Raw genomic sequence first — 144,179 nt, 5'->3', positions numbered from 1 at the left:
TTCTGGCGTGGTTGCCCCTGGGGTTCAGCTTGTTCAGTATTAGTACTTTGGGGAGCATTATATACCTGGGGTGTCTGGTTACCCTGAGAATATCTTCGCCGTCTATTGTATCTACCCTTGCGCGGATACCAATTATTCGGTGAGTATTCTCTTTGTGAGTAATTATTCACCTGATTATGTCCCCCACTTTGGTTATAGTCTCCCTGCACCTCAACCTGTGTGGGGGAGGGGGCATAGTTAAACCTCTGTGGAGATGGCCTGTTTTGACTGGCCACCTCTGCATAAGTTCTCTTTTTAGACTCCAAATTGAGGGAGTTAGGTGACACCTTAGTTTCTGCTACAATTTTGGGTTTTGACTCCTTTTTCACCCCCTGTTCACTGGATTGCTGAATAGAGTATAATTTTGTACTCTCTTTGATCAGCCATTCCAATGAGCGGTCCTCATCAAAATCTCTAGCTAAGTTAATTTTGATGGGTGTAGGCAGTGCTTCAAAAAATAAATTTACAAATTCTGAGCCATCAAATCTGGGATTATCTTCAGCCATACTGTACGCATTTTTCAATACAGAAAGGAATACGATTGGACTCTGATTCGCACGACACTTACCATATACTGCTATTTTCGCGGCAGTTTTAGTGCGATATTGCCCGAATTCTTTTCTGCATTGTCGTTTTACCCCATTTCAGGAATGAATATTCATATCCTTTAGTGAAGCAAAGAATTTGTGGTGCTTACTGTCAATTACCCAAGGCAGAAATTCAATTTTCAATTTCTCACTTGTAACATTCATTATAGCTAACGCATTTTCAAAAGCCTGTAAATGATCAATTACAGATGTTGTTCCCTTATTGGAGAATATAGGTACTGCGCGTTGTACGAAGGTGATTATTTTATGGGAATCATAGACTTTATCAGATTTATTTTGGGCTTCTCTGTTAGAGTTTCCCTCCCCCACGCCAGCTGCGCTACAGCAGTCCTCTGGATTTATATCATGAGGTGACTGCCTATTTGGGAAATCTATTTCTGACCCGTTAGGGGTCATTTGTCTATACTGTTCCATATATTTCTGTACCTCGTCCCTGACGCGTTCGCTAAAGGAGTTAGCATTATCTGCATTATTCTCACTGTTAATATAAGGGTTTTAATTATGGCGATATGACCTTTTTAAATCGCTTAATTCTCTCTGGCTTTGCGCAAGCTGTTTATTTAAATCTTGTATCTGTGCGAGTAAGTCGATGTTATGTTTATCTAAGGTGGCTAGGTTTTGGGCAAATTCATCCATTTTATTTTTGGCTATTTTTAAATCCTCTTCGCATCTGTGTGAGGAACGAATACTATTTTCTAGCTCCTGTATTTGCAATCGTTTGTCTGTGACACAAAACGACATTTCGTCAATAATGCATATTAACAGGGGCCAAGATTTTAGTATTAGTTCCTCTCGCTTTTTGGGAGTTTTGCATTGATTAATCATTAACAATTCTTGGAAGAATTCATTCTCTTCATTCCATATATTATTATTAACGGTAATATTTTTAGCTCTAGTTTCAAGCATATCCACAAAATCATTTAATTTACCAGCAATATTTAACTTCCCTTTAATGTAACTTAAGATATCTTTCTTAAGGACCTGACCTTTAGTAATGGGTATTGTAATGGGACCAATTTCATTGCTATGTATAGAATTAAATGAGTCACTTCTGGCTACAGACATTATTATATTGGTTTAGTATTTAGTTAAACTAAAACGCTAATACAATTTTTGCCAATAAAAAGAGAGAAAAAATTTATATTTAAAAAAAAAAAAAAAATGTTTTATTAATTTTGAAATATTAAAAATTAATATTCCGAAATATGAAAAATTAATAATTTTGATTAATTTTGAAAATATAAAAAATTCATATTTTTGATTAATTTTAAAATTTGAAAAATTTATATTTTTATTAATTTTTCAAAATTAATCTTTAATAATATTTCAAGATATTAATATCAACCTCGAAATATGAAAAATTATTTCAACTTTTCAAAAATTATATCTTCAAAATATTAATATCGAAATATGAAAAAAAATTCTCTCTTTTATAATATTTTCTATTTACTACAAATATATTATATCAAAGATGATGAATATTATTAAATCTCAGAACAGTGCCTCCAATTATTATGTCAGTATATTTATGAAAATCTTAGTAGTGCTATCCAAATAATATATCAGCTTATGGCAGGGTTATAATCACAATACAAATAATAATTTTCCTTAAAAATAGAAACCCTAATCAACCATGCATCTACTAGACTATACAATTAATATAAATATCTGAATTCTTTTATTTAGTTAATATCCATGAACATATTGAAATATATTTGCAATAAAAAGGAATATGAAATAAATGTATATGCGCTTGAAAACTATTTAAATATGCTATGCAAAGTTCATACACGCTTATCTTTAAAATCAACCTTATTTATAAATAACCTTTAACATCCAAGCAATATAATTCTAAACTGTGCTCTTAAACAATAGGATATATATATATATTCTGCTATTTAACTGCAATTTATCCTAATACAATAATTTACAGTATCAGAACTTGCACAGATGAATTACTTAACAAATCAGATACAGATTTAAACAATATATATGCTGTGAAATGCTAACTTGAAAAACACACTGCTTCTTTAAATCTTTTAACTGTACTTTAAACTGCAGTGACTTTAAAATATCACATGTAATTAGCAGCCCTTTTCTTATACTTTACCAAAATGATGTTCAGCTTCAAGACTTTTCCCACCTCATATAAAATAAGTGTAATTGCAATGGAAGAGTAGAAGTATGGCCCACTTTGTTTTTATAGTTTGACTGTGTCCCACGCAAACAGTTTCAGTCAGTTACAAAACTCAGCAGCCAGTCTTTTGTTTCCCAAGGCTTTCACTGCCCCACATGGGATCAATCCACGAGTAGTTGTAAAAGTCTTAAAACAGCATATTTTCTGTCTAGCTAGCAGTGCAGATGTGTATTTGATGTTTAGGGATAACTAACACCTATGTGCATAAAATGATTTTGATCAGTTCCAAAAGGGTATTTCAGACATTTCGTCTCCATATATTTTGTGTGGTGTCACCTATCTGACAATCTATCCTTTAATTTGCCTTTTATGACTCATCCTGTCTCAAACTGTAAGTTGATTATAGCAAATTTGGTATGGGCCTCATGTTCCATTGTCCCCCCTGTGTGTTTAGCATAACTTTAACAATGAGTGTGGGAGATCTCTTAGAAATAATCCTTTGTTCTACAGACCATGTGCACATCCACAGATTTATTAAATAAAGATAAATATACTTCTATATATTATTTAATAATATTTCAAATACCTTGACATAAATCCCCCTTTCCAATACAAAAATATTGTAAGGGTTGGGAGGCGAACACCCTGGAAAATAGTGAATAGGATCACAACTGCAGACTTAATTATGTACAGGAATGTATCACCAAATTATACAGGCTATTTATTAGCATAGACTGTTTGTATTTAGGTGAAGTAAGATTAATGTCATTTGGGACTAAATAAGAAAATATAAATTCCCCCAAAAGTTACTTCAACTTAGGAGGGCAGAAAAAGAATCAGACTTTATCTTCAGTCGTGTGAAAGGTAATCCTAGAGCCAGCTGTACACTGGATTGGAAAGAGAAGCTCACAACAGTCCTCCAGGAACAGGCAATATCAGATACAAAAACACAGTGGGGGCCAAAGTGGTAATTATTCCAAAGAGCTGAGATACATTTATGTTACAGTGTGGGCACTGAGGAATCTTCACTCTTACCTCCGTATGCAGCGTAGAGAGCTGTCATCAGAAATGAGCAGCTGAATTCTGAGACCGCTACAGGGCGGAGCTGCGTACTGAAGTGGGAGGAACAGAGCTCTTGACTGACAGCGGCTTACGCTGTTTGTATCTCCGAGATTCTGAGGTGAAGAGGCCACTTCGCTTGGAGCGTAAAAGCAAGAAATGTTCATAAAACAGATGTGGGTAATAAGACTGAGGAAATTAAGTCTCTGGTAAGGTAATTGCGGGGTAAAGCTGATACTCTGAAAACCAGTGGCGACCTGAGCGTATAATCGGCAGATCATGTTAGGAACAGTTCCTGGGAGAGAACGATAAGTCCTTTTAGAGTTGTAAAACACTTGCTCAATTTTGTAATCCACTGATGTGAAAGGATGAAAAGAACTGTAAGAACGAACAAGTAGGTTTTCGTAATCAAGTAATAGGCTTAAAGGTGAATCACAGTAGCGTGGGTTGCAATGAATGCTGCTAGCTGCTACCAAGTGCAATTACTAAGCACCTGTTTGCAGTCAGGTGACGACTTAAAAGCAGGTAGGAAGTGCAGGTAATGTGGGAGAGCTGGAAAAGGTGGCCTGGAATCCTTAAACAATATGTAGGACACATGTATTTGAATGGATCAAAATAGTGGTATTGGTGAGGATGTTGACCGTTACACATCTTGGACAGTCTCCTATGTAGATTAGATAGTCTGTTCAATTTTGAGCCTTCATGTTCATCAGCTGTCATCTTTCAACTACAGTCGGTCTTTAGTTCATTTTAGGGTTATGACACTTCATTCTCCCTCTATGACTTGTAAGTTGGGATCTTGAATGACAACGCTCGCAATTGATTGATATGGGAACCCATATATCTATGAAACTTTCATTTTGGGGATCTGTATTTTATAGGCCACTGGAGATATTTGTCAGTAATGACAAAAGGGGACCATTCCTATGAGGGAATAGAAATTTTCTTCTCCCTAACCTGATCTCTGCCAGATATAAAGATAATACTTTTTCATATATTTCATATTCCTTTTTGGAATGTTTTGAGATCATAATAGGTTTTAGTGGCAGTTCCCGGCTCTTCCTAAATTCCTTTGAGCAAATGCAGGTGCTTTCTTAGGTTCTCCACATATTGATGTGTATTGATGTGTAATTGGCAGAATTTAATCAAGTTTTGGTCTGATGTACGGTACAGTAGATACTGAGGTAGAACCATTCTTCTACCAGTCAATCAGTTCAAAAGGTGACATTTTGGTAGCACTACTTGGAGTTGCTCTTAATGCCATTAAGACTAGAGGTAGTTTTACATCCCAGTCTTTACCTGTTTTCACTCACAAACTTTTTGAGGATTTTAACAATGGACTGGTTGTAACGCTCTACAACACCACTTGAGGCAGCTCTATAAGCAATATGGAGTTTTCTTTTAACCCCTAGTATTTTCCACATTTTGGTCATCACTTCGCTAGTGAAGTGGGTCCCCCGATCTGATTCGATTCTTTGGGGCAAACCAAATCTGGAAAATACATGGTTGATGAGCAATGCTGCACATGTTTCAGCACTATTGTTAGGTGCACTAATGCACTCTACCCATTTAGTGAACAGGCATGTCACTGTTAACATGTACTTGTTACCTCTTGATGACCTTGTTACCGGACCAATAAAATCAATTTGTATATCTGACCATGGCATTACCATCCCCCTTTTCTGCAATGGCGCTCTATGCGTTGGTGCAGTGGGTTGAAACTGTGGGCAGATTAAACACCCTTGACAGTAGGTTTTGAACATCTTTTCAACATGTGTGGCCAAAAAGCGTAGTCACGTAATATTTCATATGTGAGTTTGGCACCATGATGACCAGATGTGGGAGCATCATGGGCATGTTGAAGCATTAGACCTCTGAACTTGGTGGGTACTACCCACTGCTGGATGCCAGTTTTGGAGGTTCTAATTAACAAACCATCCTGTAACCTGAATTGTGATCTAGATTCTCAGATCTTCTTTGCCAATACAATCATCTTTTGAGATGGGGTTGCTTTCAGGATCTTCTGTGTGTTTATAGAAGATGCCTACAATGGGGTCTTCTTTTTGACTAGTGATCAGGTCCTCACTAGGAGAATCCTGACTCCATTGTACCAAGTTAGGCTCACTCTGTTGTTTTGCCTGGTTTCTGGTAATGGCTTCTACCTGAATAGCACCCATTAAGTGGTCAATATGGAGGAGTTCTCCAGTTATGGCTCCTTGTTTGGCTAATGAATCCGCAAGGTCATTGCCTTCCTTATCCGGACCTAGAACTCTGGAATGACCCTTGGTCCTTTTTCCAGTGTATGGTTAAATCATTGGATACCACAAGATTGTCAATCTCGCAGAACAACTTGCCATGCTTGACTGGTTTGTTATTGCTTTTCTGCATGCCATTTCTCTTCCAAGTTGGCAGGTATTCAACAAAACTGTCACGCACATAATTTGAGTCAGTTATGATCACAAATTCATGAATACCATGTTCAATAGCCATTGCAATGGTTTTGAAAACAGCAGTGAGTTCTGCAACTTGACTGGATCTTGGTCCAATGTTGAAACCTATAGATATATTTGGGAATCCATTTGCCCCAGTTATACCAATGCCAGTGGACTAATCTGCGCTCATTATCAATAGTGGCATGGTAAGAACAACCATCAACATATACCCAAGGTAAGGTTTGACAATGGTCCTCATTGTACATTTTTATATGGGGAAAGCAATTGTTCCTCCAGAAAATCATCTTCTGATAATTCTTCCCCAGGATCTCTAGCAGTACAGTCGTGGAGCTCAGCAAGCCCTTGTGCGACTAGATTCTTTTTATTCTGCTTGTAGCGAATTTCTAATGGCCAGCCTTGCAAGGAAAGAGTCCACGCTGTTATGCGGCTATTCGCCCTGTATATAGCTGCGGAAATTTTGTAGAGCCCATACAGTAGATAAAAGGGCTTTTTCGCAATCGTTAAACTTTATTTCTACTGGGGATAGATTTTTGCTCGCATAAGCAATGGCTTTGTTCAAATTATCACGCTTTTGGTATAAAACAGCACTCATGCTTATATCTGTGTAACCTGTCTCTAAGAAGAAAGGTTTAGCACCTTCAGGGTACGTTAAGCAAGGAGCTTGAGTGAGTTTTCTCTTCAGCTCTCTGATGGCTGTCTCTTGAGACTCACTCCAGTGCCATTTCACATCTTTCTTTAGAAGAAGTAGTAGTGGTTTAGCTAATTCCGCATAATTATCAATGAATTTGCGAGAATAATTTGTCATACCCAGGAATGATCTCAATTCCTTTAAGTTAGTTGGGTTTTTAGAATTCACTATAGCTTCCACCTTTTTCTTCTGGGGATTTAATCCTTCAGAGGTAACTTCATGTCCCAAGAAGTTTACACGAGTGCGGCACCATTGAGCTTTTTGCAGGGATAATTTGACACCTGCCCTTTTAAGTTGGCTGAGGACGTGTTTAAGCTCTGTGATGTGTTTTTTCAAAGTCTGTGCTTTTGATTAAAACATCATCAACATAAGATAAGGTCCCCCTTTCCAGTGCATCAGGCATAGCCTTATGCATGAATACAGCAAATTCATGTCCAGAATTTATGTATCCAAAAGGAAGTCTTTGAAATGCATATTGGACCTTTTGGAAGGAGAATGCTAGCTTATATTGGTCCTCTTCATGTACCTTGATGGTCCAATATCCCTGCGCACAATCAATGGCAGTGAATATTTTGGATCCCTGCATTTGTGCTAGGCACTGGTCAATGTATGGTACAGGCCAGCCAGACATGTACACTCGTTTGTTTAGCTGTCTTAAGTCAGCACACAAACGACATTGTCCATTGGGCTTAAGGACCCCTAGAATAGGATTATTATAAGAGCTGTGCACCTGTCTGATAATACCTCTTTCTTCCAAGTTCCTTATGATTTCTGCGAGAGAATCATATGAGGCTAAAGGAAGTCTGTATTGTTTAACAAAGACAGGTGGTGCATTAGGATATGTTTGTATCCTTGCAATGTGCAAGTCTGTAGTACCACAGTCATAAGAATCCTTAGCAAAAATATCCTTGTACTCCATCAGGAGTTCTTGCAGCTGTTGGCGTTCATCATCGCTGGAACAGCCATTAGCTAAGGATATTTGCTCTTTGACTATTTTCTGAAATCCTGGAAAGATTTCAGGCTGTCCTATTTCATAGGCTTCTTCCAATCTAGAGGTGAGATCCCCCTTGATTATAATTTACATTGCTCCCATTGACTCTGGGTATTGGGGTAATCTTGGCTGTTTGATTGGCTGATCAAACACTAGAGAGGCTTCTTTCAATTTTACAGATGCCCTTCCTCTGAGCTGAAGGGATAATAGACCTGAAACATTAAATAAACCCTCTGCATAGATGCAAAGGATTGTTCTATTAATTGTTCTTCAGTTAAGTATCCCTTAGGTATTAGCCCAATTACATTATTCTGGAATCCAAAGTGTAATAACTTGATTCCAGTGCGAATCCTATGGCAGTTCCCTTGGATAGATGTTATATCCTGTGGGGTCATGTTATGTACAATAATTTGTATTGGAATAGTTCCAATATTCACCATAGGAGTGTAGGTTACTTGTGACACCCAGATTTTGTATTCTATGGGAGAGGCAAATCAGTGTTCAGAATTTTTTAATTCTGACCTCTCTTTACCTGTAAGGGTAAAAGAAATTTATCAGCCCCAGCAGGAATTATAACATCGCTAGATACCTGCATATTCACAGCATATGGGCAATTGCTGGTTTGATTTCAGGCTGCTTTTTCATCCTGAAATACTCCAGGGTCCCCCTTTAACCTGCTCCAGAGGCAAGAGTTAATCAAATCATTTGTATGGCATATCTATGTAAGATATCATTGCCATTGTATATTTGATTATGGGAGTATTTAAAACTAAAAACAGGTGCTTCACTGCCTTATTACAATAGAGATAGAAATAAGCACTTAGCTGTGATGTTATAGCTTTCCAGACCTGTCATCCAGGCCGTTGACACTGTGGTCTTGGGGAGAAGTTATTTAATCACTTTAGGTTCAGCTATCTCGCTAATAACCTTTGCTTATATATCTAGCTTCCTGTTTTAAGTTTATTTTAGCATACTTGGTTTTACCAAGGTCATGCACTTGTATAGGATAATAGATCCGTCATTAACTCTCTCAATCCCTGTGAGGTATTGAGAGTTGGCCTCCCCCCTTAGGGATTTTATGATCCCCTTGTGGAGTGATCTGGTTAATACATCACCATCTAGGAAAAATTCGCTATCTTTCAGGCGAAATTTTAAAAGTATTACCATCAGAGCCACTAAAAGGAGTCTGATCATCTATTTGTAGAATAGTGATTTCAGGTATAGAGTTACTCCTCAAATGAATCTCCACAGCATCTGGTTTCTCTTCCCACCACGTGACAGCTGTGTCGGGTGCGAGATATACCAGATTTTCTACATAATTGATAGGCCGTTTAACTTGTGACCAAATTACATTATTTATCGCAATCAATTATGGTGCTTAATCGCTTCAGGAGATCACTACCAATAATTAAACGATCAGTTGCAGATCCACTATAACGACAGGGTGTCTTATGACCCTGTTCCCCCAATTTAAATTTTAACCAGGCAGTACCGTAAACGTTTAGGGAAGTCACCCCCAACACCTATTAAGAGAACCATCAAATTCTCTTATTTTAGGTTTGTGGTTGTTAGCCTCATTTAGCTGTGTGTAGTACCTGTGGGATAAGATAGTTGCCCTGTGACCCAGTGTCAATTAATCCCCTGATAGGGTTGGAGACTGAATCTTGCAGCTCAACTAATACATAATACCTTCCTGCAGTTTCTACCATTTCACACATAAAGTTGGGCGTTATCATACATTTGTGGGCTTCGCCACGTGTTACCTGAATTCTCCGTGTCATTAGATGCAGAAGAAGCTTCATACCTACCTGTTTCCTCTATGAAAAGGTTCGGCCTGGATTCTTGGTTGTACTGCATCTGTGGAGAATTAAGGTTAAGAGAGTGCTGCAAAGGGAAAGGATTAGTTAACTTTCCTTCCGGATACGGTTGCTTTGTCATCACAGTAAACTGTCCGTTTTCTGTCTGTGGGGAGAGGGAATATGATTAGTATCATTGATATTTTATTATTACATTTTTGGTACATCTCTCTCCCTCCACCTCAAGAGTGATGCTGCAGTATTTTATAGCTGTGCCATTGGGTCCATCCTGCTGATCCACTGGGCTGTACCCCTAAAAAGTATTGTTCGGTTGCTGAGTGCTATAATTTTTGACTCATATTAGCGATTTGTTCCGTCTACAACCGATTTAACTGGGTAAACAGCATATCTACCTGATTGTACAAGTTACCTCTACCCCTGGGTCTATCTCCTGGTGCCCCCATTGTAATGATTCCTGGACCCATTGGGTTCCTCAGAATCAGGGCCGCTATTTCTATTCTGGCGTGGTTGCCCCTGGGGTTCAGCTTGTTCAGTATTAGTAACTTTGGGGAGCCATTATATACCTGGGGTGTCTGGTTTAACCCTGAGAATATCTTCGCCCGTCTATTGTATCTACCCTTGAGCGCGATACCAATTATTCGGTGAGTATCTTCTTTGTGAATAATTATTCACCTGATTATGTCCCCCCACTTTGGTTATAGTCTCCTGCACCTCAACCTGTGTGGGGGAGGGGGGCAGAGTTAAACCTCTGTGGAGATGGCCTGTTTTTTGACTGGCCACCCTCCTGCATAAGTTCTCCTTTTTAGACTCTAAATTGAGGGGGTTAGGTGACACCTGTAGTTTCTGCTACAATTTTGGGTTTTGACTCCTTTTTCACCCCCCTGTTCACTGGATTGCTGAATAGAGTATAATTTTGTACTCTCTTTGATCAGCCATTCCAATGAGCGGTCCTCATCAAAATCTCTAGCTAAGTTAATTTTGATGGGTGTAGGCAGTGCTTCAAAAAATAAATTTACAAATTCTGAGCCATCAAATCTGGGATTATCTTCAGCCATACTGTACGCATTTTTCAATACAGAAAGGAATTCGATTGGACTCTGATTCGCACGACACTTTAAACCATATACCGCTATTTTCGCGGCAGTTTTAGTGCGATATTGCCAGAATTCTTTTCTGCATTGTCGTTTTACCCCATTTCAGGAATGAATATTCATATCCTTTAGTGAAGCAAAGAATTTGTGGTGCTTACTGTCAATTACCCAAGGCAGAAATTCAATTTTCAATTTCTCACTTGTAACATTCATTATAGCTAACGCATTTTCAAAAGCCTGTAAATGATCAATTACAGATGTTGTTCCCTTATTGGAGAATATAGGTACTGCGCGTTGTACGAAGGTGATAATTTTATGGGAATCATAGACTTTATCAGATTTACTTTGGGGCTTCTCTGTTAGAGTTTCCCTCCCCCGCGCCAGCTGCGCTACAGCAGTCCTCTGGATTTATATCATGAGGTGACTGCCTATTTGGGAAATCTATTTCTGACCCGTTAGTGATCATTTGTCTGTACTGTTCCATATATTTCTGTACCCTCGTCCCTGACGCGTTCGCTAAAGGAGTTAGCAATTATCTGCATTATTCTCACTGTTAATATAAGGGTTTTCATTATGGCGATATGACCTTTTTAAATCGCTTAATTCTCTCTGGCTTTGCGCAAGCTGTTTATTTAAATCTTGTATCTGTGCGAGTAAGTCGATGTTATGTTTATCTAAGGTGGCTAAGGTTTTGGGCACATTCATCCATTTTATTTTTGGCTATTTTTAAATCCTCCTTCGCATCTTTGTAGTGAGGAACGAATACTATTTTCTAGCTCCTGTATTTGCAATCGTTTTTCTGTGAAACAAAACAACATTTTCGTCAATAATGCATATTAACAGGGGCCAAGATGTTTAGTATTAGTTCCCTCTCGCTTTTTGGGAGTTTTGCATTGATTAATCATTAACAATTTCTTGGAAGAATTCATTCTCTTCATTCCATATATTATTATTAACGGTAATATTTTTAGCTCTAGTTTCAAGCATATCCACAAAATCATTTAATTTACCAGCAATATTTAACTTCCCTTTAATGTAACTTAAGATATCTTTCTGTAAGGACCTGAACCTTTAGTAATGGGTATGGTAATGGGACCAATTTCATTGCTATGTATAGAATTAAATGAAGTCACTTCTGGCTACAGAACATTATTATATTGGTTTAGTATTTAGTTTAAACTAAATGCTAATACAATTTTTGCCAATAATAAGAGAAGAAAAAATTTATATTTAAAAAAAATATTTTTTTTTTTAATTAATTTTGAAATATGAAAAATTTAATTTTGAAATATGAAAAATTAATATTCCGAAATATGAAAATTAATAATTTTGATTAATTTTTAAAATATGAAAAATTCATATTTTTGATTAATTTTAAAATATGAAAAATTAATATTTTTATAAATTTTTCAAAATTAATCTTTAATACTATTTCAAGATATTAATATCAACCTCGAAATATGAAAATTAATATTTCAACTTTTCAAATATTATATCTTCAAAACATTTAATATCGAAATATGAAAAAAAACCTTCTCTCTTTATAATAATAATTTCTATTTACCGTACAAATATATTATATCAAATATGATGAATATTATTAAATCTCAGAACAGTGCTCTCCCAATTATTATGTTCAGTATATTATGAAAATCTTAGTAGTGCTATCCAAATAATATATCAGCTTATGGCAGGGTTATAATCACAATACAAATAATAATTTTCCTTAAAAATAGAAACCCTAATCAATCCATGCCATCTACTAGACTATACAATTAATATAAATATCTGAATTCTTTTTTATTTAGTTAATATCCATGAACATATTGAAATATATTTGCAAATAAAAAAGGAATATGATATAAATGTATATGCGCTTGAAAACTATTTAAATATGCTTTGCAAAGTTCATACACGTTTATCTTTAAAATCAACCCTTATTTATAAATTAACCTTTAACATCCAAGCAATATAATTCTAAACTGTGCTCTTAAACAAGAGGATAATATTATATTCTGCTATTTAACTGCAATTTATCCTAATACAATAATTTACCCAGTATCAGAACTTGCACAAGTGAACTTACTTAACAAATCAGATACAGATTTAAACAATATATATGCTGTGAAATGCTAACTTGAAAAACACACTGCTTCTTTAAATCTTTTAACATGTACTTTAAACTGCGGTGAGACTTTAAAAATATCACATGTAATTAGCACCCTTTTCTTATACTTTACCAAAATGATGTTCAGCTTCAAGACTTTTCCCACCTCATATAAACTAAGTGTAATTGCAATGGAAGAGGTAGAAGTATGGCCCACTTTGTTTTTATAGTTTGACTGTGTCCCACGCAAACAGTTTCAGTCAGTTACAAAACTCAGCAGCCAGTCTTTTGTTTCCCAAGGCCTTCACTGCCCCACATGGGGTCAATCCACGAGTAGTTGTAAAAGTCTTAAAACAGCATATTTTCTGTCTAGCTAGCAGTGCAGATGTGTATTTGATGTTTAGGGATAACTAACACCTATGTGCATAAAAGCTGTTTCCCTATGATTTTGATCAGTTCCAAAAGGGTATTTCAGACATTTCGTCTCCATATATTTTGTGTGGTGTCACCTATCTGACAATCTATCCTTTAATTTGCCTTTTATGACTCATCCTGTCTCAAACTGTAAGTTGATTATAGCAAATTTGGTATGGGCCTCATGTTCCATTGTCCCCCCTGTGTGTTTAGCATAACTTTAACAATGAGTGTGGGAGATCTCTTAGAAATAATCCTTTGTTCTACAGACCATGTGCACATCCACAGATTTATTAAATAAAGATAACTATACTTCTATATATTATTTAATAATATTTCAAATACCTTGACAACGCATATGCGCTCTAAAAACCAGGATATGAAGGAGGACCTAAAAGAAGCTATAAAAAGGATACATCTGGATCAAAAATGGCATCTTGATAAAGGGGCATATTTATCTAAAGTCTGGCGGACCTGATCCGACAGGAGGATCAGGTCCTACAGACCTCGCTGAATGCAGAAAGCAATACACTCTCCGTATTTCAGCATTGCACCAGCAGCTCTTGTGAGCTGCTGGTGCAACGCCGCCCCCTGCATATTCGTCGCCAATCAGCTGCCAGCAGAGGGGTGTCAATCAACCCGATCGTACTTGATCGGGTTTGAATTGCGGCGATGTCAGTCCGCCTGCTTAGAGCAGGCGGACAGTTATGGAGCAGCAATCTTTAGACCGCTGCTTCATAACTGGTGTTTCTGGCGAGCCTGCAGGCTCGCCAGAAACATGGCCCTCAAGCTCCATCCGGAGCTTGATAAATGGGCCCCAGTGGCTTTATAGCTGAAACACGTAGAGAACCGCCACATTTGATCCAAGACATTTCCTAGATATTTTAACTTAATTATACAGTATTTACAGGAGATTGTGAATCAGCCAAAAAGAGGGGAAAAGTGTCTGATTAAGTGGTGACAAGTACCCGGAAAGAAACAGATACCATTGAGCGCTCATTTGGTATATTTTTACTGAAGATAAATAACCTGTATAAGACCGGTAAAAAAACTGCTACTCCGAATAGTGACAAAGGACAGGCTGTTAGATGATTGACCACCTCTAGGTCACGTGTTTCAAAAGCATGCGATACATTTATGCTGCTTACGAAGGAGCTGAGATCCGTAGTTTGGAGATGAGAAGACAAGGTATTGTGTTACACACCTCCACATTAACGCTACCTAAAAAGTAGCAGGTACCTGTTCATAGCGACTGTTCATATCAACTCCCATAACCGTTGATACTAGCTTCAACTGTATAATAACGAGGAGATAAAGTACTGTGCAAATGGCTAGATTTACGTTATCAGCATGTAACCAACATTTAGTAACAACTGTTTTTAACACATACTGTAAATAATATTGCTGCTACGGTGAGCAGTAAAAATACGACTAACTGTCCTTTTAAAAAAATCCTGTTCGGTTTAATATCCCTTTAGTGCTTATAAGGAAATCCCGCACTCACCTACAAATAATTCAATAACAGTATAAGGAACTGATCATAAGGATTATGAATTTATCTCAGCAACTAAGAAATCCTTACTCTCGTATTGAAGGTTTTTTCCTACGCCTATTTAAGCATTTATAATATAATTTTTTAAACTGAAATTGGACTTTTTTGATCAGAGATTAAACAATCAGAGAGATACTCCTAGTTTTATTTTTTATTTTTGGGAATTTTTTTACTTTTCAACCATTTGTATAGATTTTTTCATGTCAATTCTATGTCCTTTTAAAAACAGAGCTCTGTATATTGATTGATATTAAATACTAACTGTTGGTAACTAATATGGTCTATTTTGTATCATATTGGACCCACCAGCAGTATTGGTTACTTATAAGAGGTTTTAAAATTTGACCTATTGAATTTATATATACGATTTATTTAGTCACCTATTCAGTATATACACGTTCTTATTATTTACAGATTCATATATTAACAATAGTATCATCACCACAATTAACCTTAAAGGAATAAAACTTCCATTTTATATTTGTGATACACATCGATGTAAGTATCAACTTTTAATCATACCTATTAGAAAGAATTGACTCTATATTTAGTTTTATAAGTCAATCTCAAGAATTTATATATGCATCTGACACAATAGGAATATTTAAAGTTCACTTAGGAAGACACACTGTTTATGATTATATTTATTTATACTTTGACACACATTGTATTTAAATTATAACTCTAGTTTACACTTGTTATTGGTTTATTACCTACACTTTGTTAATTTTTTCAGTTATTTTGATCAGAATTTAAAAACATTCTTCATAGAAAATCTAGAACTTAATATTTGTGGGAGCTAATAATAGTGGTGAAGACACAACACATATAATATATGGAGCCCTTTGCAGCTCAACAGGGGTGCTATACACACATTTGGAGGTGCATAGCTCCCCTCAGCATCCCCACTAGTCCTTGCTACATAGCCACAAATGTTGAGAGGTATGTTATTTTTTCTCCTGTGCCTGCAACTCTCTTCAAAGCCGTTCTCTTATTTTAACACTTTACAAGTGCTGGCTAGTGAAGCTCAGCACCTTCACACTGGGTGCCGCCATCTTGGAGCTCAAGTATTCTTGCACGTTGTGACAGAAGCGGTGCACTTTCACAGATCAGTGATATTGTTGTCTCCTTGACAAGCCGTATCATGTACTTCAGTGTAGCGTGCACAATACAGAGGGGGACCTGTATGTTTTTGCAGCAGCTGCATTGCTTTAAATTATTCCTGAGGATTCTTTTATGTAAAAAAAACTCTAAAAATGTAACGCTACCACTTTTAATTGTGCAAGTTATATCAAGGTACAGCTGTCACAAAGAGGCTAGCATCAATGATCTGTGAAGCTGCACTGCTTCTGTCACAGGATGGAACAATATGTGTGCGTACCAAGATGGCCGCACCCAGTATAAACATGTAGAGGTTTACCATTTGCCTTCTGTAGTGGGCTAAAATAGACCTACTTCACCTCTTGAGAAAGACAGCACGTTGGTGGTTGAAACGCGTTGAGCCTTTTTTGCACTCCCAGAGGACCCGTAGTGCTCCAAAGTGACTTCATCGGCATCGGCACTTCCAAACATAGCAATTGCTATCTGAGTCACGGGTACGGATGCCTGTAAGGAACTGATCTACTGGTCCCAGTACTACTATCTGGAGGGACTTTTTCAATATTTGTTAAGACTTATTCTGTATTCAATCGTTTATCGATGATTTCTTCTGGTCACCAAGTATATTTATAACAAACGCCTGATTAAATTTTAAACTTGTAAGTGCAATCCAAATTGTGTGGTGTGTTTGTTGTACTTACCTACACTTGAGTCTGATTGCGCTTGTGTGTTTTACAGATTTTGGGACCTGCAGAGAGCTGGGACCAACGTAACAAAGGTTACCATCAGTAACACACTACGCCTCCAGGGACTCAGATCCTGCAGTGCCAAACGTGTCCCCCTGCTTAAGCCAGTACATGTCCGGGCCCGTCTGAAGTATGCTAGAGAGCATTTGGATGATCCAGAAGTGGATTGGGAGAATTTCATATGGTCAAATTAAACCAAAGTAGAACTGTTTGGTAGAAACACAACTTGTCGTGTTTGGAGGAGAGAGAACACCATACCTACTGTAATGCATGGGGGTGGCAACATCATGCTTTGGGGCTGTTTCTCTGCAAAGGGAACAGGACGAATGGTCCGTGTACATGAAAGAATGAATAGGGCCATGTATCGTGAGATTTTGAGTGCAAACCTCCTTCCATCAGCAAGGGCATTGAAGATGAAACGTGGCTGGGTCTTTCAGCATGACAATGATCCCAAACACACCGCCTGGGCAATGAAGGAGTGGCTTTGTAAGAAGCATTTCAAGGTCCTGGAGTGGCCTAGCCAGTCTCCAGATCTCAACCCCATAGAAAACCTTTGGAGGGAGTTGAAAGTCCATGTTGCCTAGCGACAGCCCCAAAACATCACTGCTCTAGAGGAGATCTGCATGCAGGAATGGGCCAACATACCAGCAACAGTGTGTGACAACCTTGTGAAGACTTATAGAAAACGTTTGACCTCTGTCATTGCCAACAAAGGATATATATATGTGATTGTCTGGATTTGTTTCCACATTTTGTCTCTCATAGTTGAGGTATACCTATGATGAAAATTACAGGCCTCTCTCATCTTCTTAAGTGGGAGAACTTGCACAATTGGTGGCTGACTAAATACTTTTTTTCCCCACTGTATATTTTACCAAAAAACACTATATATATATATATATATATATATATATATATATATATATATATGTATATATATATATATATATATATATATATATATATATATATATATATATATATATATATATATATATATATGTGTGTGTGTGCATTTATAAATAGAACATATTGGTCTATTTGAAGAACATTGGAATGTGAAATATTTATATTTCATGTTGGGTTAGCGTGCTTGAGAAAATATGATCGGGTTTGCGCAGTGGTGTTAGGTTTCTTTACACGCTCAATTGAAGTCTATGGGAGAATACACTATCTATATATATTTATTATATATATTCTAATTTCGGCTTTTTGCTTGTGTTGGGTTAGCGCACAAGCAAAAAGTTTTTGCTTTCAACTTGTTATATGTACAGTACCCGATGTACACAAAAAGCTGATTGCAGTAAGTATGTGAGTAGGAGTGATAAATAGTGATCCACTTGTAATCTAGCCCATAGACAAAATCAGTCCTGGACTGACAATGCACTCTGATCATTTTCTTATTGCAGCTTGTCACGAAGATCTCATGATTTTAGAATGTCAGGGGTTAATTTTTTTTTCTTGCTTTTTCTTCTCTGCTATTTACAACTTTGTATCGGAAATGTCTAAAATAATCAGACTTATGGGACCACTGACTTTTACTATCTGCACCGGGTTCAGCAGGATACAGGGGGATAATTAGACTTTTGCACTACAGTGATTTTTATAATCCAAAGACTGCAAAGATAGTGACAGAAACAGTGTCTCCCTCAAGACACAGGCTTAGGTCAATCAGAGGTGACACTAGTATATCTGGAAACATGCTTTTTTCACATATATGACACTGCATGATATAAATATGACAAGCGCTTGAGAACCGTATGCAGGTGATGATCTTTTCAAAATGTAATAAAAGTTCTGATGATTTAGTAACGTTGCTATAATAGTTAATTGTGTACATGCAGTTTTATTACAAAACCAGCATTCTGCTTCTATGGATCGACTATAATCCGATTCAGTTACATTAAATGTGATAAACAGAGTAATGCATTCTACACTGGTGCAGTGTATCTGTTACAGTTACTACTCCGCACTTACGTGACAATCCCGGAAGCAATAAGAAGATCAGTGGGAAATTCAAACCTACACGACAATGTATCTGTGTCAAAGTACCGATCAGAACCCGAGAAGAAATACCGGCACCAAGAGGAGGTGCTATTTTTTTTTACATATTTCCAAATAATAATAATAAAAAAAAAAGAGTTAACACCTTTGCTGCCAGTTGGCTACAAGGGATTGCGCAGTATGCACCTTCTTTGAGTTTAGGGGAAAATAAAAGTTGCACTGTGTACACACTGTCCTTTATTTTATTAAATGCATTTCCTTAAATACAGGGAAGGTCTGATGAATTGAGGGCAAGCATGCCTGTGGTGTGGCCCACCCTGCTGTCAATCTACAGACACACATTTGTATACATAATAATATATACAGACAATGAACAAAATGTCACACAGTAAGGCAGAAACCTTGTTTGCCATAGTCTTAAACATTCTCCTTAATGGATACATCTATTTTCTTAATGTTTGTGAGTGTAGCTCAGTAGGTGTGCAGACTTTATTCTCAGATACATTTGCCTATGATTTAGAGTTCTGCGGTAGCCTTTAAAAGCAGCGTTAAGGGGTCCAAACGCCTGCTTTTTGGCCGCCCACTGGTATTTAGAGTCGTGTAGGTAAAGGTCTAACGCTTCACTTTCAAGCCGCGACTTTTCCATACCGCCAGATCCCCTTATGCCAATTGCGTATCCTATCTTTTCAATGGGATCTTCCTAACGCCGGTTAGAGTCCTTGGCTGAAGTGAGCAGTAGACCCTCTACCAACAAGACTCCAGCCGCAAAAAAAAGTCAGTAGTTAGAGCTTTATGGGCTAACGCCGGTTTATAAAGCTCTTAACTACTGTGCTCTAAAGTACACTAACACCCTAAATTACCTATGTACCCCTAAACCGAGGTCCCCCCACATCGTCGCCACTATAAGAAAATTATTTAACCCCTAATCTGCCAACCGCACACCGCCGCCACCTAAAATTATCCCCTATGAACCCCCCTAATCTGCTGCCCCTAACATCGCCAACACCTACATAATATTTATTAACCCTAATCTGCCATCCCCAACGTCGCCGCTACCTTACCTACACTTATTAACCCCTAATCTGTCGACCGGACCTCGCTGACACTATAATAAATGTAATTAACCCTAAACCGCCGCACTCCCGCCTTGCAAACCCCTATAATAAATAGTACAAAACTTACTAAAATCCCCAGCCACTGAGTCTTAGAATCAAAAAGTTTTATTCTTCAACAAAAAGATATGATCAAAATTGATCTTTCAAAAAGCAATCATGAGTATCAAGGAAACATCAGGAGTGAGTTCACTCAAATCCACACATACCCCATCCACCAAACACATTCGTACTAACCCTCAGCTAAATAAAGAAAAACATCAAAGAAAAAACAATCATCAGAAACAAAATTTGCAATGTCACTCCCAGGGCGTCCCAGAGAGTGAATGTTACGACACCACCCACTCAGGACCTCAAAGGATCAAGAACCATTGCGAGTGTCCACTCAATCTTCAACTCTGTAGTATTATATTAACCAAGAGTGTCTCATATTAATCGTGGCAACTCCCAAAACAAGAATGTCTCATTCGTTATAGAGCCTCCAGCTGTAACAATATGTATCTGTTTGAAACCATCAGCAATTTGTCTACTTGCCACTGTATAAAAGTGGTCACAGGAGATATGAAATATTATGGTATTTGTAATCCATCATAGTAAATGCTGGTAACGGCTATAGTGACAAATCTTGTGATTGTTGAAATCTTTTTGGTTCAGATGTCCCCTTTAACCTGACGTGCTACCAGGCCATACATTATATTGCGGGGAGCTGTAAACGTAGTAACGGCCCAAACACACACCCTTTTTCACACTTCACTCACGGTATTGTGCACTGTCCCTTTATAGCAGAGGATGTATTACACTCCACATTATCCTTTTCACCAAACTGCGAGTATCTCATACCCTCGTGGCAGTTCATAACCATTAATCGTGTTGTGAATGTGTTGTAAACAAAGCAAATGCTTGAACATTGGTATTACCTCCTTCAGCATATATGAGCATATGTCGGTAGTGCCGTGAGGACTCTCTGTCTTCAGTGTGGTTTCTATTGGCCCCCCGTATAGGTATCTAGTCTCACCTCGCAATTTCTGTGGCTAGGTAGCACGATATCCAGGTAACTGTGGTGCGTCTCCTCGTTCCGACGCGCGTTTCGGACTCCGCCCCTTCTCAAGGAATTTGGCAGGTAATGGGGTGGAGGTGTGCCTTAAATTGAAATCATAGTAATCTCATTGGCTACTCGCATACACACCCCCCACTCTAACGTCACATTCTACATTCGTGTTTGTGAAAGCATTGCTGAGATAGAAAACGAATGAATCTAAGACTCACGAATAGCTGGTGATCGCTGCCGATCAGGTACTAAATAGGCTCCACATAACTCCCCAGTGAAAATATGTCAATATATGACACCTTCAAGATCAAAACCGCTGTACTTTCTCTGTTCAGCGGGATTATAATGTATGTATATAGAGGCATCCCGCGGCAATTTTCAATTGTAGCTCTATATTTGCCATCAATCAACGTACCTTACAACGAAACATTCCCTCTCATCAGTATTCCGCGCACAGCGTGTTTAATCAGTATAATAGTTAATATTTCATATTTACCGGGGGTCCCGTCACGGGATATCCTATTTGTGTGAAACATTAGGGAGACTATATGCAGTCGGTTAAGGCAACGCATGCTTATTTCTCACAAATGTGATCTTTCTAACAAATGAATCATATAAAAGAAACTACTCGAGTAGTGTATATCCGGACCATGTGCATTGTTGCATCTTTCTATCCAAAGAATCAATTAATCGGCTCAGACAAAGCCTATCCCAAGGGTCCTCAAAGAGCCCCTTACCTACCCTAATTCTATGTTGTTTCTCGCAATCTAATTTCACTATAACAAATGAGTCCTACAGAAGGAACTGCCCTTATGTCATCAATTCTGCTTCAACGTATTTATAGGATAGATGGTTAATTCTATCCAAAGAAAACTAGATCCCATACATCCTACGTAGATATCGCAGGACTACCGTTATTGGATCTAAGTGTCCACAAGTTACTAATTGATTTGAACCTCTATCATGGCTCTATGCCCTGTGTATTGTTGGAATGTCATGTCCAAAGCATCGCAATTCTTCATACCCATTCCTACTTCTCTTCAGTTTTTCATCTTTTAGAGGAGGACATATTCAGAGAAGGAAATTCGCCAATTAAGAAACTATTGAAAATCTCAGATGAAATTTCCCCAGGAAATGTCTCTATGAGACCTCTAGGGACCATGGTATCCAATTTTTTAATCCATAGTGCCTCCTTACGGAATAGTATTTTCTGTCTGTCACCTCCCTCCGTAAGGGGGAGACCCCATCAATTACTTGGAACCTTAATTGGCTCTTGTTGTGTGCCAATCGGGTGAAATGATGGGCCACAGGTGCATCCTCGTCATCCTTGCCTATGGCTGCTTTATGCTGGCAGTATCCTATCACGGACAGTCTGTGTGGTCTCTCCTAACATATGCTAGGCCACATGCGGCACTTAATAACATATATAACATATTTAGAATTGCAGGAGAACCTGCCATTAATCGGAATCCTTTTACCTGATAAGGGGTGAGTAATTATGATCCCCTTGTAACATAGAATGGCAGAGGGCACAGTTCATGCAAGAAAAGGAGCCTTTCTTATTAATTGTAGTTGGTTTTCTCATGGGAACCCAATCAGCCCGTATTAATTCATCTCCCTTCAGGTTTTTATTTCTCCGAAAAGAGAATAGTGGAGTCTCTTTAAAGATCTTGCCCACCTGTGTATCCTCCCTTAAAAGGTGCCAATGTTGTAAGATTATCCTTTGAAGACCTTGCTATGTGAACCAAAATGACTCACAAAGGGCACCGAAAATTTTTTAACTCACGAGTAGTCTTACTCAATAACTCGCCCTGTCAATGTTCAGTACTTTATTCATGTATATCTTCCAGAATATGTACTGGATACCCTCTGTCTAAAAATTTTTTAGACATTTCATCCAGTCTTTGTAGGCCAATTCCTGGATCATCCACAATCCTTTTAGTCCGCAGTAATTGGCCTAATGGGAGGTTCTTAATCAGAGAAGGGGGATGGAATCTTTCATACCGTAAGGTAATGTTCCGATCCGTTTTCTTTGGAAATAAATCACTTCTGAGTTTCTGATCTATGATCGATATCATGGTGTCTAAAAAGCTCACCTTGGACTTACTTGCTTCCATAGTAAACTTAAGAGATTCATGGGCCGAATTAAGTTTTGATACAAATTGTATCAAGCCATCATCACTACCAGTCCAAACAAAGAAGACGTCATCTATGTAACGGTACCAGCCTAAGACAATTTTTTTTTTAGTCTTCATCTATATAGACCACATCCTCCTCAAACTTCCCTACGAATAAGTTCGCATATGTAGTGCTACGTTTGAGCCCATGGTGTTCCTTGTTTTTGGACATAGAATGTGTCTTCAAATAGAAAGAAATTTTCATATAAAATGATCTTTAAGAGATCTTTGATAAGTCTCCTTTCATTCGGTGAATACAAATTGTCCTTCTCTAAGAAGTAGAATACTCCCTCTATTCCTAATTCATGAGGAATCGAGGTATAGAGACTGGCTATGTCCATTGTGACCAGTTGGCTGTTCATAGGGACCACCAATGGAGATATCTTGCTCAGAAAGTCAGTCGTGTCCTGTAAATACGAACTTAAATAACCTAGTAAGGGTCTGATGAGTTGATCTACGAATACTGCTAACGGTTGGAACATTGAATCCGTACCCGCGACAATAGGTCGACCGGGAGGATCAATAAGTCTTTTATGTATTTTGGGTAATACATAAATACCGGTATAATCGGATGTTCTTTGATCAGAAATTTTGCCTGTTTCTTAGTAATGATATCAGAGGCTAAAGCCTTCTCTCAATTATCTTGCTAATTTTGTTCTTTACCCTCGGTGAAGGGTCAGCCGTCAATTTAGCCATAATTCTCTGTGTCCTGTAATTGGCGGAGGACCTCCTCCTTATATTTGTTCTTATGCATGATAACCAGGGCACCGCCCTTGTCAGCTGGCTTCAGGATCAAGTCCTCATTCTTCTGAATGGATTGTCAGTGCTAATTTCTCTTGTTTGGAGATGTTAGACTTCATTTTTGTACGAAAATTTCTTTTAAATTTTTCAAAAATCTTTTTTAATTAGGGTATATATGCTTCAACTGAAGCATTCGTGTGGGGAGGATTAAAAGTACTCTTGGGTCTAATATTTTTGTACATGGAATTGAAAGGGACTGGTAGGCTCAGTGATGTTAACGTCTCACCTTTATTCGCAAAGAAAACTCTTTAATCTCAGTTCTAAAAAAACGATGAAGATCACATTCTAATTCAAAAAAGTCTGGGGTTGTAGTAGGGACAAAGGATAATCCCTTTTGTAATACCCCCTTTGATTGCCTCACTTATCTCAATCCCTGATATGTTAACTACTAAACTCTCTGCTCCCTCCGATTCTGGTCGGGTTGAGATCTGGTATGTTGATTCTCCGGTGTTTCCTCCCCCCCCTTTCCCTTCCTCTTCTTCGATTTCTTGTTCCACGTCCTCTTAAGGGAAAAGGGATTGAGGAGTCACTGAAATCACTATCAGAGGAGGACTCTCCTGGGAAATTATATACTTGTGTCCCTCTTCTAAATCTTCTAAAAGGTGTGAAGTCTGGATTGCGCCATCTATAAACCTTATTATTTTGATAATCAGTGAGATCTCTCTGAAATTTCTTATATTTTTTACTTTCTAAACCTTTTTGAAGGCAGAAAGGTCACTGTCCAGTTTGGATTAAATTGCTGAAACTTGTTTCCGATTTTAACTCCTTAAGAGATAGTTCCACCTTATCTATCTCTTGCTGCATCTTGGGTAGTTCCTTCTGTATATACTCTATTGTCAAAATCAAAATATCATAGGAGCATTTATTTAAAATGCCTCAAATTTATCACAGTATTCGGAATTTTCCCTAAATAATGTGGGGTGGAGATGACTCCTGAGACCCCTTGGGAATACGCTTCTGTCTAAATTACTCCGCTAAAGTAACTGAATGTAACTCATACACAATCTTCAGCTTAATCATCTGTTCTAAAACCTCGGCGGTTCCTTAACATCAGTCTCATTATTCAGAAAATCTCTATTACCACCACATAAAGTAGCTATTCGTGGGCATCCAAATCTGAGTAAGCATTCTTGTTTTGGGAGTTGCCACGATTAATATGAGACACCTCTTGGTTAATATAATACTACAGAGTTGAAGATTGTGGTGGACACTCGCAATGGTTCTTGATCCTTTGAGGTCTGAGTGGGGTGGAGTCGTAACATTCACTCTCTGGGGACGCCCTGGGAGTGACATTGCAAATTTTGTTTCTGATGATTGTTTTTCTTTGATGTTTTTCTTTATTTAAGCTGAGGGTTAGTACGAATGTGTTTGGCTGGATGGGGTATGTGTGGATTTGAGTGAACCTCACACCTGATCGTTTCCTTGATACTCATGATTGCTTTTTGAAAGATCAATTTTGATCATATCTTTTGATGAAGAATAAAACTTTTTTGATTCTAAGACTCAGTGGCTGGGATTTTTGTAATTTTGTACTATTATTCAGTCTTTGACCGGACTTTATCCCGTGCCTGAGCGCACTAACTAGGAAAGGGTGGTGCGGTCACACTTTATGGTATATATATTAAATTGGTCGGTGACGGGCACACTCATATTTGATGAGTACGATGGAAGGGACTAAGATGTTTGCTTACTCAGATTTGGATGCCTCACGAATAGCTACTATATGTGTGGGTAATAGAGATTTTCTGAATAATGAGCCTGATGTTAAGGAACGCCGAGTTTAGAACAGATGATTAAGCAGAAGATTGTGTATGAGTTACATTCAGTTACTTTAGCGGAGTATTTTAGACAGAAAGCGTATCCCAAGGGGTCTCAGGAGTCATCTCCACCCCACATTATTTAGGGAAAATTCAGAATACTGTGATAAATTTGAGGGCATTTTAAATAAATGCTCCTATGATATTTTGATTTTGACAATAGAGTATATACAGAGGAACTACCCAAGATGCAGCAAGAGATAGATAAGGTGGAAACCATCTCTTAAGGAGTTAAAATCTGAAACAGATTTCAGCAATTTTAAATCCAAACTGGACAGTGACCTTTCTGCCTTCAAAAAGGGTTTAGAAAGTAAAAAATATAAGAAATTTCAGAGAGATCTCACTGATTATCAAAATAATAAGGTTATAGATGGCGCAATCCAGACTTCACACCTTTTAGAAGATTTAGAAGAGGGACACAAGTATATAATTTCCCAGGAGAGTCCTCCTCTGATAGTGATTTCAGTGACTCCTCAACTCCCTTTTTCCCTTAAGAGGACGTGGAACAAGAAATCGAAGAAGAGGAAGAGGAAGGGGGGGGGGAGGAAACACCGGAGATACAACATACCAGATCTCTCAACCCGACAGCAATCGGAGGGAGCAGAGAGTTAGTAGTTAACATATCAGGGATTGAGATAAGTGAGGCAATCAAAGGGGTATTACAAAAGCGGATTATCCATTTGTCCCTACTACAACCCCAGACCTTTTTTGAATTAGAATGTGATCTTCATCGTTTTTTTAGGAACTTGAGATTAAAGAGTTTCTTTGCGAATAAAGGAACGTTAACATCACTGAGCCTACCAGTCCCTTTCAATTCATGTACAAAATATTAGACCCAAGAGTACTTTTAATCCCTCCCCACACGGAATGCTTCAGTTGAAGCATATATTACCCTAATTAAAAAAGATTTTGAAAAATTTAAAAGAAATTTTCGTACAAAAATGAAGTCTAACATCTCCAAACAAGAGAAATTAGCACTGACATCCATTCAGAAGAATGAGGACTTGATCCTGAAGCCAGCTGACAAGGGCGGTGCCCTGGTTATCATGCATAAGAACAAATATAAGGAGGAGGTCCTCCGCCAATTACAGGACACAGAGAATTATGCTAAATTGACGGCTGACCCTTCACCGAGGGGTAAAGAACAAAATTAGCAAGATAATTGAGGAAGCTTTAGCCTCTGATATCATTACTAAGAAACAGGCAAAATTTCTGATCAAAGAACATCCGATTATACCGGTATTTTATGTATTACCCAAAATACATAAAAGACTTATTGATCCCTCCCAGTCGACCTATTGTCGCGGGTAGGATTCAATGTTCCAACCGTTAGCAGTATTCGTAGATCAACTCATCAGACCCTTACTAGGTTATTTAAGTTCGTATTTACAGGACACGACTGACTTTCTGAGCAAGATATCTCCATTGGTGGTCCCTATGAACAGCCAACTGGTCACAATGGACATAGCCAGTCTCTTATACCTCGATTCCTCATGAATAGGAATAGAGGGAGTATTCTACTTCCTTAGAGAAGGACAATTTGTATTCACCGAATGAAAGGAGACTTATCAAAGATCTCTTAAAGATCATTTTATATGAAAATTTCTTTCTATTTGAAGACAATTCTATGTCCAAAAACAAGGAACAGCCATGGGCTCAAACGTAGCACCTACATATGCGAACTTATTCGTAGGGAAGTTTGAGGAGGATGTGGTCTATATAGATGAAGACTATAAAAAATTTGTCTTAGGCTGGTACCCGTTACATAGATGACGTCTTCTTTGTTTGGACTGGTAGTGATGATGGCTTTGATACACTTTGTATCAAAACTTAATTCGGCCCATGAATCTCTTAAGTTACTATGGAAGCAAGTAAGTCCAAGGTGAGCTTTTTAGACACCATGATATCGATCATAGATCAGAAACTCAGAAGTGATTTATTTTCCAAAGAAACGGATCGGAACAATACCTTACGGTATGAAAGTTTCCATCCCCCTTCTCTGATTAAGAACCTCCCATTAGGCCAATTACTGCGGACTAAAAGGATTGTGGATGATCCAGGAATTTGCCTACAAAGACTGGATGAAATGTCTAAAAAATTTTTAGACAGAGGGTATCCAGTACATATTCTGGAAGATAACATGAATAAAGTACTGAACATTGACAGGGCGAGTTTTATGAGTAAGACTACTCGTGAAGTTAAAAAATTTTCGGTGCCCTTTGTGAGTCATTTTGGTTCACATAGCAAGGTCCTTCAAAAGGATAATCTTACAACATTGGCACCTTTTAAGGGAGGATACACAGGTGGGCCAAGATCTTTAAAGAGACTCCACTATTCTCTTTTCGGAGAAATAAAAACCTGAAAGATGAATTTAATACGGGCTGATTGGGGTTCCATGAGAAAACCAACTACAATTAATAAGAAAGGCTCCTTTTCTTGCATGAACTGTGCCCTCTGCCATTCTATGTTACAAGGGGATCATATTACTCACCCCTTATCAGGTAAAAGGATTCCGATTAATGGCAGGTTCTCCTGCAATTCTAAATATGTTATATATGTTATTAAGTGCCCATGTGGCCTAGCATATGTAGGAGAGACCACACAGACTGTCCGTGATAGGATACGCCAGCATAAAGCAGCCATAGGCAAGGATGACGAGGATGCACCTGTGGCCCAATCATTTCACCCGATTGGCACACAACAAGAGCCAATTAAGGTTCCAAGTAATTGATGGGGTCTCCCCCTTACGGAGGGAGGTGACAGACAGAAAATACTATTCCGTAAGGAGGCACTATGGATTAAAAAATTGGATACCATGGTCCCTAGAGGTCTCAATAGAGACATTTCCTGGGGAAATTTCATCTGAGATTTTCAATAGTTCTTAATTGGCGAAATTTCCTTCTCTGAATATGTCCTCTCTAAAAGATGAAAAACTGAAGAGAAGTAGGAAAGGGTATGAAGAATTGCGATGCTTTGGACATGACATTCCAACAATACACAGGGTATAGAGCCATGATAGAGGTTCAAATCAATTATAACTTGTGGACACTTAGATCCAATACGGTAGTCCTGCGATAATCTACGTAGGATGTATGGGATCTGTTTTCTTTGGATAGAATTAAACCATCTATCCCTATAAATACGTTTGAAGCAGAATTGATGACGATAAGGGCTGTTCCTTCTGTAGGACTCATTTGTTATAGAAATTAGAATTGCGAGAAACAACATAGAATAGGGTAGGTAAGGGCTCTTTGAGACCCTAGGGATAGGCTTTGTCTGAGCCGATTAATTGATTCTTTGGATAGAAAGATGCAACAATGCACATGGTCCGGATATACACTAACTCGAGTAGTTTCCTTTTATATGATTCATTTGTTAGAAAGATCACATTTGTGAGAATAAGCATGCGTTGCCTTAACCGACTGCATATAGTCTCCCTAATGTTTCACACTAAAATAGGATATCCCGTGACGGGGACCCCCGGTAAATATGAAATATTAACTATACTGATTAAACACGCTGTGCGCGGAATACTGATGAGAGGGAATGTTTCGTGTAAGGTACGTTGATTGATGGCAAAATATAGAGCTACAATTGAAAATTGCCGCGGATGCCTCTATATACATACATTTATAATCCCCTGAACAGAGAAAGTACAGCGGTTTGATCTTGAAGGTGTCATATATTGACATATTTTCACTGGGGAGTTATGTGGAGCCTATTTAGTACCTGATCGGCAGCGATCACCAGCTATTCGTGAGTCTTAGATTCATTCGTTTTCTATCTCAGCAATGCTTTCACAAACACGAATGTAGAATGTGACGTTAGAGTGGGGGTGTGTATGCGAGTAGCCAAAGAGATTACTATTGATTTCTATTAAGGCACACCTCCACCCCATTACCTGCAAAATCCTTGAGAAAGGGGCGGAGTCCGAAACGCGCGTCGGAACGAGGAGAGCCACCACAGTTACCTGGATATCGTGCTACCTAAGCCACAGAAATTGCGAGGTGAGACTAGATACCTATACGGGGGGCAATAGAAACCACACTGAAGACAGAGGAGTCTCACGGCACTACCGACATATGCTCATATATGCTGAAGGAGGTAATACCAATGTTCAAGCATTTGCTTTGTTTACAACACATTCACAACACATTAATGGTTATGAACTGCCACGAGGGTATGAGATACTCGCAGTTTTGGTGAAAAGGATAATGTGGAGTGTAATACATCCTCTGCTATAAAGGGACAGTGCACAATACCGTGAGTGAAGTGTGAAAAAGGGTGTGTGTTTGGGCCGTTACTACGTTTACAGCTCCCGCAATATAATGTATGGCCGGTAGCACGTCAGGTTAAAGGGACATCTGAACCAAAAGATTTCAACAATCACAAGATTTGTCACTATAGCCGTTACCAGCATTTACTATGATGGATTACAAATACCATAATATTTCATATCTCCTGTGACCACTTTTATACAGTGGCAAGTAGACAAATTGCTGATGGTTTCAAACAGATACATATTGTTACAGCTGGAGGCTCTATAACGAATGAGACATTCTTGTTTTGGGAGTTGCCACGATTAATATGAGACACTCTTGGTTAATATAATACTACAGAGTTGAAGATTGAGTGGACACTCGCAATGGTTCTTGATCCTTTGAGGTCCTGAGTGGGTGGTGTCGTAACATTCACTCTCTGGGGACGCCCTGGGAGTGACATTGCAAATTTTGTTTCTGATGATTGTTTTTTCTTTGATGTTTTTCTTTATTTAGCTGAGGGTTAGTACGAATGTGTTTGGTGGATGGGGTATGTGTGGATTTGAGTGAACTCACACCTGATGTTTCCTTGATACTCATGATTGCTTTTTGAAAGATCAATTTTGATCATATCTTTTGTTGAAGAATAAAACTTTTTTGATTCTAAGACTCAGTGGCTGGGATTTTTTGTAATTTTGTACTATTATTCAGTCTTTGACCGGACTTTATCCCGTGCCTGAGCGCACTAACTAGAAAGGGTGGTGCGGTCACACTTTATGCTATAATAAATAGTATTAACCCCTAATCTGCCCTCCCTAACATCGCCGCCACCTAACTTCAAGTATTAACCAATAATCTGCCGACCGGACTTCGCTGCTACTCTAATAAATGTATTAACCCCTAACCCTAACACCCCCTAAATTAAATATAATTTTAATCTAGCAAAATAAATTAAATCTTATTAACTAAAGTATTCCTATTTAAAACTAAATACTTACCTGTAAAATAAACCCTAATATAGCTACAATATAACGAATAATTATATTGTAGCTATTTTAGGATTTATATTTATTTTACAGGCAACTTATTTTAACTAGGTACAATAGCTATTAAATAGTTATTTACTATTTAATAGCTACCTAGTTAAAATAATTACAAAATTACCTGTAAAATAAATCCTAAACTAAGTTAGAATTAAACCTAACACTACACTATCATTAAATAAATGAAATAAATTACCTACAATTAAATAAACTAAACTAAATTACAAAAAACCCCCCACTAAATTACAAAAAATAAAAAAAGATTACAAGAATATTAGGCTAATTACACCTACTCGAAGCCCCCTAATAAAATAAAAAGCCCCCCCAAAATAATAAAGGTCCCTACCCTATTCTAAATTAAAAAGTAACCAGCTCTTTTACCAGCCCTTTAAAAGGGCTTTTTGCGGGCATGCCCCAAAGTAATCAGCTCTTTTGCCTGTAAAAAAACAACACAATACCGCCCCCCCAACATTACAACCCACCACCCCACATACCCCTACTCTAACCCAAACCCCCCTTAAATAAACCTAACACTACCCCCCTGAAGATCTCTGATATAGAAGATGCCGCTTGGATGAAGATGTCTGCCGGTCCGGATGTCCTCTTCTGCCCGGATAGGATGAAGACTTCTGCCGCTCCGGATGTCCTCTTCTGCCCCATCGGATGAAGACTTCTTTCCGGCTGGGTGAAGACGACTCAAGGTAGGGAGATCTTCAGGGGGGTTAGTGTTAGGTTTTTTAAGGGGGGTTTGGGTTTTGGGGGGCTTTTTTATTTTATTAGGGGGCTTAGAGTAGGTGTAATTAGCCTAATATTCTTGTAATCTTTTTTTATTTTTTGTAATTTAGTTTAGTTTATTTAATTGTAGGTAATTGCAGGTAATTTATTTAATTTATTTAATGATAGTGTAGTATTAGGTTTAATTGTAACTTAGGTTAGGATTTATTTTACAGGTAATTTTGTAATTATTTTAACTAGGTAGCTATTAAATAGTAAATAACTATTTAATAGCTATTGTACCTAGTTAAAATAAATACAAAGTTGCCTGTAAAATAAAAATAAATCCTAAAATAGCTACAATATAATTATTCGTTATATTGTAGCTATATTAGGGTTTATTTTACAGGTAAGTATTTAGTTTTAAATAGGAATACTTTAGTTAATAAGATTTCATTTATTTCGTTAGATTAAAATTATATTTAATTTAGGGGGGTGTTAGGGTTAGGGGTTAGACTTAGCTTTAGGGGTTAATACATTTATTAGAGTAGTGGCAAGGTCTGGTCGGCAAATTAGGGGTTAATACTTGAAGTTAGGTGGCGGCGATGTTAGGGAGGGCAGATTAGGGGGTTAATATTATTTATTATAGGGTTTGTGAGGCGGGAGTGCGGCGGTTTAGGGGTTAATAACTTTATTAGAGTAGCGGCGAGGTCCGGTCGGCAGATTAGGGGTTAATAAGTGTAGGTAAAGTAGCGGCGACATTGGGGGGGCAGATTAGGGGTTAATAAATATAATATAGGTGTCGGCGATGTTAGGGGCAGCAGATTAGGGGTACATAGCTATAATGTAGGTTGCGGCGGTGTCCGGAGCGGCAGATTAGGGGTTAATTGTGTAATGCAGGTGTCAGCGATAGCAGGGCGGCAGATTAGGGGTTAATAAGTGTAAGGTTAGGGGTGTTTAGACTCGGGGTTCATGTTAAGGTGTTAGGTGCAGATTTAGAAACTGTTTCCCCTTAGGAAACAATGGGGCTGCGTTAGGAGCTGAATGCTGCTTTTTTGCAGGTGTTAGGTTTTTTTTCAGCCCAAACTGCCCCATTGTTTCCTATGGGGGAATCGTGCACGAGCACGTTTTTCCAGCTAGCCGCTACCGTAAGCAACGCTGGTATTGAGAGTTGAAGTGGTGGAAAATATGCCTTTATGCTCCCTTTTTGGAGCCTAATGCAGCCCTTCAGAGAACTCTAAATACCAGCGTTGTTTAGAAGCAGAACTAGAAAAAAAAGATGCGTAGCTAACGCACCCCTTCGGCCGCAAAACTCTAAATCTAGGCGATTATGTTTTAGTTACTTCTTAAAGGTATTTTCCCCCTTGATTTATGTGCAATTTACAATCTAATGTTACTCAGGAGCTGAAAAGTATCAGTAAACTGTAATTTGTTGTATTTATGTTTTATTTGTGACCTTTAAATTCTAAAGATATTTGTCCAAAAATCTCAGAGCACGACAGCTGTAGTTAAAGGGACAGTGGACACCTTGTGATTTTTAAATGTGATGTTTAGTTATAAGTAACAAAACAACTGTACATTATACTTTCATAATTTATTTTGTTCCATTTCCATGTAATTCAGCTCTGAAAACTGAGAAATTTCTCATTCTCAGTACTTGAAATGCACACTGCAGTTTCTAAAGGCTACCTCTGCTATATACTGTATCTCTGCTATTTATCTGAAAACCACTGCAGCCAGAAGTCTGTCTCCGTGACAGGGCTAATGGCAAATGTGCATACATTTTCCTTTTGCTCCCATTTCTTTCATTAATTCCATTCCATACATTCTCCTTCTATACCTTTTAGTTTCATATTTTAATTTTTTTAATATATATATATATTTTGCACCATAATAAATAGGCAGAGCTAAATTATTCTAATTATGTGGGTTTGACAAAGTGGGCGGAACTTTAGGTGTGGTAAACATTTTCATCCAGGTAATTGATAGCTCCAAAGTGTCACTGGAAAGTTTTTTCAAATGTTGGCAACTATGCAAGTGTGCATGTAAAAAGACAGTGCACAATTTTATAAAGGAAGTAAATTCAATAGTTTCTTAAAGTGATATGAAATTCAATTTATTTCTTTCATAATTCAGATTGAATATGCATATTTTTAAGCAACTTTCTTATTTACTCCTATTATCAAATTTTCCTCGTTTCCTTGGTATCTTTATTTTAAAAGGCAGGAATGTAAGCTTAGGAGCCAGCCAATTTGTGGTTCATCACCCTGGTTAGCACTTGCTGATTGGTGGCTACATTTTCTGAATCAAAATGGGCCATTAAATTTGGCATTTTATGTGTAGGCTAACCTTGTCCTTACAGCGTTGACACTGTTTTCACAGATATTCAGATATTTATTGTTGGTGACATACTGTATGTGTATGTGTATGTATGTATGTGTGTATGTATGCATGTGTGTGTGTGTGTATGTATGTATATGTGTGTATGTATGCATGTGTGTGTATGTATGAATGTGTGTGTATGTATGTGTGTGTGTGTATGTATGTGTATGTGTGTATGAAGGTATGTTTGTGTGTGTATGAATGTATGTATGTGTGTGTATGTGTTTGTGTGTATGTATGTGTGTGTGAATATATATGTGTGTGTGTGTAGGTATGTATATTGTTGTGTCTGTTTGTGTATGTATGTATGTACAAGTTCAGTATGGCCTAGCACTCTCGACGACCATTATTGTAGCGGGGTGCACTACTACAAATATGTAAATATAAGAAAAAACCTTAAGCAAGGATTTAAATACCCTCTTACCTCATTAACAATCAACCCATATGTGAAGTCCAGCAGGTGCGTGGCCCGGTGTACATGTCATCAGACGGCGTCCATTGCCTAGCAACCTGCCAGCATTTGTCTATAACCATTACCATGTAATTTTAGACATAACTATCACCTGTGCTACGAAACTTTACTTAAAAACAAATTACTAAATACTATCAGTATGCACTACAACTAATTGACTAGACTGTATTTTTAAAAAAAATGTCTGCAAACCATACAAAAGATCAACTAATTACTTGCAGAACAGTTGTACTGTCTATTCGCTAATAAATATGTTAAGCAATGAATGCTAATAACTATGCTGATAATATTCACTATGTATCTAGGTGTATGTATCTACAGTATGTATGTGTATGTATATGTGTGTGTGTATGCATGTATGTGTATATATGTGTATGAATCTATGTGTGTGTATGTATTTATGTATGTATGTGTGTGTGTATGCATGTATGTGTGTGTATGTGTTTGTGTGTATGTATATGTGTGTGTAGGTACAGTCAGGAAAAAATTATTTTATCCCCTGCTGATTTTGTACGTTTGCCCACTGACAAAGAAGTGATCACTCTATTATTTTAATGGTAGGTTTATTTGAACAGTGAGAGACAGAATAACAAAAAAACACATTTCAAAAAAGTTATGAATTGATTTACATTTTAATGAGTGAAATATGTATTTGACCCCTTTGCAAAACATGACTTAGTATTTGGTGGCAAAACCCTTGTTGGCAATCACAGAGGTCAGACGTTTCTTGTAGTTGGCCATCAGATTTGCACACGTCTCAGGAGGGATTTTGTCCCACTTCTCTTTGCAGATCCTCTCCAAGTCATTAATGTTTCGTGGCTGATGTTTGGCAACACGAACCTTCAGCTCCCTCCATAGATTTTATATGGGATTATGGTCTGGAGACTGGCTAGGCCACTCCAGGAACTTAATGTGCTTCTTTTTGTGTTTTGGGTAATTGTCATGTGGGAATACCCATCCACGACCCATTTTTAATGCCCTGGCTGAGGAAAGGAGGTTCTCTCCCAAGATTTGATGGTACATGTCCATGTCCATCGTCCTTTTGATGCGGTTAAGTTGTTCTGTCCCCTTAGCAGAAAAACACCCCCAAAGCATAATGTTTCCACTTCTATGTTTGATGGCGGGGATGGTGTTCTTGGGGTCATAGACAGCATTCCTCCTCCTCCAAACACGGCAAGTTGAGTTGATGCCAGAGGTTGATTTTGGTATCATCTGACCACAACACTTCCACCCAGTTCTCCTCTGAATCATTCAGATGTTCATTGGCAAACTTCAAATGGGCCTGTACATATGCTTTCTTGAGCTGGGGGACTTTGCAGGCACTGCAGGATTTCAGTTCTTCATGGCTGTCATGGTTCCCACCGTTCCATGCAGACAGCAAGGCGTGGTCGCCCCTTTGGGCGCAAGAAAGGGACTTGAACCTGGGTGCTCTCTTATCCTAGGCTTGTTCTCTTACCTCTAAGACACAGCTGCTTCTCTCTATTTTGTGTGTGTATGTAAGCCTTTCATTACCTTTTCTTATCATTTTGGATATTGCTTTACCTGGATCACCTGTGCTCATTTACAACCTCAGTCAGGCTTACCTGGGACTTCCTACCAATAAGCAGCTCATTATCTGGCTATATAACCCTGCCTTTTCCTGTGCTCAGTGTCAGTTCTTTGTTTCATGTTTCCTGTTTAGGTGTCTTTGTTCCTGAAATCTCCAAGACTGACCCTGGCTTGTGACCCCGGCTCTGTTCATCGTTTACCTGCACCTCTGGATTCCTTTGATCTCTGCAATACCTTGACTACTCTCTTGGATTTACCCTTGTTTGTACAGCATACTCGGATCCTTGGTTTTTGCACACAGCCCCCGCGCATTTATTCACAGGCCAGGTGGTTTTCTTACCTGATCACTTTGGGCTGTGATACCTGTAAGGGTGAGCACATATCTCTGCTACAGACTCCAATCCAGGTAAGACCTTTACATAAGAACTGACCATTATGAAGCCCACATAGATGAACAGGATGCTCACTGCCCTGACCCAGCAAGTATCTGACTTGTCTCAGACTGTTCTGGATTTGCAGCAGGACTTTTGTGCTCTTAAAGGTACGGTACACCCAGAACCAGCGTATTGTGAACCTTTTGTATTTTTGCCTGAGAGATTTGATGGTAGCTGTTCCTCCTTCTTGTCCTTTAAGGTAGATTGTGAGTTGTTGTTTGCCCTAAAGCATCTTACGTATGCCACTGACTTCATCATGGTCCGCTCAGCCATCAACCTGCTTTCTGGGCAGATTAAAAAAATGGGCACACCAGATGCTCCTGGCTAAGAGTCCAGTCCTAGACAAATTGGGGGGCTTTCATAACAGCCATGGCCACTCAGTGTACTACCACAAGGCAAACTAAGGTTCCTAGGACTGTTCCACGTTCCCACAGATCACGGCTTCCTCGTGACTGGGATGCTTTTTACCAGTACTCACCCGCAAACCTTGATGCTCCTGACGAATCGTATACTCCTTCTCAGGACATTATGGAGCCCATGGAGATAGGGGTAAACCGGAATAGGCAGGCTCCCCAAGAAAGAGCCAGAAGGAGGAGCCATTGCCTTTGCTTTCACTGGGGGAAAGAGGGCACTTTATCTCCAACTGTCCTATTTGCCCACCTTGGTCTCCAGCTCTCCAAACAGGCACTGTTTTTGTACACCCTCTTTGTTCTACATGCAATTCTGTGAGCTGCCAAGGTTGCTGTTATGGCTGTCCAGGTTCTGCTGTTCAGAGGAGTCTACTAGCCTCTGAGACTGTTATTTCCTGTAAACCTACAGAACCTGCTCTTGTTAGTCCTGAAATCTAAGAGACCCAGATTATGCCTCTACCTCTTGCTCCTGAAGCGTCTTCTCAACTTTCTGATGATATGCCTAATCCAGAAAACATCATCACCTCTGCACAGGCAAGCACCAGCATTACTCTCTGCCCTTCCAAAGTACTGCCACCTGACTGCACTTATGTCTCGAATGGTACCTTTGTCTGCAAGGAGGATATTGTGATGTTTGAGAAAGCATTGCAAGCTGTGAATGCCTCACCTGCGAGTACTTTGACAGCAGCTAAGACAAAAAAGAATGTGAAGAAGGCTGCTAAGGCCACTATTGGCACAGTGTTTTTCAGTAATGTAGAGGATGACCAAATTGTAGGTCTGGATGCCCACAGGAGAGTTGCCATCCTGCCAGATGACATATTTGACATGTCTGAAGATGAGGCTGACTTTGGTCCCAAACTCAATGTGGCATCTACCCAGCCTGTTCACACCCGGGGGGGCAATTTTAAGGGGAGGGAACTGTCACAGTTCCCACCATTCCATGCAGCCAGCCAGATGTGGTTGCCCCTTTGGGGGCAAGTGAGGGACTTGAACCAGGGTCCTCTCTTATCCTAGGCTTGTTCTCTTGCCTCTAAGCAACAGCTGCTTCTCTCTATTTGTGTGTGTATGTAAGCCTTTCATTACATTTTCTTATCCTGCCTGCAGCACTGGGGCTGGATTCTGGATATTGCTTTACCTGGATCACATGTGCTCATTTACAACCTGTCAGTCAGGCTTACCTGGGACTTCCTACCAATAAGCAGCTCATTATCTGGCTATATAACCCTGCCTTTTCCTGTGCTTAGTGTCAGTTCTTTGTTTCATGTTTCCTGTTTAGGTGTCTTTGTTCCTGAAATCTCAAAGACTGACCCTGGCTTGTGACCCTGGCTCTGTTCATCATTTACCTGCACCTCTGGCTTCCTTTGATCTCTGCAATAACTTGACTACTCTCTTGGATTTACCCTTGTTTGTACAGCATACTCGGATCCTTGGTTTTTGCACACAAACCCCCCGTGCATTTATTCACAGCCCAGGTGGTTTTCTTACCTGATCACTTTGGGCTGTGATACCTGTAAGGGTGAGCACATATCTCTGCTACAGACTCCAATCCAGGTAAGACCTTTACAATGGCGTAGTGTGTTATTAATTGTTTTCTTGGTGACTATGGTCCCAGCTGCCTTGAGATAATTGACAAAATCTTCCCGTGTAGTTCTGGACTGATTCCTCACTGTTCTCATGATCATTTAAACTCCACAAGGTAAGATCTTGCATGGAGCCCCAGACCGAGAGATTGATATTTATTTTGTGTTTCTTCTATTTGCGAATAATCACATCAACTGTTGTCACCTTCTCACCAAGCTGCTTGGCGATGGTCTTGTAACCCATTCCAGCCTTGTGTAGGTTTACAATCTTGTCCCTTGGACAGCTCTTTGGTCCTGGCCATGGTGGAGAGTTTGGAATCTGATTGATTGATTGCTTCTGTGGACAGGTGTCATTTATACAGGTAACAAACTGTGATTAGGAGCACTCCCCTTAAGAGAGTGCTCCTAATCTCAGCTCGTTACCTGTATAAAAGACACCTGGGAGCCAGAAATCTTGCTGATTGATAGGGGATCAAATATTTATTTCACTCATTAAAATGCAAATCAATTTATAACTTTTTTGAAATGTGTTTTTCTGGATTTTTTTGTTGTTATTCTGTCTCTCACTGTTCAAATAAACCTACCATTAAAATTATAGGCTGATCATTTCTTTGTCAGTGGGCACAAAATCAGCAGGGGATCAAATATTTTTTTCCCTCACTGTATGTACTGTCAGGGAATAGGTGAGTGACATTATGTAATGTATACATTTACATACATACATATATGATGTAGAGAAATAATTTATTTGTATGTGAAAATCTGGCTAATGTAAGTTGCATTAAATTCTGAAATCAAAATTTAACCCAAAACAGATGCCAGTTGAATACACTTAGCTTATCTGAAAAACACAATCAAAGAGAAGACAGTTGTCTCAGATGAAATGAGGTCACTTCAAATAAACTTTTGATCACTGCCTGAATAAGTTGGTAATAAAATTACCAACATATCAACATCCTGCAATGAGAAGGACGAAAGTCTGCTGACTATCAGCAATCTCAGGAGGGTTGATGATTTAACACAGGCAAGTGATGAGACAAAGAAGTCCTTTCAAGTACCAATACACAATATACTGTCTGAAGAAATAATTTACAGGCATGTGAAAGCAGATTGGGAATTTAAATAACCTATATTATAAATTTTCAAATATTTCATTTGTACCTCAGATTGTATAAATAATATATATTTATGGATTTGGGGGATGTGTCTAATGCTTATATAATATATTAAATATGAAGTGAACTATACATATTCAGTTAAACTAAAAAGCCCATATATGTTTACCAGATGTTTGCAAAAATACCTTCACATATAACTTTGGAAAAAAGATTTCAATAAGCAAAAAAGTGTTCAGAAATTGATTCCCAGAGGGTGTTCTGAACGTATATATGGAACACCCAAAAGTTAAGGGAAATGCAGTCCCAATAAAGTCCGTGCTGTATGGGGCTGAACAGTCATAAAGTGATGAAGTGATTCACTATAGGCTATTCCCGGCTTGAGATTTCAAACAAGTCAGTGTCATTAAGTTCCGCTTCAACCTAGATGTCACGGGTGTGGGATGCAGAGTCTATGTAACGATTACATTTATAGTGAAGTGTCGGTTATCTCTTACCCTCCTAGTCTGGTGGGGTGCCTGGGCACACTGCTGTACTTCTCCTCGGACTGGTGATAATGCCCTTCCATGGGGGTGCAGCTTCTGTGTCCTCCTTGGCGTGCGTAGAGATCCGGCTCTGGTAACGTGGTGCTTCTCAATGCATTACCCGTGACGTCGCTAGGTGCACTATGGGTAGTTTGACGTAGTAAGGTGGGGAACAAGCCCGGGAGCCAAAGTGAATACGGCAAAGAAGGCAGCTGATCCAAAGGCGGTATATCCCACCGCTCAGAGACACAATTTCAAAAGAAGGGATCTGCTGACACAATATTAAATGCTGGAAAAAACTTGTTTATTTCAGTAATCCAAACAAGTCAGAGTACATGGGTCACAGTAGAGAACGCCTTACACGTTTCTCTCATGCGTGGATGCGCTTCTTCGGAGGCTGATTAGGATTAGGCTAAGTCAGCTTCTAAACCTCTAAACCACCAATCCTAGGGTAGCTTGGAAAGTAGCCAATTATTGTGGTGCTGCCGAACAGCAGTACAATGTATCATCTGTTGGACATAGACTTGCTAATAAGTGCAACAAGTTGCTGCTGTTCGGGAGAGCCACATCCTGTTACTAATTTCACTGTGAATCTCTCTGCTGTATCAGATATGAATAATGAATAAAAAAAATATATTTACATAAAAAACAGATACATCAGTAATGCAGGAATAGTTATCATTCTTAAATGACACAATTTTGACCTAATAATGCTCACAGAGACACAGAGTGTATAGCCAAGTGGGTATTAAATATGTCCAACTTGGGTCAGAATAAATACTTAATTAAACAAATTAATTGAACCCAAGACATTAAGAACCTGAGAGCAAATATAAACAGGGTGTAACATGACCAATTGTAATGTATTGTCTCCATAACGGAAAATAAGCTTATAACTCTAAACGTAAAATCTAACTATGCATTGTATCCTATGGGCTAGGCTGTGTGTTGGTCTATTATCAACGAAGATGTTCTAATCTAATTAGCCTGAAAAAGGTATTTATATGTATAACCTAAATAGGTAAGTTGTAGTAGTCATAAAAAAGGCACTAGCTCATAATAACCCTGTATGATAATCAAAAGGATAACAGTCATCGTGTGTCAGAGAAGGAGAAAATAAGAAAAAAAGATGAAAAGAATGATAAACAAACTTTAAACTTTAAATTTAAAGGTGGATAAGTTAGATTAATAAAGTTGGCCAATCAGACCTAAATATGGCATAAACTGTCTCTGTGACTCAAAGAAAAGGACAAAAGGGGCTTGATATGGTTCACTATATGGCTCACTAAAGAACTAGTGATGTAAAATATTAATAATAATAATTAGGTAGGAGTCATGAAGGGGAACCATAGGAGATATATAAGAAGTATACATATGAATAGCTTAAAAATAATAACAATAATAAATAAAACTGAAACTAATACTGATCTGAGAAAATATCGGGAGGGCAATATAAAATATAAATCTATATGGACTAATAAGTCTTATAGAAATGTAAAGTCTGATCAATCTACTTCCTAGAAATAGTGATAAGAAGTTTCATGAAGGGAGTATGTATTGATTGGATAGTCAAAAGTTAGTTAGGACCTATTCAGATTAGACTTGTAAATATATCTGGATGCTCTTTGTAATTGAACTTATAAGTATAGCGTTACTGGATACTCTAGATTGATTAGTACTCATCTAATCACATTAAAAGCCTCAATAAATAAGTGAGATACAAAAGTGAGGATCTATAATCAAAATCTATAATCTATAATCTACACTAACTGGTATGAAACAGATAGATCCTTACATTTCTAAGTGCTGATGACTATGCTGATTAAGACAAACGGATCTGCTGGGTGGCTAGAATGTATGTCCTTAGACTATACATATAGGTCAACATCTAACCGTCTATTTATACCAAAGGGGTATCTAGTGTTCAATTTGATAATCCAAAATACTTCCCTTTTAAGTAGCCTGGCTGTTCTATCACCCCCTCTGGCACTTTGTACAATTCTTTCAATTCCCATAAAGGAGAAAAATGAAGTGCCTATGCCATGTTGGCGAAAATGTTTCGCCACTGGGGTTCTGGGATCTTTTTCAGTTAGAGACAGTAAGTGCTCCCTGATTCGGTCTTTCAATGGGCGCATAGTGATTCCTGTATATTGTTGAAAGCAATATTGGCATGTGATCAAGTAGATTACATGTTGTGAGGTACAGTCTATTCTCTGTCTAATAGTGTAGGTTTCATTTGTGTTGGTTGAGGTAAAAGTATGTGTTTTCTCTGTAAAGTCACAGCTTTTGCAGGGTTTATGACCACATTTGAAAAAGCCCGGATTTAAGCTTAACCAGTTGTTCTGTATTTGAGGTCTTTCTGAAAATTTCTTGTTGGTTAAATCACTTAATGATGGAGCTTTTTTTGGCTATGAATTTGAATCCTTTGGAGATGATCTGTTTTAATGTGTTGTCATTGTTTAATATTATGAGGTTCTTCCTGATAATGTTACAAATTTTATAGTATTGTGTACTAAACTGTGTGGAGAAAACTATATTGTCTGTATTGAGACTTTTAGCCTTCTTTTTAAACAAAGTATTTCTTTTTAATTTTTCCACTTCCTTACTGATGTTATAAAGTTTGAATTTATTGTATCCCCTTTTATAAGTCTATTGGTCAACTCTTCTGCTTCTAATCTATAAGTATCTAAATTAGAGCAGTTCCTACGGAGTCTCAGATACTGACCCTTGGGTATACCCTTTTTCAGGTGTGGTACATGACATGAATCAGCCCTCAAGATAGTGTTTTTGGATGTTGATTTCCTGTAGGTGGATGTAATGATGCCCAGTTTAGAGGTATCTATTTGGAGTTTTAGGTCTAGATACTCAATAGAGTGGGTTTCACTTTTATGAGTAAAAGTTAGATTAAATTTGTTATTACTAATGTAGGTCATGAATTCTGCTATGGTGTGCTCATTGTGTGTTGTATCCCATATAATAATAAGGTCATCTATAAAGCGACCATATAATTTGATGTTATTCTTAAACGGAAAATTAGTTGAAAATATGAGGCTTAGTTCCATCATGCCCATATAAATATTGGCATAAGCCGGGGCAAATTTTAGCGCCCATGGCTGTGCCACGTTTTTGTAAGTAGTAGTTGCCCTCGTGTACAAAATAGTTGTGTTTTAATAGAAACTCTGCAGTTTCTACAACAAATGTAATAAAATTGGTTTCAAGATCCGTATATCTTAACAGCATTTCATTAAGTGCAGTGAGACCTGTTGTGTGGGGTATGCTTGAATAGAGAGCAGCCACGTCTACAGTGAGCCAGACGTAGCTACTCTCCCATTTGACATTACTTAGTTGTTGTATTAAGTGACCACTGTCTCTAATGTAGCCTGGTAGGGCTTGTACTATGGGTTGTAGTATGTGGTCCAGCCAGCCTCCCAATGTCTCACATAGGGAGCCTTGGCTGGCCACAATCGGTCTCCCCGGGGGTTTCGTCACGCTCTTGTGGATTTTGGGGACTATTCTGAAGCTAGGTATAGTTGGGGCTTCAATTAGTAAAGAGGAAGTAAGTTCATCTGACATAGGGCGCCATGTACTAAGCTTCGAAGTGACCGTCCGTCTGTATTTCCGCGTCAAAATTCGCTCACGATCTGCTTCTCGTATGTACCAATCTGCGATCTGGTCGAAAAACCACTATTTTCATCAGCGATCGTAATTTTACTCAACTCATCGTTCCGAAGCCTTTTTCCACTTACTACATGTTCGATCGCACGTAAATTCGCTGTAATCGGAAATTATGAATGTTACAACTAATCCGTCCGCTCCAACTTTCACTGTAACTTTGCGTGATTTGCTTCGCGACCATTTAGGTAGCGAATACAATAGAAAACTATAGGGGGTATCAACCTGACACCAGGTAGAAGTACTTAAGTGAAAGGAATAGACTACTATTGTAGCATTATTGGTTTTTGGATCACTGAATGAAGATGGAGACACTTTTACACATGTTTCTTTTCCGATTAATTCAATTACGAGGAAGAAGGGCTATACAGGCACCGGTTGACAACTTGCAAAGAAGGAGAGGTAGAAGAATCAGAGTCCCTAGAGTTTTCCTTCCACGTATGGGTTTGGGAAGCATTTCTGATCGAGAGATTATCCAGAGATTCCGTTTGGACAGAGAAGCTATTATGGAACTTTACAATGAAATAGCAGAATACCTTGAACCAATGACAGCGCGTTCACAAGCCATACCCGGACTATTAAAACTGTTGGCAGCCTTACACTTTTTTGCCACCGGTTCATTCCAAGCTGTGTCTAGCGTTATAATTGGCATCAGCCAGTCTGCTTTTTCGAGGCACCTAACCAAAGTTATTGATGCTTTGATGGTCGTCTTTCCAAGGTACGTGTGCCTTCCAGCGACTCCAGAAGAGTGGCAATCTGTGAAGTCTAATTTTTATAGAATGGCCGGAATGCCCAATGTACTTGGAGCCATTGATTGCACCCATGTTGCAGTTAAACCATCCCGAGAACGTGAGGAAGTTTTCAGGAACAGAAAACAGTACCATTCCCAACCAATCAGGTCGCAGACTAAACCAATCAGGTCGCAGACTGCTTCTTAACTTTGCTCTTTCGCGCCGAACGAAGCTTCAAAGTTATCAATAATCCGATTGTCTTCGACACACAATAGACGCGAAATTTTACGGCTTGGTTTTTAGTACATTCATGTAACGAAGTGCCATCCGCATGGTGCGAATGCCGGCGGGTTATTTCGATACGGTCTGTGCGAAAAAATTGACGCCTTAGTACATGGCGCCCATAAAGCCATTTTCCCTAGCTGTATCTAAATGACCCTTTAATTGATTTGTAAAGGATATAGTGGGGTTAAAAGTTAGTTTCATATATTGTTCCTTGTCAGTTAGTTGATTATTTATTTCTTCAAGGTAATCTGAGGTGTTAAGGAGGACGATAGCCCCTCCCTTATCAGCCTTAGTTATGACTATATTAGGATTATCTTGTAATTCTTTTAGGGCTTTTCTCTCCTTGTGATTCAGGTTATCCCTGGCTTTGCCTACCACAGTGGAGTGTAAGTGCTCATTTAAATCTGCTCTTTTTCCAGTGATCACGTGCGTGCACTGGATAAAAATGTGATTTATCTTTAAATGAATAAGTCTGGGGGGTGCTGTGTGAATACCCAGTTGCTCGGGTAGTGTGTTGTTGGAGTGATGTGAGGGTAGTGAGGTCAGTGAGGTCAGGAAATAAGAGACCTATAGTATTCTCCTGTGTATCAGTGTTGACAGGGTCCATTGGTGGGGTGTCAGTGTTGAAAAAGTGTTTCCTAAGTACTATCTTCCTTACGAATTTGTTAGTGTCCAAAAGAGTGCCAAAAAAAAATCAAAATTAGTGGCTGGTGCAAAACTTAAACCTTTATTTAATAAATTGGTGTGGTATGGTGATAGTGTAAAATCAGAGAGATTTACTATAGCTATTTCTTCTTGTTTTTCCTGACCCTGCTGGGGTATCTATATGTATGTTCACCCTTCTTGGGGGTGCTGGTTTGCTGTGGTGCTTTTACTAAAGTCTTCAAATTTTGTCTCTCTGTGGGTGTGTGACTGGAGGTAGTGGGTGCTGTATCTAATTCTTCTGCTGTTGTTTCTGTTGTTTCTTCCTCCAAGTTATCTGTTTCTATACTGTACTTGAGAAAGTGACTTTCCTAGGTGTTTGATTCTTAGTGTATTGTGTCCTATTTTTTCCACTATTGGATTGAATTTTCTTATGGGGACCTCTTCTCCCTTGTGGTCTAGATTTTTGCCAGGAATATACTATGTCCAGGTCGTAATCTTTTTTGTCCCTATTGTATTTTTGTACTTTTCTATCTGATAGTGTAGCATCTAGTTGATCAATGGTGTTGTCAAGTTGTAATTTATAGTCAATATATTTTTGTGTTGACTCAAATGCTTTTAGCATATCAGTGGTTTTATTAATCTCAACTAGTATATTATCCCTTTCTTCCCTCTTATGTTTGAGGAGCTGCTTCATAAATATGATGGAGCAGTTAGTTAGGTTGGTATTCCACTCCTCCATAAATGTAGGGTTGTCTAGGGCAAAAGAGGGATATTTTTCATGCGGAGTCCTCTAGGGACTTTGTTCTCAGACATATACAGATCTAGGAACTCAATATCCCACCATAAATTAGTTTCTTTATATTTCAATTTTTCTGGGTTAGAAAATGCAGTATCTAAATCGTCTTACCTAATAGATTCTAGAACTTCACTGTGACCCTTAAGTGCTGATGCCATGATGCGCTTTCTTTTTTGTTCATCTATTACCCCGTGGGAGCAAGTGTAGTAGCCATTTTAGAAATGCTGAATCAGGCTAGCACTAAAGTATAAACAAATAGTAGTAATAATGCAATACAATAATTAATGCAATGTTATTATCCAGCCATTATGTAACAATTATTGCCAGTAACTGAACACTGGGGATAACAATAGACAAAAGATTTCAATAAGCAAAAAAGTGTTCAGAAATTGATTCCCAGAGGGTGTTCTGAACGTATATATATGGAACACCCAAAAGTTAAGGGAAATGCAGTCCCAATAAAGTCAGTGCTGTAGGGGGCTGAACAGTCATAAAGTGATGAAGTGATTCACTATAGGCTATTCCCGGCTTGAGATTTCAAACAAGTCAGTGTCAGTAAGTTCCGCTTCAACCTAGATGTCACGGGTGTGGGATGCAGAGTCTATGTAACGATTACATTTGTAGTGAAGTGTCCGTTATCTCTTACCCTCCTAGTCTGGTGGGGTGCCTGGGCACACTGCTGTACTTCTCCTCTGACTGGTGATAATGCCCTTCCATGGGGGTGCAGCTTCTGTGCCCTCCTTGGCGTGCGTAGAGATCCGGCTCTGGTAACGTGGTGCTTCTGAATGCATTACCCGTGACGTCACTAGGTGCACTATGGGTAGGTTTACGTAGTAAGGCGGGGAACAAGCCCGGGAGCCAAAGTGAATACGGCAAAGAAGGCAGCTGATCCAAAGGCGGTATATCCCACCGCTCAGAGACACAATTTCAAAAGAAGGGATCTGCTGACACAATATTAAATGCTGGAAAAAACTTGTTTATTTCAGTAATCCAAACAAGTCAGAGTATATGGGTCACAGTAGAGAACGCCTGACGCATTTCGCGCATGCCTGGATGCGCTTCTTCGGAGGCTGATTAGGATTAGGCTAAGTCAGCTTTTAAACCTCTAAACCACCAATCCTAGGGTAGCCTGGAAAGTAGCCAATTATTGTGGCGCTGCCGAACAGCAGTACAATGTATCATCTGTTGGACATAGACTTGCTAATAAGTGCAACAAGTTGCTGCTGTTCGGGAGAGCCACATCCTGTTACTAATTTCACTGTGAACATCTCTGCTGTATCAGATATGAATAATGAATAAAAAAGTATATAATATTTACATAAAAAAACAGATACATCAGTAATGCAAGAATACTTACCATTCTTAAATGACATAATTTTGACCTAAGAATGCTCACAGAGACACAGAGTGTATAGCGAAGTGGGTATTAAATATGTCCAACTTGGGTCAGAATAAATAATTAAACAAATGAATTAAACCCAAGACATTAAGTACCTGAGAGCATATATAAACAGGGTGTAACATGACCAATTGTAATGTATTGTTTCCATAACGGAAAATAAGCTTATAACTCTAAACGCAAAATCTAACTATGCGTTGTATCCTATGGGCTAGGCTGCGTGTTGGTCTATTATCAACGAAGATGTTCTAATCTACTTAGCCTGAAAAAAGTTATTTATATGTATAACCCAAATAGGTAAGTTGTAGTAGTCATAAAAAAGGCACTAGCTCATAATAACCCTGTATGATAATCAAAAGGATAATATAATAATATTATATATATATAATATTTTTCTCATCATTATTCTTTAGCATTATTATATTATTTTTCATATTTTTTTCACCTCTCCAATCCCTTTCTGAGTCCATCTATTTTTAACTCTTTATCATTCTTTTCTTCTTTTTTCTTTTTTCTTATTTTCTCCTTCTCTGACACACGATGACTGTTATCCTTTTGATTATCATACAGGATTATTATGGGCTAGTGCCTTTTTTTATGACTACTACAACTTACCTATTTAGTTTATACATATAAATACCTTTTTTCAGGCTAAGTAGATTAGAACATCTTCGTTGATAATAGACCAACACACAGCCTAGCCCATAGGATACAACGGATAGTTAGATTTTGCGTTTAGAGTTATAAGCTTATTTTCCGTTATGGAAACAATACATTACAATTGGTCATGTTACACCCTGTTTATATATGCTCTCAGGTACTTAATGTCTTGCGTTCAATTCCTTTGTTTAATGAAGTATTTATTCTGACCCAAGTTGGACATATTTAATACCCACTTCGCTATACACTCTAGTAGTAATGTGTCTCTGTGAGCATTATTAGGTAAAAATTGTGTCATTTAAGAATGGTAAGTATTCCTGCATTACTGATGTATCTGGTTTTTATGTAAATATTATATACTTTTTTATTCATTATTCATATCTGATACAGCAGAGATGTTCACAGTGAAATTATTAACAGGATGTGGCTCTCCCGAACAGCAGCAACTTGTTGCACTTATCCATCTATGTCCAACAGATGATAAATTGTACTGCTGTTCGGCAGCGCCACCAATAATTGGCTACTTTCCAAGCTACCCTAGGATTGGTGGTTTAGAGATTTAAAAGCTGATTTAGCCTAATCCTAATCAGCCTCCGAAGAAGCGCATCCACGCATGCGCGAAACGCATCAGGCATACTCTACTGTGACCCATGTACTCTGACTTGTTTGGATTACTGAAATAAACAAGTTTTTTCCAGCATTTAATATTGTGTCAGCAGATCCCTTCTTTTGAAATTGCAACTTTGGAAAACTCTGATTGAAAAATCTGAACTCTCATATTGGTTACTGGTAATGTATTAGCGTTTGTTTTATATTTTTAATGTTTTAAATCAAAGGTATTCTAAAGCTCTAGTGAAATTGTAGCTGTGATTTGTAAGTGAAATTTGTAGTTACAGGTAGGTGTTCCATAGGCCTGTGTAGTCTTTAAATAATCATATCTAGCATCAAGCAATTTACTGTTGAGAGGAAAGGTTTTGTATTCCATATTGATAAATTCATTTTTATTTACTGTGAACTCTCTTAAGAATTGCACATAAATTGGCTATTGTGTTGAATTGATAATTGTATAACAATCTCTGGGTTTAAGTGAAGTATATTAGATTATATTGGGTTGAAAATAGTGAATTATATTTCCCTGAAAATTCCATTAGATTGTGGGAGTTAGGCAAAGATGTCATTGTGAGATTTGAACATAGGTGAGTACAAACGTTGTTAAATAAGCTATATATATTGAATTGGTTAAACTTTCTGGCTATTTATAAATTATTCTAGTATAATTCCTGTGTGATATTTAATAAGCAATTCATTTTGAGTTACGGTTAATTTATAGAAATATTTCATCCATTCATGGGATAATAGACAATATCTACTGAATAGTAATTTAATCTAATTATCTCTATAGCCTGCTTTATGTTTTAATATTGTATTGATCAATTGATAGGTATAACTGGTCATAGGTGATATCCAGTTACTACATAAAAATTATCAATGTGTATATAAAAATTAACTGATCAGAATTGAGGAATATTTTATATTGAGATTAAATTTTAAAGATTAAATATTAGACTTGGCCGCAGGGCAGTATTTCAACATGATAACGACCCCAAACACACTTCCAAGACGACCACTGTCTTGCTAAAGAAGCTGAGGGTAAAGGTGATGGACTGGCCAAGCATGTCTCCAGACCTAAACCCTATTGAGCATCTGTGGGGCATCCTCAAATGGAAGGTGGGAGAGTGCAAGGTCTCTAACATCCACCAGTTCTGTGATGTCATCATGGAGGAGTGGAAGAGGACTCCAGTGGCAACCTGTGAAGCTCTGGTGAACTCCATGCCAAAGAGGGTTAAAGGAGTGCTGGAAAATAATGGTGGACACACAAAATATTTACACTTTGCGCTCAATTTGGACATTTCAACTTAGGGGTGTACCAACTTTTGTTGCCAACGGTTTAGACATTAATGGCTGTGTGTTGAGTTATTTTGAGGGGACATCATATTTACACTGTTATACAGGCTGTATAATCACTACTTTACATGGTAGCAAAGTGTCATTTCTTCAGTGTTGTCACATGAAAAGATGTAATAAAATATTTACAAAAATGTGAGGGGTGTACTCACTTTTGTGAGATACTGTGTGTGTATGTATGTGTGTGTATGTGTATATCTATACATATATATATATATATATATATATATATATATATATATATATATATATATAAAAATAAATGTCAAAAGTTGCTCTTGAGTGGAAAGTTATACTTTTATTGATAAAACAGATTACTTCACCCCCGTTCTCATGTGCTGATTGGCTGTCTTGTTTGTACAGCATAGTCAGATCCTTGGTATGTAAAGACACACTGTATCAAAACTCAATTGACATATTACATAGTGTATACGACCTGAACTTCATAGGTACAAAAGTCCTCCATGAAAGGTAATTTGGTGATGGTAGCCATTAGAAGCTCATCATCCTGATATGATCAAACTAGAACAAGAGGTGAAAAGCATCCTCCAATGTTTGCAAGCTTGAAAACAGCAAAGGCAGTGAGCTCAATCAATCTTTCAACGGATGTGTGCATCAGGTGTGAGTAGCCAGTAAACCAAGGTAAGAGCGTCCTCTAAAACCAGCATAGTGACCGCTATAAAGTAAGAAATAGCAGTAGCAACCCATTGGACAGGTTCAGTACTTGCAACACAAATGCCATATACAGCCTTACAGTTGTCCGCGGTTAATGTTGTGAAGTCCAGGTTTTACTTTTCCGGCAAACAGTTGGAGCGGGATAGCACCCTCCGACATCCAATACTCTATTTCTTTTTCTTGCTCATAGGCAGACCGACAAAGATAAGTCGAGTATATTCGCCTCTGTACTACGGACTTCCAACTCCGCTTTGCTGCTTTAGAAAGGTGTCAGTCGACGTGCGTTTTGCCCCACAATACTGAGCGGAAGCAGGAGCCTCATCAGGACTTTTATTGGTTTAGCTCTTGTGGGTGTGATTTCATTTAGTTGCCACTCTATTTCATTGGCTATCAAGGCCAAACCTCCTATTACCACCAATGTTTAAATACAATGTATAAAATGTCGATACATTTTTTCCAAAACCCATATTGTTCACTGAAGCCCGTGTGTACTGTTATACAATCATAACTAGTAACTATATGCAAAGGGGGATAAAGAGTCTATGATTCAGGAAAGAACCCTGTGCTTACATTAAAAACAAATAGGTAGGATAGCGTTTTAGAAAAGGCATTGTTCTGTAGTAATACAAATAATATACCAAATTTTTTACCTTCATTGTAAAAGAACTATGATATATTGAAACGAGGGAATTTTTCTTGGAGTTATCACTTAGATTAACAGAAAAAAGTCTTTACAAAAGTTATAGAGTATATATGCGTAAATATCTTAGCCCAGGAAAGACGCATATTCTATCCTTTCGTTCAAACCATGTGGGGAAACTGTTTTAAAGGTATAAGTCCATCTTGCTTCCTTATTTAAAAGGCATTTATTTTCATTGCCTCCTCTCCCATTAGTTATTCCTCTATCAATTCTTACGAATTTTAAAGAGACAGTACTACTATTATGTACCTCTCTAAAGTGACGAGCTACACTAGTATCTCTTTCATAGAGTATGTCCTCTCTATGCTCCTCTACTCTGTCCTTAAACATTCTTTTTGTTTTTCCAACATAGAACAGAGGACAGGAGCATTGTAAAAGATAGACAAACCCTACTGAATTGCAATTAGAGAAACACCTAATATCAAACTGTTTACCAGTGTTTGCTGAGAAGGTTTTACATTTAAGCATTTATTGACAATAGACACAGTTTCCACATGGAAAATTCCCTTTGACCTGTTGGTATTTTTTCAACCAATTACTTTCAGGTTCAGACCTTACAAATCTACTTTTTACTAACTTATCTTTTAGGTTAGGAGATTTATTAGCAGCCATAAGTGGATTTTTTCCCACTTTTTCTACTAATTTTTCATCTAAAGTTAGAATATGCCAATTCTGGGCCAATATTTCTCTAATATTTTGCCAGTGACAATTATATGTTGTAATGAATCTTATTTTATTTTCACTCTTTTTATGAGAGTTTGAATAAAGGAGGTCATCCCTGTTTAGTTTTCTTACTTTATTTAGAGTGCGTTTTATCAAGTTATGAGAATATCCTCTCTCAATGAATCATTTAAACATGGATTCTGAATGATGTTCAAACTTTTTTCTTGAAGAACAATTTCTTTTTAATCTTAGAAGCTGTCCATATGGGATGCCCTTTTTAAGGGGTTCTGGATGACAGCTGGATGCTTCAAGAAGGTTGTTTGTGGCTGTATTTTTATGATAGCTGTCTGTAGAAATATGGTTGCCTTCTTTTTTGATAGAAATATCTAAAAAAGGCAATTCTTTTTCACTATGTGCGTATGTAAGAAAGATATTGCAATTGTTACTGTTCAATTGTGAGACAAAATCATGAAAACAGGCCAGGGGGCAATCCCATAGCATGAAAACATCATCCACATATATAATCCATAGGGACACATGGGAGTCAAATGTCTCACTAAACTGTTCAAAGACATCCAACTCCCAAGCCCCCAAGTGGAGACATGCATATGTTGGTGCACATACTGCTCCCATGGCTGTCCCTCTGACCTGTCTATAGATCGAATTGTCAAATTGAAAAACATTGTTTTCAAGAATAAATCGTAGAAGATCAACAATAAAGGCTGTGTGTCTACCACTATCGGGTCCTCGTATATTTAGAAATTGTTTACATGCATTGATACCTATCTCATGGGGTATGGAGGAGTAAAGACTCTCAACGTCTAGAGATACTAGAATTGTTTCTGGTTTAACTGTAAGATCATCTAGCTTTCTTAGGAGGTCAGGCGTGTCTTTTACATAAGAGTAAGAGCGAGAGGAGGAAAGGTCGAAGAAAATAATCTATGTATACTCTAATGTGTTCACTGATGCTGCCAATCCCTGAGACTATCGGCCTTCCAGGGGGATGTAACATATTCTTTTGAAATTTTGGAATTATATAGAATGTTGGCATCACTGGACATATTGGGCACATAAATTGAAACTCTTTAGGGGAGATAAGACCATCCATTTTGGCTTCTTGTAGAATTCTATTTAATTTAGACTTCATTTGTACCTTTGGATTTCTAAGTAGTCTTTCATATTGAGATTTATCATTTAACTGTCTTTTTACTTAATTTAGATAAAATGACTCATCAAGAAGGACCAAATTACCACCCTTGTCAGCCGGCTTAAAAAATCACCCCTTTTGCAGCACTCAGTTCCTTAAGTGCTTGTCTCTGTTTAAAGTTTAAATTATCAGACCATATCCAATCATCTGTTAGTTTTTCTATTTCTTTCTCAACTGCTTTAGCAAAAAGCGAGACAGCAGGAACTTGTGCAATAGATGGCACGTAGGTAGATTTGGGTTTTAAATTAGTTCTAAATTTAGGTTCTCTATTTACAGGGGGGTCAGCCTGTCAGTGCTCAGACCATAAGCCACACATTGCATGAAATTGGTCTGCATGGCTGTCGTCCCACAAAGAAGCCTCTTCTAAAGATGATGCACAAGAAAGCCTGCAAACAGTTGTCTTATGACAAGCAGACTAAGGACATGGATTACAAGAACTATGTCCTGTGGTCCGATGAGACAAAGATAAACTTATCTGGTTCAGATGGTGTCAAGCGTGTGTGGCGGCAACCAGGTGAGGAGTACAAAGACAAGTGTGTCTTGCATACAGTCAAGCATGGTGGTGGGAGTGTCATGGTCTGGGCCTGCATGAGTGCTGCCGGCACTGGGGAGCTACAGTTTATTTAGGGAACCATGAATGCCAACATGTACTGTGACATACTGTAGCAGAGCATGATCCCCTCCCTTTGGAGACTGGGCCGCAGGGCAGTATTCCAACATGATAACGACCCCAAACATACCTCGAAGACAACCACTGTCTTGCTAAAGAAGCTGAGGGTAAAGGTAATGGACTGGCAAAGTATGTCTCCAGACCTAAACCCTATTGAGCATCTGTGGGGCATCCTCAAATGGAAGGTGGGGGAGTGCAAGGTCTCTAACATCCACCAGCTCCGTGATGTCGTCATGGAGGAGGACTCCAGTGGCAATCTCTGAAGGTCTAGTGAACTCCATCCCCAAGAGGGTTAAGGCAGTGCTGGAAAATAATGATGGCCACACAAAATATTGACACTTTGGGCCCAATTTGGATATTTCCACTTAGGGATGTACTCACTTTTGTTGCCAACGGTTTAGACATTAATGGCTGTGTGTTGAGTTATTTTGAGGGAACAGCAAATTTACACAGTTATACAGGATGTACACTAACTACTTTACATTGTAACAAAGTGTAATTTCTTCAATCACATGAAAAGATATAATAAAATATTTTAAAAAATGTGAGGGGTGTACTCACTTTTGTGAGATACTGTATGTTCGCTCATGTGCAATGACAGAGTAGCAAATTCTGACAGCTACTAGCAAGTCTCAAAGCTTTGTCTGCACATGTGTGCCGTGCACACCATTGAAATGTACATAAACTGAACAGTTTGTCCAACAGTAATTTCCAGCTCCATATATCATCACAATTAAATGTGACACCTAAATTAATTAACTTGTAAGTTAATTAATTTAGGAGTCACCTTTAATTGTGATGATATATGGAGCTAGAAATTAAGTCTCAACACTTTGTCTGCTCATGAGCTCCGCACGAACCATCGATATGTACATAAACTTAGTTAAACAGTTTGTTCAATAGTAATTTGCAGCTCCATATATCATCACAATTAAAGGTTACTCTTAAATTCATTAACTTGTTGATAGGTGAAGTGAGTAAAAGGAAACATAGAAGAGACTTCCAAAAATAACTGGTGTTTGAGTAATGAATCTGAGTGAGCTGGACTAACTGCTAAACAATATTACTCATATGCTTATAAGCTGAAAACACTTGTACACAATAACGAGTTAAGTGGAATAATTGCCGAACTACATACGCTATAACATTCATGTTAGCTAACTGCTGGGTCTGAACTATATTTGGGAAGATTCATGAAGGATTTATGCGTCATTAATAATACTGATTTGTTGCAATTTTATAGTGACTTTAGTGTTTATAAGGGACTGATTATATGGACTTTTATGAATGTTGATTAGGCCGTGAATAATCTTTTTGATATAAGCCAGACATTTGCACAGCACAACTAGCATTGATTAAATATAATTCTGTACATACATTTACTGTGTATATATATATATGATACCCTCTGATGAAGTGAATGTAATTCACGAAACGCGTAAGGGCACGTCCACTTCTGATGTCACTTCCTGTCCAGGGAGACCAAGCTTCAAACACTTCAGCAACGGACCTTGTCACTGACAGGCTTAAGAATTCACATCCATCCGGATATTGTAAGCTATCTAGAGCTCAAAAAAACCACAAGGAATCATCATCTAGCTGTATTTACAGCAGTTCGTGTAACTATTTATTACGGTTTTCCATCATAAACACCAACTTATCCACCTGAACTCTGGGAGCTTTTCAGAGCTCAAAACCACCACAAGGAATTTATCTTCAGCTGTACTTACAGCATCCTATACCACAATTTCACTAATTTTTATCAGCTAGCTGTTTTTGCACCAGCCCTGATAAGAAACTCACTACCGGATTTAGAGAAATATACTATATTTCATCTGCTCACCTATTTCTGTCCCTGATCTGGACTATTATCAAAGAGGATTTCTGTTTATCATTTTTTATTGGACATTGGAAAATAAAAGTGTTTTTATTTTAAATTTCACTTTGTGTCCTTGCAAGCATCATTTATACGCATCTCATGAGTGCTGCAATTAATATCCACAATTGATTTCATAGTATGTAAACTGAGCACTAATTGGTTTGCATACATAAAGTTTATACCATACTCCAGAGAGGAGAAGCCTTTCAAGTATAAAGAAGGGGAAAATAAATAAACAGCAACAAGGAAAGAAATCCAGCAAAAAGAATTAAAGTGTCTCCACCTAACTCCAGAGAGGAGAAGTTTGTCTGAAATACCAACATATTTCTACTCCAAGGATATCAAGATTTCCACCTGCTAAAAGTTTCTGCATACCAGCTGGAAACATCTTTACCACAGATAGGGATTACATCCCTCCATGCTTCCAACATACCTCACATGTTTGAGGTTAAACAAGGTGAGCACATTTAAATCTCACGTTTAGTTTTTGATTGCCTAGTACTGACATACTGCACCATAATTTGTTTTTGTTTTTTGTTTTTCTCCATTCTATGTGCGCTGAACTCTGAAACTCAACTCCATACCTTTTTCCTTCACATTCCATTTGATGATAGTGGAATATTCAGAAACTAGCTGCCATTGAAATATATCAGGAGGAACTATTTAGAGCAAAATAACCATTTGCAACGTACACAGCGCAGATCAAGAAACACCCAAGCAACATATATATATATATCTATATATATATATATATGTTATAACACAAGCACTCACTGGATTTGATACAGGTGAATTAAGAAGTGTTTTATTCCATATAAACAAGTGACGTTTCGGGGTGTTCACCCCTTCATCAGATCAACAATTGTACAGAGTGAATCAAACATTGTATACCCATTGAAACCCCACCTACTGTGCAAAAAACAGCCCAACTGTTGCCATAGCAAACATAGAAAAAACAAATACATTGTGAATGCTCATAGTTACAAAACTTGTGTTAATATTATACAGTGCAATAATAAACTTCTAGTGTAGTAATAGTGGGACCATTTGCAGAACATCAATCTTTGCTAGTGATAAAAACAAATTTTCTATTTAATATTATCACAAACCTCAGTTGTTATTCCTGCACTGAGAAAATGGCTGCACTGAGAAAATGGCTTCTTAAGCCCCACCCTCAAACTATGTGTAACAACAACAAGGGAATGTATCAATGTGTATCATAAATGTATCAAAAACTATTTGACATAACGGTATCCAAATCAATGTATAGATGTGTATAAAGATACAAATGTAATCACTTCCAACTCCTATAGGTGTACCTATAGTCCTATATTGGACCTAGTAATTGAGATAACAAGTCTATATACCAGCTATTGTCTAAGATATCGCTCCAAATGTATCCTCAGAGTTACCTACATGTAGACAAACTGATCAAAGTATTTTCCAAAAATAAAACATAAAAATGCAATACAAAAGTCTAGTTAAACATATAGAATTAAACACATAGATAAAGCTAGCATCAGGGAGCAGATGTACATTTTCACTATGTGTATGTTACATCCATTTACATATCTTAAATGTCTCATATTAGTTACATCATGGGGAAAGTAAACTAAGCAATTATAAATGGATCTGATTATCAAAATCATTAAAGAATTAAACACATAGATAAAGCTAGTATCAGGGAGCATACATACATTTTCCCCATGTGTATGGTAAATCCATATAAATATATCTTAAATGTCTCATTACAGTTACAGCATGGGAGAAATTAAACTAAGTAATTATGTACGGATCAGATTAATAAGATCAATAAATCAAAGTCTATCTACAAGAAGCAGTGCCAGTCCACATTTGTGTTAAGGCCCCTGGGTTGTACCGTATCAAAGGGGGAACATGATCTATCAGTTGGAAGCGTAGGTCCTTGACAGTGTGACCCTAAACTATATACAGTATATATATATATATATATATATATATAGTTTTGTGCTTGAAATGGTGTCTATTGTTTCCTCTTTGAAGGTATTTCAAGTTTTATTACACTATCTTGCACCGTCATCCATGATAATATTGGTTCGAACATTGGATGATGTCAACTAAGAAATGTATAACTCCTTATCAGTAGGGGCTAAAATGGGTGAGTTCCTGCAAGAGTAGGGCATAGAGAGTAAAAAAGCCCCCTTAGAGTTACCTTACAAATTGGTGACCATTCAAATTATAACTATACCTTGATAAATACCCCTATTTTTCAGCTAAGTAGGGTTAAGACAGTGACTCTTGAAGATTTAAAACTCTGAAGGAAAAGGGGACTATGGATATTTAGAGATAAAATTGGAACTGTATCTGACGTCCCTGTTCCAGAAGCTAACCTTCATTGAGATATCTTAAAGCATATATTCTCTGTGGAACTTTATCTGCTGAGAAATTGATATAACTTTTTATAAAGAGGCAAAAGATAAAAGAAAAAAAAGGATGTTTTTGGGACAGCTATATGATCACATCTTTTAAAGTTAACCACACCGGTTGAGATGCGTTTAACAACTACTCTGCAAATGAAGTCAAGCACAAGTGTGGAGATTATTTATAAGCTTATTGTTTTCTTTAAGGGTGTGCTATATATGTGCGGACATACACATATATAACTAAAGTGCCTCATGTGGCTCAATAATCATGGAAAATATTTATGTTTATGAATAGCTACGTAGAAATAAGCCTCTAATTATGTATTTATAGGGGATGTATTTGTATTAACAGCTAGCTGCCCACTTTACAGGTTAAATATGCCTAGATAGGGTCTTGTGGGGGAGTAATCTCCACTTGGCATCTAATTTATAGGTCTCAGAAGTTAAATCACATATATTTGAAACTACATATATTTGAAACACTGGTATATGCCTTACTGTTGAGGTGGGCTAATAGTTTTGTAACGATAATTATTTTGATAGGCCTAACTATTAATATTGTCATAATATTTAGTGAATGTACAAACAAGGGTAATTTCTTATCAATGCTCAATATTTAAAATCACTCAGATATAGGATGAATGGTCATTGAAGACTAAAATAAGACCATAATGTGTGATAAAGCATAAGATATAATAGTTCCAAAACTCATTTCGTACTGCCTTTTATAAGTAGGAAAATTGGGCATATATAGGAATCTGAGCAGGCTATAAAGGTGTGAAGTTATTAACTCAGTGGCCTAAGATGTATAGATAGTTAAATACCTGTGTCTGGGATATATATATTTATGGGCAGTATTCAAATTTTAGGGAAGAAGTTTATATACGCATGTTTAAGTTCTGGAAACAGGTCCTAAGCAGTTTAAATCAAGGATATTCACTGATTCAGGTTTGGGAGTGAACTACTTTTACTTGTTTTCTGACACAGATACGTTTATATTTGAATATAGATATATATAAATGGTTTTATACCTATGTAATGATACCTGTTTAGAATAACCCTGTTATTTCCTTGTCAAAAAAATAATAGAATTTTCAGAAGGTATATAAATGTTGATGGCACATAAGATTATATAGAAAGTTATATGATTTAAAACTGTTAGGCAAGAGCAACTATTGCCAAGATATAACAGTTAATTATTATTGGATAAGGTTGTTTTAACTGCTAGACCTAGTAGCTATAGTTCTAAGCTCACACATTGGTGGTACACAATTAATTTGAAGACAAGAATTGTGTATAGATATCTTGGTTAAAACGTTATAAAGGGTTAAATCGAGCATAAAACGCTTATATTTGTTTAAAAAAAAGAAGAAAAAAAGGAATGAAAAAAATAAGTGACAAAGTGCCTTTTGGGCTAATACTAGGGCCTCTATTTAACAAGATCCGTAAGGAGCTTGATGGCCCCTGTTTCTGGTGAGTCTTCAGACTCACCAGAAACAGCAGTTATAAAGCAGCGGTCACAAAGACCGCTGCTCCATAACCTGTCCGCCTGCTCTGAGCAGGCGGACAGACATCGCCGGAAATCAACCCGATCGAGTACGATCGGGTTGATTGACACCCCCCTGCTGGCAGCCTATTGGCCACGAGTCTGCAGGGGGCGGTGTTGCACCAGCAGCTCTTGTGAGCTGCTGGTGCAATGCTGAATACGGCGAGCATATTGCTCGCCGCATTCAGCGAGGTCTGGCGGACCTGATCCGCACTGTCGGATCAGGTCTGACAGACCTTGATAACTTGGGGCCTAGGGATATACACTAAATAAATCACGATATTGGGGACTATTAATATCTGTTATAGGCATAGTGGTTACGTCACTCACTTTTTTTTCCCTTCTCTCTCACTTTTCATATGGATAGATATACAGTATAAATAAAAGTAAATTGAATTCACCAAATATGACTTCTAGAAGTAAAAATCATGAAAAAAATGTAATAGATCTTCATTAAAGACTCCGGTTGGGCTCAATGAAGGGGTTAACACACAGAACACAAATAATGAAGATTTAGTAAAACAACTAGATGCACTGTTTACATCTAAATTTGGAGCCAAAATTGTATTATTACAAGAAACACATCTAAAAGAGGAGGAGCCTGTCAAATTAAAGGGAGGATGGGTGAAGGAAGTTATATTTACTCCATGTTATCAAAAGAAAAAAAGGAGTGGCAATTCTTCTAAATAAATCACTTGAATACAAGTTAAATAATATAGTTAGAGATAAAGAAGGAAGATATATTCTGGTGGAAATAGAATTTGAGAATAAGAAACTGGTAATTTACAATGTTTATGGCCCAAATGAGGAAGATACATGTTTTGGCAGAATTTACAAGATCAATTAATTATATATTCAGACACCTATTGAATTTTAGGTGGAGATTTTAATCTCACTCCTAACAGGATATTGGATAGGTGTAAAGGGAATCAAGATATACAAAGAGGTATAAAAGCCTCTGATAGAAATGTACAGGCTAGAAGGAAAAGGGACGGTATCATTGTTAAGAAATTACAGTGAGATTTAAGAGTTCAGGATATCTATAGAATTATACATCCAGATGATAGGAAATACACCTTTCTATCGAAATCTAGTAAATCGCTATCAAGGACAGATTTCTTTTTGGTCTCGGATAAATTAGTGGATAGTATTCAAGAAGCAAGTATTGATCTTATTACTATTTCAGATCATGCCCCCATTTCTATCTCTCTTAACCTCACAAATAAAGGCAAAAAAGTCTAATCAATTTTTTTCCCCTACATTTTTATTAAATAACATTACATTTATAAATTTCATAAAAGAAAAGTGGACAGACAATGATAAATTCAATAATAATTACCTTGACAAAACCAACATATTCTGGAAAACTGCTAAGGCAGTATTAAGAGGAGAAATTACAGCTTTTTTAATAAAAATGAGGAAAAATACAAATTATCATAAACAAGTGACTAAGTGCCTAATAAATATGTATGCTACATATATAAACAAAAAAAGTGCAGATAATTGGAAAAAGTATGTTTAAGCTAAAGAAAATAGAGACAAATTATTTGCTCAAAACAAAATTAAAGAGAATATGAAGATATGTTCGCAATATTATAGATTTGGTAATAAAGCGCGTACATTTTTAGATCAAATAGTGAAAAATCAGAAATCACCCAGATTTATAACTAAGATAGAAGAAATGGGGGCTATATGGACTAACCAAAAAGATATACAGAAAATATTCTTTGAACATTTCTAAGAAGTATACTCAGTACAATCAGTTGATGAGACTAAGAAGGAAAAATTATGGGAATCTATTGAAATCCCAAGGATAGATAAGGTACGATCAGATAAAATTAATGAGCCGATCTTGGAAAAAGAAGTACAACAAACAATTTGACATCTTGCCAATAATAAAAGCGCGGGACCAGATGGTCTTCCGTCAGAATTCTATAAAATACTTATAGAAGAAATTACAGATTTTGGTCTGGAGACCTCAAACATCTAGATGATTTTAAAGAATCCACAATTATTGTTATTCTCAAACCGGGGAAAGACCCTTATATAATTGACTCTAATAGACCAATCTCACTCTTAAACATTGATTATAAGATCATAACAAGCATTCTGGCAAAAAGATTTCAGGTTTCTTTAGATACAATTATCTACTCTGATCAAACAGGGTTTATGAAAGGGCGATCGTCCAATATAAACTTAAGAAAGGTTTTCCTAACTATTTTAGATTATTGGTATAATAAGAAGTATAACAAGAGAGAAAACCAAGAAGACCTATCTATAATATCATTAGATGCCTGCAAGGCGTTCGATTCAATCACATGGGATCACCTTCTTTCTTCCCTTAATAAGTTTGGATATTTGGGTAATTGCTATAACATGATGGAGATTTTATACAGGAAGTCTAAAGATGCACTGGTTATAAATAGTAATAAAACTCCATATTTTTCGTTATTATGGGGTACAAGACAAGGATGCCCCCTTTCTCCTTTAATTTTTAATATTGCATTAGAACCCCTTTTGATTACACTAAGGAAAGACATACAGGGAATAGAATTAAATAAAAAGGTTATCAAATTGGCAATGTATGCCGATGACTTATTAGTATTTTCTAGGAACTCAAAGGAAAATTTTAACATTATCTGTCAGATTATAAAGATATTTGGATCATTCTCAGGTTATAAAATTAACAAGAGTAAATCAGAAATATTATGGATTCAGAAAAACAAGAATCTGAAACTAAAATATTCAATGAAGTAAAACACTTTTTAATTTATTTAGGAATTAAAATATCAGTCAACCCAGAAGAGTGGTATATACTGAATATTGGTAATGGGGTAAACAATTTTAAACAATGGGAATCTCTTCCTCGTTCTCTTTATGGCAAAATAAATCTACTTAAGATGATTGCTTTACTTAGGTTCTGTCAGGGGTTTTTCCCTGCTTTGCCATGTGCTGCTGGCAGCCATTTTGCTTACATTTTCTTGCTGAATCTGGTGCAGAGTGTGTTATGCTGCTCATTTCCTGCACGCCCTCTTATGGCCAGACTGTTGTACATCATCCGTGTGAGACAGGTTGCAGTCTCAGAATTGTGATGTCATCACTTATTATTTAAAGGGCCTCTGTTCATTAGGCCTTGTCCTTGCGATGTCTCAGACCTGTTTGTGAGTTCCTGTGTATTACCTGGCTGTCTGACGTCCCTCCTGGTTCCTGACTCGGCTCGTCTGACTACCAGCTCTAGCTTTGACTCCTGGCTTGTTATTTGACTTGTGGACTTTTTATTATTTTTTGTTATTAATAAAGGTGTGATTATTTTTGCACTTCTCATCTCAGTCTGATTCCTGGCACCCTGACAGGTTCTTATGTATTTCAAAATATAACTTTGTTGATTACGAAACCAGAAATTAAGAAGATTGATATTGCTATTAAAAACTATAGATGGGCTCTCAAGAAACCAAGAATTAGTTACAAAAAATTAGTCTTTAAGAGGAAATATTTAGGGATAGCTCTCCCTAATATAGAAATTTACAATTTAGTAGCAGTGTCGAAAAATGCTCTATATTGGTTGTTGGAGAGTAATGATTTTACATTAGGGGAGATTGAAACTCAGTTAGTTAAACCTTTGTTCTTAAAAAATATTGTACATCAATAAACATTAAAAGAATATAATTTTTTAAAGATACAATCTTGGCATGGCATATGATTTCTAAATACTTAAAAATCAACTTTGCTGTATCTCAATTCTTATCTATTTAGGGTAATTATGAATTTAAACCAGGGCTATCCTCCAAATATTCTCACAATGGAGAGATAATGGATTAGTTAATGCAGTCCAAATGATAAATAAGGATCAGGAAATACCTAAAATAATAGACTTTGAAATTGTTAAAAATAATTTTTCACTGCCAAATGAACACTATTTTCCCTTTTTGCAATGCAAGCAAAACTGCCTGAAACTCATAAAGCTATTTGGAGGAACTTGGGACTCCCCAATACTAGCACCAGTAACAAACGCCTTTAAAAAGGGCAACTATTCAATTTCATTATTATATAATTTGGTGAACAGTGAAGACTATAACATTTATCTTGATAGAGATATTGCAAAATGGAGAGAATTGTATTTTGATGATCTCAACGAACAAATAGTACTGAAAAGTATATGGAGAGAGTAGAGGAGGCATCATTGTTGACAGTCATGCGAGAACAACATATTAAGACTATATGGATGGCATATATTACGCCTGAAATTTTTTTCTAAATGGGGAACCACTTGGGAAGGAAATTTTTGTGGGAAATGTAGACAAAAAAGAGCAAATCTCTTACATTGCCTTTGGTCATGCCCAAAGATTCAAAAAATCTGGAGAATGATAAACTTCTGGCTTAATAAGATTCTTAATATTCAAATTAATTTACAAGAGGAACAGATTATTTTTTTAATTATGGTATTATCGACAGAGAAAATTCCTGACTATGGCAATCTTAATTGGAAGGAATCTTATTTTGAAGGGATGGAAGAGTAGGAATGCACCATCGTTCAAAGTCTTTAAACGGGCCATATATAGGCAATTTCTTAAAGAACAATATGATATTTGGTTCAAATTAGAAACTAATATTGAAAGGTTTTTTGAAAAATGGGAAATATTGATACCCCCCCCCCTAGATCTAGAGCAGTGCTTTCCAAACTGTGTGTCGGGACACACTAGTGTGTCGGCAGCAGTGTGTAGGTGTGTCCCTGCTTCAGCACAAATTTTTTTCAATTTATTTTTTTAGTTTCTGACTTTCCACCTGCCTGCTATGCATATCACATGGTTAACATGTGATTGATACCTTGTGGGTCACAGATCATCTTAACCAATTGGCGCAGCTTAGTGGGAACTGAAACTATTCCCATTGGCGGCTTTAGCAGCACATTGGTTCCTGACTGCATGTGTAGTCTCCTTAATTGGCTTGTAACTGCATGTATAGTCATTAAGTGGGACAGCAGTGTGTTTGCAGCGCGGGCAGTAGTCAATCGGACTCACCGAGCTCTGAGGGCGGCAGCATAAACTCTGAGCTGAAGTCAGAAGTCAGTGGGATTTTTTTGCAACTAGCTCCCAGTAGTGCATTGCTGCTCTAGCTCTTGGGGCTCTATTTATCATCATAATTCTCCTACTTTTGCGCCTATAATTACTCTGTCGGATTTATTCTCCTATTTATCAACACATTTTACGCCCAAAATAAGCTGTAATACGACCTAAAAATATGACCAGTTTTCCGCTCTCGCCAAGGCGCACAGGTGCGCCAAATACAGCCAAAAAACAATGGATTTCAGTCGTATTTTTAGAAATACTCCCAACAAATCGTCGAAAATCATATTTATCATTATTTTGCGCCAAAGGAGAACCTATAATTCTCCTATAAATCCGACCGTGAAAATACTCCATAACCAAGTAGGAGAACTTACAATTTACTCCCATATTTTATTCATAGAAGATGGATTTTTTTTTGATTTTGGCCGCTATTTCTCTTGCTCAGTCCCATGAAAATCGTGAAAATGATGGAAATATGTTCCGGAGACGGCAAAGAGTTCCTCGATTGTTTTTGCCCCGTTGTGGACTTGAGGCATTATCCGATCGTGAAATTAAGCGCAAATTCAGGATAAACCGAGAAAGCATTTTGAATCTATATTCTCTGATTAAAAATGACATTGATCCCCGAACCAGAAGAACAAGGGCAATACCTGGACTTTTGAAATTACTCGCAGTTTTACATTTTTTGGCAACCGGATCTTTTCAGGCTGTATCCAGTGATGTTGTGGGCATGAGTCAGCCTTCATTTTGCCGCCATTTAACAATTGTTTTAAAAGCAATTCTAAAACATCTTTCTACATTTATTTATGTTCCTAGGAATGTGCATGAATGGCATACAGTGAAGTCCAACTTTTACCAAGTAGCCGGTATGCCCAATGTTCTTGGTGCTATAGATTGCACCCATATTGCTCTTAGACCACCATCCCTAAGGGAGGAGCAATATAGGAACAGGAAAAGCTTTCATTCCCTAAACATACAGGCTGTGTGTGATGCAAACCTTAGAATTTGGGCTGTTCGATCTGGGTTTCCTGGATCATGTCATGATTTCCACATCCTAAAACAATCTGCACTATTTTCTGCTTTTGAACAGGGCAACATGCCACACGGTTGGCTATTAGGTAAATATGAACTTATTTCCATATAATCTAATTATAATGCAATCAGTTCTCTGTATTTTTTGGAAGTTTTTTTCTGATTTGCACTTTATACATGTCATAAATAAATATATGAATTATGATTAATTGTAATGTTTAAATTATTTATAATCTCTAATCAATTTTTCTTTTGAAAAAATAGGTGATAGTGGTTATCCATGCCGAACTTGGCTGTTGACACCTGTCCCAATGCCACATACCAGAGGAGAAATTAAATTTAATGAATCCCACCGTAGCACAAGAAGTGCTATCGAAAGAACTTTTGGGGTTTTAAAAATGCGTTTCAGAGTTTTGGATAGGTCTGGAGGAGCACTTCAATATTCGCCTGAAAAATGTAATGATATAATTCTAGTTGCATGCATGTTGCACAACATTGCAATTTCCCAAGGCAATTTAGAGGAGGAGTGTCCCAATGATCCCACAGATGACACTTATATCCCTCAAGAAATTATAGGCAGACACACTACAAGGGCAGGTGTACAAAATAGATTGGAAATTATTGAAAGATATTTTTCATGTAAGTATTATTGCAAACTATTTAGAATTGTGTATTATTCTATTAAATTTTATGTATTTGAATTTCTAATATTTTTTTTTTTTTGTTTCAGAATACATGTCATCACCCAGAGTTTTAATTATTTTATAAGAAATGTACACAATTCTTTGATATTGAAGTTAACTCCACCCATTTGAAAAAATAAAACTTTTGCTTATTTATCAAAAATGTTTCTTTTATTAAGGGATAAATATCTGTAATGAAAATATAACCAAAACAAACTATATATAAATATTAATAATACAAACTTTAAAACAAACAAAGCGAAAATAAATGTAAATCACAACAAAATTTAAAAACCAGAAAATATATACACTTAATTTTTTGGATTCTGTGTATCAATTCTGAGATCTCCTATTCATAATTTCTATTTTTTTTTTATAATATTCACTTTTTATTTCTGAATCACGTTTCAGAATATTGTTCCTTTGTTTCTGTAATTCAATGAGTTCCTTAAAAAAAGCACTTTGTTCCTGTCTAAATGAGGATGCCATATCTGTCAGTGCCTGTATGTCATTTGTTCGCTCTGTGATTGGAGGTTGTCTGACTTCTTCTGCTGTTTCATCAATGTCAGATTCGTTGACCATTGGACTTGCAGCAGGTGTATTCAAATCAGGTGGTGTTGGTCCCTCCTGTGTGTGACCATGTATTTGTGTCTCATCATCATCATCATCTTCTTGATTGATGGTGTCCTCGACTAGTGGTTGCAGTGTCAATTCGACCTGTTCTTCTTCAAAAACAAAAATAAAATTAAAAAACAAATTAAATAAAATAAAAACAACCATATCTAACCTTTAAAATTTACCAATTACATACATACCATCATATAATGCAATTGAACTATCTTGCATAGTTTGAAGCAATGCTCTAACACCTGTTGAGAAACAAAAGGGTTAACAAACTATATTTTCAATTTTTGAGATTTCAATGTACACATGCGTTCATTTAAAAATATTTTAAACATCGAAGAATTTCAATACCCATACAAACATTGTCTGCTTGATTACAAATTAAATTCCGTTACAAGGTTCATTATATTTATATAATTATGTTAAGAATATATATTTTGTTTGGTTATTTATTTGTGATTAATTAATATTGCTTTTTAATTATGCCCGTTCAAAAGGGCAATTTATGGTATTACAGTAGTCACACCCATAGCTTTATACATCACCCACCCCTTCTAACCCTATGTTTTGCGATCTCGATCTCCAAACTCTGCAAAGTCTCTTTTTTCTCTCTATCTACCATTTTCTTTTTCTCTCCATCACCCACACCTCTCTTTTGACATCTCAATCTCTCTCACCTTCTATCTCTATCCCCTCCTTTCTATCTCTCTTCCCTCCTGTGTTATCCATCTTTCTATCTCAACAGCACTTTTTTGAAAAGCCTCTGACAAAGTAACGATATGATATACACATATAATTTATTTTTTATATTGCTTACATGCGCTTTCTTCTCGATCTCTATTTGTTTGGGAAGTTGAAGCTTGAGGTTCCTGAGACGTGGTTTCATGGACAAAAGGTTGGTCCTCCTGTGCATTTACCTCCTCTTCCCCACAGACATCCTCATGTTGTTCTTAAATATAAATAAAAAAAATTCAATTCACAATATACCTACAAATGTAAGAACAACACCCAACAAAAAAAAAAAAAAATAATAAAAAAACCGTTTTACCTCTAAAGTCCATTGTGTCTCCAGGAACATCCAGGCCGACCACAACTGCATCCCCCATCCTGGCATAGAGAATTTGTTCGAAATCAGTCAATTCCGGCCTGTATCCTGGTCCTCCACCTGTTGCTTTAGCCGATTGTTTTGCTTGGCATACCTTTTTTTTTATGTTCTTTCTAATGTCGTTAACCCTCTTACGACATGCCCTTACATCCTTCGGAAAGCTACCTTCTGAAGACACAGATGCGCTGATTTGGGTCCATATTGCCCGCTTTCTCTGTGGGTTAACAGTTCTTGCCTGGTAGCCGATTATCTCCTCATAATGTTCCACCACTTGTTCCACCAAAATACAATTTTGACGATGGGTGAACATCACACTTCTCCCACTTTTTGTCTTTCCTGCTTGCAATGATGCCATCTTAAAAATGATTAGTTAAAGTGCGCAAAATGGTATCCACAATGTAACTAAACTTAAATTAAAGTTACAAGCTAATTTAAAAGATTTGTGCATAAAGGTTGCGAGAAAAGGGCGTGAACTTTATTTTTCTGGAAAGATCCCTATGTCGCATTAGTATTTATAAATAAAAATAAAATGAATAACGGTCATGTGTTTGGTTATGTGTAAATATTGTAATTTGAATAATATTTATATAAATTCTTATTACATGTTAGTTTAGTCTGTTAAAGTAACAATTGTTATATTTGATGGATACTAGCATAAAAAAATACATTTGTTGCAATACGGTAAAAAGTTAAGGTTTGCTTAGAAACTATTAGAGACAATTGATACAATAAAGATTATAAAGCTTAGGATGTAACTAAAAGTTAATAAAAGTTTATAATACATATTGAAACATAAATTGAAACTTATAGAAATACAAATCTAAATCAATATTGATTTAAAATATTGGATTATTTTATTACTTGTAATTGCGCATTTTTAAATATAAATTAGTTCCGTTACTTGGCTACACCCTAGAAATAGAAATCAGCACAGCAAGATGGCAAGATCTAGGAAATTCTCTATAGGTGAACTATTGATAATTTCCTATACAATGGAAAAATATTTTCCAAAAAAAAGAAGGGGAATTTACACCTTGGACCAGGATAGGAGAAATAATATTCTCTGTGAAATGGTAAGAAGAGTGAGGCGTATATCTGGACAGAGGAGGACAAGAAAGCAATACCTAAAACGCTACAATGATTTGTACAGGAGACAATCAAAATTGAGGACACTTATCCGGTGTTACCTGCGCAAATGTAAGACTTTGACATAATCCAGATTTAATTTTTAAAATGTATGTTCGTCAGAAATGTATGTATAACATTTATATTTTTATCAATTTCATAACATGTGCATTGGAAAACACATTTATTTTATAAAACTATCAAATTTAATTGTGTTATATAATTTTATTCTATCTCTAGAAATCACTTAGAGAAAAGAAATTCTAGATATGCTCAGAGTCTGGTGATTTATGGCTGTACATTTGTCTATTGTGATTGGCTAACACATTTTAATAGAATTTTACTTTCACAGTTATCTTGAGTGTTGTTTCTAAAGTTAATTAACTTACATTGTTTGAGTTCTCTACTTTACAAGTTTAAAAAGAGATAGTGATGTAAATCTTTGGATTCAACAGTAGACACTGTCTCCCTTGAAGAATGACACGGTTTTTATAATATGTCAGATTCTTTCTTTTATCTATTTATAGAGAATTATAAGGCAACTTTGTTTTGATGTTTGTAAAAGAAAAGAATGTGTGAAAGTATGTTGTGCACATCCTAGTATTAAGGCGATTAGATAAAATAAAATAAAATTTTAGAAAGATTATCTAATCTATTTCTAACATTTGAAATATGGTCTTTTTCAAAAAGATATGTACAAATTAATAATTTTTCTTTTCTATTAAATAGTAGATTACGTATGATTTTACATAAAAGTGCAACTAATTTGTTTACATTTTTAAATAGTTAAAAACCGTAGAGCACCGAGATATCTCTGTCCAATTGATGACAATTCCTCAAGTTCTGGTGGAGAATCTGACCCCTTGCCAAGGGTGTTTATGGACAGGGAGGGAAATGATATTCCAGGTATTTATAAATTGTAATAATTTATATATTTATAGATCCATACAATGTTGGCAATAAAATGAACATTTTTTTGTGTTTAAGTAATAAGAAGGCAACAACGTAGGGCAAGGCCTATTATTGAAAATGAGTCAAATGAGGAAGAAGAAATTCAGAATCCGAATTTGGAAGGTTAAATTAATTGTATTACTTTTTATTGCATTTATAATAGAAAAATTTTTTTAGTTGAAATGTTAACCATTGTTTTGTTATACAGAGATGATGCAGAAATTCAGGTTGAGAATTACCGTCAAGATGGAGAGGCAAATAATGATGAGAGAGAAGAAGTGGTACAAGATTCTGAAATAGAACAAGTGCTTGTGCAGGAAGACAATTTAGAAGATAGTAAGTAATAATATATTATAAAAATTCTAGTGATAACAGAATATTGTACTACCGAATATATATATATATATATATATATATATATAATAGAGAGAGAGAGAGAGAGATAGCTAGATAGATAGATAGAGAGAGAAAGAAAGAAAAAAAAAAAGATAATGAATTATTTTTAATATATACAAGTGGAGTAAAATCTAAAATTTCATTTTATACAGTGATGCAAGCAGAAGAGGTGGACAGACAGGTGCATGATGAAAATAGTTCAAATGATTCCTCTGATACCATTAATTATGACTGGGGTGAGTATATCAGACATGTGTTTATATATGGATTTAAAAATACATAAGAATAACCTTATTCTTTGTTTTATACAGTACCTGAAGATCAAAACATATTGATTAACAAGAAACAGCTATTGCAGATATTAAAGAAAGCTGAAAAAGGACTGAAAGAAAACTATTCAAGTTTGCATGACATGCGCCTTAAAATAGAAAAAATGTAACAATACAATTTGATTTATCATAATGTGACCAAAATTTATTTTTATTTTTGTGATAAAAAATAAATATTTATGTTTAACCGTGTATTGGTGTCCTTATAAATTATTAGAAACATAACACTGAAATCAATAGAACAATGTATGAGATTGAATAAGGGACAGTCTACAATCTTTTTTTTTATTGTTTGCAAAAGATTGATATTCACTTTATTTGTGAGTTTAATGTTTAGCATTAACAACTCATTTATATTAATACACTTTTTTTTTTTATCTGTGGTTACCTTGGACTTCTTCCAGCTCACTGATGAAATGACTATCACTGATTATTATCTATTCTCTTGCATTAGCATTGTGTAGTAACCCCAGTGCCTGAACAGAGTGTTATCTATATGCCCAACGTGTAATTTCAAACTCTTTTGAAAAGATATTTCAAAAGCCTGTGATAAGAGGCAGCCATGAAATTTGCATATGAAGTATGTTTAGTTTAAAATAAGATTATTTACAAAAAAGACATTTCACCAGAAAAGAAATGTGAAATTGTATTAATATTAATAAAGGTAGAATGGCAATAGTTTACTGTCCATAGAAACAAGAAATAGTCATGTGGGTCATGCCAAGGGGGCTTGGATCATGTCAGCTATGAACTAAAAAAATATACATTTATATATATATATATATATATATATATATATATATATATATTTATATATATATATATATATATATATATATTTAAAACATCTATATTTTACAATTGAGGAAGTAAAATTGATGTAATACAAGACAGATTATATTAAAATGGATTTAAAATTTATAAAAAAAAAATAATAATAATCAAATGGATTAAAAAATTTAGAAAAGTATTATAATTATTAAAAAACAAAGGATAAAAAAAAAATAAAAAAAAATGATATTAACATTATTGGCTCGAAATAATCGACATTGAAAGCTGTTTTAATGATAAATAAGGCGCATTTTACAAAATTGTGGCGAGATTTATCAATAATCCGCCGCATCTCGACAATGGAAATCAGCGATAAAATACTACTGGTTTAATGATAAATATTGGCGCACATGTGCGCCTTTGCAAGGGCGAGATGCGGCGAGTTCATAGGAGAATTGAAAGTCGTAATTCTAAAATGAATGATAAATAGAGCCCTTGATATATGGATAGGAAGTGGAAACTTAAAAAAGCATGATGATGAAATGCGAGTGTCTATATCTAATATTCCACCAAATATTCAGACATTGTGTTCATCCCATCATCTTCATACATCACATTAAAATAGTAAGTAGCTATTGGTGTTATTAAACTTTTTTTAATTCTTGCACAAACATACTGTTACTTGTAAATACATTTCATTATTATATAATGTATGTATGTGTCCGTATCTCTTAAAACTAGTTAGTTTAACCTCCTGTTTGCTAGTACAGCTGAATTACTGTGTCGCGAAATGATGTAGGTCTAAAAAGTGTGTCACCAACATGAAAAGTTTGGAAAGCTCTGATCTAGAGGAACAAAAAGTATTAATTAAAACATATTCGAAAATACAATATATATTGGAAACTGTAGGTTAAGTGGAGAATGGCTTTTCACCCCTGAAGGGGAGTGAGGGGGAGAAAGAGAGAGGGAAAACTTAATTTAATTTTTTTTTCTTGATTTTTAGGAGTATAAAGTAATTGAAAATATATTTAGAAATGGCTGAAAAGTACAATATAGTAGCAACTCTTATTAAAGATTGGATAGTATGTTTAAATGATTTTAACTTATGTATCTATACTAAATATACTGGAAACCCTGGGGCAGGATTTATTTGTATATTGGAACAGAATGATATTAGCGTTAAGTATATGAAAATTGTATATCGATTTATCAAAATGAAGGATAGATGATGCATTGTAATAATGATGTTTTCTTTGTCTTAAAGCTGATAGAGGTGAATGTCCTCTATTTTTGTTTCCTTTTTGTTTATCCTGCTTATTGTTTATTAAACATATGGAAAATAAAGATTAAAAAAAAAAAGAAATGTATTAATCCTGTGGTAAGATGTATAATTTATATATATATATATATATATATATATATATATAATCTATATATTATTCTTTTTGTTGATACTATTTATACCTCATTACATTTTAATAAACACATGGAATTCAGTATGTTACTTCCTAACCATATTTTATTAACAGCTATTTTTTTCTGAATAAAATGTCCTTTTTTTATCTGCTTCATAAAACCCTAGATGTGTTGTTGCAAGAATATCTCACCTAATAATGATACATTGCAAGGGGTTCTGTGAATATCATGATCATTTTTCTTCCTTGAAAGGTTAGCAGACCACTCAGTCACCAGCAGATAGTAAATGACATTTCTTGATTTAAACAAATGTAGCTAGTTTGTGAAATCTCTGTCAAAGCTGCTCAGCTCTGCGTAAAAGATAATAACTGTAGTGCTTTCTGCTCAGTATTTTTAGGGTGGATGCTGTATCTTCTTCAGCTGGTACTGAACAATAAATGATTTGTTGTCGACGCCATGTATGCTGGTGTTCAGAAGTAAAGTAATGCACCATACAATATTACTCCCAAGCTATGGGATGCAGGTGAGGCAGGTAAGACATACTATACCGGCATGAGGTTAAAGGGACAGTCAAGTCAAAATTAAACTTTCATGATTCAGATAGGGCATGCAATTTTCCAATTTACTTTTATCATCACATTTGCTTTGTTCTCTTGGTATTCTTTGTGGAAAGTTAAACCTTGGTAGGCTCATATGCTAATTTCTAAGCTGTTGAACTGCCTCTTATCGAAGTGCATTTTGACAGTTTTTGAGAGTTAGACGCTGCTAGTTCATGTGCACCATATAGATAACATTGTGCTCACTCCCGTTGAGTTATTTAAGAGCCAGCACTGATTGGCTAAAATGCATGTCTGTCAAAAGAATTGAGATAAGGGGCAGTCGGCAGAGACTTAGATAGAAGGTAATCACAGGAGTAAAAAGTGTATTAATATAACTGTGTTTATTATGCAAAACTGGGGAATGGGTAATAAAGGGATTATCTATCTTTTAAGTAATAACATACTTAAAGGGACAAAGTACTAAGGCCGGCTGTTGATAAAAGTTAACTGTATTCAAAGACCCTTTCAAATGGTCTGGACTCTCCAATCCCCCACTAAGATGATGATTTATTCTGCTGCCTCTTGTTTAGACAGATTTTCTATGGTTAGTATTTAAGTTTTTAGTAGACATGTGCAAAGAAAATTGTGTTTTAAAATAAATTTTTGTTCCGAGTATTCAGGGAAAATTTTTTCCCAAATATTTTTTGTCTGCACTTTTTCGGTATTTATTTAATTTAAAACAAAATGAAAATGAAATTTTCGTTAAACATTCACATTTCAGTAAAACTAATGTAAATGTTTCAAAGCTACAGGTGAAAAGTTTACCTGTAGCTACAATACTTACATTAGTGTGCTCTGGAGAGCAGACAAAGTTATTAACCGCTTAAAATAAATAAATAAATAAAGTAAACAAATGAATACTGATGATTTTCGTCAGTATTTTTTCGTTTTCTTCATTTTTGTTGGTGCATTCATTCGGATATTCTTTACTTAAAAGAAAACGAAAAATCAGATTTTCATTTCAAATGCGCATTAGTCCGAAAACGAATACACATCTCTAGTTTTTAGTATAGGTGGAGGTTTCAACAAGCAAAAAGAGATATATCAAATGACAAAACAAAGTTAAAGGAGCTATTTGTAAACAATTTAATATGATCCAGCAAGCAAAACCGATAACTGGAAAACCATTAATTGTACAATATAATGTGCCTGTAAAGGAAAGTAAATGTATATTTTACTGCAATGCTTAAAAGCATTTAGACAGACTGTACAGCCAATCACCAGATGCTGTACCAACCTCCTCACAGGCTAAACAGTATGCATACCCAGTGATCTGTTTAGGCTCTATGTAGTGCAGGGGTTCTGTTTAGCCCAGGGTCACCCTTAGCATTTGCGGGCCATGGGCAAGACAATTTTGTGGGGCCCCCAACTGTGCCCCTTTATTCCAACTGTCAAAGAATGCTAAAGACACTTCCACGCTCCTAAGCTCCTATCAGCTTACTTAGGTTAACCTTTCAATAAAGCATACCAAAAGAACAAGGCAAATTTGATAAGAGAAGTAAATTAGACGGTTGTTTAAAATTGCATGCTCTATCTAAATCATGAACATTTCCTTTTAACTTTAATGTCCCTTTAATTATTTCACCTGTTTTTCTGCAATTATTTAACTCTTAAAGGGATATTAAAGTGATGGTAAAGTTTACATGTTTTAAAACCAGGTCCGGAATCTAAGCAATATTTTACAGGGACTTTAATTGATCACTTCTAATGAACATGTGCAGTACATTACTTTTTAATCTGGCCGTGCCATTCTAATACCCCCCACTCCTGTTGCCCACTTCAAAACTCATATTTTTTGTGAGCTAACGGTTTTAAATTGTTCTCCAGTCGGTGCTCAAGCTGCAAATAAAAGTACTGTATGGCTAGATCACCGATTGATGAGCAGTTCAAATAGTTCAAAATTATGTGTGGAGCGTGGGGCATTAAAATAGCACAGCCAGAATAAAAAAGTAAGTTACAAATTTTCCCTTGTGATTCAGATAGAACATGCAATTTTAAGCAACTTTCTAATTTACTCCTTTTATAAATTTTTCTTCGTATTCTTGGTATTTTTGTTTGAAAAGCAGGAATGTAAGCTTAGCAGCCGGCCCATTTTTGGCTCAAATAAAGATACCAAAAATTGCTAATAGGAGTAAATTAGAAAGTTGCTGAAAATTGCATGCACTTGACCTTTTATGTCATCAAATCTCCGGCCCTTAACCAACGCACATTAATACCAACCCTCAAAATAAACCCCTCATAAATAACAGACAACAGACTTCCTACCTTTCCCCAACTGGTCTGTCTTACTTCTTCTCAAAAATATTTCCACCCTAGAATCAAATAAATAAACATCTGAAAAACCCACACCACCCATCAACTTCAGATTTTTGCTAACCAATTCCGAGACTCTAAAAGCACCGAAAAAGGCCAGAACATAAGCCGCCCTAAACAGACAAATTTAATAAACCGACTGGCACACGACTTCCAAGACCTCATAAAACCGTTGCAGCAACGAAAAGGTAATCAGCCTCCTGCCGTCCGGGGAGGAGAAAAAACACAGAACAAACACAATTCTTCAACATTAGGGACGGGTGGGAGGGAGATGCTCCACTTCCTATCAACAACTTATTGTGCTGCTTTTCCCACTTAGCCTGCCCCCTTTAAGACCTCTGCCAGCCAGACTGTACCACTGAGAGGAAGGAGAGAGGGGGGGGGGCTCTTTCCTCCTCCGGTCAAAGCTCCCTCCATTCAGCGCTGCAAATTCCAGGAGCAGCTTGACCTTTTATGTCGTCAAATCTCCGGCCCTTAACCAACACACATTAATACTAACCCTCAACATAAACCCCTCATAAATAACAGACAACAGACTTGGCGAAGGTGCAAAAATTGGCCGCAGCCCTTTTATTAATAAATAACTTAGTAAAATTTTTAATAACTTAATAAATAACAGTGCAAACAATTGTAAACATATTACACTTCAAAAACCACAGCGGTGCTAGTCCCCCGTTAAGTTTCTTAATTTAACTATGGCCGCAACTCCTTGTTTACTGGACCCAACCGTGCAAAATGGTTGGGCCCATCACGATCCTCCACATCCAGGTTTCTAAGGAACCCCTTGCCCTTAGAAAACCCCCACCTTGCATTCCCCAATGGGGAATACAAAATTCCACCAAAACCGACTATTGGCCATAATTGAACTGCAATATAAGGGCTAGCACCCCCGCCTCCCGACTGCGACATACAACCTGAAAAGAAAAAACACAGAACAAACACAATTCTTCAACATTAGGGACGGGTGGGAGGGAGATGCTCCACTTCCTATCAACAACTTATTGTGCTGCTTTTCCCACTCAGCCTGCCCCCTTTAAGACCTCTGCCTCAGCCCCTCCTGTCCCCAGCCATACTGTACCACTGAGAGGAAGGAGAGAGGGGGGGGCTCTTTCCTCCTCCGGTCAAAGCTCCCTCCATTCAGCGCGGCAAATTCCAGGAGCAGCTTGACCTTTTATGTCGTCAAATCTCCGGCCCTTAACCAACACACATTAATACCAACCCTCAACATAAACCCCTCATAAATAACAGACAACAGACTTGGCGATGGTGCAAAAATTGGCCGCAGCCCTTTTATTAATAAATAACTTAGTAAAACTTTTAATAACTTAATAAATAACAGTGCAAACAATTGTAAACATATTACACTTCAAAAACCACAGCGGTGCTAGTCCCCCGTTAAGTTTCTTAATTTAACTATGGCCGTAACTCCTTGTTTACTGGACCCAACCGTGCAAAATGGTTGTGCCCGTCACGATCCTCCACATCCAGGTTTCTAAGGAACCCCTTGCCCTTAGAAAACCCCACCTTGCATTCCCCAATGGGGAATACAAAATTCCACCAAAACCGACCATTGGCCATAATTGATCTGCAATATAAGGGCTAGCACCCCCGCCACCGACTGGCCTAACACCTCAGCCCAGTCCTGCCAACCCACCAACTGCACAAAGGGCCTCCTTAAAATTGAGGATAAAAAGCTGCAGCCCGAAATCATTTAAATGCACCCCATCAGGCATATAGAATTTCCCCTCACCAACCTCCGCCAAGTCTGAGTGATGAACGACTGAACCCCCAAGCTTCCTCACAAAAGCACCCATAATCTTATTTACTTTCCGCCTGCTCTTATCCAGGCGCACCGGGTCCCATGCTGACCTCCACACCATCCTCGGCAGGATATCCGACCACACATTGGTCAAAGATGGGAACAAGCTCTTTAATCTACCAATGTCCCTCTTCATGATTCTCAACAACTCTCTCTGCGGCAAAAAACCAAGGTCATTCCCCCCAGCATGGATTACCAACACATTTGGAGGCTGAAAATGCCTGCAATAATCCAACACCAAAGGCAGCAATCCGACCCATCTTAGCCCCCTCACACCAAACCATTTCACTTCACCACGAGATTTGGCAATGCCCAACTGTAAACCATCCACCTTCGCAGCAGCTGCCCTCCGGGCCCAATAAATGAAAGAGTGGCCGACCAACCACAAACGCTCCACACCTAAAACATAGAAGATCAAAGAACCACAAGAAAATTAACCTCAAATACCCAATTCACGGCGCACATACAGCCGAAAACGACCCGAACCCCACCTGCCAATCCCCTTAACTGCCGCTTCGGAAAGCCCCCTCATGTATGCTTCCGTCGCGGCCCCAATTCGAAAAGAATGGGTTCCAAAATCGGCTGGATTGACTCCTAACCGGCCCAACGCTTTTTTAAGCACCGCCTTGAATTGAAACTGTGACATAGGACTACCGTCCTGATGAATTAACAACGAACCCTCGAGACCTGGCTGGACCCCCAAGTACTCCTGAACACAACGCCAAGGACAAACCAAGGCTCCACTGGGAAAAAGGACAATCGTCCTACCTTTCCCCAACTGGTCTGTCTTACTTCTTCTCAAAAATATTTCCACCCTAGAATCAAATAAATAAACATCTGAAAAACCCAAACCACCCATCAACTTCAGATTTTTGCTAACCAATTCCGAGACTCTAAAAGCACTGAAAAAGGCCAGAACATAAGCCGCCCTAAACAGACAAATTTCATAAACCGACCGGCACACGACTTCCAAGACCTCATAAAACCGTTGCAGCAACGAAAAGGTAATCAGCCTCCTGCCGTCCAGGGACGGGCCAACCGACCCCTTTTTCAAACCCTTCAAAACCTGCCGAACACAAAAAACCTTTGTAGCATCGTGCAGACCGAGCAGTTTAAAACGAAATGACAAAGCTGCCATCCGCCTATCCATAGCTTAAGGGGACAACCTATGGCACCCCCATTCCCACATCCAATCCAACAGAGCACCAGCAAGATCCATACCCCTTTCCTCAAAACCCGATACCCTCAGCCTGAACTCCCAATCCCACCACACTCTGGAATAAGAAGACCAAGTACCTGGAGCGAGCGAGGCCTTCACCCATCCAGACAATCTTCCGTACCGAGCCTCCATAGAAATACTGGGCACTGGCAACCTGTCGCGTCTGCCCGAGGAGCTAATTCCCGGAACCGCCGCCACTGAATGCGAGAGAGGGAATTGGCTATAGGATTATCAACACCTGGGATATGCTTAGCCCTAATGCACATGTTCATCCTCAAACACTTTAAAACCAACAGACGCAACAAACGCAACACCGGCAACGAGGAAGCCGTTAATGTATTTAAAGCCGAAACAACACCCATATTGTCAGTCGAGAAAACCACCGACCTGTTACTCAATTCAACCTCCCGCACGTACAGAGACACCACAATTGGGAAAAGCTCCAAGAAAACCAAGTTCCTCACTAAGCCACCAGACAACCATTCCGCTGGCCATTCAGCCGCACACCAATGTCCCATGAAGTAAGCCCCGAAACCACAACTACCAGCCGCATCCGTCACCAGTCCCAACTCCTCATTCGAAACCCTAGGCGATTGAATCAATGCAGAGCCATTGAAACCCAACAAAAAACACAGCCACACTCTCAAGTCATCTTTCAGCTCCCTCGACAAACGCACAAAATGGTGCGGCTTGACGACACCCGCCGTAGCTAAGGACAACCACCTGCAAAAGACCCTCCCCATGGGGATGATCCTGCACGCGAAATTGAACTTGCCAATCAAAGACTGAAGATCACGCAACGTGATCTTCTTAGTCACCAAACAGCGGTCAACAATCTCCAGCAAATCTTTCACTTTATCACCGGGAAGTCTGCACTCCATAGTTGCGGAGTCAATCGTAATACCCAGGAAATCCAGGACCGACACCGGCCCCTCTGATTTTTCCTCGGCTATTGGCACACCAAAATCCAACGCCACTTGACAGCAAACATCCCGTAACCTCCCACAAACTTCCGACCCAGCCGGGCCGACAAACAAGAAATCGTCAAGGTAATGCACCAATGACGACAAACCTGACCGCACAGAAACCACCCATTCCAGGAATGAACTGAACCGCTCAAACAACGAACACGAAATGGAGCAGCCCATAGGCAGACACAAATCCACGTAGTACAAGCCATCCACACAACAACCCAACAAACGATGCGAGGACAGGTGCACCGGCAACAACCGGAACGCCGCCTCTATATCAACTTTTGCCAACAAGGCCGAAGGACCAGCCTCCCTGACCAATGCCACCGCCTGATCAAAAGAGGCATATTTCACCGATGCCAATTCCTGAGGGATCCCATCATTCACCGATCCCCCTTTGGGAAAAGAGAGATGATGGATTAGCCGGAACTTACCAGGCTCCCTCTTGGGAACCACCCCCAGTGGAGATATTCTCAAGTCCACAATGGGAGGATGATCAAATGGACCAGCCATACGCCCCAAGGACACCTCCTTGTTCAATTTATCCCGTACCACCTCTGGCCACAATCGGGCCAACTTCAAATTACCCCTGAATACCCGACTCCCACCTTGCGGGGTCACCCCCTTTGACAGCCGAATCTCCTGAACCCCCTGCTTTTCCCTTCCGGAAACATCTCGCATAGGGGTGAGCCCCCCCACACCCTGAGCACTCGTGCTTGAACTTGCACGTGGCACCCCACTTACATGATTTCTCGTTAAATGCGAAGCAACACCCTTTCCTAACTGATGCCAGGGACCCACCAGCGGAGGGACCACCGGCTCCCGAACGAAAGGACTGTGAGGCTCTCAACGGTGTCATTACCTTTAGCCACAACCCCATGTCCCGGTTGTCCCACCACATATCCGGCTTGACCGACAGCCGCTGACGAAAGTGCTTGTCATACGACCACCAAGCCATCCCGCCATATGTCCGCTGTGCGGCCGCGATCTTGTCCAAGTAACAGAACAAGGCACTACCCTGCTCCAGGAATTTACTCGCAAAAACACTGGCATAAATGACAAAGGATTGGAACCAATTAGAAAACGTTTTAGGTAGTTTCCTATAACGTTTCTTACGCTCCTCCTCCTCCTTCTTGGCCACATCCTTTTTGGAATCCTCTGGGATCTCAAAGGATTGCTCAAGAGGAAGGAGCAAAAACAGCTCAATAAACTCCCTCTTACATATCTTGTCCCTGACCTCCGCCGTCAAGTACATCCCCAAAGGCCCGATGGAACAGAGGCAGGACCGAGACATCGCCATGTCTGCCAATCTCAACTCCGCCCCCTCCGCCGATTTAGATGCCCCAGGGGCAGAAACAACCGCAGGCCCAGGACCATGCACCACCACCACAGGTGGCACGACCATGCGGGCCGGTGAACCCATCACCGGACCAGCCGCGCCCCCCCCCGACGCTACAGGAACCGGAACCACCGGAGCCGGGACCCATGCCCTCTCAACTGCTATCTCCTTTGGAGGGGCCGCCCCCTACAATTGCAACAACAAATTCCGCAAGCCCGCAACAACCCTCACAGCCACAGAAACATCATCACACCCCACAACATTACCCCCCACATTCACTATCCCAGCCTCACCTATAGAATTGTCCACTGTCTGCACTCCTGATGAATCTTCAACCGCAGCCTGGAGCCCGCCCTCACGTGGCTCCGTACTCCGCTGTACCCCTTCCTGAACTATGGCCGCCGTCCGTGCAGACTGGTCCGGCTGCCGTGTAGCTTCCTGGAAAACATCAGCACGTGAACCCAAATTAAGAGGTAACAATCCCCTCCCGCCCCGCCTCCCTTGTGGCTGGATGGCACCCCTAGCCGTGTATGCCCCCCTACCCCTCTTAGGAGCCCCACCCCCGCCACTTCCTGACCATGCAGCCTCCGCCACTGGCCGTCTTCTAGCGCCCCCCCTAGGAACACCCCCTTGGCCCACCAAAACACTGGGCCGTCTGTCCACCCCCCTATCACCCCGAATATTTCCCACAGGCAGCCTGGCCCTACCCCGAGATCCTGCCAACCCCACCCCCCTAGCCCCTCCCCTCACCTCGACCCCAGCAACGGGCAACGGATCCTGCTGTCCGCCGTCATCAGGCTCTATTCGAATGGATTCTGTCCAAGAGCCGTGCAGGCCAAAGAAGTCCTCCTTTAGGCCGTCCATAGAATCCACCGCTGTAGATGGGCCTGGCCACGGGCCAGGCCATAGCCCAGTAGAACCTGCCTCTGAAAAAGAAAAACTGACATGTGAGCCCCCCACATCATCAACACCACTGACCCCGAAGCAAAAGACACCCCAGGGTTAATGACACCCCCCGTGGGCCCACTAACAGCACCCCCAAACCGACTAACCGGTTTACCACTGGCCCCAGGAGAGGGGGGACACACTCCTCATCTGATGAGTCAAGATACAAACCAACCACCCCTGGATCACTCTCACTCTCTTCCACCTCCTCTCCAGACCCATATTCCAGGTCCACTAACATGGGGCAGCTATCAGATGAAATGGCCCTATGGACCTCAGCCTGCACTGTTATCTCCCTTCCACCACCCAACCTGCCAGGACCTGGGCTAACACTAATCTCACCCTCTCTGAAATCCCCCCCCAACAACACCACCCTCTACCCCTCCATGCTCCCTCCTAGAACCACTAGTCCCAGCTCTGACCCCCCCCCAGAGAACCCCCCTAACCCTCAGACCGCTCCCGGCCGTAATCAACCCCCCCATCCCCAGTACCGCATGCAGCGGCCGTTACCACCATAGGCCTCAGCTCCTGATCAATGCCGCTCCTCCCAGCCTGAGCCACTGCTACCGCCGCGGGCCTGGACTGCCCAGCTGCCGCAACCGGCACAGGCCTCTTCTGCACACTAGGTGCCGACTTCCGGCCTCCACCGGCCCTCCCGTGCACTTCTGGGCTGAGCCTCAACAGAGGCTTTGAAATCCTGCCCAACCTCTTCCTGGGGGCCGCCCGCCCCACCGCTGTAACAGGCACCGGAGTGCCGAGAAGAGCCCGGATCTGACCCTCAAGCCAGGTAGGGCCACGCTCCTGCGCCGCCTCCTTAAGCTGCAATAGCAGCGCCTCAATCCCTGCCATGACGCAGGCTAAGCAGGACAAGCAGCACACAAGATGCTCCACTTCCTATCAACAACTTATTGTGCTGCTTTTCCCACTCAGCCTGCCCCCTTTAAGACCTCTGCCTCAGCCCCTCCTGTCCCCAGCCAGACTGTACCACCGAGAGGAAGGAGAGAAGGGGGGGGCCTCTTTCCTCCTCCGGTCAAAGCTCCCTCCATTCAGCGCTGCAAATTCCAGGAGCAGCTATCTGAATCATGAAACAAAAAGTTGGTTTTAATATCAATTTAAAGTTCCTGTAAAATATTGCTTAGATTCTGGACCTGATTTTAAAACATGTCAAGTTTACCATCACTTTAAACAGTATGAGATTGTAATATAAAATGTTTAATGTGTAAGTAAAAAACTTTGCAATATACTTTCATTATTTATTTTGTTGCCTTGACCTGTAATTTAATTATGAAAATTGTTGGTTTTCTAAATTTCAGGAACTGAATTGTTATGAGCGCCGTCATGTTTGAACTTAAAGGAACATTCCGGTCAAAATTTAAATGCACATAGATGAATTACATATTTGAATAGAAACACATTTGCAATATACATGTATTGGCAAAAATACTTCTAGTAAAAGGTATCACTGTTTTATTCTTAACATTTTTCTCTGCATGTGCATGTAAAGCATATCTAGATATTCTCAGCAAACCAGCATTTTAAATACTGCAGCTGCTCAGAGCAACAGTGGGGTTTGTATCATGTCAGCCATTAACAAATTGACACCTAGATTCCGAGTTTTGCGTTCGTGTTTTAACGCTGAAAAAATTGCCATTTCAGCATTAAAACAGCAACGCAGCCAATACGAGTCTTGTCGGTATAGCTGTACCACAAGCCTTTTAGCCTGTAACGCAACGTCAGTCCCGCACACAAAAAAAATACGTTTTTGTGTGGGATTTCCATAGCGCTGCCATTACAAGTTTTGCGGTGAGGCTAAAAAGCTTGCGTTACAGCCTATACAACACAATCCATTTCTCAATCTGAGAGCGGTAGTTATGAGTTTTACGCAAAAAACTGTTACACAAAACTCATAACTAAACTGTTACAAAGTACACTAACACCCATAAACTACCTATTAACCCCTAAACCGAGACCCTCCCACATCGCAAACACTATTTTAAAGTTTAACCCCTAATCTGCCGCTCCCGACATCGCTGCCACTAATACAATTTATTAACCCCTATTCCGCTGCTCCCTGACATCGTCACCACTATAGTTAAGTTATTAACCCATTTTCCCCCACACCCCAACATCGCCCACACTATAATAAAAATATTAACCCTATTCCACCGCTCCCTGACATCGCTGCTACTAAATAAAGTTATGAACCTCTAAACCTCTGGCCTCCCACATAACTACCACTTAATAAACCTATTAACCCCTAAACTACCAGCCCCCCACATCGCCAAAAACTAAATTAAACTATTAACCCCTAAACCTAACAACCCCCTAACTTTAAATTAAAATTACAAGATCCCTATCTTAAAATAAATAAAAACTTACCTGGGAAATAAAAAAATAATAATTTTAAACTATAAACTAAACTAACATTACTATTATACTAAAATTAAAATAACTACAAATTAAAAAAATTAAATCTACAATTACAAAAAATATAAAATACTAAATTACAAAAAATAAAAAAATACTAAAGTACAAAAAATAACAAACACTAAATTACGAAAAATAACAAACGAAATTATACAAAATAAAAACAATTACACCTAATCTAATAGCCCTATCAAAATAAAGAATACCCCCCAAAATAAAACTAAAACTAGCCTACAATAATTTGTATGGGCATTGCCCTTAAAGGGACATTCAGCTCTTTTCCATTGGCCTTAAAAGGGCATTTAGCTCTTTAAAGAATGCCCAAAACCCTAATCTAAAAAAAAAAAAACACCCAAAAAAAGTTTAAAGAAACCTAACACTAACCCCCGACGATCCACTTACAGTTTTTGAAGTCTGGACATCCCTCCTCATCCAGGCGGCGAGGTCTTCATCCATCCAGGCGGCGTCTTCTATCTTCATCCAGGTGGTTCATCCCGGTGGAGCGGAGTGGCTCCATCCTGAAGACATCCAGTGCGGAGCATCGTCTTCATATGGTCGCCGCCGTATACTGAATCTTCAGTGCAAGGGAGCCTTTTTCAAAATGGCTTCCCTTGCATTCCTATTGGCTGATTTGATTTTGGAATTTCAAATCAGCCAATAGGATGAGAGCTACTGAAATCCTATTGGCTGTTCAAACTAGCCAATAGAATGAAAGTTACTGAAATTCTATTAGCTATTCAAATCAGCCAATAGAATTTCAGTAGCTCTCATCCTATAGGCTGATTTGAACAGCCAATAGGATTTCAGTAGCTCTCATCCTATTGGCTGATTTGAATTTCTAAAATCAAATCAGCCAATAGGAATGCAAGGGACGCCATTTTGAAAAGGCTCCCTTGCATCGAAGATTCAATATACAGCGGCGACTGTATGAAGAGGATACTCCGCGCCACCGGGATGAAGATAGAAGACGCCACCTGGATGGATGAGGACCTCGCCGCCTGGATGAAGACTTTGCCGTCTGGATAAGGATGGATGTCCGAACTTCAAAAACTGTAAGTGGATCATCGGGGGTTAGTGCTAGGTTTTTTAAACTTTTTTGGGTGTGTTTTTTTTTAGATTAGGGTTTTGGGCATTCTTAAAAGAGCTAAATGCTCTTTTAAGGGCAATGCCCATACAAATGCCCTTTTCAGGGCAATGGGTAGCTTATGTTTTTTTAGAGTTAGGGGGTTGGTTGGGTGGTGGGTTTTACTGTTGAGGGGGTCTTTGTATTTTTTTACAGGGAAAAGAGCTGATTTCTTTAGGGCCCTAATAGCAGGCTAAGGTTTTTTTTTTCTTTTTTTTGGGGGGGGGGCTTTTTATTTTGGCTTATTTTTTTTATTATTGGCTATTAGATTAGGTGTAATTGTTTTTATTTTAGATAATTTTGTTTGTTATTTTTCGTAATTTAGTTTTTTTTTTTTTTGTACTTTAGTATTTTTTTTTTAATTTTTTTGTAATTTAGTATTTTTAATTTTTTGTAACTGTAGATTTTTTTTTTTTTAGTAGTGTTAGATAGTTATTTTAATTTTAGTATAATAGTAATATTAGTTCATTATATAGATTGAACTTAGGTTTTTTTAATTTCCCAGGTAAGTTTTTATTTATTTTAAGATAGGGATCTTGTAATTTTAATTTAAAGTTAGGGGGTTGTTAGGTTTAGGGGTTAATAGTTTAATTTAGTTTTTTGCAATGTGGGGGGCTGGCGGTTTAGGGGTTAATAGGTTTATTTAGTGGCAGTGATGTGGGAGGCCAGAAGTTTAGGGGTTAATAATCTTATTTAGTGACAGAGATGTCGGGGAGCGGTGGAATACGGGTTAATATCTTTATTCTAGTGTGAGCGATGTTGGGGTGCGGGGGAATAGGGTTTAATAACTTTAGTATAGTGGTGGCGATATCGGGAGCGGCAGAATAGGGGTTAATAGATTTATTTAGGTGTCGGCGATGTCGGGGGCAGCAGATTAGGGGGCTTTAGACGTGGAGTTTATGTTAGGGTGTTAGTTTTAAACTTAACTTTATTTCTCCATACGGAGCTTTTTCATTCCACGATCGCATGTTGCTTTTTTATAACACGCTTTCCTCATGGATGTCTATTGGGAAAGCGTGCACGAGCACGTCAAAGTAGTGCTTGGATTTTGTGCGGTATGGAGCTCATCGCAAACAAATGGCACGCACAAAACTCGTAATGGCAGCACTATGAAGGGTGAAATAATGCGTTTCGTTTTGCACCCTCTATAGCGCAAAACTTGTAATCTAGATGTGAGTCATTACCAGATGATACAAACACCTTAGGCTCTCTGAGCAAGTGCTGTGTCTAAAATGCTGGTGCACGGTGCATACTTAAATACACTTTTGAAACAGCTATAGCTTTTAATAGAAGCATTCTTGCAAATACATGTATATTACAAAAAATGCTTCTATTCAAAACTGAAATTCATCCATGTGGATTCCAATTTTGGCTGGACTGTTCATTTAAGTTTTCCCCTTATCTATCTTTCCTGCTGATGACAATTAGTGACAGATAATAAAACAAAAAACAAAAAACAGGCAATAAAAGAGACTGTCCAAAAAATAGGATTATCTAAAAAAGGTTTCCACGCAGCCTTGTTTGCACAAAAAAAATCTAAATGGAAGACTTGTTCAAACATGGTGGCACATATTACTTTATAGAAACTAAGGCCTAGATTTGGAGTTTGGCGGTAGATGGGCTGTTAACGCTACGCAGGCTTTTTTCTGGCCGCACCATAAAATTAACTCTGGTATCGAGAGTCCCAAAAAATGCTGCGTTAGGCTCCAAAAAAGGAGCGTAGAGCATTTTTACCGCAAATGCAACTCTCGATACCAGAGTTGCTTACGGACGCGGCCAGCCTCAAAAACGTGCTCGTGCACGATTCTCCCATAGGAAATAATGGGGCTGTTTGAGCTGAAAAAAAACCTAACACCTGCAAAAAAGCAGCGTTCAGCTCCTAACGCAGCCCCATTGTTTCCTATGGGAAAACACTTCCTACGTCTGCACCTAACACTCTAACATGTACCCCGAGTCTAAACACCCCTAACCTTACACTTATTAACCCCTAATCTGCCACCCCCGCTATCGCTGACCCCTGCATTATATTATTAACCCCTAATCTTCCGCTCCGTAAACCGCCGCAACTTACATTATCCCTATGTACCCCTAATCTGCTGCCCCTAACACCGCCGACCCCTATATTATATTTATTAACCCCTAACCTGCCCCCCACAACGTCGCCTCCACCTGCCTACACTTATTAACCCCTAATCTGCCGACCGCAAAGCGCCGCCACCTACGTTATACTTATGTACCCCTAATCTGCTGCCCCTAACACCGCCGACCCCTATATTATATTTATTAACCCCTAACCTGCCCCCCACAACGTCGCCGCCAGCTACTTACAATAATTAACCCCTAATCTGCCGACCGCAAAGCGCCGCCACCTACGTTATCCTTATGTACCCTAATCTGCTGCCCCTAACACCGCCGACCCCTATATTATATTTATTAACCCCTAATCTGCCCCCCTCAACGTCGCCGACACCTGCCTACACTTATTAACCCCTAATCTGCCGAGCGGACCTGAGCGCTACTATAATAAATGTATTAAGCCCTAATCCGCCTCACTAACCCTATAATAAATAGTATTAACCCCTAATCTGCCCTCCCTAACATCGCCGACACCTGATCGGAACAGCCAATAGAATGCGAGCTCAATCTGATTGGCTGATTGGATCAGCCAATCGGATTGAACTTGATTCTGATTGGCTGATTCCATCAGCCAATCAGAATATTCCTACCTTAATTCCGATTGGCTGATAGAATCCTATCAGCCAATCGGAATTCGAGGGACGCCATCTTGGATGACGTCCCTTAAAGGAACCGTCATTCGTCGGGAGATGCCGGAAGAAGAGGATGGATCCGCGTCGGCTGCTTCAACATGGACCCGCTCCGCACCAGATGGAAGAAGATCGAAGATGCCGCTTGGATGAAGATGTTTGCCGGTCCGGATGTCCTCTTCTTGCCGGATAGGAGGAAGACTTTGGACCCTCTTCTGGACTTCTTCAGTGGATGTATAGCCCCCGCTTGGGTTGGATGAAGATATCGGAGCCAGGACCGATCGGTGATACCCGGTGAGGTGAAGACAAGGTAGGAAGATCTTCAGGGGCTTAGTGTTAGGTTTATTTAAGGGGGGTTTGGGTTAGATTAGGGGTATGTGGGTGGTGGGTTGTAATGTTGGGGGGGTATTGTATTTTTTTTTTACAGGCAAAAGAGCTGATTTTCTTGGGGCATGCCCCGCAAAGGGCCCTGTTCAGGGCTGGTAAGGTAAAAGAGCTTTTAAATTTATTAATTTAGAATAGGGTAGGGCATTTTTTTATTTTGGGGGTCTTTGTTATTTTATTAGGGGGCTTAGAGTAGGTGTAATTAGTTTAAAATTGTTGTAATATTTTTCTTATGTTTGTAAATATTTTTTTATTTTTTGTAACTTAGTTCTTTTTTATTTTGTGTACTTTAGTTAGTTTATGTAATTGTAGTTATTTGTAGAAAATGTATTTAATTTATTTATTGATAGTGTAGTGTTAGGTTTTATTGTAGGTAATTGTAGGTATTTTATTTAATTAATTTATTGATAGGGTAGTGTTAGGTTTAATTATAACTTAGGTTAGGACTTATTTTACAGGTAATTTTGTTATTATTTTAACTAGGTAACTATTAAATAGTTCTTAACTATTTAATAGCTATTGTACCTAGTTAAAATAATTACCAAGTTGCCTGTAAAATAAATATTAATCCTAAAATAGCTACAATGTAATTATTATTTATATTGTAGCTATATTAGGATTTATTTTACAGGTAAGTATTTAGCTTTAAATAGGAATAATTTATTTAATAAGAGTTAATTAATTTCGTTAGATTAAAATTATATTTAACTTAGGGGGGTGTTAGTGTTAGGGTTAGACTTAGCTTTAGGGGTTAATACATTTATTAGAATAGCGGTGAGCTCCGGTCGTCAGATTAGGGGTTAATAATTGAAGTTAGGTGTCGGCGATGTTAGGGAGGGCAGATTAGGGGTTAATACTATTTATGATAGGGTTAGTGAGGCGGATTAGGGGTTAATAACTTTATTATAGTAGCGCTCAGGTCCGCTCGGCAGATTAGGGGTTAATAAGTGTAGGTAGGTGTCGGCGACGTTGTGGGGGGCAGGTTAGGGGTTAATAAATATAATATAGGGGTCGGCGGTGTTAGGGGCAGCAGATTAGGGGTACATAAGGATAACGTAGGTGGCGGCGCTTTGCGGTCGGCAGATTAGGGGTTAATTATTGTAAGTAGCTGGCAGCGACGTTGAGGGGGGCAGGTTAGGGGTTAATAAATATAATACAGGGGTCGGCGGTGTTAGGGGCAGCAGATTAGGGGTACATAAGTATAACGTAGGTGGCGGTCGGCAGATTAGGGGTTAAAAAAATGTAATCGAGTTGCGGCGATGTGGGGGGACCTCGGTTTAGGGGTACATAGGTAGTTTATGGGTGTTAGTGTACTTTAGGGTACAGTAGTTAAGAGCTTTATGAACCGGCGTTAGCCCAGAAAGCTCTTAACTCCTGCTATTTTTCTGCGGCTGGAGTTTTGTCGTTAGAGCTCTAACGCTCACTTCAGAAACGACTCTAAATACCGGCGTTAGGAAGATCCCATTGAAAAGATAGAATACGCAATTGACGTAAGGGGATCTGCGGTATGGAAAAGCCGCGGCTGAAAAGTGAGCGTTAGACCCTTTAATCACTGACTCCAAATACCGGCGGTAGCCTAAAACCAGCGTTAGGAGCCTCTAACGCTGGTTTTCACGGCTAACGCCAAACTCCAAATCTAGGCCTAAATTATTTTATAGAAACTATACCTTTACAGTTATATTTTCAATATTAATAAAACTAATTGTATAAAATAAAACTACATATTATTCTAAGTCTAATCCTTGCTTTGAATAGATTATTATGTCTAGTATGTATTTACTGATTAGCCTCCCTTTAAAGTTTTTTCCAAACTAACATCTGTTTAATCATCAGATATAGCTGTACAGATATTTTACAAGTTGTATTGCCTTACCCAATGTTTCCGACCTACCCTTCACAAACAACTTCTAACCGATCTTTTATTCAGGCATTACACAATGAAGTGTAAAGTATTGTTTGCTTTTCAAAAACAAATAAAAACGATCAAACAAATAGTTCCTTGTAAACTGAGAACCAGGATTTGGTGTTCAGCTTTAAAATAATACTGCTGTTATAGTGTAGATAAACACTATTATTATATATTATACTGCTGGTACAAGAATTTGTAATATTTGTAAAAAAATATATATATATTATGGCCTGGTATCCCATATAATAGTGATTTCTTTTCTTTTCTTTGTTCTATTGAAACAAATTTAATATACATTGCAAACATTAAGGCCTAGATTTAGAGTTTGGCGGTAGCCGTGAAAACCAGCGTTAGAGGCTCCTAACGCTGGTTTTAGGCTACCGCCGGTATTTGGAGTCAGTCAGCAAAGGGTCTAACACTCACTTTTCAGCCGCGACTTTTCCATACCGCAGATCCCCTTACGTCAATTGCGTATCCTATCTTTTCAATGGGATCTTTCTAACTCCGGTATTTAGAGTCGTGGCTGAAATGAGCGTTAGAAATCTAACGACAAAACTCCAGCCGCAGAAAAATAGCAGGAGTTAAGAGCTTTCTGGGCTAACGCCGGTTCATAAAGCTCCTAACTACTGTACTCTAAAGTACACTAACACCCATAAACTACCTATGTACCCCTAAACCGAGGTCCCCCCACATCGCCGCCACTCAATTAATAATTTTTAACCCCTAATCTGCCGACCGCCACCTACGTTATACTTATGTACCCCTAATCTGTTGCCCCTAACACCGCCGACCCCTATATTATATTTATTAACCCCTAACCTGCCCCCCACAACATCGCCCCCAGCTACCTACAATAATTAACCCTTAATCTGCCCCCCTCAATGTCGCCTCCACCTGCCTCCACTTATTAACCCCTAATCTGCCGAGCGGACCGCACCGCTACTATAATAAAGTTATTAACCCCTAATCCGCCTCACTCCCGCCTCAATAACCCTATAATAAATAGTATTAACCCCTAATCTGCCCTCCCTAACATCGCCGACACCTAACTTCAATTATTAACCCCTAATCTGCCGACTGGAGCTCACCGCTATTCTAATAAATGTATTAACCCCTAAAGCTAAGTCTAACCCTAACACTAACACCCCCCTAAATTAAATATAATTTAAATCTAACAAAATTAATTAACTCTTATTAAATAAATTATTCCTATTTAAAGCTAAATACTTACCTGTAAAATAAATCCTAATATAGCTACAATATAAATTATAATTATATTATAGCTATTTTAGGATTAATATTTATTTTACAGGCAACTTTGTAATTATTTTAACCAGGTACAATAGCTATTAAATAGTTAAGAACTATTTAATAGCTAAAATAGTTAAAATAATTACAAATTTACCTGTAAAATAAATCCTAACCTAAGTTACTATTAAACCTAACACTACACTATCAATAAATTAATTAAATAAAATACCTACAATTACCTACAATTAAACCTAACACTACACTATCAATACATTAATTAAATAAAATACCTACAATTACCTACAATTAAACCTAACACTACACTATCAATAAATGAATTAAATACAATATCTACAAATAAATACAATGAAATAAACTAACTAAAATACAAAAAATAAAAAAGAACTAAGTTACAAAAAATAAAAAAATATTTACAAACATTAGAAAAATATTACAACAATTTTAAACTAATTACACCTACTCTAAGCACCCTAATAAAATAAGAAAGCCCCCCAAAATAAAAAAAATGCCCTACCCTATTCTAAATTACAAAAGTTAAAAGCTCTTTTACCTTACCAGCCCTGAACAGGGCCCTTTGCGGGGCATGCCCCAAGAAATTCAGCTCTTTTGCCTGTAAAAAAACACATACAATACCCCCCCCAACATTACAACCCACCACCCACATACCCCTAATCTAACCCAAACCCCCCTTAAATAAACCTAACACTAAGCCCCTGAAGATCTTCCTACCTTATCTTCACCTCGCCGGGTATCACACCGATCGGTCCTGGCTCCAAAATCTTCATCCAACCCAAGCGGGGGCTAGACATCCATCATCCGACGGCTGAAGAAGTCCAGAAGACGGTCCAAAGTCTTCATCCTATCCGGGAAGAAGAGTAGATCCGGACCGGCAACCATCTTCTTCCAAGCGGCATCTTCTATCTTCATCCGATGAGGACCGGCTCCATCATGAAGACATCCAGCGCAGACCCATCTTCTTCCGACGACGTCCAACTGAAGAATGACGGTTCCTTTAAGGGACGTCATCTAAGATCGGAACAGCCAATAGAATGCGAGCTCAATCTGATTGGCTGATCGGATCAGCCAATCGGATTGAACTTGATTCTGATTGGCTGATTCCATCAGCCAATCAGAATTTTCCTACCTTAATTCCGATTGGCTGATAGAATCCTGTCAGCCAATCGGAATTCGAGGGACGCCATCTTGGATGACGTCCCTTAAAGGAGCCTTCATTCGTCGGTAGTCCGTCGGGCCAGCAGGATGTTCCACGTCGGAGGTCTGCAAGATGGATCCGGAAGAAAGAAGATTGAAGATGCCGTTGATAGAAGACTTCAGCCGGATCATGGACATCTTCAGCCCCCCGCTTGGGCTTGGATAAGGACATCGGAGGAGCTCTTCTGGATCGATCAGTGAACCTGGTATGGTGAAGATAAGGTAGGAAGATCTTCAGGGGCTTAGTGTTAGGTTTATTTAAGGGGTTTTGGGTTAGATTAGGGGTATGTGGGTGGTGGGTTGTAATGTTGGGGGGGGGTATTGTATGTTTTTTTTTTACAGGCAAAAGAGCTGAATTCTTTGGGGCATGCCCCGCAAAGGGCCCTGTTCAGGGCTGGTAAGGTAAAAGAGCTTTGAACTTTAGTAATTTAGAAAAGCGTAGGGCATTTTTTTATTTTGGGGGTCTTTGTTATTTTATTAGGGGGCTTAGAGTAGGTGTAATTAGTTTAAAATTGTTGTAATATTTTTCTGATGTTTGTAAATATTTTTTTATTTTTTGTAACTTAGTTCTTTTTTATTTTTTGTACTTTAGTTAGTTTATTTCATTTTATTTAATTGTAGGTATTGTATTTAATTAATTTATTGATAGTGTAGTGTTAGGTTTAATTGTAGGTAATTGTAGGTATTTTATTTAATTAATTTATTGATAGTGTAGTGTTAGGTTTAATTGTAACTTAGGTTAGGATTTATTTTACAGGTAATTTTGTAATTATTTTAACTATTTTAGCTATTGTACCTGGTTAAAATAAATACAAAGTTACCTGTAAAATAAATATAAATCCTAAAATAGCTATAATATAAATATAATTTATATTGTAGCTATATTAGGATTTATTTTACAGGTACGTATTTAGCTTTAAATAGGAATAATTTATTTAATAAGAGTTAATTTATTTCGTTAGATTTAAATTATATTTAACTTAGGGGGGTGTTAGTATTAGGGTTAGACTTAGCTTTAGGGGTTAATACATTTATTAGAATAGCGGTGAGCTCCAGTCGGCAGATTAGGGATTAATGTTTGAAGTTAGGTGTCGGCGATGTTAGGGAGGGCAGATTAGGGGTTAATACTATTTATTATAGGGTTAGTGAGGCGGATTAGGGGTTAATAACTTTATTATAATAGCGGTGCAGTCCGCTCGGCAGATTAGGGGTTAATAAGTGTAGGCAGGTGAAGGCGACGTTGTGGGGGGCAGATTAGGGGTTAATAAATATAATATAGGGGTCGGCGGTGTTAGGGGCAGCAGATTAGGGGTACATAGGGATAATGTAAGTAGCGGCGGTTTACGGAGCGGCAGATTAGGGGTTAAAAATAATATGCAGGGGTCAGCGATAGCGGGGGCGGCAGAATAGGGGTTAATACGTGTAAGGTTAGGGGTGTTTAGACTCGGGGTTCATGTTAGGGTGTTAGGTGCAGACATAGGAAGTGTTTCCCCATAGACAACAATGGGGCTGCGTTAGGAGCTGTACGCGGCTTTTTTGCAGGTGTTAGGTTTTTTTTCAGCTCAAACAGCCCCATTGTTTTCTATGGGGGAATCGTGCACGAGCACGTTTTTGAGGCTGGCCGCGTCCGTAAGCAACTCTGGTATCGAGAGTTGCAGTGGCGTTAAATATGCCTGTACGCTCCCTTTTTGGAGCCTAACGCAGCCATTCTGTGGACTCTCAATACCAGAGTTATTTTAAAGGTGCGGCCAGAAAAAAGCCAGCGTTAGCTACGCGGGTCGTTACCGACAAAACTCTAAATCTAGCCGTAAGAAAGATAAAATAAACTTTTTATACAATTTAGGTAACATAGTCACATTATTCTTAAAGAGATACTGAACCCAAATTTTTTCTTTCATGATTTAGATAGAGCATGTAATTTTAAGCAACTTTCTAATTTACTCCTATTATCAATTTTTCTTTGTTTTCTTACTATCTTTATTTCAAAAATAAAGTCCAGCACCCTGGACAGCACTTGTTTATTGGTGGATGAATTTATCCACCAATCAGCAAGAACAACCCAGGTTGTTCAACAAAAATGGGCCGGCATCTAAACTTACATTCTTGCTTTTCAAATAAATATACCAAGAGAAAGAAGAACATTTTCTAATAGGAGAAAATTAAAAAGTTGCTTAAAATTGCATGCTCTATCTAAATCACAAAAGAAAAAATTTGGGTTCAGTGTCCCTTTAAGTGATAGCACAAAATATTATCTCTATTTCCAATATAAAGAAAAGTTATATTTTCTTATTAATAGGGGCGGGGCGGGTGCTTTGTCCATTCTACATACCTCTTATTTGTCTTAAGAAGGAGGAGAGTGAGATACTATTTTTCTCCTATGCACTACCATAGGCATCCAACTGACACAGATAACAAAAAATATCTGGAAAACCGAAGAGTAGTGATAGAGCGAATACGTTTTAAAAATACTAACAATGATACTCATATGTGTTTTTACAGAATGTGTTAAAATTGTGATCAGTGACAAAAAAGAAAAGCCTTCGAAAAAGCCGGTATACCCGGCGAAACATGTCAGGAGCAGGGGGAATTGGGACCCCTCAGTTTTAAATCTAGCCAACTAGATAGTTAACTATTTTGATATCTGAGCTGACGACAATGTATACTCAGATCTAATCAGATTAGGATTCTAACCGAAAAGGATTTCAAACACTTTATATTTGAGACTGATGTCTCATACACAAACTATAGATAGTGTTTGATAGACAATTGTTTTTGTAATTTCAAAGTGCTGATTACTTCTCAATATTTAGAGTAACCAAATTTCGATATTATATATTGGTAGATACTCTGTTATTACAAGCCAGCCTCAATAATCGGGGCAAAAATAATACCGCTATATAATTAGGAGTATTATATCCCAGGCAAGTGCGAGCACACTGGGCGGCCATTCTACACACTTAGTGTTAATATAAAGTTGCAAAATATAATGCTATTCAATGATAGAATGTGCTAAAATTCTAACAACTACAGTTTGGTAAAACTTTAATAAGCAATTATTTTCTCATAGCAATGAGTCCTATATAGTCTGTCTGTATCTTATATTAATGGTGTATTGAAATTTATAAGTTCCGTTTTCCTAAAACAGCCTTACAGCATAACCCGATTCTAACACACTGGTAATTAGAGGCATAACACGCCACCGATAGAATTTATAAGGTGGAATCTGTGATACTATGTTTCTGTAACAGTTAACCATACGTAATGCAAGCTGTAAAAAACGATAAGGGAAATTGACTCAACAGCTGTACCTAACTGACGATAGGCGGTAACACACAAGCCGTGCCCTGTATTATCAGGACTAAAGCCGACATTTCAGTCATCAGTTAAAGATACACTATTAAAGGGACAGTTCACCCAAAAACTTTCTCCCCTTTAAATTATTTCCAATGATCCTTTATACCTGCTAGAGTGTATTAAATTGGTTGCAAGTAGCTCCTTTACTCATATTTCAGCATTTGAAATAGCTGATTTAGCTTGTGGTTTCCCAACCTATACTGAACGTTTTGATACTGGCGTATACGCTATTGACAAGCCTAAGTAAACACAGCCAGCAGAAGAGATTACACCCTCAGTGGAGGGCATGATAGTTAAGTAATAAAATTATAATTTTCCATTGTTCTCTCTAAGTATTGAGTTGGTGTTCCAGACAAATATAAGATAAGGAAGCAAGTGTGTGTAAATGAAAGTGATAACATAATGAGATCTGATATTACCTGAAGCTCAACCCATTGTAATAGGCTGTGGTTTCAAAGCACAAAACCAGCTACTTCAGATACACAAATATACCTGAAAATGCAATTTCTCAAATATTTTATACTCTGCATTTGGTATAACAAGTCATTTAAAATACATTTATGGAAAAACAATTTTACAGTGTACTGTTCCTTTAATTATTTACTGAACAGGTTTCATGGTCAAATGTATTTGCGACAAGTAAGCACATTGTATCTATATTTGCACAACACAGTTTTTTAGAAATCTCAGTGCAAACTAATTCAAGCACACGGCTACAAACAATAAAGAAGACTGTATTATATTAAGGATAGCAATCCATTAGTCATTTGCGACTAAATCAATTTGTACAATAAATAATTTTCTTCTCCCAGTAATGGTTCTATCATAACAACACATGAGGAACCAATGCTTTTGATGTAAAGTGGTTTGTTACACTAAATAAAAAAAGAGGATACTTTTTGCATGCTCATAAGACTAACTGTCAACTGATGGTATATTAGGCTTATATAAGCCAATACTTATGTCAACAGCACTGTACTTGATATAAAGTGAGCAGAATGCAGTTACTCTAACTGACTAACATATTTATTTAGAACACAAAAGTCACATTTACAGTGTATAGTAACATGAGTACAAGGTTAGCAATCATACATGTAGGGGAATACATAGCTGTTTGTATCTCCCACCACTATTCAGAAATTAACTTATCCAAAGATGGCAAAAGCTAACCATAGGCTAACTGACAATTTTAAGTTCTATCAATATTAATTGACTTATTGTTTACTCTTGATTGAGCTTTAAGTAATAAATCAGGTATTTCAAGCACGATATTGGTTACTAGGATTACAGAATCCAAACAATCCTTAGTAGGAGATCTAATTATTATCTATTATAATCTATTTACTTTGTCTGATCATTGACAGACAAACTATACAAATTAACTACTAGTTGCCTAGGGTTTTTAAGTGTGCCCAATTTTTAATCATTACTATTAAAGTTTAATTTTTAATGTGTCATTTCTTTCACACACATGTCACGCCATACTAACTTACTCTCTATATGAGGATATGAGTGCTATTTGAATGTACCCTTTTTTCACAACCTCTTGGTTGTATAGTTTGAAAAAAGAAAAGCAGACAACAAAAAACAGTATTCTATCTCCATATTTGTTAACAATTGATACATATAAAACTGCAAAGGAAGGAAAAAGGAGAAAAAAAAAGTGATTTTTTTTTTTTAGCTTCCAAAAGTATCAAAATAGTTTCTGTTTTTATTGGCATCCTACTATAAGGAAAGGCTTTTCTGTTTTTATTTGTCATTTTTGGCTAGATTATAAATGGAACGCTATTTTGCGCTCCAGGACGGCGCTTTAAAGGGACAGTATACACCAATTTTCATATAACTGCATGTAATAGACACTACTATAAAGAATAAGATGCACAGATACTGATAAAAAACTGTTAAAAACAAAATTTATGCTTACCTGATAAATTTCTTTCTCTTGTGGTGTATCCAGTCCATGGGTTCATCCATTACTTGTGGGATATTCTCCTTCCCAACAGGAAGTTGCAAAGAGGACACCCACAGCAGAGCTGTCTATATAGCTCCTCCCCTAACCCCCACCTCCAGTCATTCGACCGAAGACAAGTAAGAAAAAGGAGAAACTATAGGGTGCAGTGGTGACTGTAGTTTTAAAAATAAAAACACCTGCCTTAAAGTGACAGGGCGGGCCGTGGACTGGATAAACCACAAGAGAAAGAAATTTATCAGGTAAGCATAAATTTTGTTTTCTCTTGTAAGGTGTATCCAGTCCACGGGTTCATCCATTACTTGTGAGATACCAATACCAAAGCTTTAGGACACGGATGAAGGGAGGGACAAGGCAGGAACTTAGACGGAAGGCACCACTGCCTGCAAGACCTTTCTCCCAAAAATAGCCTCAGAGGAAACAAAAGTATCAAATTTGTAGAATTTAGAAAAAGTATGAAGCGAAGACCAAGTCGCCGCTTACAAATCTGTTCAACAGAGGCCTCATGTTTAAAAGCCCAAGTGGAAGCTACCGCTCTAGTAGAATGAGCTGTAATTCTTTCAGGAGGCTGCTGGCCAGCAGTCTCATAAGCTAACCGGATTATGCTTCTCAGCCAAAAAGAAAGAGAAGTTGCCGAAGTCTTTTGGCCTCTTCTCCTCCCAGAGTAGACAACAGACAATGCAGATGTTTGACGAAAATCCTTAGTAGATTGTAAATAAAACCTTCAGATGGAGTTCCCACTCCCCCGGATGAAAAGTCTGCCGACTTAGAAAGTGCGCCTCCCAGTTCTCTACTCCTGGGATATGGATAGCTGAGAGATGGCAAGAGTGAACCTCTGCCCATAGAATTATCTTGGAAACCTCCATCATTGCCAGGGGACTCCTTGTTCCCCCCTGATGGTTGATATAGGCTACAGTCGTGATATTGTCCGACTGAAATCTGATTAATCTGACCGCAGCTAGCTGAGGCCAAGCCCCAAGAGCATTGAATATCGCTCTGAGTTCCAGAATGTTTATCGGAAGGAGAGCTTCCTCCTGAATCCACAAACCCTGAGCCTTCAGGGAGTTCCAGACTGTGCCCCAGCCCAAAAGGCTGGCATCTGTCGTCACTATAGTCCACTCTGGCCTGCGGAAACTCATTCCCCTGGACAGATGGACCCGAGATAACCACCAGAGAAGAGAATCCCTGGTCTCTTGATCCAGATTTAACATAGGAGACAAATCTGTGTAGTCCCCATTCCACTGATTGAGCATGCAAAGTTGCAGTGGTCTGAGATGTAGGCGGGCAAACGGAACTATGTCCATTGCCGCTACCATTAGGCCGATCATTTCCATACACTGAGCCACTGATGGCCGAGAAGTGGAATGAAGAGCACGGCAGGAAGTTAGAAGCTTTGATATCCTGACCTCTGTCAGAAAAATTTTCATTTCTACTGAATCTATCAGAGTTCCTAGGAAGGAAACTCTTGTGAGAGGAGAGAGAGAACTCTTTTCTCTGTTCACTTTCCACCCATGAGACCTCAGAAAGGCCAGAACAATGTCTGTATGGAACTTGGCGATTTGAAAAGTCGACACCTGGATCAGAATGTCATCTAGGTAAGGAGCCACCGCTATGCCCCGCGGCCTTAGAACCGCCAGAAGAGACCCTAGAACCTTCGTAAAGACTCTTGGCGCCGTGGCTAACCCGAAGGGAAGAGCCACAAACTGGTAATGCCTGTCTAGGAAGGCGAACCTGAGGAACTGATGATGCTCTCTGTGAATCGGAATCTGGAGATAAGCATCCTTTAAGTCCACGGTAGTCATATATTGACCCTCCTGGATCATAGGGAGGATGGTTCGGATTGTCTCCATCTTGAAGGATGGGACCCTGAGATATTTGTTTAGGATCTTGAGATCCAAGATTGGTCTGAAAGTTCCCTCTTTCTTGGGAACTATAAACAGGTTTGAATAGAAACCCTGACCCTGTTCCTCTCTTGGAACTGGGTGGATCACTCCCATAACCAGTAGGTCTTGAACGCAACATAAGAATGCCTCTCTCTTTATCTGGTTTGCAGATAGTTGTGAGAGATGAAATCTCCCCTTTGGAGATGAACCTTTGAATTCCAGAAGATATCCCTGGGAAACAATCTCTAGTGCCCAGGGATCCTGGACGTCTCTTGCCCAAGCCTGGGCGAAGAGAGAAAGTTTGCCCCTGACTAGATCCAGTCCCGGATCGGGGGCTACTCCTTCATGCTGTCTTAGAGGCAGCAGCAGGCTTTTTGGCCTGCTTCCCTTTATTCCAAGTCTGGTTAGGTCTCCAGACTGGTTTGGACTGGGCGAAATTTCCCTCTTGTTTTGCATTAGAGGAAGCCGAAGCTGAGCCACTCTTGAAGTTTCGAAAGGAACGAAAATTATTCTGTTTGGTCCTTAATTTATTGGACCTATCCTGAGGAAGGGCGTGACCTTTTCCTCCGGTAATGTCAGAGATGATCTCCTTCAGGCCAGGCCCAAATAGGGTCTGTCCTTTGAAGGGGATGTTAACAAGCTTAGACTTTGAAGTAACGTCTGCTGACCAGGACTTAAGCAATAGCACCCTACGCGCCAGAATGGCAAAACCTGAATTCTTAGCCGTTAGCTTGGTTAAATGAAAAACGGAGTCAGAAATAAAGGAATTAGCTAACTTAAGAGCTTTAATCCTGTCTAAGATATCATCTAACGGGGTCTCCACCTGTAGAGCCTCCTCAAGAGACTCGAACCAAAAAGCTGCTGCAGCAGTAACTGGGGCAATGCATGCAAGAGGCTGGAGAATAAAACCTTGATGAATAAAAATTTTCTTAAGGAGACCCTCCAATTTTTTATCTATAGGATCTAGGAAAGCACAACTGTCCTCGACAGGGATAGTTGTACGCTTAGCTAGGGTAGAAACAGCTCCCTGCACCTTAGGGACCATCTGCCACGAGTCCCGTATGGCGACATCTATGGGAAACATATTTTTAAAAGCAGGAGGGGGAGAGAACGGCACACCTGGTCTATCCCATTCCTTAATAATAATTTCCAAAAACCTCTTAGGGACTGAAAAAACATCAGTGTAAACAGGCACTGCAAAGTATTTGTCCATTTTACACAATTTCTCTGGAACTACAATGGGGTCACAGTCATCCAGAGTCACTAAAACCTCCCTGAGCAATAAGCGGAGGCGTTCAAGCTTAAATTTATACGTTGTCATTTCAGAATCGGACTGAAGTAAAGCCTTCCCTGAATCTGAAATGTAACCCTCAGATAGAAACTCCCTTGCACCGGCTTCGGAGCCTAGTGAGGGTATATCGGACACAGCTATTAAAGCGTCAGAAAGCTCTGTATTTGTTCTAGCCCCAGAGCTGTCTCGCTTTCCTTGTAACCCTGGGAGTTTGGACAATACCTCTGTGAGGGTAGTATTCATAACTGCCGCCATGTTCTGTAAGGTAAAAGAATTAGACGTGCTAGATGCACTTGGCGTCACTTGGGCGGGAGTTATAGGTTCTGACACATGGGGAGAGCTAGATGGCATAACCTCCATTTTTTCAGTCTGAGAATTCTCTGGGGATAAATCTTTAAAAGCCATAATATGGTCTTTATAGTTTATAGATACTTCAGTACATTTGGTACACATTCTAAGAGGGGGTTCCACAATGGCTTCTAAACATATTGAACAAGGAGTTTCCACTATGTCAGACATGTTTAACAGACTAGTAATGACACCAGCAAGCTTGGAAAACACTTTAATAAATGTGAAACAGCAATTAAACAAAAACGGTACTGTGCCTTTAAGAGAAAAAAACTAGCACTTAAACTGAAAAACAGTGTTAAAATGTAGTAAAGTCTTTGAAATTTTTACAGTGTGAGTAAGGGACTAAAGCAACATCGCACCCACTTGCAAATGATTAACCCCTTAGCCCCCAAACCGGATTTAAAAAACGTCAACCACTGGTAAAAGACAGTTAAGCACCTTGCCACAGCTCTGCTGTGGCTCCTACCTGCCCTCAAATACGATTAGGGAAGAAATAAGCCCTCTATAGTGGTCCTCAGATGCAAAAGGACTCCTCTAGGGAAGCTGGATGTCTCAGTCTGAAAGAAACTGCGCAACTAAAGCGCGAAAATAGTCCCCTCCCACCATGTACTCGATGTCAGAGCCTTAAGAAAATACTTAAAATAGGAGTATCTGACTAGCCATGTGGAAAAGTAGGACCCAACTAAAGACTTATCACCCTCAGAGAAAAAAATGTCCCATTTAAGAAACATGTAAACGTTTTGTCACTAATTAATATGAGTATTAACATGAGTATTACCCTATTTTGTAAGCATGATCCCAGTCATTGCAAAATCACTGCATCTAGCTTACCTCAAATACACAAAGTTCTGTCAGCATTTTCTAGAACTTATCCTTTCTCTAGAAATAAAAATACTGAACATACCTCAAAGCAGGTAATCTGCAGACCGTTCCCCCAACTGAAGTTATCCCATACTCTTCAGTTATGTGTGAGAACAGCAATGGACCTTAGTTACAAACCGCTAAGATCATCAAACTCCAGGCAGAACTCTTCTTCTAATTTCTGCCTGAGAGTAAAACAGTACAACGCCGGTACTGTTTAAAAATAACAAACTCTTGATTGAAGGTAAAACTACACTAAGTCACCACATATCTCTTTATACTTCCTATCTTGTGGAGAGTTGCAAAGAGAATGACTAGAGGTGGGGGTTAGGGGAGGAGCTATATAGACAGCTCTGCTGTGGCTGTCCTCTTTGCAACTTCCTGTTGGGAAGGAGAATATCCCATAAGTAATGGATGAACCCGTGGACTGGATACACCTTACAAGAGAAAAAAACTTACTTAGAAGCTCTCAGTTTAGCTCTGTTGAAAAGTTAGCTGGAAAGCCCACTTCAAGTGGGAAAAAAGACACTCCCCCCACTCCCTTCTGCATATGAAAAGACTCTTTACACAAACAGAAGCAAGCTGGAGAAGGTATCTGTCGGTATTCTCCTAAAATTTTGGGGCTTGGTTAGGAGTCTGAAAATCAGAGCAATGTTATTTAAAAATAAGCAAAACTATACATTTAAAAAAAAATAAAAAATTATGGGCTATATAAGTAGTTAATCTAGAAAACATTTATGCAAAGAAAAATTGAGTGTATAACGTCCCTTTAATTCAGAGGCTTTTTGCTCCAATTAGGTTGTGTCCGTATTACAAGTTGAACGCAATAAAGGACTAAATATTAATACATATAAGTAAACATACTGTAAAATATTCTAAATACTCCATAGAATATATCTATATTTTTTACAAATTTTTAATCATTTTTATCAAATTTTTTAAATATTTTATATGTAATATTTCAATAACACGTATTGAAGTTAGCAATTCTTCATGTGCACAAACCTGACTGTGTTAGTCCTAAATTGTGAACCCTGATGCATATATATACGCATATTTTACATTCCTACGGCTAGATTTAGAGTTTGGTGTTAGCCGTCAAAACCAGCGTTAGAGGCTCCTAACGCTGGTTTTGGGCTACCGCTGGTATTTAGAGTCGTGTAGGTAAGGGTCTAACGCTCACTTTGCAGCCGTGACTTTTCCATACCGCAGATCCCCCTACGCCATTTGCGTATCCTATCTTTTCAATGGGATCTTTCTAACGCTGGTGTTTAGAGTCGTGGCTGAAGTAAGCGTTAGAAATCTAACAACAAAACTCCAGCCGCAGAAAAAAGTCAGTAGTTAAGAGCTTTCTGGTCTAACGCCGGTTTATAAAGCTCTTAACTACTGTGCTCTAAAGTACACTAACACCCATAAACTACCTATGTACCCCTAAACCGAGGCCCCCCACATCGCCGCCACTCTATTAACATTTTTTAACCCCTAATCTGCCGACCGCACACCGCCGCCACCTACGTTATCCCTATGTACCCCTAATCTGCTGCCCCTAACACCGCCGACCCCTATATTATATTTATTAACCCCTAATCTGCCGCCCCAAACGTCGCCTCCACCTACCTACAATTATTAACCCCTAATCTGCCGACCGGACCTCACGCCACTATAATAAATGTATTAACCCCTAATCCGCCTCACTCCCGCCTCAATAACCCTATAATAAATAGTATTAACCCCTAATCTGCCCTCCCTAACATTGCCGACACCTAACTTCAAGCATTAACCCCTAATCTGCCGACCGGACTAAATAAATTAACTTTTATTAAATAAATTATTCCTATTTAAAGCTAAATACTTACCTGTAAAATAAACCCTAATATAGCTACAATATAAATTATAATTATATTGTAGCTATTTTAGGATTAATATTTATTTTACAGGCAACTTTGTAATTATTTTAACCAGGTACAATAGCTATTAAATAGTTAATAACTATTTAATAGCTACCTATTTAAAATAATTACAAAATTACCTGTAAAATAAATCCTAACCTAAGTTACAATTAAACCTAACACTACACTATCAATAAATTAATAAAATAAAATACCTACAATTATCTACAATTAAACCTAACACTACACTATCAATAAATGAATTAAATACAATACCTACAAATAAATACAATTAAATAAACTAACTAAAGTACAAAAAATAAAAAAGAACTAAGTTACAAAAAATAAAAAAATATTTACAAACATTAGAAAAATATTACAACAATTTTAAACTAATTACACCTACTCTAAGCCCCCTAATAAAATAACAAAGACCCCCAAAATAAAAAAATGCCCTACCCTATTCTAAAATTAAAATAGAAAAGCTCTTTTACCTTACCAGCCCTTAAAAGGGCCCTTTGCGGGGCATGCCCCAAAGAATTCAGCTCTTTTGCCTGTAAAAAAAAAACATACAATACCCCCCCAACATTACAACCCACCACCCACATACCCCTAATCTAACCCAAACCCCCCTTAAATAAACCTAACACTAAGCCCCTGAAGATCTCCCTACCTTATCTTCACCACGCCGGTTTCACCGATCCGTCCACTGAAGTCTTGATCCAAGCCTCCGAAGTCTTGATCCAAGCCCAAGCGGGGGCTGAAGAGTGACGTCCATCCTCCGGCTGAAGTCTTGATCCAAGCAGCAGCTAAAGAATTCCATCTTCGGGCAGAAGTCTTCATCCTATCCGGGCAGAAAAGTAGATCCGGACCGGCAAACATCTTTATCCAAGCCGCATCTTCTATGTTCTTCCATCCGATGATGAGCGGCTCCATCTTGAAGACCTCCGGCGCGGATCCATCCTCTTCTTCCGACGACTAGACGACGAATGAAGGTTCCTTTAAGGGACGTCATCCAAGATGGCGTCCCTCGAATTCCGATTGGCTGATAGGATTCTATCAGCCAATCGGAATTAAGGTAGGAAAATTCTGATTGGCTGATGGAATCAGCCAATCAGATTCAAGTTCAATCCGATTGGCTGATCCGATCAGCCAATCAGATTGAGCTTGCATTCTATTGGCTGATCGGAACAGCCAATAGAATGCAAGCTCAATCTGATTGGCTGATTGGATCAGCCAATCGGATTGAACTTGAATCTGATTGGCTGATTCCATCAGCCAATCAGAATTTTCCTACCTTAATTTCGATTGGCTGATAGAATCCTATCAGCCAATCGGAATTCGAGGGACGCCATCTTGAATGACGTCCCTTAAAGGAACCGTCATTCGTCGGGAAGTCGTCGGTGAAGATGGATGTTCCGCGTTGGCGGGATGAACATGGATCCGGAAGAAAGAAGATTGAAGATGCCGCTTGATAGAAGACTTCAGCCGGATCATGGACCTCTTCAGCTCCCGCTTGGATGAAGACTTCAGCTGGATGATGGACATCTTCAGCCCCCCGCTTGGGCTTGGATCAAGACATCGGAGCCTGGACCAATCGCTGATAGTGTTAGGTTTATTTAAGGGGGGTTAAGGTTAGATTAGGGGTATGTGGGTGGTGGGTTGTAATGTGGGGGGGGGGGTATTGTATGTTTTTTTTTTACAGGCAAAAGAGCTGAATTCTTTGGGGTATGCCCAGCAAAAGGCCCTTTTCAGGGCTGGTAAGGTAAAAGAGCTTTTCTATTTTAATTTTAGAATAGGGTAGGGCATTTTTTATTTTGGGGGTCTTTGTTATTTTATTAGGGGGCTTAGAGTAGGTGTAATTAGTTTAAAATTGTTGTAATATTTTTCTGTTTGTAAATATTTTTTTATTTTTTGTAACTTAGTTCTTTTTTATTTTTTTGTACTTTAGTTAGTTTATTTAATTGTATTTATTTGTAGGTATAGTATTTAATTAATTTATTGATAGTGTAGTGTTAGGTTTAATTGTAACTTAGGTTAGGATTTATTTTACAGGTAATTTTGTAATTATTTTAACTAGGTAGCTATTAAATAGTTATTAACTATTTAATAGCTATTGCACCTGGTTAAAATAAATACAAAGTTGCCTGTAAAATAAATATTAACCCTAAAATAGCTACAATATAATTATAATTTATATTGTAGCTATATTAGGGTTTATTTTACAGGTAAGTATTTAGCTTTAAATAGGAATAATTTATTTAATAAAAGTTAATTTATTTAGTTAGATTTAAATTATATTTAACTTAGGGGGGTGTTAGGGTTAAGGTTAGAGTTAGCTTTAGGGGTTAATAAATGTATTAGAGTAGCGTTGAGGTCCGGTCGGCAGATTAGGGGTTAATTATTGTAGGTAGGTGGAGGCGACGTTGGGGGCGGCAGATTAGGGGTTAATAAATATAATAATGGGGTCGGCGGTGTTAGGGGCAGCAGATTAGGGGCACATAGGGATAACGTAGGTTGCGGCGGTGTACGGAGCGGCAGATTAGGGGTTAAAAAAAATATGCAGGTGTCAGCGATAGCGGGGGCGGCAGATTAGGGGTTAATAAGTGTAAGGTTAGGGGTGTTTAGACTCGGGGTACATGTTAGAGTGTTAGGTGCAGACTTAGGAAGTGTTTCCCCATAGGAAACAATGGGGCTGCATTAGGAGCTTAACGCTGCTTTCTTGCAGGTGTTAGGTTTTTTTCAGCTCAAACTGCCCCATTGTTTTCTATGGGGGAATCGTACACGAGCACGTTTTTGAAGCTGGCCGCGTCCGCAAGCACCGCTGGTATTGAGAGTTGCAGTGACGGTAAATTATGCTCTACGCTCCCTTTTTGGAGCCTAACGCAGCCATTCTGTGAACTCTAAATACCAGCGGTATTTAAAAGGTGCGGGGGGAAAAAAGCATGCGTTAGCTACGTGGATCGTTACCGACAAAACTCTAAATCTAGGCGTTAGTTTCTTCACATAGAAATCAATGTACTTTTTCTTATTAAATATATATATATATATACAGTATATATATATATATAATAATGTTCATGTAAAATACATATTTATACCTATATAACTACACTTTTTCTAGTCTGGGAGTACGGCTTGATAACCGATTAAAGATAAATTATGTCTTGAAGAGAGTGCCCTTCTTTACATACATGTAACTACAGGTATAGGTATATATAGAGTTATATATAGAAATATGTATTTACAATAAAATGGCCATTACCCTGTAAGTGTTAAACATTGGAATGTGAAATATGTACAGTACATATACAGTAAAACCCACAAAGATACACAAATACATATGTACACACACATTGATCATCATGGGAAATGTAGTTCCGAAACATCAGGGTGCCAAGGTTAGCCATCACTGCCTATACCATCTATCTTTGAGCCCTTCTAACTTTTTAAATATTTTTTAAAATAATTTTTATCAGACAGTGTTTATATGAGTGTACCTGCACTTTTACATGTATTTATGTTCTCAAGTCGCGCTAAACAGACGAGTGTAAATAAATCGCTATTGCACTCGAGCAAGCACGTTTACTTTTAACTCCCTCTTGCGCAAAAGCAGAGAAAACCCCAATATCCCTCTTGTGCTACAGTTAGTGCACCACTCATACTTAGGCCTTTGTTGGTTGAATTAACTTGAAATTTCATCCATCTGAAACTGCAGGGCTTGAAGAGTGTGACCTAGCTCATGTTAATACGTGGGAGAAGAATAGCTTAAAGCCAGTGGCATATTTTGGCCTGGGCCTAGGGCAGCAGGATTTAGGGGAGGGCAGATAATTTTGAGGGGCAGTTCTATTGCATGATGCACTTACATTTCTAATGTTTTATGTATTAACTAGTCCTAAAGCTGTACATGGGCCAAAATCCCCATCCACTTGAATCCACTCTCTCTCCATCCTTCCCCTTCCCTGCTGCTCTCAACTTTTTTTTCTGTAGTGCAGCAGTCCCACACGTTCACAGCCCCCCTGCTCGCAGCCCCCCAGCTCCCGCTCACGCCCCCCCTCGCGCCCCCCCTATCTGCTGTCGGATTCTCACGGACTGATCCTTCCTTATGGCCAGGTATGTTTGTCTCGCGCTGCAGTCTCTAATGCGCATGAAAACATACCTGGCCTTTTATAATATAGGATTTGATTGATAAAAATGTGATGTCTGGTGTATAATAGGGGTGTATGACCCCTCCATGAATTCCTAGCTTTCAGCTGTGAGGAATATATGATGCAAATATGAATTAAAATTGTTTCTGGTGGGGAACAACAGATTTCCCAAAGCCTAGGGCAGCAACAAATTAATAATAACACTCCTTAAAGGGACATTAACGTCAAAATGAAACCTTCATGATTCAGATAGATTATCCCTTCAACAAAGGATATCAAAGAGAATGAAGGAAATGTAATAGCAGAAGTAAATTGGAAAGTTGCTTTAAAATTGTATTTTCTATATGATTCATGAAAGAAAAATATTAGGTTTCATGTCCCTTTTAAAATGGAACACAACTTTAAATAAACCATCATCTGCAAATGAGCTTAAACTGCCTTAAACGGTTAAATGTGACATTCCCTGTTAGACACAAGATATGTTCACTGTATAACTATTGCTATTGGCAGTGTGTAGGAAAGCATTATGCCTTCTTAGCATCTGTTCTTATTTGTGATTTATAGATGCCAGCTTCTTACTTACGTCAGTTGTATGTGTTAAAGAAACAATGTCTCCCTCCAGTGTCAGATCAGGATAAATGCACCACATTATTCAAAGGGACAATTAACCCAATTTTACTTATGTTCTGTCCTGTGGCTGCCTATATTTTCCTTTCCCCAAGGGGGCAAGCAAAAAAATCTCCCTGAGACTCCAAAAGTCTTTAAGAGTAATCAAAAATCCCTTCACTAGATAATAAAAACTTTGTGATAGGAAGAACAATGAAGTAAAACTCTATCCAGTACCATCAAGTTCTAAGAGATTTAAACATTCTGTTTCTGTTTCCTTTGTAGGAATAAAACAGCTCCCACATAATTACTACATACAGGTCTGCCCTTTGGGCAGGGCGAAAGGGGCACCTGCTCAGTGCCCCGCTCTTTGGGGGGCCCCACATTTTAAGGGTGAGGGTATGAGATGGTGCAATACATATCCTGTATTTAGTTTATGAAGAAGTGTTTATGGTATCAGAAGATGTAATATATACTGTTATTCTTTATATAGATAACACTGAATGTTGGGACAGGAGTGGGCCCTAAAGGGGGCAGGACATACAGGGGGAGGGCAATAAGGGGGCTAGGCTGTGAGGCACCACAAATTTGTCTTGCCCAGGGCCCTGCAAATGTTAAGGGTGTATAGAGATAAATGCCACTAAACTTAGACTTGCGCGTAATGGGCTGAGAAACCTTGAGGAGTTTACCTATGCAACTTTTAAATAACAGTCCTTAGAAATTACTTTCATTACACTTGATGTCCGAAAGTTAATGTAAAGAAACATAAACACTTTAAGGTTTAAACAAACAGGAGCTATAACCAAAGAACTGAAGAATAGCTACTACATCCAGAATATCCACACACAAAAATCACAAAGGGATAAAAGTAGCTGTAAGAAATTAGCAGAGTCTGATTTACAGTAAAAGCCAGGCAAAACATATTCTTAATGAGGATGCTTAGACATTGGCACAGCCACTCATATACGTATGCTGGTCATGACCATTAATAGCTGACTTCTGGAAATGAGTAGTTAGCCATAGGGTTGCCAACTTTCTCTTATTTTGAGTGATCTCCATTATTTGCCCAATTGTTACAGTCTCCTAGGCTTAATTATTTATCTGCTCGTAGAACGTATTCCTCCCTTATTTTTATATGTAAAATCTTTATTTCAGTCATTTAATATTGTACTCTTGTTCTCTTATTTAGTTTATCATTTTGATGTTTCTCCCATTGTGCCTTACATGAGAAATAGAATTCATGGATTTGCAGAAAGTTGTTGAATGAATTAAGCAAGACTTTTGTTATACTAATCTGTATCAAATAGTAAAATAAAGTTGTTGTTTTTTCAGTTACTATAATCTGACGATACCAGCGCTACTGAAAGCCGCAATGAGCTGGTTTTACGAGCTTGTGCACAATTGGTCTCGGAAAGGTCTGATCTATATTATGCAATTGCTGGACATAAATTTGAATGTAGTAACTTTTGAAGAATTAAGTAAACAATTTGGACTTACAAAGTGTGATTTCTATGCATTTTTGCAAGTAAGGCATTATATAGGTGAACTCAAACAAAGATATGGGCTGGATTGGTCACTGTCAGAATTACAAATTAAGATTAACATCTACGCAACCGGATACTATTCCATCTCTGCCCTCTACTCTCTCCTCAATCGGGGGCCATCTTTAGAACAATTAGACTATATAGTAATGAAATGGCGCCTTGCATTTCCACAAATTGACAAACAGGTAATATTAGATACATTTAAGTTAACAGAGAAGAGCTGGGTTTTAACTGCATGGAGAGAATCCCAAATAAAAATAGCACTGATGACATATTTGACTCCTGCAAAATTGTCAAGATGGTACGGGGTTAGTATTCCTTGCCCCAGATGCAGTGCTACCTGGGCAGATATCACACACTGTTTTTGGTACTGTCCTAAGATTAGACAGTTCTGGGCTAAAATAGCGTATTGGGTGAACACGACTCTTAGATTAGATTACGCTATTCAGCCCTTGGAGATTTTTTTCTTAGCTAAATTTCAAGGAGCATTTACGAATCTGAAATTGATTAATATAATTATAATGCTGAGTAGAAATTTGATACTGAGAAAATGGAAAGCAAAGAGGGCTCCCACTTTGAGGGAACTTAAACAGGCCCTGTTATCTCATTGTCTCTCTGAACAATACAATCTCCAAGAAATGTCTGATGACCGAGTAGAAGCGTACTTCAAACTGTGGAAAGTTTTTATATTATCTCTGACATTCGAGACCCAAAACATTATAGTTAAACCATTCGTTAAATCAGTCTTTTTTCAGCTGCAAGTGCTGGCAGGTACTTTTCCCAGTACCTGGCCTATAAATTGATAATGCAGAGACAAGAGACAGGAGTAGATGAATACAGCTGCGCACCCTTTTTTTTTTTCTTCTTTCTTTTTCTTTCTCCCTCTTTTTTTTTTTTTTGTCGATTGTTTGTTTTTGTTCCTGTTTTGTGTTCTTATTGTTTAAAAAGTACTACGCCTGTAATATAACACTGATAAAGGCACATTATGTTGACAGGTACTTAAGATTAAGTCATTTTGACTTTATGACTCTGTGGACTAGCCAACCACAGTAAGGTTATTTTTTGGAGTTCTGTAATTGTTTGAATTTGTAATGTGTAAGACAAAGAGAAAAATAATAAAATAAAGATTTAAAAAAAAAATAAAAAAATTATCTGCTCGTAGAACGTATTCCTCCCTTATTTTTATATGTAAAATCTTTATTTCAGTCATTTAATATTGTACTCTTGTTCTCTTATTTAGTTTATCATTTTGATGTTTCTCCCATTGTGCCTTACATGAGAAATAGAATTCATGGATTTGCAGAAAGTTGTTGAATGAATTAAGCAAGACTTTTGTTATACTAATCTGTATCAAATAGTAAAATAAAGTTGTTGTTTTTTCAGTTACTATAATCTGACGATACCAGCGCTGCTGAAAGCCGCAATGAGCTGGTTTTACGAGCTTGTGCACAATTTCCCCATAGACATCAATGGGGAGAGCCGGCTGAAAAAAAGGCTAACACCTGCAAGAAAGCAGCGTAAAGCTCAGTAATGCAGCCCCATTGATTCCTAAGGGGAAACTAAATTTATGTTTACACCTAACACCCTAACATGAACCCCGAGTCTAAAAACCCGTAATCTTACCATAATTACCCCTAATCTGCTGCCCCCGACATCGCCAACACCTACATTATACTTATTAACCCCTAATCTGCCGCTCCGGACATCACCACCACTATAATAAACATATTAACCCCTAAACCACCGAACGCCCGCATCACAAACACTAGTTTAATATTATTAACCCCTAATCTGCCGCCCCTAACATCGCCGCCACCTACCTACATTTATTAACCCCTAATCTGCCACCCTCAATGTCACCACCACTATACTAAATTTATTAACCCCTAAACATAAGTCTAACCCTAACACCCCCTAACTTAAATATAATTAAAATAAATCTAAATAAAACCTACTATCATTACCTAAATAATTCATTTTTAAAACTAAATACTTAATTGTAAAATTGTAAAAAAATACAAACTTGCCTGAAAAATAAAAATAAACCCTAAGCTAGATACAATGTAACTATTAGTTATATTGTAGCTAGCTTAGGGTTTATTTTACAGGTAAGTATTTAGTTTTAAATAGGAATTATTTAGGCAATGGTAGTAGGTTTTATTTAGATATATTTTAATTATATTTAAGTTAGGGGGTGTTAGGGTTAGGGTTAGACTTAGATTTAGGGGTTAATAAATTTAGTATAGTAGCGGCGACGTTTGGGATGGCAGATTAGGGGTTTATAAATGTAGGTAGGTGGCGGCGATGTTAGGGGCGGCAGATTAGGGCTTAATAATATTTAACTAGTGTTTGCGATGCAAGAGGGCGGCGGTTTAGGGGTTAATATGTTTATTATAGTGGCAGCGATGTCCAGAGCGGCAGATTAGGGGTTAATACATTTATTATAGTGTTTGCTATGCGGGAGGGCCTCGGTTTAGGGGTTAATAGGTAATTTATGGGTGTTAGTGTACTTTTTAGCACTTTAGTTATAAATTTTATGTTACGGCGTTGTAGCATAAAACCCATAACTACTGACTTTCAGTTTACGGTATGGATCTTCAAGTTTTAGGCTGTACCGCTCACTTTTTGGCCTCCCAGGCAGACTCGTAATACCGGCGCAAAGGAAGTCCCATTGAAAAAGGACTTTTTGAAAGCTGTGGTAATTATGTTGCGTTACGGACAAAAAAGTGTGCGGTGGCCCTAAACCTGCAAGACTCGTAATACCAGGGGTAGTGAAAAAGAGCCTTAACGCTGCTTTTTCACTCATAACGCACAAATCGTAATCTAGCCGCTAGTTAGCAAGATGGAATTAGTGTTATCTTGCGCTCTCTCTAGGGATCCCTAGTCTTTCTATTTCATAAAAAGGCTAGGATTACCCTAAGTTTAGATCTTACCTTTTGAAAATTCTAATTAATATCATTAAAGGGACAGTCTACTTTAGAATTTTTATTGTTTAAGAAGATAGATAATCCCTTCTAACCCAAACCCCCCTTAAATAAACCTAACACTAAGCCCCTGAAGATCTTCCTACCTTGTCTTCACCATACCAGATTCACCGATCGGTCCTGAAGAGCTCCTCCGATGTCCTGATCCAAGCCCAAGCGGGGGGCTGAAGATGTCCATGATCTGGTAGAAGTCTTCATCCAAGCGGGGCAGAAGAGGTCTTCCATCCGATTGAAGTCTTCATCCAAGCGGGGCAGAAGAGGTCTTCCATCCGATTGAAGTCTTCATCCAGGCGGCATCTTCTATCGACATCCATCTGGAACGGAGCGGCAGCATCCTGAAGACCTCCGACGTGGAACATCCATCCTGGCCGACGACTGAACGACGAATGACGGTTCCTTTAAATGACGTCATCCAAGATGGCGTCCCTCGAATTCCGATTGGCTGATAGGATTCTATCAGCCAATCGGAATTAAGGTAGGAATATTCTGATTGGCTGATGGAATCAGCCAATCAGAATCAAGTTCAATCCGATTGGCTGATCCAATCAGCCAATCAGATTGAGCTCGCATTCTATTGGCTGTTCCGATCAGCCAATAGAATGCGAGCTAAATCTGATTGGCTGATTCCATCAGCCAATCAGAATATTCCTACCTTAATTCCGATTGGCTGATCAGAATATTCCTACCTTAATTCCGATTGGCTGATAGAATCCTATCAGCCAATCGGAATTCGAGGGACGCCATCTTGGATGACGTCATTTAAAGGAACCGTCATTCGTCGTTCAGTCGTCGGCCAGGATGGATGTTCCACGTCGGAGGTCTTCAGGATGCTGCCGCTCCGTTCCAGATGGATGTCGATAGAAGATGCCGTCTGGATGAAGACTTCAATCGGATGGAAGACCTCTTCTGCCCCGCTTGGATGAAGACTTCAATCGGATGGAAGACCTCTTCTGCCCCGCTTGGATGAAGACTTCTACAGGATCATGGACATCTTCAGCCCCCGCTTGGGCTTGGATCAGGACATCGGAGGAGCTCTTCAGGACCGATCGGTGAACCTGGTATGTTGAAGACAAGGTAGGAAGATCTTCAGGGGCTTAGTGTTAGGTTTATTTAAGGGGGGTTTGGGTTAGATTAGGGGTATGTGGGTGGTGGGTTGTAATGTTGGGGGGGGTATTGTATGTTTTTTTTACAGGCAAAAGAGCTGAACTTCTTGGGGCATGCCCCGCAAAGGGCCCTGTTCAGGGCTGGTAAGGTAAAAGAGCTTTTAACTTTAGTAATTTAGAATAGGGTAGGGCATTTTTTATTTTGGGGGGCTTTGTTGTTTTATTAGGGGGCTTAGAGTAGGTGTAATTAGTTTAAAATTGTTGTAATATTTTTCTTATGTTTGTAGATATTTTTTTATTTTTTGTAACTTAGTTCTTTTTTATTTTTTGTACTTTAGTTAGTTTATTTCATTGTAGTTATTTGTAGGTATTGTATTTAATTAATGTATTGATAGTGTAGTGTTAGGTTTAATTGTAGGTAATTGTAGGTATTTTATTTAATTAATTTAATGATAGTATAGTGTTAGGTTTAATTGTAACTTAGGTTAGGATTTATTTGACAGGTAATTTTGTAATTATTTTAACTAGGTAACTAGTAAATAGTTCTTAACTATTTAATAGCTATTGTACCTGGTTAAAATAATTACAAAGTTGCCTGTAAAATAAATATTAATCCTAAAATAGCTACAATGTAATTATAATTTATATTGTAGCTATATTAGGATTTATTTTACAGGTAAGTATTTAGCTTTAAATAGGAATAATGTATTTAATAAGAGTTAATTAATTTCGTTAGATGTAAATTATATTTAATTTAGGGGGGTGTTAGTGTTAGGGTTAGACTTAGCTTTAGGGGTTAATACATTTATTAGAATAGCGGTGAGCTCCGGTCGACAGATTAGGGGTTAATAATTGAAGTTAGGTGTCGGCGATGTTAGGGAGGGCAGATTAGGGGTTAATACTATTTATTATAGGGTTAGTGAGGCGGATTAGGAGTTAATAACTTTATTATAGTAGCGCTCAGGTCCGCTCGGCAGATTAGGGGTTAATAAGTGTAGGCAGGTGGAGGCGACGTTGTGGGGGGCAGATTAGGGGTTAATAAATATAATATAGGGGTCGGCAGTGTTAGGGGCAGCAGATTAGGGGTACATAAGGATAACGTAGGTGGCGGCGCTTTGCGGTCGGCAGATTAGGGGTTAATAAGTGTAGGTAGCTGGCGGCGACGTTGTGGGGGGCAGGTTAGGGGTTACTAAATATAATATAGGGGTCGGCGGTGTTAGGGGCAGCAGATTAGGGGTACATAAGGATAACGTAGTTGGCGGTCGGCAGATTAGGGGTTAAAAAAATTTAATTTAGTGGCGGCGATGTGGGGGGACCTCGGTTTAGGGGTACATAGGTAGTTTATGGGTGTTAGTGTACTTTAGAGTACAGTAGTTAAGAGCTTTATGAACCGGCGTTAGCCCAGAAAGCTCTTAACTACTGACTTTTTTCCTGCGGCTGGAGTTTTGTCGTTAGAGTTCTAACGCTCACTTCAGCCACGACTCTAAATACCGGAGTTAGAAAAATCCCATTGAAAAGATAGGATACGCAATTTACGTAAGGGGATCTGCGGTATGGAAAAGTCGCGGCTGAAAAGTGAGCGTTAGACCCTTTTTTGAGTGACTCCAAATACCAGAGTTAGCCTAAAACCAGCGTTAGGAGCCTCTAACGCTGGTTTTCACGGCTAACGCCAAACTCCAAATCTAGGCCATAGTGTCTCTAGACACTGTCTACTTGCCCATGTGGGACAAAAGAATCCCATTAGCATGTTGCCCATCGAGTCTGTGCCTAGATCTGATGTTAATGCTTTCATGACCTTGAGGAGAAGAGAATCCTATTGGATTACCAAATTACAGACTCTCCAACCTAATGGCCTTAATGAGAACCTTGACTTGGCAGCATTCATATGACTCTTTAACAAGTTCATTCCTTTATATTCCTTTATACACAGATCAATGGTTGGACTGAGGCCTTGGTTCACTTTGGTCTATACCTTCACTTAGTAGCACCCACACTACCATCTATGCTCCCATCTTTTATTTGACCACACTTACACTTAGTTTTCCGTTTATATTTCTACCACTATAGTGATCCATTACTTGGCTACATATCTATAGGATATAGAAGGCATTACAAACCCCTGTTATGAGAATCAACAACCATTAGCATTGATATGAGCATACCACTGGACATTAGTGGTCTTTAGATGGCGAGTTTTCACATATAAATGTATTCACCACTAGTATTCACATGATCTCATTCCATTCAATATCTATTTTCATTTCTTTCAGCCCACATATACAGAGCTATTATACACACTGCCTCCTGTTAGGGGGCCGTATTAAAATTACACATCCCCCTAGCTTGATACCATTTTTAGATACCTCACTTCTGTTAATAAATGGTGAGTAGGTGTAGTTTTATTGCCTATCACATCTACACTGATAGCCAAAGGCTGGATCCTTTTCATATTTCCCATATATATATATATATATATATATATATATATATAAAAACAACAAATAAGAGCGCACTCGCCGGGTCTTAATTAAATATTATTTCATCAAAGTGACGTTTCGGGGGCTAACAACCCCGAAACGTCACTTTGATTAAATAATATTTAATTAAGACCCGGCGAGTGCGCTCTTATTTGTTGTTTACATGCTTACTGTTGAATGCACCCCGGGCAGTTTAACCTTTTGAAAGTGTGTGCAGTGCCCTATGGACGTTGATTATATATATATATATATATATATATATAATTTTGTTCCCACCATTACTACATCCTATTAGGGGATCTCTTCTACACTCTTCCACAGAACATTATTAAATTGTCCCCACTATCACAGTATGATTATGATCACGTTTAGTAATTGTTGACATAATATTCTAGCATCTCAATAGAAATCATTATGGTCAGTCAGTGGGACGATTTTGACTCACTGATTTCTAAGAAGAATTTTCGGCCACATGCTAGTGTTACGCTTGGAAAGCCTTTCGGTGCTCAGGTTTGTGCACACTTGGGGGTTGGGATTTGCCTCGATTTTTTGGATAGGTTTCCTCATTTAACATAAATGGTATGTCCGAATTGCATATCTAGGGAGTTCGTTAACTTTTCTACATCTACATCCAACTAGGATTTTTAGTGTCACACATAGTGGAAGGTATTGTGCTTAGAGGCGGGGTACCACCTAGAGGTGTGATGCAGTTGCAATCCCTCATGCTGGGCTTACAGGTTAGTCCCGATTGGGTCTGACGACACACACCCCTGAGATGGGGTGGGACCTATTGGCTTGATGTGACAGAGGTGAATCATGCCGCTCATTGCAAACATTACAATTTGGATCGTTTTAAGAGGTCTGTTTATCTTCACCTACAAAGTACATTCATGTTATATATAGAAGATTTCTGTTACTATATAATGTCTAAACATCAGACGGTCACATTTGATTATCGATCCCCTCTAGGAATCTAGGTTTAGTCTTGTATTGTAGGCACAAATAGAGGGAGGGAATGGGTTTGGAGCGTACACCATTTATTTGCTCCAAGCTTTTTAAGTTTCTAGATAGGAGCAGTTTTTGGATTGATGAATAATAATAATAATAGTTATTGCCAGAATTTAGAGATAGGACTGTTTTTTTATGCTAACACGATCTTGTGTACATATTGTACTGTTGAGGGATTGTCACCATAGTAATGTTATGAAGACAAGTTCACAGCTGGTATAATAGTTAATAGTTAGAGTTAATAGGATGGTCCTAGGATGATGTTTCTAATTAGTATCCCTAACACAGATGGGGGTGTTTGATCAATTAATCTATCATAGGATTAGAAAGGGTTTATATAGCAAGTGTATCATTGTCAGGATGCCAGGAATCAGACGAGAAGGGCAAAAATAATCACACCTTTATTAATAGCAAAAAATAATAAAAAGTCCACAAGTCAAATAACAAGCCAGGAATCAAAACCAGAGCTGGTAGTCAGACGAGCCGAGTCAGGAGCCAAAGCGAATAGTCAGACGAGCCAAGTCAGGAGCCAAAGCGAGTAGTCAGATGAGCCGGAATCAGGAACAAGGAGAACAGCAGAGTCAGGGACAAGCCAGAGATCAGGAACCAGGAGGGACATCAGACAGCCAGGTAATACACCGGAGCTCTCACAAACAGGTCTGAGACAACACAAGGGCAAAGCATACTGAACAGATGCCCTTTAAATAATAAGTGATGACATCACAATTCTGAGACTGCATCCTGTCTCACACGGATGATGTACACCAGTCTGGTCATAAAAGAAAGTGCAGGAAATGAGCAGCATCACACAATATGCACCAGAGTCAGCAAGAGAGGTGAGTAAAATGGATGCAAACAGCACATGGCAAACAAAGTAGGGAAAAAACCCTGACAGTACCCTCCCCTCAACGACCCCTTCCCCGCGGGATGACAAAAGGCTTATTGGGAAAACGGCATGGAAGGCACGGAGGAGGGCGGGAGCATGAACATCAGAGGAGGGAACCCATGAACGCTCCTCCAGACCGTAGCCCCTCCTGTGAACCAAATACTGTAAGTGGCCCCTGGACATACAAGAGTCAATAATGCTGCTGACCTCATAATCCTCATGGTTGTCAACAAAGATAGGACGGGGACAAGGCAAAACAGTGGTAAACCAAGAAAAAAACAATGGTTTCAAGAGGGAGACATGAAAAACATTGGAGATGCGCATTGCAGGAGGAAGGTCAAGAGCGTAGGCCACAGGATTGACCGTCGGAGTATTCGAAAAGGACCAACATAACGGGGAGCCAGTTTATTGGAAGGCACACGAAGGTTCAAGTTGCGGGAGGACAGCCAAACTCTCTCACCAACCTGGTAGGAAGGCGCGGGCAGACGCCTATGATAAGCCTGGAACTTTTGGCGCTGCATAGAACGATGAAGGCAATCCTGAATCTGCACCCACATCAAACGGAATTGTTGGAGATGCTCCTCCGAAGCCGGAATACCCTGAGACATGAATGAATCGGGCAACAAGGATGGTTGAAACCCATAATTCGCCATGAACGGGGATAACTTAGAGGAGGCATTAATAGCACTATTACGAGAAAACTCTGCCCAAGGTAACAGTTCAGAACAATTATTGTGGTGATCTGAGACATAGCAACGGAGGAACTGTTGCAGAGCTTGATTAGACCATTCCGCAGCCCAATTTGATTGAGGGTGATATGCCAAGGAGAAGGAAAGCTGGATCCCCATTTGAGCACAATATGAAGGCAAAAAATCTGGAGACAAACTAGCTACCCCGGTCTGACACTATCTCCTTGGGTAACCCATGTAAACGGAAGACCTCCCGGGCAAAAATTGAAGCAAGCTCCTGAGCGGTAGGCAACTTCTTCAAGGGAATGTAATGTGACATTTTAGAAAAACGGTCAACCACCATAAGGATAACAGTATTGCCATTGGAAACAGGGAGCTCAACAATGAAGTCCATGGAAAGATGTGTCCAAGGACGCTCACCATTAGCAATAGGTTGAAGAAGACCCACAGGAAGACGTCGAGGAGTCTTATTCTGTGCACAAATTGAGCAGGAGGCAACATACACAGCAACATCAGAAAGAAGACCTGGCCACCAGAATTGTCGAGTGACAGACCAAATCATTTGGTTCTTGCCTGGGTGACCTGTGGCCTTAGGATAGTGGTAAGTGTGCAAAAGTTTAGTTTGAAGATTCTCAGGAAAAAAACACTTACCACTAGGTTTCTCAGGAGGTGCATTGGTTTGTGCAGCCAGGATCTCTATTCCCCCAACGGAGAAGTCAAATTAGTACGTATGTTAGCCAAAATATGGTCACGAGATATAACTGGAGTAGGTACAAACTCCTCCATGGACAGAGGTGAAAATTGTCAAGAGAGGGCATCAGCCCTAACATTCTTACTACCAGGCAGGTAGGAAACCACATAATTAAACTGAGACAAAAATAGCGCCCATCTGGCCTGTCGGGGCGACAAATGTTTTGCTTCAGATAGATAAGTTAAATTCTTGTGGTCAGTAAGAATGAGCACTGGCACGCTAGTACCCTCGAGAAGATGCCTCCATTCCTTGAGTGCCATAATTATGGCCAGTAATTCCCTGTCGCCAATTTCATAATTGCACTCTGCTGGAGACAATTTCTTAGAGAAGAAACCACACGGATGCAAGGAACTGTCAGGCATAGGACGTTGAGATAAGAGGGCACCAACTCCAGTCTCCGACGCATCGACCTCAAGAATGAAAGGCAGGACAGGGTTAGGATGAGCCAGAACTGGAGCGGCAGCAAAGGCAGTCTTAAGACTATCAAAGGCCTTAATGGCAGTAGGTGACCAATGGAGTGGATCATTCTCTTTACGGGTCATGTCTGTGATAGGTTTGACCAAGGAAGAACATTTTTTAATAAACTTTCTATAGTAATTGGCGAACCCCAAAAAACATTGAATAGACCAAAGACCAACTGGGCGAGGCCAATGCAGAACTGCAGATAACTTGTCAGGATCCATGGAGAACCCTGCAATGGAGATAACATAACCTAGGAAGGTTACTTGAGTCTGATGGAACTCACATTTCTAGAGTTTACAAAACAGGCCATTCTCACGTAGTATCTGAAGAACCCATGTAACATCAGAAAGATGAGCCTCAAGTGTGGGTGAGTGTATGAGGATGTCGTCTAAGTACACCAAAACACACTGTTGCAACATATATCATAGGACATCATTAATAAATTCCTGGAAAACAGCAGGAGCATTACATAGGCCAAAGGGCATTCTTAATGGTAAGACGACTAAGACCCCTATAATCGATGCATGGTCTTAACTCGCCACCCTTTTTCTTCACAAAGAAGAAGCCAGCCCCTGCAGGAGAGCAGGATTTGCGGATGATCCCCTGTGACAGAGCATCGGCAACATACTCCTCCATAGCACAATTCTCTGCAACAGACAGAGGGTAAAACCGGCCCTGAGGAGGAATGGCTCCGGGTTGCAGGTCTATGGCACAATCGTAAGACCGGTGAGGAGGCAATGTACCAGCACGCACCTTGTCAAAAACATCTAGGAACTCTCGGTACTCCTCTGGCAATTGAGATACCGAAGAAGTGCACAAGACTTTAACTGGTTTATGAAGACAAGTGGAAATACATTGCGGAGACCACAACAAAATTTCGGACCTGCACCAGTCAAGACTGGAATTGTTCTTTTGGAGCCAGGGATAACTCAGAACAACCGGAAAATGCAGAGAGTTTATCACCTGGAACTGGAGGATTTCAAAATGGAGAGCCCCAACAGCCATGGATAACGGAGCAGTTTCGTGAGTAATGAGTGCGGGCTGAAGGGGTCTGCCATCAATGGCCTCAATAGCAAGCGGAATGGACAGAGGCAAAACAGGAATGGAGTGCTTTGATAACACTGTCAATGCAATAGCCCGCAGCACCGGAGTCAACAAGAGCCTGGGTGACTATGGAGGAGTCCACCCAGGAAAGGACAACCATGACCAAAGGTTTCTCCTTTAGCGGTTCCGGGGATGAGGATAAACCACCCAAGGCCTGCCCCCAACAGGACCTTAGGTGTGAGCATTTCCCAGCCATGTAGGACAAGACTTCAAAAGGTGGCCCTGTAACCCACAATAGACGCAGAGCCCCTCCCTCCTCCTAAAGGCCCTCTCTGCCGCGGAGAGATACGTGAATCCTAGCAGTACCTGGTGACTCGGGACCAGGAGGCATGGGAGGAGAGGGAGGCATGGGTGGGAACGAACATGTAGGAGATAACGGAACAGGAGGCTTCCGCAAGCGCTCCTTGAAAGAGGGCCTCTCTCTGAGTCTGATGTCAATTAGGATAAAAAAAGACACCAATGCCTCGAGATCCTCAGGTAAATCTCTGGCAGCAACTTTATCTTTAATCGCATCAGAGAGCCCATGAAAGAAGGCGGCAACAAGGGCTTCATTGTTCCAACCTACCTCTGCGGCAAGCGTACGAAATTCAATGGCATACTGAGCACCAGATTGTGTACCTTGCTGAATGGACATGAGTCGTTTAGCAGCAGAGGAGTAGCGAGCCGGAATATCAAATACCCTTCAAAAGGAGGCCACAAATACAGGGTAATTTGCAATCACAGGTTTATTAGTCTCCCAGAAGGGATTAGCCCAGGCAAGAGCTGTGTCAGAGTGTAATGAGATGAGAAATCCCACCTTAGCTCTGTCAGAGGGAAACACCTGAGGTAACATCTCAAAGTAAATGCCCATCTGGTTCAAAAACCCTCTGCACAGATTAGGATCGCCTCCATATCGCTGAGGTAGAGGTGCAGAACCGGACATACTCCTCGTAGGACTAAGTGCAGCAGCTGAAACAGGAGCAGCCATAACTTGCATGATACTTTGGTCCAAATGTGCAGTGCGAGTCAGCAGGGTTTGCAGGGCTAGTTCAAATTGATCCAAGCGGTGATCCTGTTTTCCATCCTGAAAATTATGGCAGGTAAAGGTGGATTATAATAAATAATATAATATTATAATATAATAATCACACTTTATTAATAGCAAAAAAATATAAAAAGTCCACAAGTCAAATAACAAGCCAGGAATCAAAACCAGAGCTGGTAGTCAGATGAGCCGAGTCAGGAGCCAAAGCGAGTAGTCAGATGAGCCGGAATCAGGAACAAGGAGAACAGCAGAGTCAGGAACAAGCCACAGATCAGGAATCAGGAGGGACGTCAGACAGCCAGGTAATACACAGGAGCTCTCACAAACAGGTCTGAGACAACGCAAGGGCAAAGCATACTGAACAGAGGCCCTTTAAATAATAAGTGATGACATCAAAATTCTGAGACTGCAACCTGTCTCACACGGATGATGTACACCAGTCTGGCCATAAAAGGAAGTAAATTTTGATAAATTAAAGTGTCCTTGTTTTTAATAGGATTATTAAAAACCGGGCACTGATTCATCTAAATTGACATTCACTTTAAGCAATGCATCCCTAGGTGCTGGAAACAAATTCAAGTACTGTCAGTATTTAATAACCCAGAGATTGCAAGATTATCACTCCATAACATTTATATGGGAATATATTAATGGCTTGAAGGGTTGCCCTGCATATACTCATTTCTTTCATACAAGTGGTGATCATGTAAATTACCATTCTCTACTACTAGGAGGAGGCAAAGAGTCCCAAACCCCAAGAGCTGGAGTAGGTTGAAGAATGAAGATGTGCATTTGATTATTCAGAGAAAGGGGTTTTCAGTCTATATTGAGACCCCGTGTCCCCTCAGAGTACAATGCTGGTCAGAGGAATATATTTGGGGTAGGGTTTTGATTCTTTGTTTCGCCTCATGGGAAATTTTTCATAAACCCTCTATAATTGGTCACAGGGTCTTTTGCCTCCATATGGATCTACAATATGCTCCTATTTTATAGCCTCTGCGGATATGTTTCAGTACTGGTTTGTTTGTTTGCTGCTTGTTTGTTAGTGGATGATAGTTTATTAAATGTGCTGTTCTAGTGCTTTATGGCATTCATTTTTTTTCAAAGCTGCAGTTTTTGAATCATTGGTTGCTCTCCCACTTTCAAACAAGCATTAAAGGTATTTCCCTATAGGATTCATACACACAAGTTTGATAAGGGCACTACAAAGGCAAGCTCCTCTTATTACAAATTGATTTTTAAAAGGTATATATTACCCTGGTTTGTGTCTAAATCTAAGGAGTGGTGCTAGCCTTATTTTTAATCATACAAAATCTATTGGAATGGTGTTCCACAGAAAGAAATGCTTGGGTAGCACTCTATGCCCAGACTAATATAGAGGCAGGAAAATATGTAATTAAAATATAACTTTTATTGTTACATTTAAAAGATGGGTGAACAACATAAATAATTAAAATCCCTATCAGAAAACAATTGTGCTAATATTTCAGTAGTGTCTCACTGATTTATACTATCCGGCCTTCTTCTATTTATGTAATATTTCTGAGACACTGTAGTTTTGTTAGTTATTATTATTATCATTTATTTGTATAGCGCCACCAAATTCCGTAGCGCTGGTTCAGAGTAACTGCTATATTGGCTTATTAGATACGAGCAATTGTTCACAATAACGGTTGCTCGTGATGGGACTAGTAATTTGAAAATAAATTTTTCAATACCACTGATAGGGTATGTTCATATTTAATAATATTCTTGTAGTCCCTTGCCACCAAGTAAATGTTTGTGACCTGTACTGGAGTTTGTATCATGGCAGATACATTTCAGCTGTATCAAAAGTGTTCTATAAGTGGTTTTCAGGGGTTATCTCTAATCTTAAAATTAAATTTCTTTGTTTTATGTTTTTATGATACTAGTGATATAAAAATGATACCAAAAAACACCTATTATGCGTTTTTGCTTGTTGTATGATATTGGCTTAAATAAAGTGATTGTTTACACTATTATGTTCATTCCCTGATAATGGGGGTATAAATACTTATAGATTAAATGAACTTATGTAAAATGTATATCTTTTGTCCACTGATAATCGTGTAGTCTCAGTAATATTGAGCAATTTCTATTAGTTTTTTATATAGCTTGTGAGTCATCATCCAAATAAATATATATCACTGGGTATGTTATCATTAGAGTCACAAACAACTAAACGTTAAGTATCCTTTCAGTACTTCTATTTGTTTGTTGTAATTTTGTAACGTTAGTTACATGTGATGTTTCTTATATACAGCTCATCTGCCACATTGTGATAATCGTATCTTGCAACATGTGTTGCTTTCAATCTTATACAGGTCACATACAAACTAGCTCTCGTATCTGAGGCTTTCAGTACTGCCCAATTTGTTAGCTTGTAGAGCTTTGTATTAGGTAATTTTCCTGTATTGCGGTGACTCTATTATATTTAACACAATATTTAACACAATTGTTCTGATTGTTAACATGACAAATATTGGCACCCCACACAACCACACTGATGCGTTTCACCAAAAACTTGGCTTTATCAAAGGCGGCGGGCCGCCGTGGTTCAAAATATTTATGTCTTTCCTTATCGGAAGTCCCACCCCTATTGGGGTATTGATTGGTTCTTTCTGCTGTCAATATTCCTAAAACAGCCCATTGGGATCTGCGAGTCATAGCCTTCATTTAAGCTGGAATGGTATTCCCAACCTCCTAATGTTCATTACTAGCTCGTACCTATGTTCCTGTGCTTCCTTGCATGACATATCAAAAGGCCATATGTATGTTAAGGTGGAATTTTTAAACTGTGTTTTGATATTTCTTGATAAAATGGTATTTTTATATTTACACATCTTTCCACAATGTGTCTTTGGTGTTTTTATGACCATACATATGACTTTGAACTCTTAAATTATTATTTAGTATGATAAGATTGTTTTTCTTTTTTTGTTAATTGCACATTATTCTTTATGTTTTATTTCATATTTCTTAAAGTACATGTAATTAAAGTGGCTAATTTAGGATTAGTACTTAAAATGAATCTCAACATTAATTTATGTAACAAAAGTGAGTGATTGTGAAGTGACGAAAAAATATAAAATAAATATGGGTGAATATCAGTGCTGGAAAGCTTGTGTGACTGAGTTGAGTGAATCAAATTGAGATAAAATGTATGTGACTGGTGCTTTAAAGTAGTCTGGTGATACCAGATTAGTTATTCTATCCAATTTCTGTGCTGATGTGCCTAGTTGGAGATAATGGTGATTGAGAATGCTGTAAGTGTTCAGAAAGTCTTTCACCTAGATTTAGAGTTCTGCGTTAGGGTTAAAAAGCAGCGTTAAGGGGTCCTAACGCTGCTTTTTAATGCCCGCTGGTATTTAGAGTCAGGCAGGAAAGGGTCTACCACTCACTTTCTTTCCGCGACTCGAGGCTACCGCAAATCCCCTTACGTCAATTTCGTATCCTATCTTTTCTATGGGATTTGGCTAACGCTGGTATTACGAGTCTTGGAAGAAGTGAGCGGTACAGCCTCTACCGCCAAGACTCCTACCGCAAAAAAAAGTCAGTAGTTAAGAGTTTTATGGGCTAACGCCGGAACATGAAGCTCTTAACTACTGTGCTATAAAGTACACTAACACCCATAAACTACCTATGAACCCCTAAACCGAGGCCCCCCCCCACATCACAAACCCTATAATAAAAAATGTTAACCCCTAATCTTCTGACCGGACATCGCCGCCACCTACATTATCCCTATGAACCCCTAATCTGCTGCCCCTAACATCGCCGACACCTATATTATATTTATTACCCCCTAATCTGCCCCCCCCAACATCGCTGCCACCTACCTACACTTATTAACCCCTAATCTGCCGCCCGGACATCGCCGCCACTATAATAAATGTATTAACCCCTAAACAGCCGCACACCCACCTCACAAACACTATAATAAATTTTATTAACCCCTAATCTGCCCTCCCTAACATCGCCGCCACCTACCTACAATTATTAACCCCTAATCTCCCACCCCCAACATCGCCGCTACTATAATAAAGTTATTAAACCCTAAACCTAAGTCTAACCCTAAACCTAACACCCCTAACTTAAATATAATTTAAATTAAACGAAATAAAATTACTATAATTAAATAAATTAATCCTATTTAAAACTAAATACTTACCTATAAAATAAACCCTAATATAGCTACAATATAACTAATAGTTACATTGTAGCTATTTTAGGATTTATATTTATTTTACAGGCAACTTTGTATTTATTTTAACTAGGTACAATAGCTATTAAATAGTTATTAACTATTTAATAGCAACCTAATTAAAATAATTACAAAATTACCTGTAAAATAAATCCTAACCTAAGTTACAAATACACCTAACACTACACTATCATTAAACTAATTAAATAAATTACCTACAATTATCTAAAATAAAATACAATTAAATAAACTAAACTATAATAAAAAAACACTAAATTACAGAAAATAAAAAAAATTACAAGAAGTTTAAACTAATTACACCTAATCTAAGCCCCCTAATAAAATAAAAAGCCCCCCCAAATAATAAAATGCCCTACCCTATCCTAAATTACAAAGTAATCAGTTCTTTTACCAGCCTTTAAAAGGGCTTTTTGCGGGGCATTGCCCCAAAGCAATCTGCTCTTTTACCTGTAAATAAAAATACAATACCCCCCTAACATTACAACCCACCACCCACATACCCCTACTCTAAAACCCACCCAAACCCCCCTTAAAAAACCTAACACTAACCCCCTGAAGATCTCCCTACCTTGAGTCGTCTTCACTCAGCCGAGCCGAATTCTTTATCCAAGCGGGGCAGAAGAGGTCCTCCATCCGATTGAAGTCTTCATCCAAGTGGGGCAGAAGAGGTCTTCCATCCGATTGATGTCTTCTTCCAAGCAGAATCTTCTATCTTCATCTATCTGGAGCGGCGCGGCAGCATCCTGAAGACCTCCGACGAGGAACATCCATCCTGGCCAACGACTTCCCGACGAATGACGGATCCTTTAAATGACGTCATCCAAGATGGCGTCCCTCGAATTCCGATTGGCTGATAGGATTTGATCAGCCAATCGGAATTAAGTTAGGAAAAATCTGATTGGCTGATTCAATCAGCCAATCAGATTGAAGTTCAATCCGATTGGCTGATCCAATCAGCCAATCGGATTGACCTTGCATTCTATTGGCTGTTCTGATACTTGTCATTCTTTTTTTATTTTCTGTAATTTAGTGTTTGTTTGTTTTTCGTAATTTAGTTTATTTAATTTAATTGTAATTAATTGTAGGTAGTTTAGGTCATTAGTTTAATGATAGTGTAGTGTTAGGTGTAATTGTAATTTAGGTTAGGATTTATTTTACAGGTAAATTTGTACTTATTTTAGCTAGGAAGTTATTAAATAGTTAATAACTATTTAATAACTATTGTACCTAGTAAAAATAAATACAAAGGTGCCTGTAAAATTAATATAAATCCTAAAATAGCTACAATGTAACTATTAGTTATATTGTAGCTAGCTTAGGGTTTATTTTATAGGTAAGTATTTAGTTTTAAATAGGATTAATTTATTTAATACTAGTAAATTTATTTCGTTTTATTTAAATTATATTTAAGTTAGGGGGGGTTAGACTTAGGGTTAGACTTAGGTTTAGGGGTTAACAAATTTAATTTAGTAGCGGCGACGTTGTGGGCGGCAGATTAGGGGTTAATAATTGTAGGTAGGTGTCGGCGATGTTAGGGACGGCAGATTAGGGGTTAATATAATTTAACTAGTGTTTGCGAGGCGGGAGTGCAGCGGTTTAGGGGTTAATAAATGTATTAAAGTGGCGGCGATGTCCGGTCGGCAGATTAGGGGTTAAAATTTTATTATAGTGTTTGTGATGTGGGGGGGTGGGCTCGGTTTAGGGGTTATTAGGTAGTTTATGGGTGTTAGTGTACTTTGTAGCACTTTAGTTAACAGCTTTATGTTACGGTGTTAGCCCATAAAACTCTTAAAGGGACAGTCAACATCAGAATTTTTATTGTTTAAAAAGATAGATAATCCCTTTATTACCCATTCCCCAGTTTTGCATAACCAACACAGTTATATTAATACACTTTTTACTGCTGTGACTATCTTGTATCTAAGCATCTCCTGACCACCCCTAATCACATGACTTTTAGTTATTATCTATTGACTTGCATTTTAGCCAATTAGTGCAGTGTCTGCCACAACCCACGGGCGTGATCACAATGCTATCTATATGGTTTACCTGAACTACTCTCCCCTGTTGTGAAAAGCAAATACAAAAGCATGTGATTAGAGGCGGCCTTCAAGGGCTTAGAAATTATCATATGAGCTTTCCTAGGTTTGCTCTCAACTAGAATACCAAGAGAACAAAGCAAAATTGTTGATAAAAGTAAATTGGAAAGTTGTTTAAAATTACATGCCCTATTTGAAAAATAAAAGTTTTTTTTGGCCTTGACTGTCCCTTTAACTACTGACTTTTATATAGGGTAGGAGTCTGGACAGGAGAGGGTCTACCGCTCAATTTTTAAGGCGATCATAATACCGGCATTAGGCAAATACCATTAAAAAGATAGGATACGCAATTGACGTAAGGGGATTTGCGGTATGCTAAAATCGCAGAAAAAAAAGTGAGCGGTAGACCCTTTCCTGCCTGACTCGTAATACCAGCGGGCGTTAAAAAGCAGCGTTAGGACCCCTTAACGCTGCTTTTTTAAGGCTAACGCAAGACTCATAATCTAGCCGAATGTTTTATGATATGTACATATATTTACTTATTGGTTATCTGTATTTATGTGTGTACAGGAAAATATGTTCTAAAATACAATTCATAGGTTGTATATGTCTACTGCATGTACATCAGGTCACATAATAGGGCCGATTTATCAAGGGCAGAATGGCCCCTGATGCTTTCCGTGCAAGCCTTTCAGGCTCGCCGGAAACAGCAGTTATGAAGCAGCTGTCTTAAGACTGCTGCTCCTTAACTGATCCACTGACTCTGAGGCTGCAGACATCAATCCACCCGATCCTATACGATCGGGCTGATTGACACTCCCTGCTAGTGGCTGATTGGCCGCGAATCTGCAGGGGGCGTCATTGCACAAGCAGTTCTGGTGATGTGCATGCTGTCTGCATTCAGCAATGTCTGTCGGACATGATACGCTACAGCGTATCATGTCGGACAGACATTGATAAATCGGCCCCAATGTGTCTTTATATGTAACCTTTGTGTCAATGTAGCATTGAAGACATTATATTTCCTATACTATTATTTAGTGTACACAATATTTTAATCCATGCCTATGTAGGTATAAACATATTACTCTGCATGTTTAAATTCCTACCGCAGTTTTACAGGACTTCTACAGTTCTCAGTGTAGTAATCAGATCCTCTAGAGGAAATGTGTGTAATTTATGTTTATACACATAGGTTTTGACGTAGATACTGCATTTTAACCATGTATGTTTTTAAAAGCAATGTACTAAGTGTTTTTACTTTGTAAATGTGTTAGCAATGTAATCTCTTTTTTTTCTGAACAGTTTTTTATCAGTATCCGTGGTATATCCTATTTATAGTCTAAAACAAGCAAAGAGAAGCCCAACACCGATTCAAATGTAGCATGCAAAACATTTAATATAGCCCCAAAGTTATTGGCAGCTACTCACAAGATAAAAGAAAAGACAAAGGAGTAGATTCATTAAATGTCGGGCAGACATGATCCGCTGTAGCGGATCATGTCCGCCCGACATCGCTAAATGCTGACAGCATACGCATACGTGGCACAAGCATTCCTGGCGAAATGCTTGTGAAATGCTGCCCCCTGCACATTCGTGGCCAATCGATCAGGATGATTGCAGTCCGCCACCTCAGAGGTGGCGGATGAGTTAAGAAGCAGCGGTTGCGCCTTAACTTATGTTTCCGCCAGCTCATGCGGAGACAACATCATACGCTGCTTCATAAATCTACCCCAAAGCATCTTCATATAAAATCCAAAATTCAACACATACATTCTGCGTATCTCAGAGCGTTTCTGCCGTAAGGTGGTTTTTCACTGACTACCAGTGAAACCCCACCTTACAGCGGCAACACGCTGAGATATGCAGAATGTATGTGTTGAATTCTGGATTTTATATGAAGATGCTTTGTATTTTATTTTATCGTGTGAGTAGCTTCCAATAACTGTGGGGCTATATTAAATGTTTTACACGTTACATTTGAATCGGTTTTGCGTATCTCTTCTTTGCTTGTTTTAGATTATCTTGAGTGTTATAGGAACACTTACTGAGGACTGGAGCAGCATCTCTGATATCAAGCACCCATATGAGGTTTCTACAGCACACTTTTGGCACAGTCTATTAAGACTCACTCAATCTGTTGAATGTAATTCTTCCCTTATTTTAAAGGATTTGAGAAGCATTTCTATCACTACAGTAGGACGTGTTATCTCATACAGAGAACGGTATTGTACCCCCATCTGTGAGTGGCACCAGGTCTGTTCTTCAATATATTCCCTTATATGTAACTTTTCTGTATATTTATTCAGTGTATTTGGACCTTTTTACTGTTTTAGCAGCACCATTTTTTGTTTTCTATATCATATTTATAGTGCTTGTCTATCAGTCAGGCCAAATTATATTCTGAATTTGTTATTATTGTATAGTATATGCATGTGTATTGTGTATGCTTATTTTATAAACTTGATATCATTTTTTGCACAAGTTTATTTCAGAATTTTTCAGTATGAAGTAAACCGGACTTCTGGATTTATTCCTTTGTCTTTCAGGAGATCGGGAGGTTTTCTTCTTGTAGAAGCTGAATCCTAATTGATCAGCAAACCTGAACCCTCTTTGGGAAGAGTCCCACGATGCAGGAATTTATCTAAGTGTGAGAAGATAAGGGTTGTAAGATTAAATCCAGATATGGCTGCTTGATTTAAAAAAGGGGACTCCTGTTAAAGTAGCTGCTTTTATCTTTTGTGTCCAGGGCTGAAAGACATGGTATTAGTTGTTCCTGTATTTGACTCAGGGCTGTACGGATATCTTTATGCTAAGAAAAAAGTGATTTTCAGTTTATTTTAGACTTAAGAATCCTAGACTATAAGGGTACTAGGGGGCCGAATTATCAAGCTCCGAATCTCGCCGGAAACAGCAGTTATCTTCAGACTGCTGCTCCGTAACTTGTCCGCCTGCTCTGAGGCTGAGGACATCTATTCGCCCGATCCTATACGATCAGGCTGATTGACAACCCCTGCTAGCAGCCGATTGGCCACAAATCTGCAGGGGGTGGCATTGTACAAGCAGTTCACAAGAACTGCATGTGCAATGATAAATGCCGACAGCGTATGCTGTCGGCATTCATTGATGTCTGTCGAACATGATCCGCTGAGCGGATCATGTTGGACAGACCAATGATAAATCGACCCCTTGGTCTCAAATTGGAAGCAATTTGTATTAGGACCTATACCTGCACATACTTATCCACTAGGATTACCTTTGTGGTTGGCAATCTTAGATGTTCACTGTTAGTTGTTTTTCTTTTAGATTTGGATGCATCTCCTTACTTTTTTTGATAGGGTACTGGGAGCATTGTTGATGGTAATCAGAGTTCAAGGGATCTTAATTGTCCCCTATCAGATTGTTATTTTAGTGCAGGCTTCTTATTTATGTTTTTTTTACTATGCTCATATTCAACTTAGAGGATGTCTTTTATAGGAGACATTAAGATTCTATCCTAATGTGTTTATTGCTGGTGGAATCATGCAGAATAAACTTTAGAAGGTGTGTCTGTCCTGGAATCCTGCTTCTTTTCCATCAGTAGCTCACTGCATTTGCAACCCTTCTATCTGTTTAGGTGCAATCAATAGTTAGATTGGCTTAGCAGATTACTTTTTATTTGTTTTGGGGGTTTTTGTTCCGAAGCGCGTAAGGAGTCTGGTGTCCTCTAGAGGCAAGGTTACCAGGTAATATTTTAGCACTTCGAGTGGTTCATTAAAAAAATTTAAATCACCCCTCTTGTAAGGAAAAAAAAAGTTTATCTTTGTGATTTTTGCGGTCAGATCTCTTTTCTCTAGGCTCATTTATTTCCATCCAGATCTCAAGTCTCTGAACCTAATGGCATGGAAATAGATCACTTAGTCCTTAAACATAGGGGTTTCTCTGATCCTGTGATTGAAACCCTGATTCAGGCTTGTAAGCCTGTACCTAAGAAAATCTTTTTATTTCAAGGGGTTTAAATCATGTTTTTTCTTGGCATTCTTTCAAAATTTCTAGGATTCTGCATTTTTTTGCAGGATGTTCTAGATAGGGGCCTATCTGCTAGTTCTCTAAAGGGGCAGTGTTTCTATTTTTTTTTTTTTGTTCCACAGAAAGATTGCTAATCTTCCTGATGTTCATTGTTTGTTTCAGACTCTGTTTCATATTAATCTGTTATATTAGCCTATTTCTCCTCAATATAATCCATTCCTGGTGTTAAAGCACCAGTAAATACTGTAGATCTGTATAATAAACACATGTATGATACAAAGACAATGCAATAGCACTAAGGGGCTGAATTATCATTATGTGAGTGGACATGATCCGATATTGCAGATCCTGTCCGCTGCACATCGATAAATGCCGACAGCATACGCTCTCTGCATTTATCATTGCACCAGCAGTTCTTGTGAACTGCTGGTGCAATGCTGCCCCCTGCAGATTTGCACCCAATCGGACGCTACTAGGGGGTGTCAATCAATCTGGCAATGTCTGTCTGCCGCCTCAGCGCAGGCGGACAGGTTATGGGGTAGCAGCCTTTAGAGCCTGAAGGCTCGCCAGAAACACTGGGCATCCAGCTCAATACGGAGCTTGATAAATATGCCCCTTAGTCTGAATTTTAAATGAATAGTAATAAAAAATTCGGACAAATTTCAAAGTGTCTATTTCCACTCCCCCTGTATAATGTGACAGCCATCAGCCAATCACAAATGCATATACGTATATGCTGTGAATTCTTGCACATGCTCAGTAGGAGCTGGTGACTCAAAAAGTGTAAATATAAAAAGACTGTGCACATTTTGTTAATGGAAGTAAATTGGAAAGTTGTTTAAAATTGCTGCTCTATCTGAATCATGAAAGTTTAATTTTGACTTTAGTGTACCTTTAAGGGTATTGCAGGATCCTCCTTTTGAATCTATGCATTGTCTGTACATTTAGGGCAAGATTACAAGTGATGCACAATGGACTTTGCTCTAGTGCAACAGCGATTCCGCAATCCATTTTTCTTCCGCTGATATTACAAGTCGGGAGAAATCGCCATTGCACTAGCGCAATAGTCCTTTCCACTTTAATCCATATCGCTATCTAAGAGTTCTGGTAAAGTGTTTTCCGAAACTAAAAAGTTGCACAAAACACAACAAAAATACATTGCAAAGTACATTTACACCCGTAAATTACACTATTAACCCCTAACCTGCCATCTCCCCACGTCGCAAACACTAAATAACAGTATTAACCCCTACACCGCCATTCCCCACATTGCAAACTATCTAAATAAATTATTAACCCCTAAACCTCCATCCTCCCACATTGCAAACTATCTAAATAAATTATTAACCCATAAACCGCATCCCCCCACAACGCAAACTATCTAAATAAATTATTAACCCCTAAACTGCCATTCTAAATGCACAGTAATAAACTAATAACCAAACCCCCTAAGCTAACACCCCTTAACTTAACCCCAATTAAAATACCCAAAAATTAAAAAACCCTAAAAAAACCTAACGTTACAAAAAATAAAAAATCTAACATTTACCGGGAAAAAAAATACATTACAAAAAATAGGAAACCTACCCTTTACAAAAAATAAAAAGCCTAACATTTACACAAAAAAACAACAACCTACCATTACAAAAAATAACAAATGACATTACTAAAAATAATTAAAAAATAATCCTTTTCTAATACCTCCCCAAAATAACCCCCCCATTCTACAAATAAATTACTCATAGCCCATAAAAAGGAGCTCCGTGTCGCTGGGCTTAAGATGAGGACCGACGTCGCCACCGGGATGAAGATAGAAGATGGACTGCGGCTGGGAAGAAGATGGACCCGCGATGGATGAAGATGGAACGCTGCCCATCATCACTGTTAAGTACCAATTTTGGGGTTAGAGTTTTTGTTTTTTTGGGGGTGTTTTTTTTTTTAAGATTATTTTTTTTTTTAAATGTTATGGGCAGAAAAAGAGCTGAATGTCCTTTTAAAGGGATAGGAAAGTCAAAATGAAACTTGCATGATTCAAATACAGCTTGTCATTTTAAGACACTTTTAAATTCACTTATATTTTCAAATGTGCTTCGTTCTCTTAGACCTAGATTTGGAGTTTGGCGTTAGCCGTGAAAACCAGCGTTAGAGGGTCCTAACGCTGGTTTTAGGCTACCGCCGGTATTTGGAGTCACTCAAAATAGGGTCTAACGCTCACTTTTCAGCCGCGACTTTTCCATACCGCAGATCCCCTTACGTCAATTGCGTATCCTATCTTTTCAATGGGATTTTTCTAACTCCGGTATTTAGAGTTGTTTCTGAAGTGAGCGTTAGACTAACGACAAAACTCCAGCCGCAGGAAAAAAGTCAGTAGTTAAGACCTTTCTGGGCTAACGCCGGTTTATAAAGCTCTTAACTACTGTACTCTAAAGTACACTAACACCCATAAACTACCTATGTACCCCTAAACCGAGGTCCCCCCACATCGCCGACACTCGAATAATTTTTTTTAACCCCTAATCTGCCGACCGCCACCTACGTTATCCTTATGTACCCCTAATCTGCTCCCCCTAACACCGCCGACCCCTGTATTATATTTATTAACCCCTAATCTGCCCCCCCTCAACGTCGCCTCCAGCTGCCTACACTTATTAACCCCTAATCTGCCGACCGCAAAGCGCCGACACCTACGTTATCCTTATGTACCCCTAATCTGCTGCCCCTAACACCGCCGACCCCTATATTATATTTATTAACCCCTAATCTGCCCCCCTCAACGTCGCATCCACCTGCCTACACTTATTAACCCCTAATCTGCCGAGTGGACCTGAGCGCTACTATAATAAAGTTATTAACCCCTAATCCGCCTCACTAACCCTATAATGAATAGTATTAACCCCTAATCTGCCCTCCCTAACATCGCCGACACCTAACTTCAATTATTAACCCCTAATCTGCTGACTGGAGCTCACCGCTACTCTAATAAATGTATTAACCCCTAAAGCTAAGTCTAAGTCTGATCGGAACAGCCAATAGAATGCGAGCTCAATCTGATTGGCTGATTGGATCAGCCAATCGGATTGAACTTGATTCTGATTGGCTGATTCCATCAGCCAATCAGAATATTCCTACCTTAATTCCCATTGGCTGATAGAATCCTATCAGCCAATCGGAATTCGAGGGATGCCATCTTGGATGACGTCCCTTAAAGGAACCGTCATTCGGCTAGTAGGCATCGGGAGAAGAGGATGTTCCGCGTCGGAGGTCTGCAAGATGGATCCGGAAGAAAGAAGATTGAAGATGCAGTTGATAGAAGACTTCATCCGGATCATGGACCTCTTCAGCTCCCGCTTGGATGAAGACTTCATCCGGATCATGGACCTCTTCAGCTCCCGCTTGGATGAAGACTTCAGCCGGATCATGGACCTCTTCAGCCCCCCGCTTGGGCTTGGATCAGGACATCGGAGGAGCTCTTCATGACGGATCGGTGAACCTGGCAGGGTGAAGATAAGGTAGGAAGATCTTCAGGGGCTTAGTGTTAGGTTTATTTAAGGGGGGTTTGGGTTAGATTAGGGGTATGTGAGTGGTGGGTTGTAATGTTGGGGGGGGTATTGTATGTTTTTTTTTACAGGCAAAAGAGCTGAACTTTTTGGGGCATGCCCCGCAAAGGGCCCTGTTCAGGGCTGGTAAGGTTAAAGAGCTTTGAACTTTAGTAATTTAGAATAGGGTAGGGCATTTTTTTATTTTGGGGGGCTTTGTTATTTTATTAGGGGGCTTAGAGTAGGTGTAATTAGTTTAAAATTGTTGTAATATTTTTCTTATGTTTGTAAATATTTTTTTATTTTTTGTAACTTAGTTCTTTTTTATTTTTTGTACTTTAGCTAGTTTATTTAATTATATTTATTTGTAGGAATTGTATTTAATTAATTTATTGATAGTGTAGTGTTAGGTTAATTGTAGGTAATTGTAGGTAGTTTATTTAATTAATTTATTGATAGTGTAGTGTTAGGTTTAATTGTAACTTAGGTTAGTATTTATTTTACAGGTAATTTTGTAATTATTTTAACTATTTTAGCTATTAAATAGTTCTTAACTATTTAATAGCTATTGTACCTGGTTAAAATAAATACAAAGTTACCTGTAAAATAAATATAAATCCTAAAATAGCTATAATATAATTATAATTTATATTGTAGCTATATTAGGATTTATTTTACAGGTAAGTATTTATCTTTAAATAGGAATAATTTATTTAATAACAGTTAATTAATTTCGTTAGATGTAAATTATATTTAGCTTTTATATTTTATATTTTTAGCTTTAGGGGTTAATACATTTATTAGAGTAGCGGTGAGCTCCAGTCGGCAGATTAGGGGTTAATAATTGAAGTTAGGTGTCGGCGATGTTAGGGAGGGCAGATTAGGGGTTAATACTATTTATTATAGGGTTAGTGAGGCGGATTAGGGGTTAATAACTTTATTATAGTAGCGCTCAGGTCCGCTCGGCAGATTAGGGGTTAATAAGTGTAGGCAGGTGGATGCGACGTTGTGGGGGGCAGATTAGGGGTTAATAAATATAATATAGGGGTCGGCGATGTTAGGGAAGCAGATTAGGAGTACATAGGGATAATGTAAGTAGCGGCGGTTTACGGAGCGGCAGATTAGGGGTTAATAATAATATGCAGGGGTCAGCGATAGCGGGGGCGGCAGATTAGGGGTTAATAAGTGTAAGGTTAGGGGTGTTTAGACTCGGGGTACATGTTAGGGTGTTAGGTGCAGACGTAGGAAGGGTTACCGCATAGCAAACAATGGGGCTGCGTTAGGAGCTGAACGCGGCTTTTTTGCAGGTGTTTGGTTTTTTTTCAGCTCAAACAGCCCCATTGTTTTCTATGGGGGAATCGTGCACGAGCACGTTTTTTAGGCTGGCCGCTTGCGTAAGCAACTCTGGTATCGAGAGTTGAAGCTGCGTTAAATATGCTCTACGCTCCTTTTTTGGAGCCTAACGCAGCCATTCTGTGGACTCTCAATACCAGAGTTATTTTTATGGTGCGGCCAGAAAAAAGCCGGCGTTAGTTTTTCGGGTCGTTACCGACAAAACTCCAAATCTAGCGGTTAGTATCCCTTGTTAAAAAATGAATACACACATATCCTACACTAGTGGGAGCTGCTGCTAATTGGTGCCTGCACACATTTGTCTCTTGTGATTGGATAACTAGATGTTTTCAGCTTGCTGCCAGTAGTGCAATGCGGTCCCTTCAGCAAAGGATAACAAGGGAATGAAGCAAATTTGATAATAGAAGTAAATTGGAAAGTTTTTTTTTTTAAACTGTATGTTCTATCTGAATCCTAAAAGAAAATGTTGGGGTTTACTATCCCTTTAAGGGCAATGCCCATCCAAAGGTCCTTTTCGGGGCAATGGGTAGTTTATTTATTTTTTTAATTTGGGGGGTGGGGTGTTGTAATTTTAGGGGGTAATTGTTTTATTTTATGAAAAGACCTGTTAGCTGTAGGGCAATGCCCTTACAAAAGGCAATTTTAAGGGCTATTGGTAGTTTATTTGTAGAAGTTTTTATTTTTTATTTTGGGGTGGTTTTTTTGGGGGGGGTATTAGAATAGGATTATTTTTTATTATTTTTGGTAATTTCATGTGTTATTTTTTTGTAAGGGTAGGTTTTGTTCTTTTTTGTAATGGTAGGTTTTTGTGTGTGTAAATGTTAGTTTTTATTTTATTTTTTGCAAAGAGTAGTTTTTTTTAAGGTTTTTTATTTTTTGTAATGTAATTTTTTTTTAAAGTAATATTAGTTTTTTTTAGGGTAAGCTTAGGTTTTAATTTAATTTTACAGGTAAGTTTTTTTTTTTTTAAGGTAGTATAGTTTTTATTTAATTTATGGGTTTTTTTTAATTGGGGTTAAGTTAGGGGATGTTAGGTTAGGGAGTTTAGTTGTTAGTTTATTACTTTGCGATGTGGGGGATGGCAATTTAGGGGTTAATAATTTATTTAGATAGTTTGTGATGTGGGGGATGGTGGTTTAGGGGTTAACAGTTTATTTAGATAGTTTACGATGTGGGGGTGGCGGTTTAGGGGTTAACAGTTTATTTAGTTTGAAATGTGGGGGATAGCGGTTTAGGGGTTAACAGTTTATTTTTATCGTTTGCAATGTGGGGGGATGATGGTTTAGGGGTAAATAGTTTATTTATGTACTTTACGAAGTGGGGGCAATTTAGGGGTTAACAGTTTATTTAGATAGTTTGCAATGTGGAGGGTAGTGGTTTAGGGGTTAACAGTTTATTTAGCTCATTTGCGATGTGGGGGATGGCATTTTAGGGGTAAATAGTTTATTTAAGTACTTTGCGATGTGGGGTGGTGGTTTAGGGGTTAACAGTTTATTTAGATAGTTTGCAATCTGGGGGGATGGCGGTTTAGGGGTTAATACTTTTATTTAGTGTTTTGCGTTGTGGGGGGATGGCGAATTAGGGGTTATTAGGCTAGGTGCTCACGGTAGGGCATTAGGTTTTTTTTTTCACTTTTATTGTCGTTTTTGTGAGTAGGGTGTTTGTTTTGTTTCCCACAATTTTTGTCTCCATTGATTTCTAAGGGAGAACACATGCACACGCACACGCACGGCAAAACTTCGCTAGTGATGTTTGTAATTCCTGGGCTATTGCTCCAGAAAAAACATATTTTTTTAACTTGTGATACGAGTGGATCCCGAGAAATTGCAAAAACCATATCGCTAGCAGTGTTTTTGCTAATGGTACTTTTTTGTTGCAGCGCGACTTGTAATCTGGCCCTTAATTACTTTCATGGAAAGTGTTTTTTCGGACTTCATTAGGTGTTTTTTTCAGACAACATTAGCAGAGAGATTGTTGTTCCTTCGTTGTGTCCTTATTTAAGGAATGGTCCTAAGAGATCTTTGCATTACTTGGATATTGTTTGGGCATTTACATTTTTTATTGATGCTACTAAGGATTTTAGACAAACTCTCAGTTTGTTTGTTCTTCATTTTGAACCTAGGAAGGGCCAGAAGACTTCTTTTGTGTCTTTAGCCTTTAGGTTCAAACTTTTGTTTACTTGTAGGTCTGCCTCCGCCACAGCAGATTACTGCTCATTCTATTAGGTCAGTTGTAACTTCTTAAGCTTAAAGGGACATGAAACCCAACATTTTTCTTTCATAATTCAGATAGAGAATACAATTTTAAACAACTTTCGAATGTACTTCTATTATTTAATTTGCTTCCTTCTCTTGTTATCATTTGCTGAAAGGTTTATCTAGGTAAGCTCATGTGCAGCAGAGAAACTAGGTTCTAGCTGCTGTTTGGTGGCTGCATATATATTGAATGTGATTGGCTCACCCATGTGTTCAGTTAGAAACCATTAGTGCATTGCTGCTACTTCAACAAATAATACCAAGAAAATTAAACAGATTAGATAATAGAAGTAAATTAGAAAGTTGTTTAAAATTGTATTCTCTATCTGAATCATGAAAGAAAAATTTGGGTTTCATGTACCTGTAAGCTTTAGTTGATCAAATTTGCTAGGCAGCTATTTTGGTCTTTTTTTTTTGGTTACATTTTCCAAATTCTCCCTTTTTGATGTGTTTGCTTCTTCTGAAGCAGCCTTTGGTAGACAGTTTTTTCAGGCAGTTGTCTAATTTTTATTTTTATTCACTGTTTGCTTATTTTAAGTGCATATACAGTATGTATAAATGTATGTAAATATGTAATTAAAGAGAATATATTTAATTGAGGTTGTGTATTTAATTTCTCGGTGAAAAAAAGATAGATTCATTTATTTTATGGTGGTGAGAGTCCACGAGACCCCACCCTTGTGTTTTTTCTGGGTTTAGTTTTTTTCTTCAGCACATCTTTTTGCCCTGCTCCTTTTTCTTACCTCACTAGCTTGGATATACATTTGTCTAAGGTATGTGGGAGGAGTTTTATAGAGTACTTGGGGTTTGGGACTCTTTGCCTCCTACTAGTGGTAGAGAAGGGTAATTCCCATGAGTAATGGATCATAGATTCTCACCACCATGAAAGAAATGAATTTATCAAGTAAGTATTAATTATGTTTTCCTTATAAACCTTCATATTTTCCTGTGAATGAATAATTGATAAGGTGAATGGGAATTAGTATTATTTGTTTTCTTAGATGTCTTTTGAACATGTAACTACATTTTTCGTCTTATGAAATTTGGGCAGTAAGTTCTGTAAGGAAGAAAAAAAAATAAGAATTTAAAATAGTAAGTACATTTAGGATTATCCCTAATGGATAATCCAAGAAGGGACTGAAAAATCTGAAGACAGTCTCATATTAGTCCCAACCAGACATGTGCACTTCTAAATTATCCCCCCAAAACTTTTTACAGCTGCTGTAATGGAATAAAAAATAAAAATAAAAAAAATAATATATATATATATATATATATATATATATATATATATAAACTACCCTTTATAAAGCCATTCTTTCTTAACAGCCAGTACAAGTATTAACCACAGTGGAGGATTTCTAAACATCTACATATTGGGGTAGCATAAACACCAGAACCCACTGTCTCTTAAATAATACAAGGAAATACAAACACCATAACTGCCAAAGTAAAACAGCAAATTAGCAAGTACGTTTATGTTACTGAAAAGAGAAGACAGAAGTAAAAAAAGAGACATTAGATGTGTTGAAGGTGGCTAAAACTGTTCATAGGAATGTAAAAAATGCAACAGTGTTCCAAACCAGTGTCACTAGAATGCATTCGGAATTCATCTGACCACAGCATCTTGGTCATGTAACTGACAATCACAATCTTGTGGATGGAATTTGTGAGAGTAGAGTTTCCAAGAACTTGCCATTCCTATTACCCTAAAGCATGGATGTTGCAGCCAACCATTTTGAATTTTGATCTAAGCTAAGGTTTAGGGAATTGGGGTTTTATTATGTTTGCCTTCTCCTTGTGACAGTGTAGACTGTGGCCAAAGCAATAATGATGTTACAAATTTTTGAGAATACCAACTGTGCAATAGTGTACTAGCATAATTTATTAACCAAAATATAATTTACGTATAATATCAATTTTGCTTAAAAACACATTCCACTTTTGCAATGCAAATAAGTTTGGAATTAAATTGCATAAAAAAATTATGTAACACAGTAAACACACAGATACAAGCTATCCCTAGTGAGGATATTGAGACATATAGATCCATGATCCTAACCAGTATTCTGATATAAAGACATATATAATATGATTTCCATTAAAAGGATACAAAGAGAGAAGCACTCTACCAGGAACGAACAACAGATCAATAGCTTGTTCTATGGCGAGTCACCACCTAGGAGCAACCTCTTTTAGCCCAGTTCTGCTTTTCACAAAGGAAAATGTTCCTAAAGCATATCAGTCTGATTCTGCAAAGTAAGGTCAGTCCATCCCCGAAATACCAGGCAATTCTCCTTTGAACAAGGAACATAACAGCCCCAAGCGATCGTTTCAGCCCTACGAGCCTCGTCAGTGAGGTGCAGCCATATTCCTCTAAGCTTCACTGGGCAAGGAGTCCAGGTCTGGTTTTCCCTATCACCCTTAG

The 144,179-nt window shown here is 38.5% G+C and overlaps 1 long non-coding RNA gene across 1 annotated transcript; it reads left to right on the top strand.

The window, feature by feature from the left end:
• The first annotated feature begins 66,527 nt into the window (after positions 1–66,527).
• Positions 66,528–67,079, top strand: LOC128662409 (uncharacterized). Its single transcript, XR_008402774.1, has 2 exons — positions 66,528–66,872; positions 66,964–67,079. It is a non-coding gene; the product is annotated as an uncharacterized LOC128662409 (long non-coding RNA).
• The last annotated feature ends 77,100 nt before the right edge of the window (positions 67,080–144,179 follow it).

Source organism: Bombina bombina, chromosome 6 (genome assembly GCF_027579735.1).
Source record: "Bombina bombina isolate aBomBom1 chromosome 6, aBomBom1.pri, whole genome shotgun sequence".
NCBI classification, from domain to species: Eukaryota; Metazoa; Chordata; class Amphibia; order Anura; family Bombinatoridae; genus Bombina; species Bombina bombina.
Note: the sequence above shows the minus strand (reverse complement) of the source record. Positions and strands in the feature narration are given on the sequence as shown.